This window comes from Setaria viridis, chromosome 3 (assembly GCF_005286985.2).
Source record: "Setaria viridis chromosome 3, Setaria_viridis_v4.0, whole genome shotgun sequence".
NCBI classification, from domain to species: domain Eukaryota; kingdom Viridiplantae; phylum Streptophyta; class Magnoliopsida; order Poales; family Poaceae; genus Setaria; species Setaria viridis.
Window position 1 is genome coordinate 47,748,046 of NC_048265.2, and position 109,303 is coordinate 47,857,348.

At 46.2% G+C, this 109,303-nt stretch overlaps 7 protein-coding genes, 2 long non-coding RNA genes and 1 pseudogene across 10 annotated transcripts; 8 read left to right on the forward strand and 2 right to left on the reverse strand.

The window, feature by feature from the left end:
• Positions 1-18,986: 18,986 nt before the first annotated feature.
• LOC117849372 (chitinase 2) lies at positions 18,987-20,146 on the forward strand. The gene has a single exon (XM_034730913.2). It carries the CDS (start codon positions 18,987-18,989, stop codon positions 19,992-19,994), a length of 1,008 nt encoding a protein of 335 aa, XP_034586804.1. The 3' UTR covers positions 19,995-20,146.
• Positions 20,147-32,695: 12,549 nt separating this feature from the next.
• On the forward strand, positions 32,696-33,729 carry LOC117847768 (uncharacterized). Its single transcript, XM_034729052.2, has 2 exons — positions 32,696-33,236; positions 33,334-33,729. Exons 1-2 carry the CDS (start codon positions 32,901-32,903, stop codon positions 33,517-33,519), a joined length of 522 nt encoding a protein of 173 aa, XP_034584943.1. The 5' UTR covers positions 32,696-32,900; the 3' UTR covers positions 33,520-33,729.
• Positions 33,730-45,601: 11,872 nt separating this feature from the next.
• Positions 45,602-52,003, forward strand: LOC117850138 (uncharacterized). Its single transcript, XR_004639182.2, has 2 exons — positions 45,602-48,272; positions 51,673-52,003. It is a non-coding gene; the product is annotated as an uncharacterized lncRNA (long non-coding RNA).
• A 491-nt stretch (positions 52,004-52,494) lies between these two features.
• Positions 52,495-55,042, forward strand: LOC117849373 (uncharacterized; annotated as a pseudogene).
• A 147-nt stretch (positions 55,043-55,189) lies between these two features.
• Positions 55,190-57,149, forward strand: LOC140220117 (uncharacterized). The gene is made up of 3 exons (XR_011897919.1): positions 55,190-56,322; positions 56,629-56,714; positions 56,794-57,149. It is a non-coding gene; the product is annotated as an uncharacterized lncRNA (long non-coding RNA).
• A 684-nt stretch (positions 57,150-57,833) lies between these two features.
• On the reverse strand, positions 57,834-63,059 carry LOC117847129 (VAN3-binding protein). The gene is made up of 7 exons (XM_034728291.2): positions 62,599-63,059; positions 62,020-62,133; positions 59,191-59,590; positions 58,776-59,090; positions 58,621-58,670; positions 58,450-58,507; positions 57,834-58,333 (listed from the first exon to the last, which is right to left on the reverse strand). Exons 1-7 carry the CDS (start codon positions 62,929-62,931, stop codon positions 58,125-58,127), a joined length of 1,479 nt encoding a protein of 492 aa, XP_034584182.1. The 5' UTR covers positions 62,932-63,059; the 3' UTR covers positions 57,834-58,124.
• Positions 63,060-74,874: 11,815 nt separating this feature from the next.
• LOC117847943 (uncharacterized) lies at positions 74,875-77,242 on the forward strand. The gene is made up of 3 exons (XM_072292328.1): positions 74,875-75,903; positions 76,019-76,270; positions 76,350-77,242. Exons 1-3 carry the CDS (start codon positions 75,445-75,447, stop codon positions 77,019-77,021), a joined length of 1,383 nt encoding a protein of 460 aa, XP_072148429.1. The 5' UTR covers positions 74,875-75,444; the 3' UTR covers positions 77,022-77,242.
• A 657-nt stretch (positions 77,243-77,899) lies between these two features.
• LOC117850863 (uncharacterized) lies at positions 77,900-82,728 on the forward strand. The gene is made up of 8 exons (XM_034732742.2): positions 77,900-78,133; positions 79,426-79,519; positions 79,605-79,655; positions 80,211-80,384; positions 80,776-80,955; positions 81,163-81,282; positions 81,494-81,627; positions 82,309-82,728. Exons 1-8 carry the CDS (start codon positions 77,985-77,987, stop codon positions 82,373-82,375), a joined length of 969 nt encoding a protein of 322 aa, XP_034588633.1. The 5' UTR covers positions 77,900-77,984; the 3' UTR covers positions 82,376-82,728.
• A 6,130-nt stretch (positions 82,729-88,858) lies between these two features.
• Positions 88,859-94,064, forward strand: LOC117849851 (serine/threonine-protein kinase Nek2). Of its 2 annotated transcripts, none has more exons than XM_034731561.2 (15): positions 88,859-89,218; positions 89,966-90,106; positions 90,191-90,257; positions 90,503-90,568; positions 90,672-90,718; positions 90,807-90,852; positions 90,947-91,027; positions 91,130-91,172; positions 91,265-91,314; positions 91,393-91,474; positions 91,561-91,610; positions 91,922-91,995; positions 92,096-92,147; positions 92,243-92,698; positions 93,056-94,064. In XM_034731561.2, exons 2-15 carry the CDS (start codon positions 90,021-90,023, stop codon positions 93,638-93,640), a joined length of 1,785 nt encoding a protein of 594 aa, XP_034587452.1. In that variant the 5' UTR covers positions 88,859-89,218; positions 89,966-90,020; the 3' UTR covers positions 93,641-94,064. The 2 variants fall into 2 exon arrangements, with proteins under 2 accessions (XP_034587452.1, XP_034587453.1); XM_034731562.2 differs by having other exon boundaries at positions 89,971-90,106.
• Positions 94,065-94,644: 580 nt separating this feature from the next.
• Positions 94,645-108,378, reverse strand: LOC117849850 (protein ROOT HAIR DEFECTIVE 3 homolog 1). The gene is made up of 22 exons (XM_034731560.2): positions 107,850-108,378; positions 106,711-106,777; positions 106,430-106,532; positions 105,718-105,788; positions 105,538-105,601; positions 105,379-105,444; positions 105,202-105,249; positions 105,053-105,115; positions 104,916-104,972; positions 104,646-104,804; positions 104,200-104,268; positions 104,031-104,122; positions 103,556-103,634; positions 97,955-98,120; positions 97,485-97,609; positions 97,086-97,348; positions 96,894-96,990; positions 96,642-96,800; positions 96,450-96,554; positions 96,226-96,320; positions 96,051-96,147; positions 94,645-95,319 (listed from the first exon to the last, which is right to left on the reverse strand). The coding sequence occupies exons 1-22, from the start codon at positions 108,013-108,015 to the stop codon at positions 94,972-94,974; spliced, it is 2,559 nt and encodes an 852-aa protein (XP_034587451.1). The 5' UTR covers positions 108,016-108,378; the 3' UTR covers positions 94,645-94,971.
• Between the last annotated feature and the right edge of the window lie 925 nt (positions 108,379-109,303).

Here is a 109,303-nt window from a genome sequence, read left to right on the forward strand (position 1 = left end):
CAACAAGCTCAAGGATAGCTTTGATTACATGAGTCTTGCAGGGGCTCTCCAGTACCTCATGTTGACTCGACCTGATCTGGCGTATGCAGTTCTGTAGGTGTGCTTGTTCATGCATGATCCCTGCGAGCCTCATCTCGCGCTAATCAAGCGCATCCGGCGCTATGTGAAGGGCACCCTATCCTCTGGTCTTCACATCGGCACCGACCCTGTCCAATCCTTGACAACCTACTCTAATGTGGACTGGGCTGGTTGCTGAACTCTCGACGCTCCACCTCCGGCTTCTACGTCTATCTTGGGGATAACTTGGTGTCTTGGTCCTCCAAGCGCCAAAGCACAGTGTCTCGTTCCAGTGCTGAGGCTGAATACTGGGTTGTTGCTCATGCTGTTGCAGAGTGTTGCTGGCTTTGACAGCTTCTTCAGGAGCTCCACGTCCCCCCTCGCTTCGGCCACTATTGTCTACTGCGACAATGTGAGTGCGGTCTATATGACAGCCAATCCGGTTCATCATCGACGCACGAAGCACATCGAGATTGACATTCACTTCGTACAAGAGACGGTTGCTTTGGGACAGGTCCGAGTGCTTCGTGTTCCTTCATCCCATCAGTTCACGGACATCATGATGAAAGGCCTTCCAGTTCAGCTATTCACTGACTTTAGGTCCAGTCTTTGCATCCGGGAACCTCCCACTGCAACTGCGGGCGGGTATTAGGTAATGTATAGCTGTATATAGCAGATTTATAGCTTTTCATGTATATTGATTGTATTCCTTGTACAACAAGCCATATTGAGTATATAATAGAGGTCACCCCACCCCTCATTGGGGCGCGTGGTGTTTTCCCCTAAATCTATCTCTCTACACAATGGACTGTAATAAGTGTGTTCATCCACGCTATCATCAAATGGATCATACGCTGAAAACTACCAGAAACAGAAAAAAAAAAAGACGAATATATGCATGGATGTGCCAAGATGTCACAAATAGTGGAAGCAGACAGGAACAAATGTAGTTGCCTATTCCGGCCCATAGCTGCCTGCATGGTCTTCCATGCTCGCTGGTCTCTCTTGCCAGATTTCTCTTCTGAATCAGTCAGCTTCAGGAGCTTTAGTTTCAGAGAGCTTGCCATCAGGAGTAGCAACTGCTTCAGCACGCTTAAGCTTCCTCCTCTTCTTCTTGAAGATGGAAGTAGCATGGTTGGTAACAGCCTCCAGATATGGTTGTTGCATCAAGATATGGTTGGTCTGGTCGTTGCATCATGAGAGGGGATATGGTTCCAGATTCCTCATATTCCTAAAATGCAACAAACGTTTGCTTGGTACTTCCATTTCCATGTGGTGGTTTCCCTTTGCGGTTACTCTTTCTTTCAGTTTCAGTTGGGCAACGTACACGTCACCACGCCATTGTGGTGGCGTTCCATCACCCAAAATCTTTCTCGCATGGTGCTTGATGAGTCGAGATCTTTCTTTCACAGAAAATTTGATGCCCTTGGACGCTGCCTGTGCCCTGAATCCCACGCTATACAGAGAAGTCACATGCTCTTGTCGCAGGCCAGGATCGGGCCAGGGCGAGCAGCAAAATCTGGAGCGACTTGCCCGAGCCTGAGATGCAAATTGCGACTTGCGAGCAATGACACACGCACGTTTTACGGCTGCCGGTCTTCACACAACACCGAGGTTTTCTCCGCGAGCCTCACACACGCCGCGAACCCTCTGTCCCAGGCCACAAGTCACCAAGGGCGACTACCATAGAAAAGCCTGAGAAAGCAGTGTGCCACCACAAGATTCAAAGGACAGTCTAGTTCGTAAGTGGCGATCAGGGTTAGGCTCGTGTGCAGCCCACAGAGTTGACGTAGTTCCAGATACCTCCTATTTCTAAGTTATAACAGACGCAGCATGCCATTGCATCTTGCTTTCGCATAGCCGGCCGGCTAACGAGATAGCATAAGAAACAAGAGGCTAGCTAGGTTGAGCAGCACGAATATGACCTCTATTTATATTAACTGCAATTGTAACATTATGTTGCCCGTCCCGTCCTATATATAGTATAGAAATTATTTGCAGGCCGGTAGTTTTTTATTTCTGACCCTGGTGTCAATAATGCAAGCTACCATTTTCTGGCATGGCCATGAGAAGAGAGCAAGTTGTAGCCTTGTAGACAAGGCACCTGAACTCCATGCTCGTTAGCTCATGCACGAGAGCTTGCAAGATTGCTGGGTGCATTTGCGTACACGTGTTGTTTGTAGTGTGATAGCATCAACATCATATTTCCGGTTGAGTAGTGCTTGCTGCTGGAGATGATCTTGTGTTAAAAAAAAAATCACATTCAGCAATTCCCCACGTATGCTCTAGCTAGCTTTGATCAATATTTACACAATACAAGTGTGTAAAGCTTAAGCATGTCATTATGTTTCTCTATATCAATGATCATGTATGAGGCATTTCATTTTCATGTCAGCCACCTTACGTATGCAACACTAGTGGGAAGACATTCACTACAATAATCGTGTGCATGTTTAAATTTAATTTACATCAGTTAAAGGATAAATTGTGACCACTTCCTGCACCACCATCTAATTAACCAACGACTGTAATTCAGAGGTGTAAGCAAATGTGAATTTTTTCCCCTTCGAAACAGGTAGTTTTATTTTTTTTTAAACAAGCACAGGTAGTTTTATATGTTCTAATTACTAATTAGTATACGTATGGGGATCATTTTCCTCCGCCAGTTGTAATTGTGTCACTGCGGTCCATTTAAAGATAAGCACTCCATGCCATCAGTGTCCAAACGGGTCTATTTGCTTGATCGTGGCGCCTGTATCACCGAGTACAGATGCCTGCAGCGGTAATCATCCATGGCTGCGCATGTGTGACAATAAAAGCCACAAGATTCAGAGTTGGGAGGCAGAGTAAATTTCAGTTCTCTTGGAAACCATATTTACTGTTCATTAAACAATAAATATTGCAAGAGCTAATTGTAGGAGAGCAATTAGTTAAGCACGCAAGCACCACTCAATGCAAACTCATGGATTTCATTTCATCTTGAAAAAATGGACGCGATGGAACAGAGTGAAGGACGATGCAACTGCTAGCGAAAGAGTACGCTCGTGCATTATTGGTCAGCAGCCGAATAGGAAAGCAGCTCAGGAGTTTTGCAGGAGCTGAGAACAAGTTACACGGTCATGCGCACTGCAGCCACACGTCCGTTCTCGCACAAAACTACCGCCGTTGGCGCCGCCTCGCGCACGCCACGAGTTAACGTCACACCCGGAATCAAGGATAAAACCAAGTGCATTGAATACATATGTACCAGGATCAAGTTATACATATATACGACATAAGTGAATATTAAAGGCAGTGCCATAACGAAATAAAGAGAGTATTAACCATTATTACATGACCGAAAGTCTCAAATAAACCGTAAAGTCTAATTATTACGCAGCGGAACTCCAAAAGTAGGGATGACTCCACAGGCAGCTGACTGAAGAAACGTACGCCTAGAACTCCTCGAAGTCTTGTAGCAACTCCTCGGGATCCACTTGGTCTGAACAGCGGTTTTGCAAGGGTGAGTACACTTATGGTTGGTACTCAACAAGTCGTGGGGAATAGTGTAGTGTAAGGCTAACCAAGGTATAGCTAAGGTTTAATCAGCATTAGCTTTTAATTAGTTGGTCAAATTTTATTAGCATTTAACTAATAAATGTAAGTTTATACCACCCACAATTAAGTAGAAACATAAATAAGGTATAACAATATAACCAAGAGTAAAAGACAGCAATTTAAGTCCATCTTTCGATAATCTTATCATGTGAGGGTCCAGGGCGCTCTTAACCGTGAGCATAGCTGATCAATCAGTTTTACACTCTGCAGAGATCGTACATCTTTACCCACAAGTTGCGTAAAAGTTCAAAAGAACTTTGGACCCAACCATGCGGTGTTTGCAAGGCACCATACCACACTCCTGAGGTGTGATTGCATAGGGACACTATTAAATGATCTATCGTCTATGATGAACCAATCTAAAGCTAATTAAAGCAAACTGAACGACAAGATGAAAGAACAGATAAATATCATCCGATGCAATCTTAATTAAGGCGGGATAATTGGTGAATACCGTAGATCGAGACAGAAGCGATGCGTCGTAAGTCGAAGATCCAAGATACTCGATAACTGATAGATAAAACTAGACGAAACCACAGCGATGCGCCCGGTAGTTAAAGCCTAGAACACCTGGTGATGAAACTTGCAGCTCGCCGGAGATCGAGGTCGATGCAGCCCAGCTTGCTAGAAGGAACTCGTCGAGAAACTACATTACTCCTACTCCTAGGGCAAATGACGTGAAGCCGAAAAGTAAAGGTAAATATGTTTGTTTATTGATCATGTGATGATTTTACGATGACCGGAGGTACATATTTATACTCTGAACTAACAACTCCTAGAAGGAACCGTATCAAAACTACCTGATATGAAATATCTAAACAAAAAGAAATATTCAGATACACGGACTCTAACTTTCCTTACGTAAAGTCCTAATTAATTAAGCTTCATTTTTCGTACTGCTATCAGGTCCTTGCTCCTTCTTTCTTCCACACGTGAGCCTCTCATATGTCTTGCTTGTTTCAGCCAACTTGCATGTATGTGCAAGATTTTTCCTTGTTCAACTCACATATTGATTAGGACCTTCCAATATATATACGCATGCAGAGACTAGTCGCATATGACACCGATGGCCTCATATTCCGTATTAAGGGATTCGATTAAAATCTGGTATCAACACAGGCCCCCCAGTTTTGGAGTATGAATGCTTCATGTTCTGAAACTAATTATAGAAGTCCGATGATTCGGTGTCAACAATTAGTAAGTAGTAACCCGCTAAGATTTCGGTGTCTGGCATGCACAACCTATCGCAGGTCGATGATGCAACGACTCAGTCCCCCCTGTTGCCTCTTCACGAGTAAGATTACCCCAGACTAAGGTTTCTAATTACTCAGCCAAGACCAGAACCATTTAGTATTGTGGTAGCACTGTTTTCCTAGGTGGTCGCTTCATGTTCCGATTAAACATTATGGTCTTGTATTAATGAAAGGTATAACATAAATAATACCAAATTAATAATGATTCAGATTAAACCACCATAACCATGTTTGAGCACTAGGCATGAGCTACCCAACATAAATTTAACCCGATTGGTCAAGGCAAAGGTAAAGAAATCTAAGATATCCTTAATTGGGACCCATCAAGTTAAACTATATTGCGCATGGCAATGTTATATAGAACATGAAAGAAAAGGTGAATAGGACTTAAAGAAGTGATCAAGGACACGACTTGCCTTCTTGACCTTGCTCTTGCTGTTCGTACTCCTCGAAAGCTTGATCTTCAAATCCATCGAACTGCTGACCGTCTACACGTGCCACACGAGAACATACAAGCAAACAAATGCATAACAAAGAAAACAGTACACCAATCATAATTAAAATGAGAAAACAAGTTTGAAAAGCTATTCTACGCATTAAAATGAACACGTGGACATAAAGAACGCTAAAAACGAAGCTATAATGCAAAAACTATGCTTAAAACAAGATGTAGGGGTATAACTGCAAGAAACCAAACTTCCAGGATCTAATTTTAAATAATTTTGAACTGCGGAAGGGTAGCGGCACAAAACGTAGAAACCGCAGGGGCTAAAACGCAAAATGACGTGCGACTGTTGACCGGTATTGACCGGATTGACTCGGTGCAGACCGCCGGATGGCGATCGGACGGCTAGCCACGCGGCGATGACGCCAACGGCGGCGAGCGGCAACGAGTGGTGGCGGTTCGCCGGACTTCGCCGGGGAAAAGCGCATCAGGGCGTGGTTTGGAACGCGGGCTCACCCAAGAGAAAGAGGGGGAAGCGGCGAGCTCGACTAGAGTGTCAACGGGCGAGTTCTTGCGGCGAAGGACGTGGTGCGGAGCGCGGCGGTGAACGGCGGCTCCGGCGAGGTCGTCCGGCTGAAGGCAAGCGCGAAGTTGAACGGGAACAGGGCTGTTGGTTCCCCACCTCCTCGCTGAGCTCCAGGCGAAGCTTGAGGCGAGGGAAGGCGGATATCGACGGCGGCGGCGCAAAGGGGCTTGTGGCGGCGCGGAGCTGTAGATGCGGAAGTGGAGGTTCTGCGGTTGGGGAAAAAAGAGTAAAATGCATGGCCGGTCCTTAAACTTGTCCGGACGTGTCACTTAGGTCCCCGTACTCTTAAAATGCATATTCGGCTCACTAAGCTTGGGGCTTGGGTGTCATTTAGATCCCTATACTCTTAGAATGCAAATCCAGCCACCTAAGCTTGGCTTTGGGTGTCATCTAGATCTATATACTCTCTAAAAGTATTGTCATCTCAATTAAAGTGATGAAACTTGTTTTTACATATATACAATTTAATTATAGTCAAATAAAATGAATTTCAGATGAACATATGTGGAGAATATTGATGTGCTGAATCTAGAAAGATTGATAACTTTTTACTTTGGAGGCAATATCTTAACTTGCTAGTGTGTATGACATGTGTGCTCTATTATTCTTAAAAGATTGTCCAAATTTGAATAACTCTTAGTTGCACTTACTAAACTAAAACTAGGAGTTTATAAAATAAATTATTGGATGAATATTAGGAGAAGCTGAAGGGGAATAAAACAAGTCAAAATGTGCTAATTAAAGTAATGGTTGAATGCATAAAATGTGATCTTATCATGTTTTATTAGTGGGATGATATTGCATTTCAAAGGTTTATGGACCTATATGACACCCAAAGCAAAGTTTAGGAAGTAAAATATGTATTATGAGAATATAGGGATCTAAGTGATACCCGAGTCTAAGTTTAGCGAGCTAGATATGCAGTATGGGGACCTAAGTGACGTAGCTGAGGACCGGCCATGCATCGTTTACTCGGAAAAAAATAGCGGCGGCCTTTATACGTGGTCTCGGCGTGCGGCACAGAGCCGAGTCGAACGCGGGCGCGGCACGCACACCGTACGGACTTGAGTCCGATGCGGAGAAGCGGGCGCTGGAGGAACGGGCGGCGCGTTGAGGAAGATGACGGGCGGGCCCCGCGGCGCAGCGAGCGAGAGGAGCTGCTGCGTGCGGGAGAGGGCCAGCGCTTACTGGGCCGAGCGAGGGAGAAGCGGATCTGGGCCGCTTGCTTGCTAGCTGGGCCGGCGCGGGTGGAAAAGGGGAACGGATCTGGGCTGCCAGGAGAGAAGCGGCGGTGCGGGGGAGGCCTGGCCGCTAGCTGGGCCAGCCGGTTGCTCGCTGGGCCGAGCGGAGAAGAAAAAAAAGAGCTGGCTGCTGGGCTGGCGCGAAGCTCGGGCCGGTGCAGAGGAAGACAACAGAATCAAAAGCAGGCCCGCGCGCGAAGCTGTTGCCTGACAGAAAACAGAGCGACGCAGACAGAGGCTAAACTGACGAACTGAACCTAGGCAAAAGCTTGTCTGAAAACTGAAACTGAATGCAGCTATCCAAAAATGACAGAAAAGAAGAGGAGCCAAAAAAGCGAAACTCGAACTCGAAACCAATCAAACATGATGAAAACTATGCAACGGCATGGATGCACAAATAAAATCCTATATTTCATTATTTAATTAGAAAAAAGCTTAAATGCCTAGAAATATGCAAAACGACCTTATATGCCTTAAACAAGCAAAATTGTTTCTAGCAAATTTTAGTAAAATGCAAAGTTGGAGATTTTGGGTGTTACATTAACCCTCTGCCAGAGGCCACAAGTCACCAAGGGCGACTGCCATATGGAGAAGCCTGAGAAAGCAGTGTGCCTCCACAAGCATCAAGGATATCGGTGGTTCTTTAGTGGCCATCAGCTTAGGTTTGTGAGCAGAATCATCTAGTGACCTAGTTCCAGATACTCCTATTTCTAAGTTATAACAGACGACGCATGCAGTGCATCATGCTTTCAGCTGGGTAGCATTATGTGACCTCTCTATTTATATTGAGTGCCATCGTAACATTATGTGGGCCCGTCCTACCCAATATATAGTACAAATGAAATGTCTGCATCTAGTGGTGTTCATTTCCTATTTTTGACCCTGGTGTCAATAATGCAAGCTACCATTTTCTGGCATGGCCATGAGAAGAGAGCAAGTTGTAGGCAAAGGCACCTGATGAACTCCATGCTCGTGAAATTGAAGCTAGCCAGCAGGAACTTCCAAATGGAAAAAAAGGGGGAAAATAAAGCTAGCTCATGCATGAGAGCTTGCAGGTTAAGGGTGTCGTTTGTAGTGTGATAGCATCAACTTCATATTTCCGGTTGAGTGCTGAGAGATAGATCTCTCTCGTGTTAAAAGAAATCTGGAATGTAGCTGTATGACAAGATGGACATTCATCACATTCAGCAATTCGCCACGTATGCTCTATTTTTTTTTTTTTTTTGAGGAACCTAGGGGGCCAGAGGCCCACCTGAACTTTTCTTTCCATCAAGACAGGCTACATTTTCGAGCAGGCATGACGCTTGCAGAAAGAAGACAGTGTGAGGGGAAGAAGGCAGAGTACTCAAGAGGCTAATTTACATCAGCTAGCTATTGTTTTACACCAAAGTTCTAGCGGCTCAACATCGAGCCGGCAGGGCTAGAGCTTGACATGGTATAGGATGAGTCGGGAGATGTTAGCGTAAGAGATCCGGGCGTTGTCAAAGATCGTCTTGTTCCATGCTTTCCAAAGGACCCAGCGACCGTGGGTGCTCCGATGTGGGCAATGGCCGGCGTGAGACTGGATAGGACGCCGCAGATGGATTCCGCCGCTTCCTGCACAAAGAGATAGTCTTCATCTTCACCGACGCCGGCTCAGAATGGGCAGCCCGGGGCGTTAAGGGTGCCATGCCGGTGGAGGAGCTCACGGGTGCGCGATCCGCCATGGCGGCGAATCCAGAAGAAGATCACCTTCTTGGGGGCGTAGCAGTCCCAATTTAGGGGGAGACATCAGCAGCCACCAACACCAGTCCCAATTTAGTGTTCCAGATGGCTCTCATTTCCAATGCATTATGTTGTGCCTTCCAATTCCAAACTAGTAGTTTCTCACTGTTATTGCTCTATATCTATAGCTGGTTTGGAGGTCACCGATCGATTCACAGACCTCAACATTTCCATTTCCTAAGAAATATACGGGGATATCAGGAAAGAACACTCTGTCCCCCCATATAACAAGGGACATGCTTAAAGTTTTGAACAAAGCGATCCTTTCGTCCTGTGCATATCTGCACTTTTGGTTAGACAGTGAATTTGGTAGGTCAGTAGGTGCTTCATGGTTGGCTCGGCTCGTGAAGGTAAGGATTCTGTCTCTAGCTATTCTGAAGTTGATCAGAGAGTGCCAAGCTTTCTAAAGCAGTTATGGGAGAGGCTGACGCCTGATGGGTCAGGAAGCCCAACAAGGACTTCAGTGGGCCGTAATGGACAAGCAAGACGATTTGCTTTTAAATTTTAATTACACCAGTTAAAAGGATCATTCAGAGGTGTAAGCAAGTGTGAATTTTTTCCCTTTGAAACAGGTAGTTTTATAGGTTGTAATTAGTATTACATATATGGGGGTTTTCGTCTATGCTAACTCCTAGTCCTAGATGTAATTGTGTCACTTTGGTCCGCTTAAAGTTAATACTCCATGTACCCCATGCCATGACTTTTTAGTGCCCACACAGGGACACTTAGCTGGATCATGGCTTCTTTATCTCCAGGTAGAGATGCCTGTAGCAGCGCTAGCTGTAATCATCTATGGCTGCGCATGTGACACACTGAGTCACTGACACGTTGTGTTGATCCGCTCCATCATCCAGACAAGCTCCAAGCTCCGTCAACAATTGGGCTCTTCAAGTGACACCAGAGGTCGGTGGAGGGGATTCGCCGTGCTTCCACCCCGGCCTTTTGAAATAAACTTGTGCTTGTTCTTCCGTAACACCAGCATAGAAAAAGTACCCGAGTTCCTTAGGCTCATGCTGTACCAATTGGTGCTTGCAATAGTGCAGATGATTTAGTCCCAGATGCCTCCTATTCCCAACACATTATACCGTGATTCCAACTCCAAGTGATGTATATCAGTCGATTTGCATGTGTAATGTGTTGTGCTGCAGGTTTTCATATACCTTTGTTTGATTCCATCTATTTTATGGACAGGCAGGTCTAGTACTTTAGGCACCAGCTGGCTGCATAGGTTTTAGGTACAAATAATTTTTTGGATGATTTATCGCTCTTATAGTAAATTATCAGGCTTCATAGTAAATAATTCTCGTAATTTACTAGGCCTCCATTGACCCTGCACAGTGGTAAATTAACCAAATACTTTACTACATTTCGACTTATGTGGATTTCACTAGTAAACTTTTAATATTGTTGGAACTGAATATTATAGTAGTTTCATGGACTCATGTTCATTAGTTACCAAGAACTTTCTTTATCAAATCATAGTCAGAAAATTACGTCTGCCATCGGTAAATTAACCATAGTAGTTTCTTGGACTCATGTTCATTAGTTGTGAAGCACCTTCTTTTTATCTTTTGCTCACAGAACTAAAATTTTAGTTATTTCAAAATTCTCGTAATTTCTCTCAGTGAGAGTCGATTTAGGTGCATAGCGCTATTGTAAATATATCATACCATTTACTTAGTTTTTTTCCATCAGTTCTCGTAATTTTACTGTAAACAATTATGGTAATTGTAGGAGACCTTCAGGTTCCTTCACCGTGGTAAATTCACCATATAATTTACTATTTTTAAAGCAAGCCGATTTCAACATGTTTAAGAGTTGTTCATTTGTGTGGATCTGTCCTTTATGTATCACGGAACTACAATTACCATTTGTGTGTCAAATTTGTGACAAACCTCCAATTTTTATTGCTCCATGCAGAATGAATGTTGATGGATCGCTGTGAACCTCGATCTGGAACAGTACCAGCATCACCCGTGCACCCATATCAGCTAATCGATTTTCCTGCAGTAGCTGATGGATCTCCGTCGCAGCGCACGCGGACAAGAGATGGAGCAAATTACTGCCAATGGAAATCCAGTTGTAAGTATAATCAGTGTTTTATTGTCTTATTTTATCAGCAGAAGGAAGCGGTAGACTATATTCATGTTAATTTTAGTAAATTGTGTTTCTCGTAAATTATATACATCAAAATGATGATAACCATTGGTGCCTTATTGTAATTTCATCCTATACATTGTGTGATCCATTATTTTAGTGTAACTGATTATAGATGAGTAATGCGATAGTTTTCAGGAGCACTTAATATATTAGTTCTCATGGAAAATCAATTGTTCCTTCAGATCACTAGGCCTTCAGTGTCCCTTTACAGTAGTAAATACCTCCTGTAGTTTACTACTGTTTTCTCAAAACTATATGGACATTATGGTTGTCTTATTGTAAATTTCTGATATATCAGTTGCTTATAGATAGCTTTGTAGATCCTTAAACTAGTCTTGTTTTCAGATGTCACATGAAGATTACTTTGCTGCGTGAGTGCCTGAGAGATAATCTCCTTCTAGTACACCAAAACATCTCTGACCAATACGTTATTGTCAAGCTAAAGCAATTTCTTTGTTAGCCGCATTTTTGTTCTAGTTAGTTTATTACCCCTTCCAATTTATTTTACCACAGATGCTGGAAAAGGTGACTCAGTTTATGTTAGAGTTGCGTTTATATATGCTTTACTACCCACTGAACTTGAACAATAAGAAGACTCTTGCCGGACTTGGGGCACACAGGCCTCGATCTTTATCAACATGGCTGATTATGTGTCCAAATAAGTATGTAAGATACTGTCATTGGCAAGCTAGAGCTCTCTTTCTCTGGTAATCTTGTTACTGCAGTCATGGCATTATCATAAATTTACTTCCTCAGCTGTCATATAAAATTTGGAAATATAACTGTGGCTCTTTTCCAGCATGCCTGTTTAATTAAAAAATGTACAGTTCCAGTGTTTCATGCTTGTTGAATTATAAAATTAATTACTAATGTCCTCATTTTAAATGATTCCAGGTGATGATGCCTCGTGGGAGTTACTGGGCACTTGTGCCTTCTCTCCACCATCCTGGTGCCTACCTACATGGGCTCACCACTTCCTATATTCTGAGGCCAAAGGTTATGGAGGGCACTGCGCTTGCCAACCCTGCCTAGTTCTACTCCGATGAGCTTACTCCATCTCCCCAGACAATTTTTATGATCAAAATCAGTTGGAGCTAGGGCAAGCAAGCAGCAGACTTTGTTTGGCGCAAACTCAGATTGTCGTGTTATAACCATGTAAAAATCTAGATTGTGTATGGTTGGAGCAGTGCCAAATAAAATGTGGGAGAAAGGACTTTAGATTCTATGTTAAAGAAAACACTTGTTTCAATCTCACCTTATATTATAGTCAACATATAGGCTAAGTTACAGTAAATTACGACACAGTGTAGTATGCGACATATTGATTCTAGTAAATAGTGTATGTTGTCGTCTTGAGCATTCGAATTATCGTAACTGTATCACGATAAATTGGTCTCTGCATTATAGTGATTGGTTCCTCGAATAGCTAATATCAAATTATTGTAACTTCATATCCTAATTATCATAAGTATGCGCGTACATCTCCTCAGCATCACGGATTACTATTGTTCCTAGCGTCGCAGCAGTCAGCTTTGCACCTTTGTCGTAGTTCCTTTATTAATCAGTACGGAAGGCAAAAAAACGCCAACCTGCCGCTGATTACGGACCAGGCAGTAAATGATCGAAGCGCTGGGCTAGCTCCCTACGTGCAGGCTCTGCCGCTCGGCTTGAGCCCGTAGGCGACTGGCTCCCACCTATCGAACGCGAGCCTGGAGGCTGCATTGATTAGGAGACACTAAGAGTATGAAAAAACTCATCTTCCTCGATCCTATTACTGCACTTATCTGACATTCTGACTTATTATTATTGAGAACATGCTCATTTAGAATACGCTAATTAAATTCATATGATGGAAAACTACTCGCAGCTCAAATTCTTCAGTTAATGGTTGGGCAAAGCAAGCAATGCGGAGCTAGTCGAGACACTGCTCCAGTTCGTCACATGGAAACTACTCGTAACTCAAATTCTTCACCTGGAAGCCTAACTAGTAGTAGCACCTTTCTTCTTCAAATGTTGGTTGAATGGTCGCAGGATGAGTCTCATACAGTAAACATAACACAGATTCCCATTTACTTGTAAGATCATCAATCGAATGAGAGGTTAGATAATCTGATAAATTCTGGAAGATTAATGATCTAAAAGAAAGAGACTATGATTTTGAGCTAGATTGGCTGCTTAGCATTGCATCATGAATGGCCAATGATGTGCAGTTCAATACTACGACTGAATCAGAAACAAAACAAAAGAGACAAAATAAAATAGTAAAAATAAGCACTCTAATTTCTGAAATAAAAAAGCACTCTTATGAAACACTATAAAGGGAGTGTCTATAGCTCACCCGAGTACTAAAAAAAATAAAAAACAAGAGGCAAGCTTGTACATCAGAGGCTCGGAGCTCCTTTAGGATGCACCGCTTCCTACCGGGAAATTGATGATGGGCGCAGTGGTTCGTCAGGGGATCTGGATGGGGGGAGCTCACGAATCCCTGCCGTCGTTGGCGTGCATCACTCCCCGCTGCTGTCGCCGCCGCCGCTCCCCCTATTGTTAAATACTTCGATAAAAATGAATGAAAATGTTGGAAAATGAATTACTGGACTACTTATAAAAATGAATGACAACTTGACAAGCCTATTGATAAAAATGAAAGACAATGCTAGAAGATGAATTACTGGGACTATTGGATGAATTACTAAATTACTGAATAATCCTTATCATTAGCCTACTTGACAAATAGACAGAGAACTAACGAAGCCTGAAAAAAAATGAAGGAAAATGAAAATGATACACTGGAGGTGGTATCAAGCTCCAACCTTTTCCAGACCCAAAAAATACTAATGCTTAATGACAGGCAGGGGCAATGAAAATTGAATAAAATTACTAATGAACAACAAAATACACTGGAGCTAGATATTGTTTAAAACATTACTGAGCATTACTTTGACATTATTATTACTGTCATACTTGATTGCCAGAGCTAATTACCAAAAGACAATCAATTACTAAACACTATATTACCGCCTGCTTAATTACAAAACCATACCTCAAATTACCAAAGATAAAAAATTACTGATCTCTATACTACTATAGCCTACTTGATTACCAAAACATTTCACAGCTTTTACCAAAACATTTATCAATTACAATAGGCAACATCTTTCAGTAGATTAGTTCCTTTTAGTAACTGGTATTTCTCTTATTAGTAACATGACATATAATCTTCTTCACAGCTGGTTGAATCCTTTGTGGCTAGGGAAACATTTCATCACTATGCAGTCAAATTATATCTTTTCTTCCTAGCACAGTGGAGCTCTCAGAGGTCACGGCCCTCCAACACCTGCGCCATCCACGAAAGTTCGTAAGAGGCTGATCGCTCCGATTCCTGCAACTTAGGTGCTATTATTGAAGGGAGAAAAATTATAATGATAAATACTACTGAAAAAAAAGACAGATGGGGCTACTAGTGAAGAGGGAACAATTTCTACTGGATTACTAATAGACTCAATGCTACTGAAAAAAAAAAGGCATTGACCTTCTAATGCTCTGCCTAACCAAACCCAAATAGACTACAGCTCAATACAATGCACTTGCACATAGCTCATAACTCAAAAGGCATAACTGAAATTTCATATCCTGCACATCTGACGTCTGAAGAAATTTAGGTGGCGTTTGGTTCAAAAATCGTAACGTAAACGTAAATGATATCAGGTCACAGCGTGAATAATTACCGAGGAAATGATTACTCGTTTTGTTTGGCTCAAGCTGAACAGCGAGTGCCGCAAGCGCTGCGGAGGAAGCAGGCCAACAGGGTGCTTGCCAGACTACAGCGACAGGATTCAATTACGCGCATGCGTGAGCGGTATCGGTTAACGCCACATTTTGTATTGGCCTGGGACCTGATTACAAGGGATTTGATTACAGCCAACTGAGACAAACAAGTTTAACGGAATTAGCTTGCGCTGTGATCGGATACCGCCCGCAAATTGCCGAACCAAACGGCTCACACGAACCTTCCGTTTACCTGCCTCATTAGCCCATCCTGTAAAAACCAGTAGTAAAGAGATGGCAGCCTCGCCAGTCAAAACTCTGACGAAAGATTACAGTGACAGGAGGGCGGCGAGAAGCCGGCCAGATCTGAAGCACGAACCAGAGATCCCAAATCCATGTCTACAAGTCAACTTGCTTCGCGGAGCCGGAGGCGATGGATGAAGAAGCACCACACGGAAAGGTCGGGGGGGCGTACTGGCTTACTCAGCAAGCGGCACTGATGCCTCCATTACTCCGCCCCCCTGCTCAATTCTTTAGGAGGTTGGAGGAGGAGCTCACAAGGGCAGCGTGGCCAGCGGCGCCCAGCGGGATGTGGCGGCGGCGTGCGAGCTCTGCGCGGCGGAAAGGACAGGCGGACGGGATCTGTTTACCGAAACAATCGATCCGCTTTTTTTTTCCTACCGAATCCATCGGCTCGCTACCTTCCTCCTGGCTCCGCACAAGCCGGTCATTTGTTCACCGGATGGCTCGCTCGCTAGCGCTCTTCTCGCACGCTCGGCTCGCTGCTCCAGGCCGCGTGGAGGGGGAACAAACTGCTCGCCAATACTAATCCGCCGGATATCTTGGCTACAGAATAGTCTATTCTATAGTTGGCCATGTAGTATATAGACCCTATATATACAGTAGCTAGTATAAGGATAGCTAAGATTAAGAAGAGGTGGTATCGACCGATAAGGTTCCTGCATAAAATTCAATTTTCAACTAAATTTTGAACATTTTAACATTGCCACTCACGTGTGCTTTATACACTTAAGGTTGATATTGCACTCTGCTTTCCGTTAACCCTCTACATTCGGATCGGAAGATCTCATTAGACTTCATTATGGGATTCGATGGTCACATTCAGTCTTGAAATGTTGAAATTATGCGAAGATTTATGATTGTTGTACATAAACATCTATTTTTGCAGGGTGGCAATGAGGTCGGGCTCTGTCGTCCCGTCCATTTTTGTAGCAATTCATACAAAATTGTAGGTGATGTAGTTCCAGATGCCTCCTATTCCCATTGCTCTACGTCATCCTTCCATCTCTCACCTCTAAGCAATGCCATGGCTTGTGGTTCTTCCTACTGCTGGTTCAAAGGGTGGGTACGTATTTTGTTTCAGGCAACTTAGCTAGCCACACCTAGTTAAGGCTAGCTGAAGATATGAGGATGTCAGGGGAAGGATCCTATTTTGTAGTAGTCAGAGAAGACCACAATGCAAATTCATTTCGTGTGTACAAACGTGGATGGTACAATGACTGACGACAAGAAGGTCCATGCATGTCTCCAACAATAAGTGCTGAGATAGATCTGGTGTTGAAAAAAAAATGGAACCTGGCTATTTGCATGACAAGCTGGCCCCTTCATCTCATTGATCAGCAACTCGCCATGTATGCTCTAGCTACCTCTATCCCATCTCCACTACTCCATGCATCTTGCACTCGTGTTCTAAGAACGGATCGGACGTTCTTTTTTTTGAGCGACTGGTTCAAAGTCAGCCAGTAGATTACCAGATGACATGTGAATCTACGATGTAATGAGGAGCAAGGCGCTGGATGAGGCTTGTTGGCACAACATTCATGCTAGGGTCAAAGGATCTTGTCCTGCTTGCTTGATGCATGTTGTTCTATAGGTGGACACATAATCGACGGACCGAACTTGCTACACCAGGGCTGCACCATGGATATCATCACACGTTTTATCCAATGCATCACTGCAGGGATTCAGTGTTCCAGATGCCTCTTATTCCCGATGCATATTATGTCGTGCCTTCCCACTCCAACTAGTAGTTTTCTCATATTTTTGGTCTATAATACATCTCTAGCTGGTTTGGTGATCACCAATTCACTGACCTCAACTTTTCCATTTCATAAAAATCATATGAGGATGTCGCAACAAAGACTGTAATAAGATCACAACCTGTCCCCTATATAACAAGGGCCATGCATGCTTCTTCAAGCTTTGGATAGAGGGATCAGAGGTTAATTGGTTGTGTTGTACTGCACTTTGGTTTGACGGTGAATTTTGGTAGGTATTTGATGGTTGGCTCGTAAATATAGATCGATGATGCCAAGGACAAAGGACCTGGGGCCCGTTCGCTTCAGCTTATAAGCCGGCTGAAAAGCTGAAACGGCTGATTTGTTGTGAGAGAAAAATACTGTTTGGTGGATGATAAGCCGACTGAATAAGCTGAAGCGAACAGGCCGCTGAAATAATATAATGACGGTAAATAATACCTGAATGGGGCGTCTGCAGAGGACCACAGATATATGACGGGTCGGATCGATCGGCTGGCGCTGGCGGCATGCGTGATCGGAGCAGGCTCACGAGCCACAGGTCGCCGGAGTACACGCGGCACTCCCGACAAGGTCTTGGGGCGGCGGCGCAGGCGAACCCGGCGGGGTGGACGGGGTTTCATTTGCCGTCCACCCTGGATGGTATTTCATTTTCCCGTCCGGGGTCGAGGTCCTTCCAACCGTTGGATCTTGCGTGTGCGGTCAGGATTCGGTCTCGCGGCTTTAAGGGTGAGCGTATCCTGGGCCAAGCGGAGGCCCAATTTCCTAAGGCCGACATCTCCGACAGTGGGGATTTTGGCCCACGACAGCGCGTACGTGCGAGCAGCGGGTTCCTCTGCTCTGCCACTCACTGCCGGCGCCGGCCGGCGGTGAGCTAACCGTGTCGCCGCCGGGAAGCCGGGAGCGATGCCTTCGCGAGGCGCGCGGCGGAGGAGAAGACACGTCACCTTGACGTCAGCGTGCATAACTGCAGACCAGAGGTTGCTGTTTCCTGCAACTGTTGCTAGCTGATTGGTACTGTATCCGTCGTGGCCTGCAGGCATCCAGAGGCCCTGCCTGAGCCTGACGGGCCCCTGGACTGCATCATCGCAGCTCAAACACGCAGGTATGGTAGCCAACAGGCGCATGCCGTCAATGCGCGTCCTGCACGTACACGCCGCCGCGCGCAGACACACGCAGCAGCCGGGCGGGCAGTTGAGTTGATCTCCGGCGAGGGACGGCGGCGCGGAGGTAGAGCGCGGTGGCGGACGTAGAGACGACGTACGTCACCGCGGCGCGACAAGGAGAACGGCGGTGCGGCATGCAGATACGATGGATCGCCCGGCGGCGCGCGGCGGCACGGATGATCACAGGCTCAGGCTCACAAGTCACATGTCGCCGGTGCACGCGCGTCACTCCCGACGAGGTATTTGGCACCGCCGGGTGGCGATGCCGATTGCCGAGCACGGCGGCGGCGGCGCCACGAATGATCACAGGCTCAGGCTCACATGCGTCACGGGTCGCCGGGGCACGCGCGGCACTACCGACGAGGTCTTAGGCACCTCCTGGTGGCGACGCCGAGCACGTCAGCGGGGCATGCGAACCGGCAAGGCCTCGCCGCGCGAGCAGGGCAGCGAGCTCCCAGGGCGGCCGGGGTGGTCGGAGTTACATTTGCCACGTCACGCGACGCGACACCATTAATCGCCGTACCGTCTGATCCGCTGTACTGACTACAGAAGCATTGCTAATCGATTATGTTACAGGCACTCATCGATCCATCCATGGCCGGCCTGCATGTGTAGACCCCTGCCCTATGTTAGTTTCTAGAGGATCGCACTCTGCAACCCCTGGCCGGCCTGCATCATCCGCATGCGGACACGCAGTTGCCGGCCGGGCAGTTAAGTTGATCGCCGGCAGCCTCTCGACTCACTCAACTCCAACTCCAACTCATTTGACTCAGTCAAACCTAGTCGCACTAACACCAGCTGCTCACCAGTCATCAACGAGCCGCGCGCACCTTCAAATACGTGCACCAACCGCGTCAACCTCGTCATCTCGATCGCGCTAGCTCGAGCTCCGTCCATGGCTTCTCTTCATCAGAGGATCACCGCCATGGTCAGAACCTTATTCCCTTTCCTCCTTCTCTGCGTCGTCGGGGCGACGGCGACGGCCTCGGCGTCGAGCGGAGCGCGGCGGCCGCTGTTCCGCGAGTACATCGGCGCGGAGGGCAAGAACGTGACGTTCGCGGACGTCCCCGTGCACCCGGGCGTGGACTTCCACTTCATCCTCTCCTTCGCAATCGACTACGCCGTCGACGCCGCCAACGCCTCCGCTCCTCCTCAACCCACCGACGGCCGCTTCGTCGTCTACTGGGACGAGGCCAACCTCACCCCTGCCGCCGTCGCCGCCGCCAAGCACCGCGGCGGCGGCAGCGCCGACAACAACAACAACAACGTCCGCGTCGCGCTCAGCCTCGGCGGCGACACCGTCCACGGCGCCAACGCGACATTCCGGGCCTCCTCCGTCGACGCCTGGGTGGCGAACGCCGTCGCCTCCCTCACCGAGATCCTCACCACGTACGGCCTCGACGGGATCGACGTCGACTACGAGCACTTCGGGGAGCGCGAGACGCCGGAGGTCTTCGCGGAATGCGTCGGACGGCTCGTGCGCGCGCTCAGGGCGCTCGGCGTCATCTCCTTCGCCTCCGTCGCGCCGTTCGCCAACCCGGACGTCCAGGCGCACTACGGCGAGCTCTGGCGCCGGTACGGCCGCGAGTTCGACTACGTCAACTTCCAGTTCTACGCGTACGCCGCCAACACCACGGTGGCGGAGTTCCTGGGGTACTACAACGAGCAGAGCAGCCGGTACGCCGGAGGCGGCGGGAAGGTGCTCGTCGGGTTCGGGACGGACCCGGCTAGCAACGGGCTGGGGCCTGGGAAGGGGTTCTTCCGGGCGTGCCGGGAGCTGCGGAGGCAGGGCAGGCTGCACGGCGTCTTCGTCTGGGCGGCGGATAACTCCGCCGCGGACGGGTTCCGCTACGAGCGCGTCGCGCAGAGGTTCCTCGCCGGCGCCGCGCCAGGATTCACTTGAGCGATCGAGGCCTACGTGTTTTTGGTTCCGTACATGTGTGTTTGTTTCGTGTAATCGTGGGTGGTTGTTTGTAAAACTCAAATTACATTTGTATTCGTTTGTAACAAAGCGGCCCAAATTGAAATTTTTCAAGGATTCTACGTTATTTTCGTCACATGATATCCATCCAACTGTTAAATTTTTTCTCTCACCTACTCATGATTTATATGACCGTTGATTTCAAAAAATTCTTGTTCATCAGTCAAAAGATTCGAGAGTCCAAACTAGGTCATACATGCATGCAGACATTATCATTTTCGAATTTCTTTTACCATTACATTTTCCTTACTTGAGGCTTTCATTTATCCAAACATGATAAAACGTCGATAAAAATGTTGTTTTTTTACTTTCATCCATATTCTTATATCTATGTGGTATAATTCATAAAGGTGGATATGGATGTCCTGCTAACAAGTACTCCGTAGCAAGCCACTCATTAACACTACAAACAATTAAGGCACTCATTGCCCACAATATGTTAGAAAGTGTACAATTGAAAACTCTTTAGCCCATTGGTAGTAGTGACGGATCCAGAACAACGGATGTAGGAGGGTGGGGGCTAGATGGTGTGTGCAATGGTAGGGGGCATGAGCCACCATACCGAATCCATCCTTACCCTTTAGTTAAATCCACCTCCGACCTCAAGATGCTGATCCTTCCTTATCCGAAAGCACCTCTTGACCGGTGATCGATTCTACCTCCAACCTCAAGCTCATCCCACGTGCTTGCCGGGTCCGTCCCGAAGCTTTGCTCGTTGTGTTAGAGATTATGTATCTTGGTTTCATATCACATGTCATGTAATGTGTACAACTATCTCTTGGTTGTATCCAGAGAAGTTGTCATGAATATTGTTGGCTGTTAAGCTCGGCTAGAGATAGAATTCTATTAGAGATGTACTAGAAGTCATTGCCAAGCACAACAGCTATCATGTAACAAACTTGGTGTAATCTCTTGGGATTGTTCTCCTATATAAACACCCACCCGTGGAGAGCCAAGTTAGGAATCCCCGTTCCACAGTTTTTACACGCCGTAGTGGTCCGTGAACTGCATGCTGCGCCACCGTGGTGTTGGACGGGTACGCGTACAACTGGAAGCTGACATAGTGAGGTAGGTCGTCAGCAAGGTAGGTCGCGACTCGCGAGGGATGAATAAGAACTGTGGTTGCGATCCAAGCTAACAAGGTGGGAGCGAGCTGTGTGCGTCTGTTTGTTTGACCTGATTTGAGTCGGTGAATGCTCATGACTCGTCGCCGGTCGCCGGCGGTGCACTGAGAACAAAATGGCCGGCAAGCAGGCGGCGACTGCAGCACATTCACCTGCTCCTAGCTACCTGCCCAGCTGCCCTATGCGTATCGTATGGCCTACTACTACAGTGCTGTAGGCAGCAGGACGTCACGAACAGATGATACGATATATCCTGTCTCCAAAATCAAATCTCTGTGTCTGTGCCCATTCCGAGACCCGGGGATGCATGGCCATGCAGGAAAGCTGTCGTGTCGGCAGACAGACAGGTGCGCCAGCAGCTGCCAACGTTTCATGAGTTGATGCGGCAGCCGTGCCCTTGACACGTACGATTCCACGTGTCACGAGAAGTTGCGGACCGCTCCTTGCCGCTCTCTCTAGTTCGCATATAAACGACGACGGCGATCGATGAGCAGCACAAGGCAGGCAGCAGGGCTGAACACGAGCGCGTTCCTTCCTTGATTAATCCTCACGCACGCAACGCAATGGCTTGGAGCTCACCGAAACCGGCCACCGCCCTACTCCTCCTCCATCAGCTCCGACAACGCGCGCCAGCCACGGTCGTTGCTCCGGCAGCGCCACTACGCCGGCGGCGGCACTTATCGTCGTCCACATCATCGTCGACGACGACGCACACGCGCCAGCAACGCGACGACGGCAGCGGCGGGAAAGGCAGCGTGGTCGAGAACCCGCCCCCGGGGATGGCGCACCTGCCTGAGGACGCGCCGCGGCAGACGCCGCCGAGGCTCGGGGAGCCGGAGTGCCGGACCTCGCGGGGCCGCCCATGCCGACGTCATCCGAGGACAAGTTGGGCGACGCGACGGGGGAGGAGGAGGGAGATGCTGCCGCGCCAGGGGGCGGCATGCCGGACACCGCGCCCGCGCCCGCGCCCGACGTGGCGGTGCCCCCGGTGTCGCCGGACGGCAGCAACGTGTGACCTTTGCTTGTTTGTTCCCTGCAGCTTGTTTGTTCAGATCACATATCAGTGCGGCATGCAGGCGCTACTAGCTGCAAGTATCCCAAATGCGCATCGTCGGTAGTGAATTCAAGGAATTTATTCACCACGTTTCGCCGAGAGGCGAGAGGGTATACGAAGGATTGGAACGGGCGACCAACGGACAGGGTTCGCGAGAGGGTATATGAAGGATTGGAACGGGCGACCAACGCAGCGGGGTGAAAGAGAGCCGCTCAGAAGACACGGAAACAAACATAAAAAATAAAAACTAAATAAAAACTAAGAAGGCTCACAAGCACGTTCAGAAGCAACACGGAAGTAAATGCAAAATTAAAAAAAATTAAAAAATCGAGATAAAACCAATCTCAACACCTTCCACGTATAAAAACTAAGCTCAACACCTTCCACGTATAATAACTAAGAAGGCTCAGAAGATCGTTCAGAAGCAACACGGAAGTAAATGCAAAAATAAAAGATCGAAACAAAACCAATCTTAACACCTTCCACGTATCGGAAAGGTTCAGAAGCACGTTCAGAAGCAACATGGAACGGAAAGGCTCAGAAGCACGTTCAGAAGCAACACGGAAGTAAATGCAAAAATAAAAGATCGAGACAAAATCAATCGAGACAAAATCAATCTCAACACCTTCCACGTATTGGAAGTTCCGATAAGCTATTATCAAGATCTCGTAGTCACATCGGATCTACCTACCGCTTAGAAGCAACACGGAAGCAAACATAAAAGATTGAGACAATCAGAAGCATGTTCAAAAGCAACACGGAAACAAACGCACTCAGAAGCATGTTCAGAAGTAACACGGAAGTAAATGCAAAAACAAAAGATTGAGATAAAATCAATCTTAACACCTTCCACGTATTGGAACTTCCGAAAGTAGTATCGGAGGTCGGAACTTCCGGAAGTGGTATCGGAACTATCTAGAAAGCTCCGACAAAAGGTCCTTTGCGGTTTTGTCGCAACTTCCGACCCTGTATCGGAACTTCCGGCACCTATCGGATGTATTGAGAAACTGCTGACAAAGAGCTCTTAGGCTTTCAAAAATAAATATCAAAACTTCCAGTTCAGTGTCGGGACTTCCGTCCCGTCGGAACTTCCTACACGGTGTCGGAACTTCCTAATGCTCGGAAAAACGACCCGAAAAGTTAGGTCAACGCTTCAAAATTCAATTGAATGACCTCCAAAATTCACGAAATTTTAACCATAGCTCCGCAAGCCTAGCGAGTCTTTGCCCAAAACATCTCCTCAAAAAGATCAAGACTTCCTATGGATTTCATGGAGTACGGTCAAGAACACAAATGAGAGAGTTTTGAGAAAACTTTAAATTCAAGCCGAATCTGTGGGGGATTTGAGGGGGATCACATCAAAGATGCTCACAAGGTTCCTAGCACCAAATTCCCCCAACAAACCTCACGGGATTTGAGCTCAAACGCGAAGAACGAAAAATCCCTGAAAATAGCTTCGAAAATACCAAAAAGGAAAAACAGGAGAAACAAAAGATTCAGCCACGGATTTGAGACACAAATTCAACTAAATCACGAAGGCAACATTACAAGATGAGGACTAGCCTCCTCCCTTCATCCACCCACTAAGATGAAGAAATCAAGAGAAAAGAGCAATCACCCTCTCATCTCCCTCTCTCCTCTCTCTCTCTAAGCACTTGGTTAGCCTCTTAGCAAATGAATTAGGGTTTTCTCAAGAGGTGCTAAACCAACCAGCCATCCACCCATATGTATAGTCCATGGCAGATGTCGAAACTACCCCTGCGCAGGGGTATTTTGGTCCAGATTTTTATCGGCGCATCGGACGGACACGCCACCTTCACAACTTTGCTTCGCCTCGACGCAAGCTTCATGATGATGCCACGTGCCCTCCTTCTCGAAGCTCCGGCTGCACCGGGCTCGCCTCCGGTTTTGAGGTCCAAACCGAAAAACCTACCTACGCGGTGGTTTTGAGGTCCAAACCGTCCATCTCCGCTTAGCCGCCACGCGACCTCCTCGATATCGACGCGTGACTAGCCTCCGCCAAGCCTCCCACTCGACTCGACCGACGCCGTCTCCGTCCCGGCATGTCCTCTCGCCCTTCCGCGCACCATGTGGACCACGACTCCACCCGAAATCCTCGGGTCCCTTGGTCCAAGCCTACTCGTGTTCATCCTTCACCGCCCTTGGTGCATCAGCATGAACCTTTCACTTGACCTTCACCGCACGCTGTCAGTCGCCACACCGCATCCTACACCTGCACATCACAAGCCAAGAGCAACATCATTATACACAACGTTGTCAATCACTCATCATCCAAGGGTGACCACCATTGGTCCTCAGTATAGAAATTCCCACGTTAATAAAAAAGGAGAAGAATTTGCACCATTGGATTTTATGAAGATCTAACGGTCTATATTACTCAAAGAAATCCAACCTAACACAACTAATAATTAAAAAAAATACCTTACAAAGCTACTAACAAAGCTAAGAGGCTCTCTATCCAAGTTGGCAAAAAAGATTCATCTCCATATTGATTTGCTCATTCCAACAGACTATCCATTTTTTCCACTCTCCAAATCCAATAGTTATCCTCCTCTTTAAAAATATACACTCTCCATCCACTCCAAGAGTCTCTCCATTTCGCACCACAACAGACTCTTCATTTTCCACTCTCCATTTTGCACATTTGGCAAGGCAAATTCGCTTGCCAAGTTTGGAGAGTGTGAGGGAGCATTTGGCAAGTCAGATGGGATTGCAAGTCGAATCACAACTCAGCCGGATGGCAACTCTGTTGGAGCTTGATTTTCCAGCAAACTTGCCAAATTTTAGCTTGGAGACCCAAACAGCCATCCTGTTGGAGTTGCTCTAATAAATAAACATATGTTATTCCATCTCTCTCAAGTTTCGTAATGAGCAATAGTATTGACCGACATGGTTTTCCACATGAATACACAAGTCTTTGGAATATTGAGGACTCCTAATAAGGAACTAAATATATACATATAGATTAGGTTAGAAAATGAGATATGGACTCTTCCTAAGCTATAATACTAATTTGGAAATATATACTATAGAAATCTCAATTCTAGCCAAAGGTAGCCATGATCTATATTCTAACGCTCGATCTACCAGGGGGATGCAAAGCCAGCGGGGTGTGCATAAGTAGGAGGTAGGCCTTACAATGGCGCCATGGGCCATGGACAAGTGCTTGGCAAGTAAGAAGATGCAGTCAAAGGCAGATCGTGAAAAGAGGTAGGAAGAGGCACTTCTGACTTGCTGGGTTGTCAACAAGATTGTGCCAAGCTACCATCCTGCTGATCTGACTCTGCGTGAGGGGTTAAAGGCGCATCAAGCTAAATCAAAAAGAATGATGGCTATATCGTCCACTAGAAAAGAACGGAGTTGAGAATCTGAGACTAGGTTGAGCCTGAGCTTGAGACAATACGATGCTTGCTTGACCTAAGCATGATCTAGAAAATGATATGATGTTCACATAGTAGTGCTACCAAGGGACGATGCCTACGCAATGATAGTGCAGCCATGCAGAGCGACCATGATACTAGGGCCACACCTCGATATCAAGAGCCAAAAAGGTGTTTTTTCACAGGGAGATTGTCTTGGTGGTGGTCTGGTGGAGATCATCAGTTCGGTATGCCCTGGATGCAAGCACGGTATTAAAGGTCACGATGGAGTCCGTATTAAGGTAAGCCGCATGTACAACGATCACTACCAGAGAAAACGTCTCTACTACCGGTTGGGAACCCCCTCACAACCGGTACTAGCAATTCGGTGCTAGAGGGAGGTCTATTTAGTATTAATTGAGATAATCGGTACTAAAGGGTATTAAAAAATTTAAAAAATTGAAAATCCCCACCGGCCCCGCCGCCTGCCCCCGCTAGCCCCAGCCTTCCGCCGCCCTCCGCCCGGCCCCGCCACCCTCCTCCGCCCGCCCGCCCCTGCCGTCGCCCCGCCCCTCCGCCTGCCGCCCCGCCGCTCCGCCTCGTCCCACCGCATCCGCCCTACTATCGTCGCCGCCACCCCACCTCGTCCTGTTGCTGCTCCTCACCATCAGTGAGGGGTGAGCGGAGGGGAAGGGGAGGGAAGGCAGTAGAGGAGGAGGAGACTGTGAGAGGAGGAGGAGGAGACTATGAGAGGAGGAGGAGGAGGAGGAGGCAGTGTAGAGAGGAGGGAGGAGGAGGAGGATAAGGATAAGGAGACAGTGCAACGCACGGGGAGGGGGTGTGGGATCTGTATGGGAGATTTAGTATCGGTGGGGTTCCCACCCGGTACTAAAGACCCCCTTTAGTACCCGGTGCGAACCCCACCCAGTACTAAAGGGGGTCACGGGGGCCTCCTCAGGGACTATCCCGTAGGCTCGGTACTAATGCTCACATTAGTATTGGGCTAAAATGCAACCACTACTGATCCTCGGGATGAGAGGTCATTTTTCTAGTAGTGGATGCATATGGCTCTCTCCATAGAAAAGGTATTCTCATGTAGCTCACAAATAAAGTGCAGCATGTGCACGGTAAATTCAAGTAACATATATTATTACTATATGATGTCTGGTGTATGAAGATGGGTGCCTAGCAGATTTACAATAGACTTTAGCCAGAAACATACTCTGTGGACACATGAGTACCTAATTTAGTCTCGATTTTGGACAGGTACCTCGAAACCAAGATTAAAAGTTTCGACCATTGGTACCGGGTGATTAAAGGCTGGTGCGCCCAAAAAATTGTCGAAAAAATATTTTAAACCCCTGAGGAAGCCTGTACACTCACACACATCTCAAATCACAACACGTCTCACCTACACAACGTATGTAACTTAACATGCGAGATATTTTCATTTGAATTCACCTGTGGAGAACAGTTTACCAACTGTATTAAAGCTTGAAGGAGTATTAGTACTAATTGGAAAACCGACACTGCAAGGCCTCCGGGAACGATCAAATTTAGGCAGATTTTTTGGTTTTATGCTGTCGAGTTTGGTTTCTTTTCAATCTATGAATCGATGATGGATTGCTTAGGGTGTTCTTGTGTTCGTGGTGACCAGATTTGCATGCATGATCTACCGATGAGTATGACATATTGTTATGATCATACCCTTAACCTACTTGAGCTAATAGAGGTGATCATGACAAGATCTTTCTTGTGTAAGGTAGGGGATTTTGGGATCCGGACCAAAAATGTAGATTTAAAGATACTTTTTACTAAGATCATATCTATGTTGTTTTGCTATACATTCTCAGAATTACAACATATGCATAGTCTAGGTTGCTCTAAATTGGTTACATTTGCTCTATTTGTTATATGTCTATACATGCTTAGTAGATTGGATATGAATCTTTCATAAACACCATATAAGTTCCATAGATTGATAAACCTTAAGGGAATATTTAAGGGAAGAGTTCCGTATACTTGCGGTTTACAAATTGACGTGCTAATAGCCATTAACAACCATGGTTTACAAATTGACATGCTAATAGCCGTCAGCAACCATGGGACAGCAGCTCCTCCACGCTCCCCGGTCGGGCGACAGACTCGTCGGCCTAGTACATTGCTAGTATGAACTAAGAGATGGCACGAGCGCGGGGTGCCGGCTGACCGAGGGCACAAGATGTGATGTGATGGCACTCCGAGACGACCAACCCGGCCAACTTGTTGACCCAGTCAGCACCTCACTCAGACTGCCGACGACGCAGTAATGTGATACGAGGAGGTAGCAGCCACGATTATTGGTCTCACTCCAGTCGCGCTCAACTTTACCTACTGTCTCTATCTACTCCTGCAGTACGATCAGGTCCAGGTCGTACGTCGTTGTTCAGTTGTTCTTTACCGTGGCAGCGTACCAGTCCTACCACTCTGCGTGGTGCGTACGCTTACCTTTACCAACGACGATGTGGATCGCTCCGTCCCAACTCCCAAGGACCACCCACGGCACAGTTCGTCGTAAAACCAGTTCGCCAGCCAATTCATTTCATAGGCGCCTTTTAGATCCACAAAATCGTCAGTAGCTTGCTAGTTCAAAATTTACCGAATTACATCAGCTAATTCATTACATAGTTGTTATCTACTCCCTCCATCCCAAATTACAATTTATTTTAGCTTTTCTAGATACATAATGTTTGCTATGTATCTAGATATAGTATGCATCTAGGTGCATGCGCAAAGCTATGTATCTAAAAAAGCTGAATAGTAATTTTAGGACGAAGGGAGCAGTTAGCTAAAAAGACTTTACCAGCTGGACACATTAGCTGGCCTCGTTTGGATCCAAAGCACTGTATATGACGTGCAAATTCAGCACAATGCAATCACCTGGATTCGTATTTAGTGGAATTAATCAATTTCTATTATCGTGGATAATACACGCACGGTAAGATTTCTATGAGTAATAACCCCTAAAAAAGCGCTACGAGTTCTTGTTGCTCATTGTAGGCACACCAGTTAGGAACACAAGGTCTGAAAACCGTATAGATAGATAGACTAGAAAGACGGCGCCGCGTTGCCGCGCCAATACCTGTTGGGTATGACCATATGAGTTACCTTCTTTACTAACTATATCGTTTGATTTTTTTTATGCACACACACGAAGCTTTGACTTGTAGAGACAACCGATTGATGTACTATTTGATGCACATTAGCTTGTTAGAGAATATGTTAGAGAATGTACCTGCAGCTTGGCTCGGCATAATTGCTGTAAGAGCAGCAATTCGACAAGTATTACATTTTACAGGTTTAGGAATGGACAGCTTTCTCAAACATATTCATAGACACTACCATGTTTCTTTCTCTCCATTTGTTAATCGAAATGGAACTGTAATCTGTAGTTCTGTACATAACTATACATTTTTTTTTATGGAATATCAACCTATTTCTAAGCTTTCATTTGTCAATCTCTAACTTGTTAGATGAAAACAACTTAGGCACATCAAAGTCTAATATAAGCATACTACAAATCTTGCAAGTATATATAAGACATGGCTGTAACCTTTTGCCTGTTTAATGTATCAACCGAGCAAGACAATGAACACGCTAGTTGCTAGGATTTCAATGCATGATATGCAGTCGAGATATCACTGTATCAAGCTATCAATTTGATTGAGAACATTTTTTAAGGACACAAGGATGGAGTCAGAGGAGTAGATGAGTATATCAATCCTGAAGACTGGGGAGTTTTGATGCAAGATTTTGTTGTACCTGCAGCTTGGAGCCATAGACGTCCTCAACCTACTGCCACAATCAGCAGCGACATTTCGTCGAGCAGCTTGTGTGCGTGCTCCAGAACGCTCTCCTGCAGCTCCATTCATGGGGACAGCTCACCTACATGGCACAGCAGTGGAGGTAGAGCCTAGAGAGTAGCCGGGCATCTCAATAGACGGCAGATCCTGCTTGCCGCGTGCTGCGATGGTCGCGGGTGCCGCTGTGCCTGTGCCTGTGCGGCGCTGGACCCCTTGCGCTGCGGGCTGCGGCCTCGGCACCTGATGCAGCAGCATTGGCGGATAGCTCGCCGAGCTGCGCCTTCTCGAGCACGGCCGCCCCGCATCGCTGCCCCCGCAGTTGTCCGCCGTGGGTTCGGCCTTCGCACGCATCTCTTGGATTGAAGCGGAATCGAAGGGGGATGGCCAAGGTCTCGCCGGACGCGTGGCGGAGCTCGAGCATGAGGAAAGCATGTGTCCAGTCGCTGCTCTGGCTCTCCACCGTGGCTCCGCCTGGAAAACGACGGTGAGCTCAAAGTCCGAGATCAACGACCAGAGTAGACGCTGGCTGAGATCCCACGGCCGGAAAAATCAGACGACGTGGCTAAACGAGCGACTGAGAATGGCCCGTTCCCAGGGTCACGTTTCGTCTTATAGAGATGTCCACGGTTTGTTGAAGAAAAATCAGAAGAAAAAATAAGGAAACTATTAGTACAGCAACCTAATGGCCCAACCCTCTAACAAACAATCACAACTCACAACCGACGGATGCCACTTCGAGGTGATTGATGATAGTCAAATAAGTTTTAAAGGTTTGGCTGGAACCATGTCTGAATGATAAAATATTTGAAGAGTAGAGACACCCTTTGTTTTTGTTATAATGATATTCGAAATGATTCAAAGGGATACGAGGATGTTTGGTTCCATTGATTCTGCAGTATTTGGGTATCGATTTTTATTGCCACGGACCGTGGCGCGCCGGTTCGTATGGCTTTCTATAGCCATCAACCAAGCAACTCTTGTATCTCTTTCTTATCTTTTCTTTTCTCTATATGAAATTGCATCCCATAGCAAGATTTAAATATCTTTGGCGATACGACACACAATGCAAGAGGAATTAAACATACAAGATCTAAACATCCCGTTGCATACAAGATTTGAACATCCCATTGTAATACGACACCTATGCAAGTGGAATTAGAGAGTATTTGGATCTGTGGACTAATTTTTAGTTCAGGTCATATCGGATGTTTGGATACCAATTAGAAGAACTAAATGTGAACTAATTATAAAACTAATTGCATAAATCGTGGCTAATGTGCGAGATGAATCTATTAAACCTAATTAATTCATGATTAACACATATTTACTGTAGCATCACATGATCAAATCATGAACTAATTAGGCTTAATAGATTCGTCTCACACATTACCCTTCATTTATACGATTGGTTTTATAATTAACCTATATTTAATATTTTGTGAATATTTGATCCGACAGGACTAAACTTGAGAGTCCTGCGTCCAAACGGGGAGACCAAAATTGCAGCGACGGAGACCATTGCGGATCAGATCACGTCACGCCTTACGTTCAAATGGAGCCATGGATTCTTTCAAAAAAAAAATTTGGAGCCATGGAGGGAGTACGTTCCGTGCCGCAAGCAGTGAACACGACAGAGCAGAGCTCAGCAGACGGTTGGGGGCTGGAGGAAGACGACGACGGGGGGGAATCCGCGGCTGTACGCGTCGAGGCGGACACCTCATCCCCCCTGTCGCCCTACAGCCGCCGCCCCGCCAGCTGTGCACAGCTCGCCCGCCGCTGCATGGTCATGGAGCTTCTCCTCACCTGCAATCCGTCCGTCCATGGGGACGCGCTCCACCTCCAGGGATTAATTAACAATCTCCACGCGTGCTGTCTCTCGCGTGTCGAGTCACCAGCTAAGCGTGTGCAGTACACTCCGGCACATTATTATTATACTAATCCAAGGCCGGATCCCAATAAGACGAACTACATCCGTTCGTTTTCTATGTCTTGAATTCAAACCCGTGAGTGGACGAAATTTGGGCCCGTTCCTTCGTTTGCAAGAATTTGGACTTTTGGAATTGTTTCTTTCATATTTCTTCTTGTCCAAACAGAATGAAAAGAAGACGATTTGAGCTTAGCCGAAAATCCATACCTCCCTTATCCATCCAGAGTATATGGATCGATTCATAAGAATCGGATGATCCAACTCAAATTCGATCACCTTCCTTACTTCACTTGCTATGATGGCTAGTTCAACAGCCATGATTTATCAGGGTATATGGAATGTCGCTACTAAGGTTTGGAGGAGGTAGGCTAGGGTTTTTTGCTTGCCCCGAAATGGCAGGTTTGAACCAGACCAGAGTAGATATCAAGTTTAAAGAGATGTAGGATTTTATTGGTTGCCATGAGCAGTAGTATCGAATCCGAGGAGAGATAGTTGGGTTATACATGCTGAGGTGTTAGGATATTTCGAATCATAGTGATAGATCCGAATCTAGCAAGTGGGGGATGGATGGGCAGGCGGCAAGTTACCACGACAAGAGAGACATGAGTGAGACGCTACTGTACATGGGTGGCGGTGGACCGGAGGTGGAAGCAAAGGGGAAATATTAGGAAGGGTTGAATGTGCATAATCTTAATGATATATAAAAGTAAAACAGCGGGCACAATAATAAGATTATAGAAAATGCGGGTGCACCATGTGAGGAGAAAAGGAAAGAAAAAAAAAAGAGGAATACGAGCAAATGAGTTACCAGCACCAATTGTAAGGCCGGTAGCAACTGTTTTACTTGTTGACTCCATCTAATCACTGACTGACAAGTTGGTCCCTTTGCTTGAAATTATATTCATACTTTTCCCTGCAGCTAAAAGGAAAAGCAGATCATTTGGAGTACGTACACATTTCTTTTCCGTTTTCCAAAACCTGATAATGTCCATTATCCACAGCATTTGACAGGTAAAAAGCACAAAAAATGCCTTTTCACCGCAGGATTATCGTAGTACATCGCGTTTCATTCAAACGTGTTTTCCCTTCTTTTTTCCGGTCGTGATTTCCCGCCGCAGATTTTCCTGCGCCATCCCGTTGAACGCATATTTGTGCAGGCAAAGAATATATACGCTGATCTCCATTTTGACCAAGTATACCTAGCTGGGGCCCACCGGAGGCGGAGGGCGATGAAAAGTCAATGCCATGCCAGCTCCTCTCCTTCTTCCCGTTCAGATTTCAGACCGCCCCTCCGTCCACTATAAATCGGCCGGCCACCCACCTCCACCGCCGCACTAAACCCCAAGCTTCCCTCCCTTGTCACTTCTCCGACGACGCTCCCTCTCTCTGCACGTCCGCCGAAGCTAGCAGCAGCTTCTCAAAGCCTGCTCTGTTCTGCTCTGCTCACTGCCGCTGCGTCGATCGAGCTCTCGTTCTCGTAGAGACACGTACCAGCCGCTCCATGGATCTGCTGAACCCGGAGCAGATCTCGGAGTTCCGCGAGGCGTTCGCGTTCTTCGACAAGGACGGCGACGGCTGCATCACGGTGGAGGAGCTGGCGACGGTGATGGGGTCGCTGCAGGGGACGCGGCCTAGCGCGGAGGAGCTCCGCGAGATGATCCGCGACGCCGACGCCGACGGCAACGGCACCATCGACTTCGCCGAGTTCCTCGGCCTCATGGCGCGCAAGACCGCCGGCGCCGGAGGGGACGGCGACGGCGCCGACCCCGACGAGGAGCTCCGCGAGGCCTTCAAGGTCTTCGACAAGGACCAGAACGGATACATCTCCGCCACCGAGGTACGTTGCGTTCTTCTCTCTGCCACCGACCTGTGGGTCCTCCACCGTCTCTCATCTCTCTCTGACTGACATGCGGCCGGTTCTCCCTGCGTTGCAGCTGCGGCACGTGATGATCAACCTCGGCGAGAAGCTGACGGACGAGGAGGTGGAGCAAATGATCCGGGAGGCGGACCTCGACGGCGACGGCCAGGTCAACTACGACGAGTTCGTCAGGATGATGATGCTCTCCGACGGCCACGGCGGAGGCCACGCCGGAGCCGCCGCCGTCACCCAACACCAATGAATCCGTCCGGTCCGTCCATCTCTACGGCGGCGGCGGCCGGCCATACGTAGCTAGCAGGCTAGCGTTCCTTTTCCATCCCATTCCCAGCCTCCATTTTCTTCTCCGATGGAGCATCTCTCTCTCCCTCTCTGTAGTTCTCGTGTTCCTTCAACGATTATTCATTGTCTGTAGCTGATGATTAATCAACGATTTATTGATCGACTCGTCAAAGGATGACGACTGGTGATTGATTAAGAACGCACGTAAAGTGCCATGATCCTGACTAGCCAGCAGAGCGATGCAAGAGGAGAATAGTATAGAGTGTGTGCTCCGCGTTGGGCGTTCAACCCCGTTGAACATTGCGAACGCTGATCGCATTTTCGTTTCGTTCGATGGCAAGAAACAGAGTAGGTTTACCAATGATCCATGCAGGCTTAGCAGCAGTATTTTATTTGGGATTTCGTTTGACCCACCGACCGACACACGATGCCAACTGGGAGAGGACTTGTCCCCGGCCCTCTTTTTACATTTTTACCATCTGTCCTGGTATTGTTGACATCGAGGACGTTTTCACCGATTTGACTCTACCTTAGCTGTCATTTATTTAGGTGGTGTTTGGATCTTTAGTTCATGAGCTAAATTTTAGCTCCTAAAGTTTAGCCCCTAAAATTTAGTTCTGCTAGGCTGTTTGGATCCATGACTAAAATGGACTAAATCCGATAAATGTTGTTCAACAAAGACACTATTACCCTCCTTCCCTACCCCTCCTCTCCACCAGCGGCACCACCACCACCACACAACCAGACCACACCCGAGGCCGCGGGGGGGGGGGGGGGGGGGGGGGGGCGAGCGGAGGCGGGGTGCCGGCCGGAGGAGGCGGGGCCGGGCGGAGGCGGCGGGGTGGTCGGAGGCGGGGGCCCGAGCGGAGGCGGCGGGGCTGGGCGGAGGCGGCGGGCCAGCCGGAGGAGGCGGGGCGGTCGGAGGCGGGGGGCTGAGCGTAGGCGGCGGCGCCGGCCGGAGGCGGGGGCCCAGGCGGAGGCAGCGGGCCGGCCGTAGGCGGCGGGGCCGGGCGGAGGAGGCGGGGCGGTCGAAGGCGGGGGGCTGAGCGGAGGCGGCGGCGCCGGCCGAAGGTGGGGGCCCGGGCGGTGGTGGCACCACCACCTGCAGAAGCAGCAGCAGCAGCACCGGCGGCGCCGCCAGTGGTGGAGCTCGGCCGCCTCCGCCGCGCTCCTCCTCTTCGTGTGTCTTGAGGAAGGGAATAGGAAGACCGTGGTGGAAGCCGGCGCGTCAGCGGCCGTGGAGGCGGTGGCGGCGTCCGGGCCGGCGAGGCCCACAGCGAAGCGCGCGTTGGCCGTGCTGGAGCTCTTGTGCACGGCCCTCGGCGGCACCGCGGCGGTGCGGAGGGAGGTACTCGCGGCACCGGTCCTGGCGCGGGCGGTGGAGGGGATGTCCGGCCGCGGGCAGGAGTGCGGGGCAGGAGAGAGGAAGGGGGGGCAGGTGTGGAAATGGGGGAGGAGGACCACTTTTAGCTCCTTTTAGGGCCTCTTTGGGGGCTAAATTTTAGCTCCTAAAGTTTAGCTATTTGTCACTTTTAGCCCTCCTGTTTGGATCCCAAGAGCTAAATTTTGAGCTAAAAGTGCAAGACTAAAATTTAGTCCTTGGATCCAAACAGGCCCTTAGGCAAAATAATCATTTCTGTCCCAACTTATAGAATGGCTAATCTAGTCCCTCAACTTTTGTATTTGGATCAAATGTACTATGTTGCAAGAAGTTCTAAGGAGCAACATGAAAAAAAGAGCAAAATGAAAGAAAAATGAGGAAAAAAAGAAAGAAGAAAGAAAAGAAAAAGGAATGAAAAATAAAAAATAATAATAAGAAAAAGAATAAAATGCTCCTCGGTTCTTTGAGCCTCATTAAAGTCCCAATGCTCTCAAGATTAAGGATTGATCCATACTCAATTTTCCAACGATGTGCAATCCGATAACGAGGACTTCATTTGTGCATCGGGCTCATTCATTTGCCACTTGCACGTATTCACTTATCTAAATGTGTGTGTTTCATCCCTCTCCCTCTCCAACATTTATTTTCCATGGTCTTTTTTACAAGTCTTAGTAATCCCAATAGATCTCTCTCTTAGTTTAACAATATTTCAGATATAATATTTTGCTATGATTGTTTCTATCTACCAAGCTCCACATAAGCCTTCTACTTTCATATATGAGTAGAATAGGTTGAAATTAATCCAGTATAGGCTTGAGTCACTTGATGAGATGAGTGTTCCATGAGTTGTTGCAAAAGAATCTCACTTGTGTTAGATTTGCATCTTTTTAAAAAAAATCTTCGCGATGAAACAAGGTAAAGGTCTGAAGTTTACTTAAGTTCAAGGGTATTGTATTTATTTTATTGCGGCATGTTCTTTATTGCTAGTATATCTTCCATGATGAAAATTATCCAGTCACAACTTGAACTTTAATGCTAAATACTTGAGAGAACAATATGTCTTGTTATGTATAACTGAGTGCAAGGACGACATCGAAAGGTAATACTGATTTCCTGATCAAGCAAGTATCTTGAACTTACTCGAGGACGAGGAAGGTTTAAGCATGGGGGATTGGTGACGCTCGTTATTTACACACTCTTAGTGCTATTTAAGTGGTATTTTTATAAATATTATCATTCTAACCCGCCACTTGGCACCTAAGATAATCCCGGTTTCGCATATACATTGTATTTTGAAGGATATTCTGTTTTCGCAGGAAATTGGACTATATTGAAGCATAATTGGACAAGACCCTGGACGAGTAACAACCTAGAGAAAGACGAAGGCCAACTGGCCCAAAAAGGGCCTAGACCGATCAGCCTATAGAGGCCTAGGCCGATCGGCCTAGGGTCCTCAGGGCCCCGATCATGCTCATCTTTGGCGATGACTCCTCCAAAAAATACTTAGGGGCTAAGTTTCACAAGATATGGCAAGTTCACATTAGGATCAAAGATGGAAGCAAGCAGGACTTTGGAAAGATATCAAGATCCATCCTTATCCTAGGCTATCAACGTGCAATTCTTGTATGCAAGTAAAAATAAGTTTCCATAGCATCAAAGAAGACTTGGCGATGAAGAAGGACGCGAGAGACCACAAGGAAGGGCCAGGCCGATTGGCCTTAGGCTTTCCTTGCTCCTCTCGCCTTCCTGTTTTCACCACACTCTCCCCAGACTATAAGTACCCTGAAAATTCACCGAGCTTCGGCATCCATCCACGAGAACTCGACGAAATGAAGGACATCCACTAGAGGGAGCTGAGGGCCGCTGCAAGTCTTTGAAGTTGTCTAGGAGATATCTTAGGTCGACCCTAGCCACCGTGGCCTCCCTGCGTGGTTGTCTCATGGTGGAGTTCAGAAGCTAGTTATGATCATCAATGGTATGTACTCGGTGGTGATGATCTAAATAATTCTATTATATGAGCAATATTCTTCACGTCATCCGATCTATTTGTCTCCTTTTATGCTTTCTTCTTATCATGAATATGCTTGTTCCTTAGTCTAATTTGAGGTTAGACTTCATAGGATGATTTATGTAATCATGATGATTAGATCTAGTATGTTGACCCTTTATGATATTTAGACATGTTCACTTGTATTCATACCTTTAAACTGCTTGTGCTAATAGAGAGGATCGTGACAGGATCTGGCTTGTATAAGGTGAGGGTTTTTGGGAGGTTGACCGGATGTAGTAGTTTAAAGATTGCTTTGGATGAGATGCATGTTGTGCTTGCTTGTTAGCTAGAACTACAACTAGAAGACGATAGGCTCTTACTACCCTTGGTGGTGTTTTATCATATACATATCTGTGGATGTGATCTATCTGTTCTCATGATTTACCTTTACACCAAGGTTACCCTCTTCATATGCAATCTATGCTTCATGTTAGGATTAGATCCGTTAGATTAGATGTAAAACCCTAGTTAGTTCGCTGCCGATCCACGGATTGATCAACCTTGAACGGAATACTCTGAGGGAAAAGCTACGATGATCCGTGCGCTTGCGGTTCACAAACTGGCGTGCTAACTGCCGCCAATAATGCGCTGTCTTACAAGCACAAAGCACACCTTTCCAAAAAGGTGATGCTCTAATTTCCGAGCAGCGGAAAATGTTTGGTTATTGTTGTATTTATAGTCCACAATTTTCTTCCAAATGACGTTATCACTAAGGTGATATCTATTGATCCATGAGGCCAGGAGGCAGAGATTTAGATGCTCAGGGATCCCCAACCTCCATGTTCTTTTTTTCGCTAAGCTGTACCAGTTTGAGAGGTGATATTTATAATTACCTTAAAGTCATGCTATAAAAATTAGCCATATGAGAGTTAATAATCTCAATAGCCCATTTGGGAAATTTGATCACCGACAAGAGGTAAATAGGTATATTGGATAAGCAAGCTTTAAAAAGGGTTAGTTAACCAGCATTGACCAACAATCTACCCTTCCATCCTGCAATTCTCTTAATCAGTTTATCTACTACAGCTTGTATGTCTTCTCTTTTCAATTTAGAGTGATACAAAGGAATGCTAAGGTATTTGATGGGAAAAGTTTCCTAAATTACAGCAGAAGAGCCTGGCATAATCATTGCTCTCTTCCTCTAACATTCCTAAAGTTAGCAGGTCACTCTTGTTATAATTGATTTTCATGCCAGAGAGTTGCTCGAAACAGGCTAGGAGCAACTTGAAATGGATAGCCTGTGTTTGATTGTTTCTCAAGAACAACAAAGTGCCATCTGCATATTGCAGACTAATGATCCCACCTTCATAAACATTAGTTAAGAGCTCTGCAATTAAATTGTGGGCTGCTCTTTTGAGGAGCATCCTAGAGAACACATCAGCTACAAGGTTGAAGAGTAGGGGGATAAAGAGTACCCTTGCCTTAAACCTTTTCCTACAGAGAAATGACTACTATTTTTCTCATTAATCCTGACACAGACAGATCCTCATCTAGTCACTCTCAACCATTTCTCAGAAACATCTAGATTTGAGCTTTTCCTCAAGGAAACTCCAATTCACTCTGTCGTAGACTTTTTCATAGTCTAGATTTAGAATTATCTCGGCTTCTTTTCTCCTGGCAACATCATGAATAATTTCATGCGCAGCTACTACACTTTCCAAAATGTATCTGCTTTTAATGAAGACGGCTTGATTTAGAGCAATCGGTCTGTCACAGATTTTTATCAGTCTATTATTAAGGGTTTTGCTAAAGATTTTGAAACTACAGTTAATTAGAGCAATGGGACGAAATTTCTTGAGGTCAGTTTCATCTGCTTCCTTAGGAATCAAGGTAAGCATGTCATAGATGAGTCTTTCTAGGTTTAACTCATCTTTCTCAAAGGCTCTCACTAGGTTCATGAAATGAAACTTGATAATATTCCAGAATTTTTGTAAAAGAGGAAAGGAAAGCCATCCGGACCAGGAGCCCCATGCGCACATGATCTGTAGATGGCTTCCCTAATCTCCTATTCAGTGAAAGGGGCTTCTAGCAGAGTATTCCCTGAACTAGAAATCTTATATCCTTCCTCAAAGTATGTGATATCAAAGGTAAAGCAATTAATAAATTGTTCCTAATAGACCAATAGATCAAAAAAATAAATAAGACCCTCATGGACTACTAGTGTACGTGACTCGAGTTTCATTTCACTTTTCCATCAGGTAATAGCTTGTTTTCAACTAGATCAGATTATTATAGGCAGGAAACCAAGAAATATACCAACTTTCATTCAAAACAGCGAGCCATCGAGAACTGGTTATCCTTATGGAAGGGTGGTGTCATAAAATTAAATCATATTGGCCTGCCTTTTATTAAAAAAGACAAAGCCCGAACCCAGGAATACAACAAAGCAAGTCTTCTTTGGTTTCAAAGTTAAATCTTCTAGTCTCTAAAACTTTTGAGCTAGGTTATATTAATTGTTCGATCACCATATAACAAGATAGCAGATTATTTTTACAAAAGTATCTTCAATCTAGAAATATCGTCTCAAAATATCAATATGTCCATGCCTTTGGCCACCCCATGCTGACATACAATTGCTCCCATCAAAATTGCAATCCTTCTGACCTGCTTGCTAGGTGTAAGTCGATCTCTAATGTTGTGTTCACATTATTTCTTGCTTTTTGATAGTTGATTAATTAGATGAGTAGAATAGCTAAGCATTCGATGAGTTGTTATTACTCAATGACTAGCTAGATGTTCGTACATTATCAGGGTTTTAATATAAATGATAGTTTCTAAGCTAGGACAGTAACGGTTTGGTAACTCTTTTTATCCTAAGCCTTAGGACTCTAACTTTCTAATATCACAAAACAAATGAATCTATAAAGTATTATCTTTACTAAGTAGTAACATACAAATGCATGTAAAGATTAGCCTACAAGAGACCCTACAAGGTGGAGGATGTGCAACCTACCACTACCACCACCACCACCAACGAAGGTTTCTTAAGCAGTGAAGATGAGTATAATTGCTAAGTATCTTTTCAATGTCTAACTTCGCTACTTAATGATGAGATGGTTTTGACTTCTTTAGCTATATGATGTGTGAGAGGGTTATTCTTTTACGCATGCCAATCGACAGATTCGGACAAGTGGCACCTATATGTATAGAGTGAGTTGGAACAGCTAATCTATTTTTTTTTCATTTTCCTCAATAAGTGTATAAAAAATAGGTAGATTGACAATGATGGAACCTTATGTTGTTTTAAATATCATATTTAAAAAAAAATTGTAGCCAAATTTCACCTATAGATCCTGTTAATATTCTAAACAACTTCTATTTATCATGAGAAGTACTCCCTCCCTTTAATATTCTAAACAATGTTTTGGCCACCAGTTACTCTATTAATATTGTAATGTAAAAAATCATAACCATAGGTAAATATTATTAATTATAAGAATATAATATCATCAATTTTGTGTGATCACTGTCAATTAAAGTCTTAATTTCAAAGTCGATTAATGTGTTATATAATATGGATGGGTCGGTGGATGGGGTCAAATCAAACCGTGCCGGCTGCCTTAGCCTCCCATTTCAACGCGAAAGGCCCACTACCGTGTCAAAGGCATAAGACTTCTTGGACCGGACCGTGTCTTCGCTGGCCGGTGACCGGCCGGCCCGTCAGTCCGTCGCCTGCCTGCATGCAGTCTGCACACGGCATTGCAAGCTCTGCACACGTGTCAGCTGCACAGCTCAAGCTCAACGATGCAAGTCGATAGCAGCAGCAGTCGTTGAGAGCTAATGTTGAAGGGTGCAGCAACTCTTTGACATTTCAAAGTCAGCGAGATCTCCTTCGCGAGGAGAAAGAAAGAGTATTGACCAACCTCTGTAGCAGGAAAGTTTATTTGTTTTAAAAAATGCTTCCTCGGATCGGATGATAAATATTAGTTCATTAGAAAAATATGGTCTCATATACGATAATGCGAGTAGCAATATCTTTGTGAATATTTGTATACTTTAATACTAAATCTAGTAATATTAAAAGGAAAGGTAAAAAAATCGACTTAGGATAAAGATATTTGCGTTAGAGCGAAGTTGAGGTTATTAAAAAATTCTAGAGCATTTTTTTTTGACAGAATTGTTACATGTCTGACTGCACCTTTATTCGTGGCACGTGTACACACACGTATGAAGATTTGTTCATACGTGAAACAAGTCGAAACCAAGAAGAAGCTAACACACACGTACGAGTCAAAAAAAAAAACTAAATGGACCTTGCATTGGACCAATGCAATGCAAGCATCACGATCACACTGTACTAACTGTTGACATCTACATACGCAGCAAGTAGTAACGTATACAGTATACTCGTATACGTAGTAGCCTGTGCACGTACATATATACAATGTATATATACGGACATGAACCTGCTAGCATGCAGCCGAGCTACGTATACTGCCAATACTGCAATTCAATTGCTTCCGATCGGCAATACACGTTACCTGCTGCATGCTTGCTGGCTGTGGCCGCACAGGCTACTACTAGCTAGGCGCACTACTACTAGCTTAGCTGCCTGCATCTGCATGGTGTGAGCTCGCTTTCAGACAGTTGCAAGGACCGGAACGGAGCAGCGAGCACGCAGGGCATCTACTAGCTAGCTAGCTACATACATGACGAGGAGGACCACCGCATGCTCCTGAGATCAGATCAGATCAGACGGCTATAGATGAGCTCGCTACTCGATGGACGCCGCTCCTGCAGCTGCGTGCTTGCTGGGTTGGTTGTATTGGTTGGTATACATACACATCGCCGTCGATCGTCTGAAATGACCCTGGACGCGGCGGCAATGATGCGCAAGGCAATTCGACAGCGATGGATGCCCCAACCCTCTTCAACTCCTGCTGCTACCTGCTGTTAATACGTTCATATACAGTATATGCATACTCCATGCATGTAGGATGCAAGAGAGAGACAGAACTAACGACGTATACAGATCAGAAACCTGACACTCTCATCGATCTCTTCCTTCAATTCAGAAGATGACCTGCGGCGTGTAGCGCAAGAGTTACGGGCACTGTTTGTTTCCTTCATGAATTACATAAGCTGGACTATGGTTCGAGGGTAGTAAGTTAAAAATCTCCGGGATCATGAGTATCTCATTTCAGATTATCTGTGGTTCTAAAATATTTTTTTTACCGTAATACTCGTAACCTATAATCCAACAGGATCTTACTCTGCAAGCTTCGTGGATCTGCAGCCAAGGGTGGAGAAGAAGGGGACACGCAACACCGAACGCATGCATGCTTCTGCAAGGGTAGGATCGGTGAGTTCTTGCTAGTGGTATCATTAATTGCATGGACGCGCGTGCTCGTATAAAGTTCGTTGCTTGCAGATACTACATTTATATATATGTATATGTGTACACTAGATAAAAAGATCTTTTATCATTTATCTAATAGTTTATGGACGGAGTGCGTGGATGCGATGCAAACAAAGGAGCGAGTAGCTAGCCCTGGTACCAAGGGCCAAGGGACAAGTAGCTGGAGCTCGCAGCCGCCCATGGCTTTTGCATTGCTCCTCATGCATGCGGGTAAAGAGGAGCGCGCCGGCCGCTGCATTTCTATGCAGCCATGCATGCGTACCATTGGCCATTGGGCACTGCCATGCACGCCGCGCGCCCTTGGCCGGCCTGCTGGACCACCACTCATGCAACTCTCTCTCGATCTCTCTCTCTCAATATGCATATGTGTATATACAGATATATTATCTACAGGTAGGTGCTTCTTTTCAGCGGAAAGGGCAGTTCTAACTGCCATAGACTTGCAGGTGACAAAGCTTTACCAATACGATGGCATGGTGAGAACTGTTCCCTCCGTTTTTATTTATAAGGTGCACACGCATATCAAGATTCAAACTTTGGACCAATAATTTAACTACTAATTTTTATTTTTATAATGCAAACTTTATATGATTGGATTCATAATCAAATATAATCTACAATAATTATAAGCTTATAACCATAAATAATATAATATAAGATAAATGAATGGTGAAAGTGTTATTTGGAAGATCGTGCCACGCCTTCCCATACCTTATAAATAGAGCCGGAGGGAGCAATGACGTGCACCCAAAGGGAAAAAAAAAAGAGACCTACAGATCCGAGAGGACACCACACCACGCATCAGTGTAGCGTAGCTGGCCGGCCTGTGATCGATGAGCTAGGAAAAGGACCACACTGCATGCAATGCATAGAGGGGTCCTGGCCTGGAGCTTGGTGGTGATGGTGGTTATATTGCTACAAAAACGTGTGGCCTTTGTGGTGCCTCGTTGTAAAGCAATGCAACAAGGTGGGGATGCATGATACTTGCAGTACATTTTACTACACAGGTCTCCTAGCTTGGCTAGGGTTTTCCTTGTGGCCTTTGGGATGGGAGTGTGTACTGTGCCGCTCCATTTCCAGGAAGAGAATCCTTACCAGTTATGAACAGGTTGCTCTCAGACCATGAGCATGATGTGACCTCTCATCTAGCTACATGCACGTCATATCACAGCTTGCACTGGTCAACTTATTACTGACCCACAATGCTAGCTCCTAGGCACCAACATGGATCCACCACTTGCATTAAGCTACTCCCATATATACTCAATGGTGATTAGATTAGCTTAGCTTTGTTGTATCAAAAGATTAATAGCTGATTGATCTGATGAGAACAAACTAAACATGCAATGGGTACAAATGTTGGCCACTTTATGATTTCTAATGGACAAACATTATTCTCTAACTTTAACCATGAATACATGAAAATATGTATATTATTAACAACGTAAAATCTATTTTGCTACATGCATCATTGAAGTAGTTTCACGATGTTTAATTATTTTAGTTGAAATGTATATTACCCACTAGTAAAGTGTCATCTTGCAAAGTGTGTCAATATCCAAAACAACATATATTTTTCATCATAAGGAGTAGGGTACAAGAAATCATTCATAAGAGTTTGTAAGGCATATATGTTTTTTGTTGAGCATAGAGGATTAAAAAGTGTACGCAACCATGACAATATAATGGTGAAGAAAAATGACTTTGATAACCATGTACTTTTAATATCCTTGAGAATAAGCTGCGCAAAAAAAATATCTTGAGAATAAGAGAGAAGAGTTTTGGGTGTGTTTACTTAGGCCCTGTTTGGAGAGGGGTGCTAAACTTTAGCACCCCACTTTTTGGCACCTTTTAGCACTTGGACTCCCAAATAGGGGTGCTAAAAGGGGTGTGCTAAATTTTAGCACCCCCATTTTCTTTAGCACACCCAAGGGGTGCTAAAAGGTGCTAATGGGTGCTAAAAGTGGTCCCAAGCCCATTTTTTCCCTGCTGCCCCCCTCTCTCTCATCTCCACTTTTCCCAAGCCAGTTATAAATGAGGGCAATATAGTCATTTCTCACCCAATGTGCTAAACTTTAGTACTGTATCCAAACAACCCCAAGTGCTAAACTTTAGCACTCCATTTGAGGGTGCTAAAGTTTAGTACTGTGCTAAAGTTTAGCATTGTGTATCCAAACGGGGCCTTAGCTGATGAACCCTGGCCAAAACAAACTCATAAATGATGAAAACAGAGGGATAATTCATGAGGTCAAAAGAGAGGGAGGAAAATCATCAAAGGCATATATAAGCACTATGAATTTTTCCCGGAAACAAGCAGCTACCGTACCTTCTAGATCCACTTCTCCGTCTGTAAAAATAATCAGAAAGCTATGCTAGCTAGGTTCCTCTGATGCGTTAGCTAGTCATGCATGCTCAACATATTTTTAATGGAGCTAGTAGGGGATAGTGTTCAAGCGAGGTCGCAGAAAGGTTCAGGAGGAAGCTAGGTCAAAGATGAGAGCATTGGAAGCATAAACTAGTTATCATAGTATAGGCCTGCATCTGATCCTATTGCTACGCATGCCTGGCATGGTTTGCATAATGCATGCGTGTCTCATGCACCGTTCAGCCTGTACAAATAAAAAGAAGCACTTTTTTTTAAAAAAAAAGAGCACCTCATGCTGTTGGAAAACATTGTATACTTGCTATTGCTGTGTGGGGTTTCAATTCATTATAGCAACAGCTGCGGCCTTCTCAGTTCCAGTTCCAGCAGTAACTTATCTGGTGAAATTTCATAAGGATGAACTCGTGAAAACTTCTGTGAAATAAAACAGAAAACAACCCTGAATCATGGTTAGGAGAGTTGTATACACAGAGGTTAGGAGAATTGTCCAATCACGGTTCATCATTTACTGTATGTACTTGTACATTATTCTACTCCTGGTAATAGGATGGATGGTGTTTCTCTACCGTTGAAGATGTGTGCCGTTAGCCGATGTGCCCTAGCGTAGGACAAGAATGGGATCTGGAGTTTGTGCGTATTGTTTAATCAACTGTCCGGCCCTCACACACTGCACCTCGTTCTGATAAAAGGAGTAGTAAAGAACACGGAGGTCTCCCTAGGTGTATGTGCCATGCACAGGCACGCTGGCTCATTGCTCACTCTTGATCCTGTGCAGCCCAGCACCAGCAGAGCAGGAGCAGGCCTCTCGATTGATCTGCATTGTGCCGCACCCTAGCTACTCTGTCTCTGATGCAGACGTGCTCTAGCTACCTAGCCAAAACCCTACATATCTAGCCTGGCATTATTTATTATATATATTATATAAAACAGCAAACAGAATTTAAAAATTTTGAAAGAAACTAACTGGTGCTGGCATGGTACACACCATCACCGAAACTTGCTTGCCATGGACACACTACTGCCATCGTGCCATGGCTTTCCTCTATAAATACAGGCCCTTGTCCATCGTCCACGGCAAAGGTCCAGAGCTAGCCACAGGGCAGAGTTATAACTCCATCTAGCCTGTTCTTCCATTCCTTCTTCTTCTTCTTCTTGGTCTTACTTGTGTGTCTAGTGTTCTTTGTGAATTGAACTTCTTCTTGGATCCGCTGTGTTTCTTTTGTTAAATCTCTCCAGGCACATTCTCTCAATTTCGTGTTTAATTTCTCTCCTTGTACTGCTTCGCATTGGTAGTTATGGATCTTAGCATCTTTGAGTCAGTGGGATTGTGTTTCTCTTGTGAGAGGAAGAAGTATAGGACATGATTTGGGATATATGCATTGTGCAGCACAAATGCTCATGTGAATGAGTGAAGCTGCCAGCATGATCTAGCTTTGGTTGGCATCATCGGCACACCCACAATCATCAGATTGATTTGCCTGGTGTACCTGCAAATCATTGTTAGATCATGCATGACAGCCTCATTTCTTCACAATGTTGAGCATATATACTCTATCTGCGAAACTGAATGGTTTTAGGGTAACTTCTTGATGATGCCTGGCCCTTTTCTGCTACTACTTTATTAATTGCTGAAAGTGCTATGTAGTCATGCTTCAGGTTTTGGAGTACCATCGATCCATGGAGGAGCCGCTTGACAGGGAAAGAAGTACATTTTTCTCTGAAATATTTCATCTACAATGAAGTACTTGTATTATTTCTTAATATTAAGAATGATAATTTTCCATGTAGCATTTCTGCAATAAGATAGCCTAGGTGGTCTTGGTTGGAATTTTCAAGCTTATATGATGTTTCAAAGATAATTTTTCACGCGTAGCATTTGTCCAATGAAATAGCCTAGCCTTTCTTGGATGGAGTATGTTTATGTGAGTTCCAAGCTTATAATCATGTCTGCCAATCAAATATTAGATTGCACCTACTAGTAATTTTTTATCGATTGAAGAAAGAAGCATGGTTTAGTGACCCCTACCTCCTAGCCAGCCACCTAGTTGTCTCTTTGATTCTGTGATCAGATGTTTGAGTAAAATGTCCAACAGAATCACTTGGCCACAGACAGTTACCACTACACTAGTACCAACTTACTAGTTTATATGGAGATGATGATTTGATAGATGAATATCAAACCAAACTCTAGCCTATGCTACATATGATTCTGCTTGTTTAATTTAGTATATCGAGTATTATTTCTGTTCATGTTTTAACATCTAATTAATGACAAATATTCCCTACTACATGCTGCAGCACTGTTAAGTGTTAAAAAAAACTTTGGTTGATTTATCATGAACTATATATACTATAGAATGTAGGGTCATGCATCTTTGTCCAATTGTCCTTATGCTCACATGTATTAGTAGAAGATCAGCCAATATCTAAACAAAGGATCTCGATCTGCATAAAAGGCTATAGGTGCGATGCATGGAGCCCAATTCCAAGCCAAAGCTAGCTAGGCACCCAAGTAATGGTCTTGTCACTTTCTTGCTTCCAAAGCCGGGTCACTGTTGGTGAAGAGAGGTTCATGTGCCACAGTTGCAGTTCGTTATTAACTGTAGATCAGAGTGCAGATCGTGGGTAGTGTCAGAGCTCAGATCTTGGTATGTTGTGGATTCAGCGTTGATCATGCATTTTTTTTTTTAGTTTCATCCAACAATATGGTCCCAGGCATAATGGACAAACTTGTAGAATGGGCATCTTATTTAGGGAGATCAATGCATGATCTGCTGTTAAGTCTCTTTGCAGTGATAGCAAATTTTATATTGAAACCCAAATCCTTTTTCATTTCCAAAAGGCCTTTTTTACAGCTACATACGTTGCAGAAAACTATTTTTGATCTCTATGGCAAGCAATTATTTAGATTTGGATGCAGTAAATTTATTCTAGCATTTTTCACTAGCAATTGATTCAATAATGATAAAATTACAATTGCCGTTGGTGAATATTTTTGGGTAGCAATTTCTGCAAACACTTACATACTGTCTGTGTGGACCCCCCACCTGATATACGGAGGAGCTCATCAGATACCCATTTTTTTTTCTGTACATCCGTCAGCTCCACGCCTCCACGCCGCGCCCTATCTCCTCCAGCTCCCAGGCTTATCCTTGCAAAAAACATCGTACAAAAAAGCACAGGAAAAAGATCAAAATTATATGAGGCAGCAATTCCAGTCTCTCACAGCTCGGTCTTCTATATATCTCGCCCCCCCCCCCCCCCCCTCTCTCTCTCTCTCATCTGATTCTTATCTTCTTCCTGCTCTTCTTCCTCCATTAGAGGGTAGTGGTGCACCACAAGTTGGTGAAGCTGCCAGCATGATCTGATGGTATGATGTATTTACCTCTCTTTGCCTGATTGTCATGGACGAATTCAGGATGAGGGGGAAAGAGGAATATGAGTCAGGTCATGCTGTAGTTTCATCTGCTGGTGGGAGCACATCGAAAACCCTACCTGAGAATTCCATCGATGCATCGAATCATCGGTGGGTGTCTCATCAGGTTAGTTCTTGCAGAATTCATGCTGCACCTGGATCAGATATGATCAGATTCAAATCAGACATAAGTGTATGGATCAGATCAGGTCAAGTTTCTTCAGTTGAAGCTGATTTTATGAATACTCTGCTAATTTCTTGCTTTACGCCTTTGCTTCTCTTTCAATTCTGTTATGCAGAGGGTGTATTAGGATTTTGTTTTGCACTAGGAATCTGTTCTGATTATTTGGATCTTCCTTTGATTCTTTCTTATACTTTAAAGCTGAACAGTGACAAATTGATGCGGTATGCTAGCGCCTGAATCCTAGTGCTGTTTTAAAGAGCATGAAATTGTTCCAATTCAATTGGATTCTTGATAACTTGCCTGAATCGATAACTTGAACTGTGCTTTAATTTGCACACATGAGATCTGACCTCTGTACTAGAATGCTACGCATGCTCCCTCATATTAGTACATATATGTACAAAGGTTTGTGTTTCTTTAGATTTCCTTTCTGGCCCTTCTAGGTAACATTTGTCATCTGGAAATCGGCAATTGCCCATAATCAGAAAGAAGGAAATAATCAGAACCAAGTGTCTAAGCTCTGTGTTTACCCTTATGTGTATTCTAGCAGTAGAAGCCATGCAGAAGTTCCTGTATTTGTAAACTGGTCTGTACGTGAACTACAATGATTGTGCTTCTGTTTGGGTTCAGTACATACTTGCACATGAATGCAGGAATCGTCCTGTGTGAGAATATGGGATATACTGTTTTCATCAGTGTGGCTATGATTCACTGCGATCCTGCTCACAATAATGTAGATGGAATGATGTGTGATATAGCAAGGCATGTATGTATATATGATTACTTCTTGTTGATTAAGAAAATAAATGAATAAGCTGTGTGGGGAAAATAAGGGCATTTGATTGGACAGCTGAGAATTTTGGGAGATAATGGTTGCTTGCAAGATATGCCTACACGAGTACAGCTGATTGATTGCCTCTTTGCTTGAAGGGTGAAACTGCTGTCCATCTTTTCATGACCCCCTTGCATGATTGCACGCACTTTTCTCCTCTTTTGGGCCTTGTACTATGGGGGGGTGGATATTTAGTACTCCATCTGTCCGCCCAGCTCAAATAAAAATGAAATGGTCTCTTCCTGAGGTTTTCTCTTTGTACTTCTTGACCTTTCCTTGCAAGGACATTTCTCTCTCTGAAATTAGTTGGAGTTTTTTGTTGGCATCTCTAACCACCACCCTCTCCTCTCTCTCTCATGCCATGGCTGGGCATGGATGATCCAAGTACTAGTGCACCCGTCACTCTGCATGGTCCCTTGGAAGATTCATGGGCCACACACTGCACATACACATGCATGAACGCAAAGCTCCAAGCCCTCCTTTATGGCGATTTGGTTGGGTGGCCAGTTTGTTACAAGATGCCCACAGGCTTGTCCTTTCCAATGCTCCTTTCTCTGTCCTTTGCCTGTGTATGTGTTCCTGCAGCTTTCAGAGGGAGAGGACGCTCCAGGGCACCATCATGCCCTCCATCTTCTCCGTCACACCGTGCGTGCAATGTGGGTAGTTTTGGAGCTGTTCCTCTCATGAATGACTTGGGACCTTGGTGGTGTGTGGATGGTGGCGTGGAGTGCTGGCCATGCAATCGTGTGGCTCCAAAAGGTTGCCGGCCGGCCGGCTTTGCTACCTGCCTTTTTTTTTTTCCTCCCATCCATCTACATATGCCAAATGCCTTGGCTTTATCCAAACTCACCGGCGTCTTTTTCTAAATTTTTTCCCTTTGCAAAAAAAAGTGCATGGACTACATGTAATGTTTTTTTTGCCATGCCATAGAGATGCATCATTGTTGTCCCTTGTCGTTGTAGATGGATGGGTCGCAATTTAAAGTTGGATCATTGCTTGGCGCGAGCAAAGTAGCTAGAGTTTTGGAGAAGATATATCCATCACTCTTACTGTTGTAAATTCACTGAACTGCTAGTTTGCGCCTGTGTGCACGAGCGCCAAGGTCCCACTGACAGGAGGAACGATGCAGCGAAATTTTCTTGGAGCATTGGGCGGCCTTGGCCCAACAAGACCAAATGGCCCATTATGTGGTTGGACCTAACAGTCTGTGCAGGTATAGTTTTGGCTCACACAACTCATGTAGTCATGTTCATGATTTTCCATCGGTGTTCCTTCATCTAAAAACATGGGACCGGAGGCTGTGCCGCCCAACTAGTCTACGGCACAGGGAATCATGAGGTGACTGGCGGGGAATCACATTACGTTCTCCCAGCAGAACATGGGACCGGAGGCGGCCTCAGAATGTTCCCTACATTTTTTCAGTGGGATGATTCTTCTGTCAACCAATGTCACAATCAGCTTCCACACCCCCACAACATGCGTACAGCCAATGCGATCGATCCTTCTCACCATCCGCAACCGCGTGATGGTGTGGCCGTCGGGAAGGATGAGGGTGCGTCCTACCCAGTGCCACTTGGTTCCCGTTTGATTCCTTAATGTCTGATTTTTTTTTCATATTCAATTTCAATCTCCAGTGGCTCGACAGTGGGAATGTGGTAGGAGTAGTTATTGGTAACCAATAAAAAAATCTGTTTTTTTTTCTGGTTATGCTATACGGAGAAGCTGGATTGATTCCCTCAAAAAAGCATCTGAGATTATATGGTGGATGGTGCTGATGATGGTGCACTTATTCCGTGGATTCAGGGGAGGTGATATCCATGCTCCTGTTCATGTGCCTTCAGGATTGCCAATCATTTTTCTCAATTTCAAATTTGATGCGCTAATCACAAGTAGGCTAACGGAGGCCGAGAAAGGCTTAGATTCCTAATAATTTCTTCCCAATAGTCATTGTATGAGTTTCAGGGTCCTCTCATATGAATTCAACAAAATCCTTCATTTCTTAGCTTGAATCAGCTTTATAAATATGGATTGCTCTCTTGATAACATGCACCATGAGTGGGTGCCAATGCTTGTATTGTGACCCAGATGATGGGATTCTTGCTTCTATATACGACCTGTAAGTGTCAATTGAGCTGGACCAGGTATTTGGTTTGAAACCTCTACTTCTCTAGGTTCAGCTATTTGATTAAAACTTGATGTTATAGGATGCTGCAAGTGATACAACCTAGATGGGCACATATGTTTTCATAGACCTGTATACGTCCTAGCTAAGTAGCTAGTCCAATTGCATTGCTCCGACGAAATCTCCCAGTAATGTAGAAATTATATGTATACATGTATTTCTTTGGTCGAGGCTGGTTAGTTTTTGCATCTTAATGGACTGGACCTGTAGTATGTGCATGGTCAGATTACGATTGGAAATCCAAATGTGGTGCAGAAATTCCTCTATTATCCAATTTTCAATTTCAATCTTGTTCTTACTATTAAATTTCCGTCTTCTCCTGCGTGCAGATCAGAGACCGATCGACATGCAGTGCCTGATTTCCACTAGTTCATTAGTAGCATGGTGGATGCACATGTACTCATGATGGCCAGGTTCAGGTTCGGAGTCATGTGCGGTGGGAAAAAAAAACCAGGAACGGGAGGGACGATGCAGAGAACCAGAAACTTACCCTGTAACTCTTTTGTGATTCAGGCGCATAGTGAGGCTGACATGTTGCATGCGTTTGCCACAATAGGAAGGAGTCCCTTCTTTCATGTTATCTAGCATTATGGATTGGCTTTTACTTTTCCTACACAATAAGAGACTATCAATGATGATCGACTGAGAACTTGCATTGCATTTCCTTTGTGGTTTGTTTTGCAAGAGGGGATTTGTTTTTGCAAACTAAAGAAGCATTTGAGCACGATTGAGCGTGATTAAGGGCATATTTGTTTTATGCTAATTAAATATTGCCACAACTAAGATTAGTCATGTACTAGAGTTGTTAGATTTTATAAGTCGCGACGAAACCATACGCAAAGAGCACTAGATTGTAGTTTTTCCACCCCTCTCAACTTCTGCAGGATGACAAAGAGAGAACATAAAAAACATAGAGAAAATGCCACTCCTGCAGTTCTACTCTACCACCCAAGGTCCGTCCTTTTCAGTTTAATTCCAGCCGCTTGCATGATCCATTGCGCTGGCCCGTGGGCTGTGGCCAACGTGGCAATGTGTTTGGTTGTGCGTCTGGGCCGTTCTTGGGCTTCACCTGGATGTTAACCGACACGACGATCATCCCCAGCCCCGTAATCAATCCACGTCCGCTGTGGGCCCAATCCAAACCAAACCGGATGATCTACGACCTCCACGCCTTCTCCAGCAAGACCAAGGCGTGGAGCACGAAGGTCGAGGGTTGCTCGTGGCACGCAGCCGCATGGCGGCCGGTTCCATCCCACCAAGGCCTTCGCCCTCGAGGGGGAATCCATGGCATGGGTCCATCTCCGGAACGGGATCCTGCTGTTCGACTCGGTGGCCGGTGACCACCCCGAGGCGCGCCTGATCGAGCCGCCGCCATTGATGCCCGTGAACTTCGGAAGCTGGGAGTGGGTTCTCATGGCATGCTGCCCGAACTGGACAGGGTTCATGACATCACCTTCAAGATGATGTGTTCTACAATGATGATGTGGTTTACATGATTGCCAAGATGAAAGATCGAGACCCAAGCGGTTGGGTGCTTTCTGTCAACACCAAGAACCAGAAGCTGGAGAGGATGCCGACCTTTGAAGAGGAGAGTTTTCATTTCTGTCGCATATACCGGAAGTGTGCCTTCTCTAAGCACCTCGGCAAGGCTCCAGGGTGATTTTACTGATGAGTGTTCCGCTAGCTGAGTCTGAGACAATTTGGCGTCGTTTGTGTTCTTTTTTTTATCTCTCTCTAAAAGAGAGCAACACACGGTTGTCAAACATGCATAGTATTAGTCAACATAGTTGGCCAAAACAATACGTATTCCCTCCGTTCTCAAATATATGATGTTTAGGACAAGCAAATTAGTTCATTTTTAACTAGATAGCTTGTTCTAACCGTCGTGTATGGATTTAGGTAGGACGCCATTGTCAAGCTCGGCTATAGCGGATTGAGTGTATATTGGGTCCTTTGATGGGATCGGATGAAAGCGGTCGGAAGTGATCGGGGTAAACCCCTTATCATTTTCACTTTTACATTTTAATACTAAAAAATAAAAAAAAAGCAGCAAGTTTGGAATGGAAACAAACACAGATTCACGGGATATCGGGGGAAAAAACAATTCGAACAAAAAAAAGTTTTCTGTAACGACCGGCTGGGATACGAAAAGACAAAACGGAATAGAATAGTTTGTAAATCGTTGAATATATCATATTTATATGGCTACAGCCTTCTCCTAGAACAACACATTACAAAAAGGAAGTAGCATTCGTGCATATAATAAAGAATATTAAAAACCAGATTTTGTATCAAGTGAGAGAAATCATATAAGTATATTGAACATATATTAGTAGCTATTGCAGTAGGTGACTAAGTAAAAGAACACCAAACATAAGGAAAATACCATTTCTATAGTTGTACTCTACCACCCAAGGTCCTGAGTTTAATTTCAGCTCTAACATTAGAAATTAGTGCATGATTCCAAGCTGCATGATCCACTGCGGTCGCCAGCGGTTTCCTAGAGTTCATCATGGTCCACCTCTCTATCTGCGACGTTAACGGTTCGGGCTGGAATTTGTGCTTCCGGCAGGGCCGTGTGACGTGTGGGCCGTAGTTGGGCTTGACTTGGAAGTAAACCGACACCAACCCACCCCACCCCACGCCGTGGGCCCAATCCAAACTACCCCCCAAATTTCAATCTCTTGCCTCGCCGGCGCCGCCACCTTTCGCGTCGCGCCTCCCCCGTGTCCCGATTCAAACTGCCGTCCGCCGCCGCCTCTCGCCGGCCCGCCATGGCGGATCCCGCCACCTCCACCTCCGGCCGCTCCGGCTTCCCCGACTGGGTCCTCCTCGACACGGTAGCACACATGGGCCGCCGCCGCGACAACGCGACCGCCGCTGTAACCGCGACGAGCGCCGGCTACCCCATCGAGGTCTCCTTCGTCTGATCCAGCTGCCCCCATTGATGCCCGTCAACGTTAACAGGCTGGTAGTGGATTCCGATGGCTTCGTGCCTTGTCTGGATAGGGTCCGTGACGTCACCTTCAGGAACGGCTGGTTCAGGTTCATCGAGATTGGATTCCCTCAGTTGGATGCCCGCAGTGGACTAAACTTCCGATGGACGGTCGCCATGTTCAAGAGGATGATCCATTCAGATAATTGGGAGGCTTGCGGCACCGCTGACTCCGCTGAGCTCTCGCCCGCTGGCTCATGTTTACCTGATTTGTTTCCTGCTATCTGGAAGTCTGAGGATAGGAAGCTGTCCCTGAACAATGTGATAAGCTCATTCCCACACTGGATCTGTACAACGAAGATACGGTTTATGTGATGGCCAAGATGACGGGTACTGACCCAAGCGGTTGGGTGCTTGCTGTCAACACTGAGAACAAGAAGCTGGAGAAAATCTCCTCCTTTTCGAAGGAAAGGCTCCATTTCAGTCGCATCTACTTGCAATGTGACTTCACCAACCACATCAGCAAGGTTCCAGGTAATCCCACCTTTTCGCTTTCCATTGCCACAAAAAAAAATATGCTAATTTTATGCTAGTTTAATTAAGGGAAGCATTATGAAGTATATAAGAGTGCAATAGTAAGAAATTAGCCTTTCAACTTCATGGATTTGTAGTTTCAGAGATTTCATAGTTGCTGCATTACTACAAATTTGCATCTTTGCAAATTTGTTCCATAACAGTCTATCTATGCCCTTATTTTCTTAGGGACTCACTTGACCAAGGATCTGGATAGATGCACCATCAGGTAATTTGTAGATGTTATTGCACCATCCTTTGTTGTCTAATACTCTAATGCTAATATGCTGCATCTTGACATGCGTACCATTTGTTGCTGTTGTAGTGTTGTTGGATTATGTCAGGGAAAAGATTGAGTTTATAGATAACAATCTTCTGGCTGCATTGGATCAGCTCCGGAGTATAGGTATTGATAACTCTGTTTCTTATAGTACCATTTTTCTGGCAGTATTGAACAATGCATGACACAAGCATGAGTGCACATGAATGAATGCTGATATTATGCACCCCCAGAAGTCTTGATCTAGAATGTCTTTCCATTATTATTATTGTGTGTGCTGTCCTAAAAAAATAAATTATGTGCGCTGAAGTTAATACCTGTAATTAGCCATTACTGTTGTACTGTCTGTTGCTGATTGGATTTTAGGTCAAACCTTTCAGTTTCATTTTGGTTTCATCATGTTTTCTGTTGTCGTATAATGAAACTGATACCTGGAGCAAGTAAATTCCCTTGAAGTATTGTCAAGAAAATATTGGGCTTCTATAACCTCGTGACTTGCAACTTGGTGTCTTGGTGATACTATATTGGACAGACTATACTGGTCACATTTACCATGATACTGAATCAGAGGCATGGAAAATAATGTCTTATACTGCCAGTTGCATTCTGAATTTTGAAGTTAAATCTGTTTAGTTTTTTTCTTTTGGTTTCGCCCAGCTTTTCTTTCTTCACATAATGAAACTGACATGTGGAGCAAGTCTAGACTGCCTTTATGTGCTATTAAGAATTTGAGTTACCATGCGACTTGCAAGTTGGTGGTATATTGGACAAATTTCATATGTAATATGATGCCAATCAGTAGCATAGGAAATCATGTCTATATGCTGTGCAGAGATAAATGTGGAATCTCTGAACCGAAGGTACAATGGGACTATGCAAAGTCCAGCATCCTCTCTTGATCCAAACATTCGAAAAGTAAGTTGTCTCCTAGTCATATTCTTCTTATTTTTTTCAGATTACCATGGCAACCATGTTTGTTTGCTAGCCACTTCCTCAAGCTTAAAATCTGTTACTTTCATACTGTGCAGACAGTTATATTATATTTGTATTTACGGCACAGTTTGCTCTTTTCATGGTTATCGATACTGAGCTTATGGCTTACCTTGTAAAAATCTTGACACAGGGGGTCAAATATGGTTTGAATGATGGCAGAGGCAAAGATGCCAATCATGCTGTGGCCGATCACTTACGGTAAGTTGATTTGATTGCTAGAAACAAGTGTATCACTCCCCTAGACACCCATCCAGAAAAGGGAAACAAAACAAAAGCATCACCATTTTGTCTCATTGTTAGTTAGCAAAGCTCAGTTTTAGATTAGGAAAAAAAAAGTGATGGTAAGGCCTACCAGTCACTTGTCTCATTTCTCGCTTCAAGTGGAAACCCGAGGTGATGACCCTTGGGGGGAGGGAGACTGATGGTCCTTATTTTCTAGCATTTTATTCACTGCAAAGAAACATGGTGTCTATACGCTAACTATTAGTGCCTCTTTTTATGCAGAGTGATGGGAGATCTTGAGTTACAGCTTTCAGCCCCTATTGTTGAAGTAAAAGCAAGACCAGAGCTGCACTTTGTATTTTATACAAGTATGCAAAGCCAAAACCTTTTTGAGCATGGGAATCGAATGAGATAGTTTTTAATTTAAAGTATATTTCATCTTTTCAGCCTCATGGGAAATTTGCCATCTGACGTCCTGGATAACTATTTCGTGGAGTAGACCAATTTGCTGGATCTGAATGAAGAAATGCTACCGCGTGGAATGTTGCCTATACCGTAATTTTCGCATGGCTGCAAGGTATAAGGTTGAAATGTTCAAGCTCATATTTTTGGTAATCATTTTATTTGGTTAGGTTCAGTAATTTCCGTCTCTACTGAAATGGTAGTTGACTCTTGATTCTTGGCAAGTGTACTCTTTTCCAGTTACCGAGCTGTCATATATATCCTCCTAGCATATTTCTTCTTATTGCTATGCTGTTCAGTTTGGCTAATGTGAAAGGAGAGCCTCTATTGTGGGTCATTCATTTCTTTACCTGCCAGTTGGTGCTTTTATTAATTCTGTGCAATCTTTGTCTTAGGTGAAACGGTTAGGATTGCTTCGCTGCACATATAGGCGTTATGTGAGGACATGCAATTGAGATGAAGATTGCGCGCGGGTAATGGTGTTGTCTCCTTGAAACCTTCAGTTATGGGAAGACAAGAAGAAAAAATTGTACTTCCTCTGTCCTGAATTGTGTTTCGTCATTTTGACTTTTCTAAATGCATAGTTTTTGCTATGCACTAAGATATAATGTATGTCTATGAATCTATAAAAGTCAAAACGACCTACAACTTGAAACGGAACAAGTAGATAATAGTTTGTTGATACAAATGTGTGCCAAACACTGAGCACTGAACGTGCAACACGAGGCGGGGAGAACGCACCCCCCCCCTCCCCCCCCGGGGCAAGGGGGGGGGGGGGGGGGAAACCAATCCCTCTGTCCCCAGAATCCTTCTGATCCTATCCCCAATGGCTTTCTTCTACTTTCAATTCCCCGCTGCTGGTAGCAAACCTCTACGGTGCAGCCCTCATCGCAGCGGCGTCGGGCCGTCGTCTAGGCCTAGCACGTCTCACAGTCACAGTCTTGTCCCTAGAGCAAACACATATGGAGATGGAGCATGTGCCAGGTCGGACTGAGCTTGTGGAGACAGTGCACAGGCACAGCAGAAGCGTAGCAAAGGCAAAGCAAGACCTCAGCTTGCCTTTCCTCTGCAAAGGGAGCTGAACATTCAGCTATTGCAATCAGAATCCGTTAACAAGTGAGACCAACAGCTAGCATCACATCAAAGCACTTGCGATTTCTTCCTGAGAGATGGGACTCCACGCGTTAACCTGATCCCTGCTCTAAAGACAGCCGCGACATGAGAGTAAGAGTGAGAGTGTGAGACCCCTAGCTATAGCTACATGACAACCCTGTGATCAGCCGTCGCTGCCACCTGCATCGACGACGGTTGCCAGATCAGACGGCGCGCTTCCGGGCGGCGGCGATGGCGAGGAGGCGCGCGACGCCCTTGGTCCACATGTCGTGCTCCCGCTGGCTGCCGCACTCGAACTCGATCACCCGGTTCTCCGCCGTCCGCAGGCCGAAGTAGCGCCGGTGCTCCCCGCCCTCCAGCAGGTGCCGCCCCGGCCACGCCGCCACGTCACGGCACACGTCCACCACCACGCCTGCACAATGTGGCATTGTCCAATCCAATGTCAGCGCCACCGGATACTAAGGACGGAGCAACAGTGTACAAGGCCAGCCATGGCGACATTTTGCAGCTTGCAATCAGGACACTTACTCTTCTTCTTCTTGGTGATGGTCCCCCCAACATGCCGGCTCTTCATCTTCAGCATCACCTGCGGAAACGGCAAGCACAGATGAGGATTCAAAACTTTTTCCTTACAAATTTGCATTTCTCTCAAAGAAAATCAATGCAATTCAAGAAAACAGGAGTTTAAGTTCATCATACCAGGCCCATCCGGTTGATGTACACGGAGACGACCTTCCAATGCAACGATCCTGCACACGATCATCACCATCATCATCTTCGTCAGCACGCGCGCACGGCAACTGAAGATCGCAGCAATGCGATGAGCGAAGAACATCGGCCAAAGCGTTCGATACCTTTGCGGGTGCGCTTGAGGAGCTCGCTGCCGCGGGCCAGCAGCTCCTGCGTGCAGATGCCGAGGAAGTTGTTCTCCTCAGCCAGCAAGAGCTCGTCGCTGAAGCAGCTGCTGCTGCTGTTGCTGCTCTCCAGCTCCCTCTGACGCAGCTGCTGCTGGTGCTGGTGCTTCAGCTGGCCGTTGTGCTTGTGGCTCTGCTGGTGATGCCGTCCTCCTCCGCCACCGGCCATCGCGCCCTTCTCCACGGGGATCACCGCCGCCCCGTTCCACACCTCCTTCAGCACCCTCGCCTTCAGCGTCGCGGCGCCGCGCAGCGCTGTAAGAGTCAAAATAACGCAACGCGATCATGTCACTCCAATTGGAGCGAACAAAAACTAAAATGCTGCAGGGTCTGGTTGGAACCAGCTGGCGCGAACCTGTGGCAGCGGCTGCCGTGATGGTGACGACGTCGCCGGGGTTCCTGACGTTGACGGCGGAGCCCACGGCGGCGGCCAGGTGCTCGCGCTCGGCGCCCATGGCCTCCGCGGCCTCGACGCACTGCGCGGCCACGAGCGTCGCGGCCGACGCCACGGCCATGTCCGTGCGCGCGCCGCGGTCGTCCTTGCCGGACCCCGACGAGGCCGCGGCGGTGGCGGCCGCCACGGCGGCGACGGCCGCGGCCACAGCCGCCACGGACACGGCGGCGTGGACCTGCGCGTTGTGGGCTCGCGTCTCCTCCTTCTTCCTCTCCCGCCGGTCCTTAAGCCACCGGCCCACCGTCTTGCTCCCACCCCGAGAGTACGGCTGCGGCTTCGGCGTGCTCGCCAGTCTGCAGAACTGCATTTTTTTTCAGAAAGCCAATTGTTCAGTTAGCCATTCAGTTACTATTCATCACATCAAAGGTAGCATTCTTTTGCAGACAATTGCTCCGTTAATCCTACACCTAAACTGAAATGCCATTCTGCAAATAGTTATGCTGCAGAACTTGAACAGATTATGAGCTGACAGGATTCATCCCAATAATCCTAGTCAGTAGGCCATACACTCACAGAAGCAGTAACTGTAAATGATCCTTGCAAAGCATGGCAACCTTTTCACTGACCACTGCAAATCATTGTGTTTCTATGACGTTAATCTAGGCTCCCTAGGCACACACTGATGGAATCTCGAGGGCGTGCCATGGCCTTTCTGCCGAGCGAACGCATGCACCAGCGAGCACTCACTGACCAACGTTCAGCCACGAGCAAACCAACACAAACACATGGCACAATCATGAGGGGGGGAGCAAAGACTGAGAGAGACACAGCAGCAGCATTTTTAGAGGACAGGATTAGCCTCAGGAGAAGACAGTGCAAAAGGCTGTATCATTAGATTAGACTGTAAAAGCTGGGGCTGTAACACTTGATTAGGGGTAAGAAAGGCGTGTGCAAAAAGGGAGCAATTAACTAAAGGTCAAAGTGGTGAGGCAAGAACTGCATAGGCCTGCAAGCCCTCCTGCTCTTTTCAATGGGGGCAGCTTGTGGGGCACCGGGCATGCTGCAGTGTTTGCTTGTTGGAGGAGGAGACCAGAATGGCAGAGGAGCTGCGGCTTGCAGCCTTTGCAGTTGCAGAGCTGGAGAGGCAGCTGCAGCTGGAGCTATGGAATCAAAGCTTCTTCAGCACCAAGCAAGAGAGCACCAGAGAGGCAGAGACCACCACATCGCCACCAGGCCCCACTACCCCACCACCATGGTCAGAGCTTGTAGTACAAAGGCACAGTTCAGATCAGGGGCAACCGGGCAAACACCAAGGTCCAAGGGAGGAGGATGGATGGAATGGGATGGGAGCGTTGCAGGTCACTGTAGTGAGATCACTCCCAGCCTGGCCCTCTTTCAGTTTGAAGATGGGCAACAGAGAGTGAGGCAGAGGATCATGTCTTTTGACCAAGAACTCGTATGAGTTTCAGACTTTCAGTACCTTTGTGAGACCAAAACTTGACTGCTGTTAAGCAAAGGTCAATGATAAAAATGCAGAAACCAAACATCAAACAGAGGGAGCAGCGGGAATCTGAACAAAAGGGATCTATCCTAAGCTGCCGACTAATTTGATAGCCCTAATTCTTGTTTTGCATCAGCTTAAACGGCATGGGTCATGATAGGCCACGGCGCGACGCGCAAAAACTAGCACTGGTAGTAGAAAAAGGTAACGCACGCCTATGAAACCACAAAAAGGACATGAAAATGAGCAATCATTGCTGTGATAGCTCATGTGGACAGCTGAAAACACAAACTAGCTACTCGAGCAAGCAGCAGCTGCAGCAGTGGCAAATAGAGGAATTCAGCAAAAGGAGAAGGGGAAGACATGAGCAAGAAGAATGGCTTGGTTTGCACAAGTTACAAGCACAAGACCACAAATTTTGGCCTCCCATTTTGGGGTGAGGAAATGCTACAGGTGAGAGAGCAGGCAAAAGGCGTTCATATTCATCCCCATATATGTCTTGTCTGCAAATTCTACAATGCATTGCCCAATGATTTTGGCATGCAGCCACTTTGCCCCCAAATCTATAGATTCAGAGACATGGAATGGAAGTAAAGTGGTGTTTCATCGGATGGAGAGAAAGGCGTATGTTCGAGCTCTTTTTTTCAATCTTTGATTCTTTTCCCTCCCTGTAGAAAATTTTGTGATAGAAAAGCTGCAAGACCGACCCCCTGTGTTACTTTTCTCACGGCTTCCTTGCTGTATCTACAACTTTGTTAAACCTATCCTTGACCAGGTTTTTTGAGCGCACACACACGCACAAGGAAGAAAACAAACTAGTGATCCGTTTCCAAAGGAAAACAGAGCATCAAACAGAGGGAACAGCGACCAAATGACCAGCTCATACAGCCTGCAGAGCTCAGAGAAATGGCTGAGGAAATCACGAGGCAGATGCAGGCTTGCAGCATATCTGAGCCTGCCAGCTACTGCTACTGCTAATACCATATTACCATGCAGAGATACCAAACAAAAAAAATGCAATGCCTAACAAAGCAGAGGAAGCAGCAATCAAGGAAGTAGCACTGAAGTGCTGCCCCAAGAATGTGTCTTCTGCCAAAAAAAAAAAGAACCTTAATTGTCTTTGAAATGCTGCCCCGAGAATGCTAGTACTAAGTGTTCAGATTAAACTGAAACCAACAAGTCCATTCAGATTTTTAGGATTCATTGGATGATTAATTAATGTGACAACCAGCAATGGTACTAGCAGTAACAACGTGCAGCGGAACCGGCGGAGGAGAGGGAAAACAGACCTTGGCTTCGTCGATCTCCGGCGAGACGGGGGGGCTGTCGGAGAGCGAGCCGCCGCCGTTGAGAGGCCCGCTGCTGTGGGAAAGCCGGCCGGAGGTCAGCGGCGACACTTCCTGCTGCAGCCCAGCGAAACAAGAAACCCATCAGCTACGAATTCAGTACCCCCAATCGCCGGAAAAACAGAGCGTCAATCGTGCAACAGGAGTAGAACATCAAATGTTTGTCTTCTTTTCCCAGTTTCTCTTTTGGTTTGTTCGTGGAGGAGGATTGGGAAAAAAAAAACTCAGCTTCGTCTTGTTCTTGCTGTCCTCACTTTTACTCCCCAGGAGTACAGGGAAGTCAGGTATCAGGTAGTGGCATTAAAGAAAGCTAGTACCAGTAATCGGCAGGAAGAACAGAGGCAAGCAAAGGGGATGCGAAATCAAACCAAACATTTAGAACGACATGACACAATCGCACCAACCAGTTCGACAAAAAAGGATTCGACGAAGAAGACCGTGTTGAATTTTAAAAAGACCGGATTTGTTTTTTGTTTGTTTATTAGTGGAGGAGGAAACAAAAGCGGCGGAGGACGCACGCACCGACTGCGCCATGATCCGGTCCATGATGAGCTGCGAGGTGGCCGCGGACGCGAAGGAGAAGGAGCTCCCGGAGGCGGGCCCTCCGCCGCCGCAGGCGCCGGAGCCGTCGCAGTCGAGCTCCCCGGCGACGTCTTCGTCGATGGCGGCGCCCGCCCCGGCTATCGGCACCAGTGCCGGCGCGGGCGCGGCGGCGAGCGCGCGGGAGACGTCGGCCGCGGACGCGCTCCAGGAGCGGGACAGGAACTCCAGCGGGTCGCGCGGCGGCTCCGGCGGCCGGAGCGGGAGGTCTCCACCGCCGCCGCCCGCCCTCCTGGCGCCGCCGGCGTCGGTCATCGGAGCCGGAGGCGGCGGTTGCTGCGCGCGTGCGTGCGTGCGTGGGCAGTGCGCGCGGTCGTGTCGTGCGTGGGGCGCGCGCGGAAGGCGGAAAGGTGGTGGCGAGCGGAGCGGGAGGGAGGGAGGCCGCGGTGCGGTGGTTGCTTTTGGGAAGTGGGCGGTTTTATAGAGGGAGACTGGGAGAGTGACTGAGAGTGTGGAGACTGCAGATGGGTTAACCGTTTAAGCATAAAAGTTTGTGTGTGATTTTTTACAGCTTTTTTTTTCACTTCAAAAAATTGCAGCTTTTCATTTAGTACCAACTTTGAGTCATTTAGTAAAATGGATTGTTAAGCAACTTATTATTTCCTGCACTTTTAAATACATGATATTTAGACCAAGCTAACGTGCATATTTAAAAAGGAGGGAGTACCATGTTTTGATCATTTAGTTGGACTGTACTTTTCTACATTGAGGATAGTTTGATACGACAAATTTTGTCAGCCTGTTCTCTTGAAGGTGTCAACAACGCACTTTTATATGAAATTGATGATGTCAACTCGATGAATTTTTGGATCCTAACCTCCAAGACTATACTCTTTGGTATGCAATAAGATTGATAATTGTGAAGGATTTATTAGTTGCATGTGTATGGGCTAACTATTTTTCGGAAACGACAAGTCGGACCATCAGAGGTCGGCTTACAGGTCAGCTACGACAATAACAAGATGATAGGAGGTACAGTGATAGCATAGAGTCAACGATAGAAACCAACAGCCACTATTAAAAGCATAATCATCGTTACCTCATGGATTGCAAGGTACCTAAAATAAAAGAACATCACCACTGCAATGTTTCTCCAAACAGCCTACTCCTCCAAATGCAGCTTATTGGCACAAGCTAGAACCACAGTGCAACATAATTCTTCAGTTGCCTTGTTCAGACGTTTTGACCCTTTAGTTCTCCCCTTTTCGGCTGGGCCTGGGCCGCTTTACTCCTCACTCACTGCACACCAGATGACGAGAGAAAAAGCTTCCGGCCGTCTTGGCCGCTTGTGGGATCGAGAACCAACACTCCGGTGAGGCTGGCTTTTCACGCTCACACTGTCACACACGACGCATGGTGTCCGTTGCAACTGCAAGTTTGCAACAATGACGTGGTCCGAAAAAAAATCTGGTTGTTGAGCTGCATTGGGACTGTGAACCTCAAACTGCAACCATCATGATGTTTTGTGTTGTTTAGGACCAGTTTTAGATGTTGGTTGGGCCTTAAAGGTGCTGAAAAGGAGGCCTTTGGTTGGTTGGACCTGTTTAAAAAGCACCAGCTGATTATTCTTATCCATTGCTTGATCCAAACCTCGATCCTACAAGCTCTGGAGCTCATGAAACACGTCATGCATATACAACGATGAAAAACAAAGAGTGTCAATTTTTAGTTGTGCTGAAACAGAGGATTAATTAGATTTCAGACCACGCTGAACAGTCGGCATCTCTTGCTCCAGTGTGCAACAGTAGTGTCTGTCTGCTCGCTGAGCCTAGTAACCTGAGTCACTGGGAGGTGGGCCCACCCGCCAGGGACACAGTTGGCAGCAACACAGGCAGAGACAGATTTGCTAGCTGATTTTAGTGTGTGGCTGAACTGCTGATGCTTGGCTAGTGTTGGGTGCGGTTGCTTCAGGGTCTCCGTCAGGCTTGCTATAGCTGGTTGGCTGAAGCTGAACAGAACAGTAGGGCCGAGGTTCATCTTGCTTGAGTGCTCCAGTTTAGGGTCTACCGATTTCATCATGGAGACTAGTGTTTGTGGACTGTGGTCACTCGCATTATCGGATGAGGGATTTGACAGCCCTGCTGACATCCACCAAAATTGTTATCCCCATCACTCTATTGATACTGACTGCAAGACCACCATAACCGGCACTTGTTCTTGGCTAGCTTCCTTCTATCTAGCTGGTGTGTATGTTCATCGATTCAACAAACAGGGGGGGTCAAAGAGAGTCCTCCGGCGCACCGTCACCCCACCCCCACACCCCCTACTTTTTTCTCTGGCGGCTCTTGCTGACCCCGTCCACTTCATCATCTTGACACACAGGCAGGCCAGCTCCAGCTCCCAGCTGGAGTACAACGGAGTGTACAGAGTACTATTTCCAAGAGGCCACTAGGTCCATCCGGTAGGAGACCAAACTCCAAAGGACACACTTTGGCACACCACACTCTTTTTGAAAAGAAAAGGAAAAAAGGTTCACTTGGCACATCGATCTCTTGCTCAATGAGTCAATGGCTTGGCGACGTGGCCACGTTCAACGCGAGTCAACGCATGCATGGGCCCACCCACCAGAATCAAATTCCACTGCATGCAAAAAAAAATACCACCACCCACAAAAAAAATACAAATTGTCATGACATTGCTTGCCATGCCACATAAGAAAATAATTTACAAAACACATGTTTTTTTTTGTGCAGCTGGACACAACTATTTATGAAAGAAATAAGAGTATTTATTACTCTTACCATGTAGTACTCCGTATTATCTAACGGTACTAATTCCATGTCTCGGACCTCGGCCAAACGCAGGTACTCGATCGATCGAAAGCGGCATATTGATCGAACAACAACACGCAACGATAGCTGCAGTGCGCAACCAGTCGCATTGTCGCAACCAGTGCTACAGATAAAGCCATGCCAGGCTCTGGCTGATGCCCTGATATTGCTGCTGGCCCTGCTGCATGCTGTGCAGCTAGCTTGCAGTTCATGCAGGTCCCTGACCCAGCTGAGAGCGAGGCCCCCACGGATCAGGACCGCCAGCGGTGCAGATCGCGGCTACTGTAGACGCGTAGTAGGAGGAGTACTCTACTGTACGTACTTGGCGGGAGTAGTCTGAGAGCATAAGATTCCTTCCAATCCTACAGTGCCATTGTACCTCTCGATCCGTGCTCCAGTTGCACTTGCACTTGCACTGGCAGTGCCAGCTGGTGCAGTGGGCAGTGGCCCCCTGCTAGTGGAGTAGAGGACACCGCCGGCGGCCACCGCGAAGGAGCGGGCGACGAGTCGACGAACGACCGACGAGGGAATCTCTCGGCTGGATAGTTGAGGTTTTGGAGTTTCGACGATGGTGTCTCGAGAAGTCGATCAGGATGATGGATGGATGAAGGCCAGAAGGAGCGTGTGACTTGCCTCGCCGATCGAGCTGGCCTGGGCATTGCTTAGCTTATTCGCACGCGGACGAGCAGGCGCGCGCGCGTGCCCTGCAACCGCAATCATAGCCGCGGCCCCCCAACCGGAGACGCAGGTGACAACGTAGAGCGTGTCGCATGCAGCAGGCAAGCAGAAGCGCATTGCATGCAGTGATTCCATCGGGCGGTAAAGCCTGCTTGTACCTGCAGAGAATGTTACTTACATCCCGCAGCGATCGAGAGAGGGCTTTTCATGAACTGTAGCTTACTGGAGTACGTACTATCTTAACCTAGCTAGCAGCTGCATGCTTCGGAGTCGTGGACTAGCTACAAGAGGAATGTCGCGGAAAGTAGGGCCAATCGCCGGGGGATGTGGATTAATAAAATTGAAGCTGCCCCTGCCCCCGCTGCCGGGAGACGATGCTGCTGCCACAGGTAGAGAGGAAGAGAATATTCGCCCAACTTTTCATGCATGCGCCTGTTGCTGCCGATGATGATGAGGATGAGCACGCACAGAAACCGCGCGTGTCGGAGAGCTGCGGGCTACGCAGGGGAATGTCGCGGGCTGCGCGAGCACAGACACAGCTCGATCGATCTGTATGCAGGCTGCAGCTTCGCGCGGCCGCCAGTGGCCCTGCTCTAGAGATCGATCGATGGTCGAAGTCCACACCACGCAGGATTAATTCGAGCCGCGTGGAGAGTTGGAGCAGTAGCAGTAGCTAGTATCATACGTAAGGTGAGTCGGTAATGACGCCGCGAGGGTCATCGTCGTGCGGGCGGCGCCGGCGGCTTATTCCCAATTCCGCCGCCGCCGGCGTCTCGATCGCTTCCATGATGGTTGGCGATCACCAGGGGACCAGGGGCTCCGATCATAATGCGCCGGCCGCCGACCAATAACTCCCAAGGATTCGACGATCGATCGATGCTATTTGTGCATGCATGATTCGACGAGATCGGCCATCCATCTCCTTGTGGTTGCAGCACCACCGGAGTCAGGTCGGATTCGCTGGCCGCTGGCTCTCGTGTACGGTCCCTGCCCCGTCGTCGCTCTCGCGCGCACGTCCATGCTTGCATGGCCCATGCAGCGAGGGCTCTACCGGAGCTTTCTGCTCTAAATGTCGCCGTGCACGTGCGTTTAGTTTCCAGCCATATGACCTGGATTGGACGGCACGACGACTGTTCAACCTCTATCACCATCATCATCGTCCGCCATCCTACCAAACAGTCGTCGGTACAAGCAAGCAAGCCATCCATGAACCAACAGCTTTCTTTACGTGGATGCAGCCCGTGGGCAGCCGCGAACATGTGTTGGGCCTCCCCAGCCACATACATACTAGCTAGGATCAAATAGCGGCCCATATCTCTATTTGATCCACGAGTAACTTTAACAGCCCCGAAGATGAAGTTCCCGCTCAGTTTCTGCTCAACGTGGGGAAGGAAGCTCATCCATCACTCACTCCAGACCTCCATTTCCCCTACCTTAATTTGCAGGGTAGTCCAAGATCAGTGCTTTTGCGCTTGTACGGTTGTTTTATTTGTTGGCTTGTTCCCATCACGTACTCATCTGCCACAATCCCCGCCATGTACGTGCTATCTGTCATTCCTAGCCTAGGATCCATATATATGTTGTAGGATCAATATGCTGCCGAAACGAAACATGCATGTGTATAGACAAGTTACTAGCTTCATTGATGATCTCATCTTAGTTCTTCCCACGATATGTAGGGGGGATGGTGCACCTTGCCTTGGCCACCCACAATCAATTAAGCGGAAACAACCCAATGGAAGATGAGTGGCCGAGTCACCAACTTGAGGCGACAATGTGTTGGCCACTCACTAGGTCTGCCGGTGATTTATAGGAATGCCTAATTATGATCATACTACACACTTTGCATCTCTTGCTCCATGGAAAGGACCATCAGCTTGCGCGGTGTGGGCCATATGCCCCCTTCCCGCGTGAAGTTTGTGATTACCATGTGATATGCACGTCATTTGTTGCCTAGCTATATATTAGAATAATCATAATATCTCTCTAACCTAATTGGTGCATTCGAGGCTTCATCGGTGGATGTTATAGTTGTAGTGAGTGATCAAAAGGGTCTTCAAAATGGTACACGGGCAACGACAAAGCACCAACGTGGTGGTCACAGATGAGCTCACGTGAAACATCTTTGAATCATTCTGCTCCTAGAACTCAAATTTGGAGGAACACCATTGAAACTTGAAAACGAGTATAAGATATGCTACCTTTTCCGATAATTTTGTTTGACTAGCCAACGAATTTAGTATCTTCTATTCTTTTCGCGTGACCAGCACTTTTATTGTACAATTTGCATACTCCCCAACAGATTTATCAAATCACTAACAATAATTCCTATCAAACTCATTCCTCATAGTTAAGGTATGTAGCTAGTTATGTATATGTGTGTCTATATAATGTTGTTAGGAAAATTTTAGCCCGGGAGGATTGAAAGGCAAACCAACCATATACATCAGCAACGTGCCATGCAGCTTGCAGGTAGAGAGAATGTTTGCCGGACTTTTCATGTGCCCCTGTTGCTTGCTGATGATGATGACCAGCAAACAACGTCGAGCGGACGGCACAGGGGAAACTGCAGCAGGGAGGCCGAATGGCCCGTGGGCCACGCGGAAATGGACTGCTATTGGGTAATTGGGTTCACGACTAACTTCATCAGCTAGCCCCGAAGATGATGCCCCCGCTCTCCAGTTTTTTTCTGCTCAACGTGGGTAACCAATCTCTCCAAACTTTAATCTTCGCTAACATACTAGTAAAAAAGAACAAGGAAATGGAAAACAACTGGTTGGATTGAGGATGTTGGAGGAGACGTGGCATCAAAATAGGGTAGCATCAAGTATCACACGCCATGCTAGATACACCCCATAAACAATTTTGACCATGTAAATCAATGAAGAAATTATGTATTGTCCCTCCTAATGTATCATTTCCGAAGTTTGGCCCCTCCCATGGTAATTCTTTGGCTTCACCCTTGCTTGCTGCTTAGACACACATCTAGGGAGTTATAGATACATGTCATGCTGACTTTGAAGAAAAGCATATGCGGTGTGTATGAATGACTTGCGATTGCACTCACTATATAGTGGCACATTGAATCTGACAATAACAATTGTCAATCACTAGGGAGCTACGTAGTTGGGGGGAGGGCATATGCCCCTAGTCACTTTTTGTGTTTTATTTCAGTTTGTTGTAAAATTTGCAAGAAAAAATATTTTATACTGCATATTTATAATAATTATTTAGGTTACGTTACAGTAAGTGTACGCCAAACGTGGACATTGTCTTAACGAAGATATACGGTGTTGCACTATGTCTGCCATCAACATGATAGCGATATTAATGCCGCGATCCTTCAACCTTAAGGTACGGTACTTCAAATCATACACGAGGGGGTGTCTGGAGCACCCACGTATCACGTGTCACAAGGCTTCGCTGGAGCCGTCAGGAAGATATACTTCTCAAGGTCACTATCCTTGGTGTAGTATAGCCATCATTTCCCCATTGCCTCTAGTTGGATCGGATCTTCACCAGTTGAACTCCATTGTAGCACATAAAGAAGTCAAAGATGGCAGCACTTGGTCATACTATGATTTTTCCTTCTTAATACAACATAAATAAAACTAGCGGAATGCCTCAAAGCATTATGGCGTGCCCACAAACTGCTCGCAGATATAGCTACTCGCAGATATAGGTACATTTGGTGATCGTAGCCACCACATGAGGGCACACTGAATCTGACAGTATTGGTTGTCGATCGTCGTTGGGGATTTGATAGTAGTATCGGTTGTCGATCATTGTGGAGCTACGAGTGTGGGGAGCTGCCTAGTAGGGGCATGCACCCCTAGTCACTTTTTGCATTTTATTTCAGTCTGTTGTAAAATTTGGAAGATAAAAATTCTATATCCAATAGTGATAACGCCCATACTCAATCTCATGCTCAAATCCGTTGAGGCATAGAGTATACATACATAGATACCATTATAATTTCTACCAAATTTTAAACTGAAAACATGTGAGAACTTTGCATTTATATTAATAAAAGCAGAAGTAAAAAACAGACGGATTCAAAGGACTCAAAAGAGAAAAAAAAATCTTCCGGTGTGAGGTGAACGAATTAAGTTGTCTCCCTCATGCTACCTATTTTTAGTTTGGTCGTCCACTCTTAATTTCGTTGCACTTGCAGTTAGTGCTTGTAGATACAGCCTCGACGTACGAGCAGCCACACTTTGCATGGTATGTTGTTGTAACTTGTATGTTCGTAATACATGAGGAACTGAAATTGATCACCTCAGTGTCTGAGTTGCGGCAGTCCGCCACCTCCATTTCACCGAGCTAGCTGGACTGGGGGCCTCCTATATGCCTTCGGGAAGGCAGATAACCAACATACAAAGCCTATATTAAACATACGTACATTTTTTACATCCATCAACATTTGTTGATATTTATTAATATTTTTTTAAAAAAATTCTGGCTTAATTGTGAGGTTGATCAATATTTTTTATATATACCAACATTTTTCTTTAACTTTTTTACTTGCACCAACATTATGATCAATGATTTTTTACAAGCACTAACATTTTTTACATTTACCAATATTTTAGCTCAACATTTTTTTGACATTCACCTTTTCTTTTACGTTCATTATGTTGAGATAGTTCATCTAAAATGTTGATTGTTAAAATACAACAAAATATAATCATATTGGATCTCATTACGTTAGATTAATTCTCAAGAATACGGTGGTTCAAATGGATTCAAATAATAATCTACGGTTTGGGAGAAAAAATACATTTGAAGTTTGAAATCCAAAAGCATATTCCACTTAGGACCAAATATTCTCCTGATTGGGAGCCTAGTGCACGCGTTGTGTGCAGTGTGTTGCTGTGGAGGGAGAAGTATTCCGATCCAACGATTTAGGAAGAGCAGCACGCATCTTAAACATCGGAAAGAGGAAGATGTATAAGAAAACTTTTCCAGAAGATATATGAATTGCTGGCTGGACTGCGTGCGGGGAGGAGCGGCCGGGATGCTGGCCCAAGAATGAGTCTCAGCGCAGCCCAAAGTTCAAAGGTACAGGCCAAGACCCGGCCACTACTCCAGACCCACGCATGGCCCACTCTTACCGCCATTCCTTTTTTTTTTCCTTAGTGGGAAATGTCGACTTTCACAACATACTCGACACAATACCTAAAAAAAAAACATACTCGACACAAAATCCATTTTATAACCCTTCGGAACCATCATCAACCACAATATATTCATTTTCAATCCTCGGCTATTCAAAACCGTTCATTTTTCAATCTTGGCTAGTGGCTACACGTGGCGACATGGTAAATGCTAAAATACTTTTGGCATTGAAAAATTGGGCAATGTATTAGAATCTCTTGAATTTTTCTTTCACTTACGGAGTATCTATGATATAAATAAGTATAAGTTGTCCGTATAATATTTTTAATAAACCTAACAAAAAAAATGGTGTGTGCCAATTAAACTTTTACCTACCTTTGTAGAGTTTTTGTAAGAATATTTACATCTGAAGTTTTTTTGCGACATAGTATTTTTACAAACTGGGACACTGCTTTCCAGAATTTGGTAATCAGTAAACTACTTGAAACATAAAGTCTGGGTGTACATATGATTGTTTAGAACCTAAACAAATTTGGTATGGCGTGAACTGTGATGAAAATGATTTGGTTCTGTTTCAAATACTATGCGTTTGGCAGTACTGTTGTATTTTATGCCACTTATTATAAAATTACTAAGGCTAGTCCTTAGCATATACTCCTAGGCGAGAAATTTTCATTGTTTTAAAGTTATAAAAAAATCTTTAAAATTCAAAATAGTGCATGCACTCACAAATAAGTTATGTTTTGTATGTTGACAAGGTCTACGATACAAGGACTTGACTAGTATTTAATAAAAAATATTGAACATAGCTGTAGTATACTTTGATGAAACTACACATCAAGAAAAATGAAAAATTTATATGTATCATCTTCAAATACCAAAATTTAGCACACAAGTAATACGCAATAAAAATTCAAATAGCTGATTTAAGGCAACTCCAAAATATCACTTATTTATTATTAATAACAACCATTTACCACACCACCACATCGATGCCATGTCATCCCAAAATCCCTCCAAAACATGAGCCAAGGTTGAAAAATGAGCAGTTTTAGTATTTTGGTTTGAAGGGTGAACATTTTTGTAGCTGAGAGTTGAAAATAGAATTAGCCATTTGTTAATGGTGATATAGTAAAATTGACTTTCAGGGCGAGTACATTGGTGTTATATAAGAGAAACTCCAATAGATTAAGAAAAGCAATCCCCTTTCCCTATATTCCTGGTTAAAGGGGATTGAGGGGTAAAAACACTCCTCCAACAACAGATTGAGAAAACAATCCCCTTTCCCTATATTTTTTCTCGATTAAGAAAACCCACCTCCCTGTCCCCTTAAGAAAAGGGATCCTACCCCTCCCCTTTCTTGATTTTCTTGTCTCTACCTTCTCCTCCACTCGTCCTCCTACTCGCTGCGCCCCTCCAGCCTCTGCTCGACCGCGTTGCCTTCTCCTTCTCCACCACATCCTGTCGCACTGGTCGCCAGGTCATCTGGCCGCGTCACAGTCCTGCCACTCCGCCAGCCCGTTTTGTAGCGTTGTCGGCCCGTCTTGCCGCGACGCCATCCCATGTCGCCCCGACCGGTCGAGCTGCCGCCCTGCCTTGCCGTGCCACTATAGCCGTTGTCGCCCCGGCCGGCGAACTCTGCGGTCCATGCGCGGGTGGCCGCGCCACCCATCCACGTGGGGGCCGCGTGCGGCCGCACACGGCGCTAGAGCCACCCCGCCCCTCCACACCGGCCGCCACCTCGCCTTCCCACGCCGCTGCTCCACTGTGCCGGCAGCTACCCCGCCGCGCGCGGTCCCCGCCTACCCTTGCCACATGGCCTTCGCGGGATACACGGGAGAGACGAGGGAGGAAGAGGAGAGAAAAAGAAAAGAAAAATTAGATTACCCTATGACAATGGGTCCATTTGGCAGAAGAAAGGGAAAGAGGAATAGAGAAAGGGGATTTGCTGGAGCACTTGTCTCCTATATGATGAAAAGATGTTTTCTCCATCCCCTTTAGCTAGTACAAGGGAATGAAGTTTTCTCAATCTGTTGGAGTTGCTCTAATAGGCGGTCTAATGCATGGATATATAATCTTGAGACGACTTAACAAACAATCTGTACAATGGGTTGTCTTTTTAAGTTGTCTCATATTAATTCTATTTCCTTCATTTGTGCATAGAAAAAAGAAATATTATAAGTTGTATGGCAACAATAACTCGTACAATGGTTGAGTAGTCGTCTCATAGTCCTAAACTCTAGCCTATGAGGTGATTGTTTGGCGAAACAACGACATCTTTCTCTCTCTTCACCCTCTCTTATTCACATTAGAAAAATTCTATGTGACACTACATGAGATGACTTATAAGATTATTGAGATGTAGCAATGTGCTTGGAGGAAAACATTCTACCTTAGTGCCCTGTTTTTTTTTCCGCCTTATTCGCCAACAAGTTGTCCGGAACGCGGCAACGGGAGCTCAAATAAACCTTGAGCTGACACCACTCGTCCCATCGTCTGAATTCTTCCAGCTGTGTGCTGCTACTGCAGCATTTTCCCCTCCCAAGTTACAGCAGCCGTCGTCTTTTACCGCCCCAGTTACTGACAAGCTTTGGCAGCATCCATGGAAGATCACTCACTTGCCGCGGGCGCTTTCCAGTTCAGGCCACGGGATGATCACTCCAAAAACACACTCCCCTGTCCTTTTCCGGGGTCAGCGTGGGGAAGAAGATCTCTCGTGGTCCTCTCGCACGGCCGCGACGTATCATCACTCCAGTTGGTTGAGCCGGCCGTGTCGTCGTCTCTTCCGATCCAACGAACGCTCTCCGTTCTCGCTCGCTCCGGCCGCGGCCTGACCAACGGCACGGAGGACGGCGAGGACATTCACGGCTGCCGCTGGCCCGCCGGAAACGGGCCGGCGTCAGAGATACGACGGAGGGCCAAGAACATCATCGCCTACATCAGACTATGACTATCGGAGCCCAGCAAAACTCCTGCAGAAACACACATGAACATCATTACATCAACAATGGATGCTACTACTGCTAGCATTTTCAGTGCACCCAGAGAAGAGAAGAGAACCAGGGAGAGGGAACAGAGTTCGAAATTTCCAATCCCTGGCCGATCGGCCTCAGCTTCCTCCATTCAAACTGAATCATCGACGGGGGAAGAGGACGACGCCATGGCCCAATGGTCCCTGCTTGTCTCCTTCACTCTGGTCGACAGTGCTCCTGTTCCAACGTCCAGCCTAGCACATTTAACCCCTGCACCAGCAGGTCAGTCAGTGCGTTCTAAACTTGCATACAATATACATATATACTTATATATTTATACATTTATTACTTGCATGTACTGACGAAATGATTCGAGCTGATGTACAGACCATTCAGTAAATCCGGGCAGGTTTGCTTTGGATCATGAGCCAACGAGTACCACTTACTAAATTCAATGGCTGCTTATTCTTCTTCTCTTTCTTAAAAAAAATCAGATTGGTTCGTTAATGGTTATTGGTTGAGGAGGAGGCAAGAACTGCTCCATGTGTCAGCCTGCAGCCTGCATGCGTTTCTGGAAGATGATAGAGCACTGTTGCCACTGCTGTAGTGCTGGGGACCTTCCATGAAACTGTTGTATTGTAGCAGCGGCAGTGTCCCCACATTGATCGCAAAAGATGGTACTCGTCTCACTCACCACATGCGCAGCTCTGACCGGTGACCACCCCCTTAAACCCTACTACACCCTCTGTACTCTCTAGCCTGTTCCTCATCGCACCATTAACCGCCGTTGATTACTTTGCCGTTCGTCTTCATTTGGAAACCGTAATTGGTGGTTAGCAGGACACTAATCGGTCTGGTTTTCATTGTTTCGTAAATGGCAGGTAAGCTATGGCCATTTCATGCGATTGAAGCCGGCAGTCATTTGTGGTGGCGGGTACGAAATTGAAGGGACTGTAAATAGTTGCTCACATGGCAGGAGCAGAGAGGAGAAAGGAGGTGTGTGAGGCAGTGGAACAATCTCCTTGCCTGGAGCGAAGTGGGCGTCAGAGAGTGATGAGTGATCTGTGATCCGTCACAATAATTTCCACTTTCCGGTTTTCACAGAGCCTCTGCTGCTCCATTTTGCTTCCCCTGCATCAGCACCAGCTGCCGCCTGCCGGTGCAAGTGCTTGATGGCGGCGGCGGCGGCGGCGGTTGCAGGGTTGTAGTGCGTCGTCTTGTGTCTGCGGATGGGGAAGGCGGGCAGGTGGCTGAGAAACTTCTTCCTGCCGGGGAAGAAGGGGAGGAAGGCCAAGGACAAAGCGGATGCTGACTGCCAGTCGGTGCTGTCGGCGCCGTTGCCGGCGCAGGCGGCGGCGACGCCGTCCGTGAGGGAGAAGAGGCGGTGGAGCTTCCGGCGGCCGGGGTCTGCTGCGGCGGCGGTGGGCAAGGTCGACGCGGGCGCGTCCGGCGGCCAGGGGCCACAGGGCCCGCTCGCGTCCTCGTCGTCGCACTGCTTCTCGGAGGCTGAGGTGCGTGTCGCGGTGTCTCAGGACCAGCACGCCGTCGCCGAGGTCGCGACCACCGCGGCGCCGGTCGCCTCGCTCCCGCCGCCGGCGTTGGCGAGGATTGGCGGCGGCGGCGGTGGCGGTGAGGATGAGGAGGCCGCGGCGGCGATCAGGATCCAGTCGGCCTTCCGATCGTATCTGGTACGCACGTTCTTGGACCGGCCAGCGGCCGCATTGCGTTGCGCCGCCGTCGATCAGTTCTTGGTCACGGCGATTCTCTGCCGGGGTGAAATGATTTGCGACTCCATTTGCGCAGGCGAGGAAGGCGCTGTGCGCGCTGCGAGGGATGGTGAGGCTGCAGGCGATGGTGAGGGGCCAGCTGGTGCGGCGGCAGGCGAACGTGACGCTCCGGCGGATGCAGGCGCTCGTCGACGCCCAGCGGCGCGCGCGCGCCGAGCGGCTGCGGCTCCTCGGGGAGGACCACGGCAGGCAGCAGCTCGCCGCCGCCACGCCGCGGCCAACGCCGAGCCGCCGGTCGCCGCAGCACCCGCGGTCCCGGAAGCCACTGGTGAGCACCGCCGTTCTTCTTGGAAGCAATCTATCGATGATCATGTTGGCACGAGAAGATCACGTTTTTTTTCCGGCAGGAGTCGGTGGAGAGGGGCTCGGAGGAGAACGTCAAGATTGTGGAGGTGGACAATGGCGGCGCGGCCGCGCGGCGGAGCAGCAGCTGCTACTCGACTACGACGCCGGGCCGCACGCTAGCGAAGGCCGAGCTGTACCAGAAGGTCTCGCCGACGCCGTCGGCGCTGACGGACGCGAGCGCGCGGACGCTCAGCGGGCGGTTCGACGACGCGTCCTTCGCCTCCGCGTGCGAGGCGAGCCGGCGCGGCAGCGCGGCGGCGTCGTTGCGCGCCGACCACGCCCACGCGCCGCCGCCGTTCCCGAACTACATGGCGAACACGGAGTCGTCGCGCGCCAGGGCGCGGCGGTCGCAGAGCGCGCCGCGGCAGCGCCCCTCGTCGGCGTCCGAGTCCACGGCGGCGGCGGCCTCGCCGTCCCCATCGTGCTGCGAGCCGCGGCCGCCGAGCGGGGCCGGAGGCGGGACTAGCAGCGCGCGGCGGAGGGCGTCGCTGGACCCGCTGGACCTGCGCGGCGCGCCCCGGAGCTCCGCCGGGCGCATGGAGCGGTGCGCGTCGCGGGCCATGGCGCTTGCGCGCGCGAGCGGGAGCGCGATCTCGTCGCTCCCCGGCAGCGAGTGCGGGTCGTCGAGCACCGTCGGCCACCGTGGCAGTGTGCATGGGCCATGGCAGGGGTGACCATCTCTCCTCATCAGTCTCGCGAGTGAGGAAGAGACGGAACCTTTACAGTAGAAAACTGACGAATCTGAGGAATGGAACTTTCGATCATGGTGTGCTTGCGTGTCTGATTTTTGTCAGTGTGGATGTAGGAGATGATAATTGTTTAGCAAAGGCGCCACTGGGCCTACAGGTTTTCGGCCAATTTTCGGTTGAAAAGAAAGGAAATTTGATTGGATTCATTTTAGTAAGAACACTTTGATTTGACCAAAGTTTGACATGGCAGCGGTGTTTGCTCATTCAACGGCCCTACTAACCTCTCGGTTTGCAAAGTTTGACGATGTAGCCAGCAGATGGGCTGTGAGATCAACCCTCTGAAACATTAGCTGGGCCCGAAAGGCCTTCGTACCTTGGGCCGATGCCCTCCTTGCTTCTAAAACATTTAGCATCGGGAAGAACTTACTCATGGGCCTGAAAGAGTTGAGCTGGTTTTCAAGCCTAGGCTGCTTCTCTTCTCTTATGAATGCAAAGCAGCCTCTGCCCTTGCTGGCTGCTGCTGAAACTTTCCTTCAGGACTCAGGAGGGATGAACATGACCCCCCCCCCCCCCCCCCCCCCCAAAAAAAAAAAAAAACACGAAACGATATTACAACTACCAAAAAAAATGCTCGGAAATGGTCTGGATTTTCCATATTTTTAAAGTTGCAACTTTAATGTGAAAAATCGTTATGCAGATGATTTTAGTGTGAAATTGACTAAAAACAACACGTTTTATGCTTTGCTGAAACAACTCGCAGTCACGTGCACGTACATCGATCAGCCATACGTACACTGTCACGTCACGTGCTCTCATCTCTGAGTAAAAAAAAATCGCGAAATACGAAGCGAAATTAGAAAAAGGGAAAAGCAAAGTGAGAAGAAGAGAGGAGGACGAGCTCGCGGGCCCAAAACCCTAAGACCCGCGGACTCCTTGGCGGCGGCGGCGATGGCGGACGGCGGCGGAGAAGGGGTTCCGCCGTCGGCGGCGCTCAAGGATCAGGGGAACGAGCAGTTCAAGTCGGGGAGCTACCTCAAGGCCGCCGCGCTCTACACGCAGGCCATCAAGCTCGACCCCGACAACGCCACCCTCTACAGGTTCCTCTCCCCCTTCTTCCTCCTCATCCTTGCCGGTTGTGTGGGCGCTCGAAACCCTAGCTGGACGTGCGGCCGATCTCGGTCTTGCGTTTGGGGGGAAGCGGCGGGGTGTTGTGTGACATGGTGTGGTGTGGTGTGGTATGGTATGGTGCGGCGTGCCTGATTCGCGTGGGGTGACTAACAGATTGCGCCCTGCGGCGTGCCTGATCGGACTCGCCCCTATGGTTGGATCGAAGGTTGCGTCCTTATCGGTGAGAGTGTAGGATCCTGGTGGTCATTTGGGATTTGGGGGCTGGCAAGTGAGTGACAACCTTGAGTGAGATTACGTATTTGTCGTTGATTTGTCGTGATGCAGGCGATGATTTATAGGCTTAATTCAGTATGTTAAAAATGCATCAAGTTGCTGTACTTAGCTAGGCCGCAGGAATGTTATTGCAATTTAGGCTTATGGTTCCTAGTGCTCTGGCCTCTAGGAGTAAGATTCTGAATCTAATTCTGACATAACATCCTAAATCTGATGATGTGATGTTACTTGCTGATGACGTCCCACGAGTGTCTGCAAGATGCAACAGAAACGTACGATCATGTAACTGCACGGCCAAATGAGCCAGTTTCTGGGTTGCCCTTTTGTCGTATACGGATAAAATCCATTTGTCGCACATAAGTGCTATTTAGCTGGCTTGAGAGGCGTTACTTATCTGGGTGTAGATCAATTAGCATTCCCTAACAGGAAAGAAAAACGCTTCATGTTCAAAATGAACTTGCCCGTTCTTTTTCGTATGCTTACTTCAGAATAGATTAAAAGATTCGATAAAAACTGCATACACTTTCCTTGTTTATGATATCACAAATGTAACCCAACTGATTTGAAAGTTCTGAATAAGCATAGAAAGAGTCCATCCTTTGTATGTCCAGTTCATTTGTGGTATGGGTCTGTGCACATAATTTACTTGGTATTCCAACTCCAAAACCTGTGACAGCATCAATTGTGAAATGGGGATGTATGTGAGTTAACGATCCATATACAGGGGTAGAGCGTTAGCACCTTGGGTAAGAGGCAGAGCCATATGCTTCCTGATAATGGTATGGGCAGTGACCATAGGAAGTGTTGAGACAACCATGCGTTTTGTTTCAGGAGATGCTTAAAGAAGTTGAGAATTTGAATTGCTTTCTTGTAGCTGACTACAGACAGCGACAACTTCTGTGGAAGGGCATCTATGTCATACCTCTTTCGTTGTGCTGTACAAGCTCTTCAAAAGTTCTAATATGTTTTTCATTTAAATTCCTTCCAGCAACCGGGCTGCAGCTTTTCTGCAGCTGGTTAAGCTTAGCAAAGCACTTGCTGATGCTGAGACAACAGTCAAGCTGAAGCCAGAGTGGGAGAAGGTATATTGCTGTCCGATTGCCCTCTAATTTACACTATATTTACTTGACTGACAGATTTCACAGCCCGTCCTCTTTTGTAATATAGGGTCATTTCAGGAAAGGTTGTGTTTTGGAGGCCATGGAGCGCTATGAAGAGGTGAGACTAAAAGGAAAACCCCATGTTACTTTCATTTAATGCTGCTAGACGATGCAATCTTTTTTTCCCTTTTGTTTCATAAACTTTGAGTAAGTCTTCCATGCCCTAGCAAATCCAGAAGTAAAGTTTGAATAATTCGTGTATTGGTTGCATTTTTTTAGCTGTAAAGTTCAGCAGAAGGAGCTCAGATGGTTCAGTGATGTTTATTGTAATGAAAACAATAATTGGATGAACTGAAAGTACTCAAATAATAAAGAAAATTTAGAATTGCTTCGGTTAGCTTTACTCATTTACATTGTACACATTGTAAAAAAAACTTGCTCATGTATCTGACCAATAACATTGATTTCTGTTGATGCCTAATTTGGCCTTTTGTTTTGACTGAACCATGACCTTCCTTCTTTGCTGCTATTTTCTTCTTGCCAAGCTTAGTTGCTCTCTTTAATTACAGCATGAGATTTGTATCATCTGCAATATCTATACCAACCATTTCTTTGATGTTTTCTCCATGAAATGGAGATTTAGCTGATTTATAGTTTTTTTTCCATGGTGTAGGCAATATCTGCTTTTGAGATAGCTTTGCAGCTAAATCCACAAAATACAGAAGTCTCGAGAAAAATCAAGAGGCTTTCTCAGTTGGCAAGGGAAAAGAAGCGAGCTCTTGATGTAGAGAGCATGCGTTCGAATGTTAACATTGGGAAGAACTTAGAATCACTGAAAACCGAGTTGGTGAGTTTTATAGTTGATGACTTATCCAGCAAGCTACTTCTTTGTTCAATGGTACTGCATGTAAAATTGCCTTGACAAGAAGTCAAGAAGATCTATCCAGGAAGCTGTTCCATGGTGTTTCAAATTTTCATATGTTACTGGTTTTTCTTTCATCATGCCAATATAGATAAACCTTATGTTTTTTCTTCCATCATGCCAACATAGATAAACCTTAATCAATGAGATATTTTCCATTAAGCAACAGTATCCGGATGCTACTTGTATACTATATTCATGAAGTTCACTTATGCTACCAGTTTGAGTGTTGCGGAAATGACAGAAAAAAGAGTGACTGTTTTAGATGAGTCATCTTTCATCATCTATGTGTTAATCTCCGTTATTTTCTTTTCAGGCTGCAAAGTATGGAGATGTAGAAACAGGGCAGAGTATCTTTTCATTTGTTGTTAATGTGATAGAATCAGCAATCAAGGCTTGGCATGACACAGGAAAAGTGGATCCAAGGGTCAATTTTCTTCTCGATGATCAGAAGACTAATACTCAAAAATATGCCCCAGTGGTTAACGTTGACAAGGTACTATGCTGCTACAGAATATTTCATTTTGCAACTTGACATAAACTTTTGCATTGTACAAACACATGTATGATCTTGAAATTTACTTAGGATCTGCTGGATTTTATCTTTTGTTTTTCTTGAATTTTCTGCTAGTAGTGATTGCACCAAATTTATAACCACTTCTATAACAAACCCTTGTGGTTGTTTTGGTTGTTTTCCCCCTAGGCCTTTGAGTCACCCCAAACTCACAGTGAATGCTTCACATTTTTGCGGCAATATGCGGAGGATTCTTTTGCGAAGGCTGCTTGTATGGTGGCACCTAAGAGCATCATCTCCTATCCACAGGTCCAATTCACTCTCTATTGTTCTTTTACGTGTTAGTGAAGTAATGTGTTTTCATAATTAACTGCTGCTAGCTTGGCACTGGCAGCTGGTTTTTTCTTGACAAGTTAGTGTTTAGCATTTTTTTTTGACAAGTTAGTGTTTAACATTGTTTTGTGTGTACCAAAATGAAAGTGGAAGACTAACATGGTCTACTATATATTCATATATGCAGGTCTGGAAAGGGCAAGGATCCAGAAAATGGAAGCTTGACCAGAGTGATGGGTTCTTTGTACAATTGGAATCACCAGCTCTAAGGAAGATATGGTTTGTGCCCAGCACAAAAGAAAAGGGTCGAACATTGTGCAGGTAATTCTCTCTTTCTGAGATAAGATTAATGTACCTACATTTTTTTTTGTCACTTGTCAGTTTGGAACTGGTCAATTTATAATTAGCTTGAACTCCCACATAGGCATCTATTGACTATTGTACTGTACAATCATATCGGCATTGCCTACTGGTATTTAAAAAAAGTTAATGATTAAAATGTTGCTTGAGGCTAAAGACTAAAGAGTCCTCGTAGTTTTGGCTAACCTTGTCATTGCTGTCTATGCCCTGCTGCATATGTTCAGTTTGTTGCCATGTTCAGAAGATCACGTCTACCAGAACATGGACAATAGTTAGGTCGTTGATGGTAGGTTACCACGGGCGAAGTGTGCCTGTAATCGCAACTGGAACAGAAATTGCAAGCCTGGCATATCCATCTGCCACCACCTTTGCTGAGATGTGTACCAGCTGTTTGCGCTATCCATTATCTCGTGAGGCACCCCACTTTCTATGACCTTTAGATGCTGCTATCCGTTGCACCGCCATGTACTTTACAGTGTACACGCTCCCTCCAGTCATGCGCTCCCCTGCTTTCCTAACCTGTTGGATAGGCAGCATAGCCATCAAAATCCCTCTTCCCTCCTCTTTATGGTAGTCACAAGAATTAGGACAGTGGATGTACTGACGATGTATGGTGCCTGCCTACCTTTATTGCTTGTGCAGGAGCCCTGAGACCTTGGACATCGGCATCCATGAGGTCATCCCCAGGATATTCAAGGAAGAGGCTTGAATGAGAGGCAAATGAACAAGGCTGAACTTGTGATTGGTACCCGGCTCGGCTGAAATGGCAGGGTGTTTCTGGGAATGGTAAGAAGAGGGCGCACCAAACTCTGTAACAAGTGGAATCGATCTACAAGGGGTTTTCTGTGCACCGAGGGACCCAAAAAATTTTGCTGCTCGATCTGTGATTGTCGCTGTTGTCTTTCCTGTGTGTACAAAAAAGCCTGCGGTTGTGCTGCGATTTCATATTTTCCATTTATTGAATCCGGCCATTTGATTTGTTAAGAACAGCGAGGTACCCGAGGGGAGGTTGGAGATGTTTTCTATGTATCCTTTAGAAATGAATGGTTAATGGTTGCTTTATATCCTAGAGAGAGTTGCTGGTGAATGGTAATGGATGCCCTAGAGAGGCGGCAAGCGATGCATCGCCATCAGGCGGCGGAGGACAAAGTGATAGAAAGCTGGAGGAACAGCTACATACCTAGGTGGATTGGGTCAAGAACAGTAGTGTGTCCGTGATACAGGCAGGGGGATCACGATCTCTTCTTTCGTATTCTACAGCGCTACAGCTCCGATCATTCGTTGGTGCACAGTGAGGCAGCGACCCTCAATCCATGACCACTCTACAATAGGCCCGTGATGTCTCCCTAGGATCTAGATTCTAGAAGGGAGAGATCGTAGGCATAGGGCCTGGCAGGCGTCGCGTCTCCATCGGTTCAGCTGCTCGTCATCACCATACGGCGCAGTGGCGCCGGTGCACGGTGCTGCCTAGTGTCGCCGTCGTCCCGGCGAGTCCGGCGCCGGCAGCGCGGGGGAGCACGTGAGCGGCCGGCGACGGATGGGAACGTCCTCGGCAGATTGCCAGTAGGAGAGTGGTTGATGGTCTGGTGCCATTAATGGCGCGTCGGGGTTGTGCGATCGATCGGCAGCAGGATGCGGCTGCTCCGGCCAGGGGGAACGGGAAGCTTTCGCCGCAGTAATGGCGGAGACGGTTCACTTGTGCCATCGGCATTGCGTCCGCAGGCTCCTATTCCTTCTTCTCCTTGTAGGCGAGCATAACAGCTAGGATCGAAGCCAGCCGCCACGTGGCGTCAAACATTTGACAGATGATCGTCACCAAGTCGCCATCAGGTAGAGAGGGAATTACATTTACGAAGGCCACGTCATGCACGAGAGATAGTCTGGCGCTGGCAGCAGTAAAACTGTAAAAGCATTGCAGACATGACGTGCAAGAGAAGAGACCCAGCTGCAAATCGACATCGTTCGCACTGTATGCTCCCTGCCGCGCTCGCCGTCCGCACGACCATCAGGCGGGGCGGCCGGCCCACGCGCAGCACGGCGGCGGCGGCGCCGCCGCCGCCGCCGTGCACGCACACACACATGCAACGGTCGCCGACGGCGTACGCCGCTCGCTCGATCACCGCCTCCGATCCGTCACGTTCTTCCTCGCGCGAGGGCGCGCTCTTCGTTGTTCGTCCACCGTCTCCTTTTGCTTCCCACGCTAGCTAAGCTAGCTGTTCGTTCTCCTTGCATTGCATGATGCACGCGCGCGTTGCACGGATCGAGTTGCCTTCGTTCGCCGGCGTAGCGGCTTCGCAAAGCCACGTTAACCGGCCGGCGTGCGCCGCCCACCGGCCGCCGAGGACGGGCCGGCCGGCAAGCATGATGCATGCACGCACGAGACCCGGGTTAGCGTATGGCCGCATGCGTCTGGCCTCTTTTCCGTTCCACGGGACGGCCGCCCGACGGCAGTGCAAACAAAAAGGTCACACGGAAAATTAGATATCACTCCCTCCGCCCAAACTAACACTACCTTGACGTTTCCACGAGATTTATCCAAGTTTTTCGTAAAAAAAAATGATGATGATATAGTGTGTCGCGTACGTACTTGGTTTCCCAGTCAAGTATCATTCTATGAATTTTGAGAAATTCACGCGTCAGAGACACCCGTGCGTGACCCCCGTAGTCTAAGAATACTCGCTCTGTCCCAAATAAATACAACTCTAACTATGCATCTAGACAAACACCTGTCCAAATATATAGTTAGAATCGTATTATTTTCTGAATTTTCTGGACGGAGGGAGTATGTTTCTTTCGTTTTTTGCTATATATTTCATTTCGTTAGCACAGCATTTTTTTTGACCGACAGTTACTCATTATTTTTTTTATTTTTCTATCAATAGAGAACCTTCTTATCAAATGTTTATCCAAATAAAAGAAAATGAACTTATATTAATAAAGAGGATGGGCACGATCCAACGTGTCAAAGCCCATTCCCATTGGGCTCCAAGCTCACTCGACCGACGCCTAAACTGAGTCGAATTCCAATGTGTCCCAAACAGATGATCCTTGTTTACCATTTCATATATCACACACATATAACAAAGATGCTCGGTACAATTAACTTGTTAAGTTGCTTCCTCAAGAAAAAAAGAAGAAGAAGAAGCTAGAAGTTGCTCATGCTTGATCACTGTGTTCTCCTTCTCAGAGACAGTGATTACCGGCCATCTTTGGCGGGACCCAAACAAAAGCGCCACCGCCCGGGACAATTCGTGGTACGGTAAATCCCTGCCGGTCGCGAGTAATTATCCCGTTGGTCGAACAAAGCCAGGGCAAAAGGCAAGTGCAGAAAAAGAGACGCGATGATGCAGCCACCCAAGCCAGTCAAAGGCTTGAGAAGAGAAGCTACGGGATCAGCTGCTGGAGGAGGGTGACGGACGGACCTTCCCTTTACTTTTTTTTTTACTCGGCTTCCGTGAACATGCATGCGCGGTCAAAGCGGACGGTAAAAAAAATAAATAAAGCCGGGAAGGTAAATAAAGGCATCTTTGCGAGTGCGTCCCTGTGTTGTCGAGGTTTCGCGTGGACGGGCCTGCCTGTTCCTGGTGTGACAGCACGGCATATCATTATCCGGCACGCAGATCACTGGACCATTTCTCTATCCTCGTCCCCGGCCGAATCTGTGGATTACTGCTCTGTTTTTTTCATAGAATTTTTTTTCATTCATCTTCCGTATTTTTTTAGGAGTGTCATCTTCTAGAGTGTACCTTGTACGAGCAACTTATCTTGACATGCATTTTTCATAAAAAGAAATACTTGCTATTGAATCCAAATTCCAAAATGACTAGTTAACTAGTGAGCTAAAGCTGGTGAAGCCGAAAATAATGGTTTCACCTGACTTCTAATTCATTTTAGTATTAACTTTACAAAACGACTTCACACTCGTTTTGCTCAAAATAGATGAAGTCGCAGCTAAATAAGTCATTCCAAACGGAGCCTTAGGCAGATAGATTTCATCGTAAGAAACATACAAAATAACTAAATGAGCTACGCTGAGCCATCCTCGTATCTCAAAGCACTATTTAGTTAGGCATAGAGATTGATGTTTATCGGTAAAAAAGACACAGTGAGTGTTTACAGGCAAGACATGACGAAATACATACGTATTTATTACAAGGGTGCAGATGCAAGATGCAGGAACAAAACCTACGAGCACACTGGAGCCAGCCCAGAGCATCACGCAGTAGATCTGAGCATGATGAGCCACCAGTCGATCGAGTTGACATCTCATTTTCTATACATTGTTAACGCTCGCAATCTGTTGTAAACGAAGCTAGGGTTGGATCCAACTAAAAAAAAATGAGAAGTAACAGTGAGCTAGAGAAAGAGGGAGCAGTATACACGGTGGTACGGGCCGGGTCGCTTTCTCATGCTGCATCGATGTATCTTTTGGTATCATGAGGATGCATCCAGTTTTGTTTTTATTTAAGAATGGGTGTTTGCGCATTGGATTCCGCTGCTGCGACTCCATCCATGTGAGACCACAACCACACCCACGGCGGTCCCTGTCGGATTTCATTTCGTATCATGCACGTACGCACCATGCATTTACCCAATTGTCGTCGATGTTATGTAACTCATTTTTTTTATTTTACTTTAACGATTTGGTTTTTTTTTTTACATTTAGCAGAGACCGTGTTAAGCGACCCTTTAATTTTTAAGGTTATTTTAAGGATGCCATGTATCTAAGTATATCCGCGGATGTTTGGTTCCATGAACTAAAGTTTAGTCCCTATCACATCAAATGTTTAGATACTAATTAGGAGTATTAAATATAGGTTAATTACAAAACCAATTGCATAAATGAAGGCTAATTCGTGAGATGAATCTATGAAGCCTAATTAATCCATGATTAGTATCACATGGTCAGATTATGAATTAATTAAGTTTAATAGATTCGTCTCGTGAATTAGACTTCGTTTATACAATTGATTTTATAATTAACCTATATTTAATACTCCTAATTAGTATCTAAACATTCGATGTGATAGGGACTAAACTTTAGTCATGAACTAAACACCCCTAAACCTCGCAAAAGCCTATGCATACACTCAGATTTAGTCCAATGACACGTTTGAAAGATTGACTCGGAAAATTTTGAAATTTTGAGTGTGACTATAATTTATTAATATTTGAGATTGATATATAGTTTATCTATACACAATGGTCGATAACCATGAGATGCTCGGGTAAAAAACACATAGACATAGATAATTCAGCTGAGAGAAGGTAATTAATTCGGTCATTTCCCATTCTAGTGATTTTTTATTCTTATTATTCTTATTTTATTTCCATGAAACATTAAAAAAATGGGCTATATATTATAGTAGCTCTCCTGCATGCTAACAATATTACATATTTCTTTTTTTTCTCTAAACATTCGAATATATCAGCCGGCAGGGATAACAATAAGCTAATGCTTGGCTAACTTTATGCAATACAATTCGGTGCGGTGCGAAAGCGTTTTTTTGGAACCTGCGCTTTCGTATGAAGAAGATGACGCATCAAGCGCTGGAGGTTAGCAAGTTCCTGGTTAAACACCGGGTCATTTTCCAGGATGATCTCTTTCCAGGGGCAATTTTCCAAGGGTGACAGCGACTTAACCACTGCACCCTCCCTTCTGTAAACTGCGATTACAGCTCCGCTTGCCGCGAAAACAACCACATGTATTCCGCGGCAAGAAACATGCGTGAATGCGATCGAGCTGCTGCTTTACCCAGCGGCACCATCAGGTTGCGTGCCAAAAAGGAAGAAAAGCTAGCTAAGGGATACCGTGCATCTGCTTGGTTTGCATTTGCCAATTGCCACTGATATCTGATCCTCTTGCTCTCTCTCTCTCTCTATGTATATTTTAGTGAAAAGTCATATCACAAATCTTTTGAGAAAAAAAAAGGTCATGTCACAAGGTGCCAAAGAAAGGCTACACCCAGTGAGTGGCCTCTTGTGTGCATGTATGTGTTTTTGTTTCAGATGCCTGCATACTGTGTAGAGACTACTTATAATATAGTGCAAGTTTGTGATTTGGTGTATGTCATGTGATGCAATACCTCAACTTGTGCTTTTTGGTGATTGCACGGGGAAAAAAAAAATTAGATATGGCTTTTCCTATAGCATGAGCCCTGCCCTACAGTATGCTATGCACCACCCCTCTAGCTAGTATAAAAAATAAAGGTTAGGATTTTGGCTTATCATGCATTTAAATAATGTGTGTGTGTCAATTTTATATGTAACAAACTTTAGTTTCAAAAAAAATATGTAACAAACTCAGAGCTAGTGGAACTAGCTGACCGGGGTGCTGCCTTTTGGTCTGTTCAAACTACAGTGATATATAGTGTCAGCATTACTGTCATTAGCAGGGAACCTTTGGCTAAAGCTCCGTGTTTAAGGTAGGTTTTTCTTTATAGTTTTTACAAAAAAGAGCCGGTGTATAGTCCCTTTTGTTACAAATACAAGTTTATTAAGATATTGACACGTCTGATATGTCGCCTTGGCAAAGAATGCCTGTGAAAATATACTTAGTTTGAAGAAAGGATGCAAAATGTATTGAAAGTTTTTTTTTGATGAACTTGGTAATAAGAGTGTTTGTATTGGCCAGCTATATAGTACCTTTAGATAATTTAAGTTTAAAACTATACTCAAATTATAGGTTGTTTTAGTTTCTTAAATTCATAGAGTTTGCTATTCAATTAGATATATCATATGTCTAGATGCATAATAATATCTATGCATCTAGAAAAGTCAAAGCGACCTATAATTTGAAGGGAGTAGATGCATAACCAACAATGATCCTAACTGGATTTATGTTTACTCTCATACTAGGTGGTAGGAAAAATCCTGCAAGGTTGTTACGAATCTATGTATATATTCCAAACAAATAGTGATAGGTCGGCTAACTTTTCACTTTTCCATCTCTCTAGCTAGCATCTAAGACTAGGGCTGAAGTTCATACTCATATGATTAGCAATACAATCATGCTCTTTGTAGATACCACATTATCTCGTTAGTATATTCACACACTAATGACCATCTTTTTGTTCTCATATCAAGCAGATGCAAATCCAAAAGAAAAAGGAAAAGGACCAATTTGACCACACCATGTGGGGCCCACACAACCCCCCCTCTTCCCTCCTCTCTCTCCCCTCACTCATCAGTCTTCTTCAGTCAGAGCCATCACGGCATTGCCCCTCCCCCTCCTCTCTCTCTCTAGCCTTGCTCTCTTTCTCTCTCCTCGGGAGGCTTCTTCCTCCTCCTCCTCCTCCTCCACCTTCACCCCCATTGCCTTTGGTCTATATAGGGCGGGCTTGGATTGGAAAGGGAGCTCCCAGCAAGCTTGAACCCGCCAAAACCCCATCTTTTTCTACTCTTCCCCACGCGCTTCCCGCCGCCACCGACGTCGCCGTCTAGGATCAAATGCGGCGAGATCTGCGCGCGTGACGCCGTCGGCCGCCGGAGCCTGCTCCCTCTGAGTTTCGGACCAGGGAGCGCTTGGTGCTGGATCTCTCCGGTGGTTCAGGTGAGTTCTTGCTTGTGGACTGGAGCTCGTGGTTCTGGTTTCAGAGCTTGGCTAGGATTTTCATTTTTCTTTTCAATTTTCTTGCTCCTCGATCAGTTCGAATACTGGGATAGCTGCCTCTGTTCCGTGCAATGTTACCCAAGTGGTTCCAGTGTGTTGTTGGAGTTGGTGATTGTACTCCTGGACCCCCCAAAAAAGATTGGATTTTTGGTTGCTTGGATTCGGGGATCACATTTCAGTATTTCTGAACATTTTTGATGCGTTATTGGAGTTGGCATTTCGGATTCAGTCAATCAATTGTTAGAATCTTTCGGCTGAAGTTGGTAGGAGCCGGGGCTGATTTTCTCCCCTCCTCTTCAATCACGATGCGCTCCTGAGGCCGACATTTCGGCTCACAGCCCATTCTTTTCTACCCCTTTTGTTTTCAGATACAGTTTTTGGGGTTGTCGGCAAGTTTTGTCACCGAGCGCTTTCGCGTCCGTAATTTCAGGCCAGTTGTCCTTTCTTGAGTTCTCTTTCATGTGGCTTCACGTTTTCGAGCCCACTCTTTTTCCATTTTATTTTCCCTCAGAATAGTTTGAACTGAAATTGTACTGGAACCAATGTTTAATTGAATGTGTTGCTTACGTCCTTCAGAGTATATCTTGAGCTAGGCATGTGCGGACATTGGACTTATAGGGAGTACTTGAATGCACTTGTTAATTCACCTTCACTATTTCTCAGAAAAAAATATCTATTCTTCTTCAGGACAGTGGAAGAACAAGGATAAGCTTGCTGTTTGTGAGCTGCAGACTCCAAAAGGATGGACCAATATGAGGTATTGGAGCAAATTGGAAAAGGAGCATTTGGCTCTGCACTTTTGGTGAGGCACAAGGTGGAGAAGAAGAAGTGAGCCTGACTTGCTCTGTTTTTCATCTATGGGCTAAGCTGTTTTTGTTCAGTATTTTTTACTGTGCTAAGTCTATCTTGCAGGTATGTGCTCAAGAAGATACGACTTGCGCGACAAACGGACCGCACTCGCAGGTCTGCCCATCAGGAGGTTAGTCCATGCTACCTTTTGAGCATTTGGTACATAGGGAAGGTTTCAAGGAATGTGATGCCCTTTTTTTTCACAACACTTGACTTTTGATGTCATTCTCCTTGGTACAGAACAATTAGTTTTGCCATCAGTTTGTCACTGGATCAATTACTGTGTTCATGCCTTCATCATGATGATGTCATTTTATTTTGGCAAGCCATGCCATGGACTGATCTGATATGAGTTGCGTGGAAATCATCTTGCAGATGCAGCTTATTGCAACAGTCAGGAATCCATTTATCGTGGAGTACAAAGATTCATGGGTGGAAAAGGTAGGCAGAAGGGCAAACTAAAGTTATTAAATGGTACCATATTGCATGGTTTGGTGAAAACATTTTCTTGTTTTGCATCTCATTCATTTTTTCTTCATTTCAGGGTTGCTACGTTTGCATTGTTATAGGTTACTGTGAGGGAGGAGATATGTACGTATTTCCTGGAGGTTAAATGTCTTTTCAAATAGTTTGTTCACAGACCTTTATTTCCTAGCTAACACAATCTTTATTGGTCCAGGGCTGATGCTATCAAAAGAGCCAATGGTAACCACTTTTCTGAGGAGGTGCAGCTCCTGACCTTGCTTCCATTTCTAATATTTTTTTGGTTGGTCGGCTGCAACCAGAAAATTGACCCTCAACTGTTTGCTCATTTTCCAGAAACTCTGCAAGTGGCTTGTGCAGCTTCTCATGGCTCTGGATTATTTGCATGCAAATCACATTCTTCATCGTGATGTGAAGGTCAGTAGCAGAGCTTGATTCGAATAATTAATGATACTTGTTTAATGTTTTTCTAAGGCGTGTAATTAACTACACTGACTGAAACTTCTCAATTTGTTTCAGTGCTCCAATATATTTATTGCCAGAGATCAAAGTATACGCCTTGGTAAGTGACTTAATCTCAAGAAATGTACAATACTTTATGTATGAGTTCAGCAATCCTGGTGATGACCCCCTTTTAAATCTATACAAATGCAGGTGATTTTGGGCTTGCAAAAATACTGACTTCAGATGACCTTGCATCTTCTGTAAGTTTACTTGAAATTTTTTGAGTTTTCTTGCATGCATTTGATGGTGTTGCTTATTACTGTGTTTCTCCAACAAAGGTGGTCGGAACTCCAAGTTATATGTGCCCGGAACTTCTTGCTGATATACCATATGGTACCAAATCCGATATTTGGTCCCTAGGTGTGTATCACTTCAGTGTCACAAATCATGTTTCTGCACCTGGATAGCACGGTTGCGATTTAATACACAAATTGCTTTTTTTGCAGGATGTTGCATATATGAAATGACTGCTCTCAGGCCTGCGTTTAAAGCTTTTGTAAGTCCTTGGCTTACTTTTTTTTTCTGGGAGATATCTATTTAATTGGATTATATGTTGGTGCAATTTTATGGTTAAGCTAAAAGCTTCATTCATACTTTATTACTGAATACTCCATATGCTTATAGGTTAGGTGATTATCTACCTGGTTTCGGATGTGTATGCCATTTAAATTAGTAAATTAGGAATTCTCATGGACATATTGCTAGACACCCGCTGCATTGCATATATGCTGAAACCTTGTCAATTTAAATATTTGTAAATACATATAATTGGATTACTATTGCTGTCCTGATAATCATTCTTGGCAGGACATGCAAGCTCTGATTAACAAAATCACAAAGTCGATAGTATCACCATTGCCCACGAGATATTCTGGTGCCTTGTAAGTTTGCTATTGGATTATATTTATTCTCTTTTATTTACATCTTGTCCATTGTCTTACCCGAAGGGAGCATGTTTCTGAAATATTTTACTTCATGCAGTAGGGGGCTTATCAAGAGCATGCTAAGGAAAAGTCCAGAGCACAGACCAAGTGTAATTCCTCAACACCTTTTTTACTGATGTGATATCTATGCTGATGTAAATTTTTTTACCCTAATAGAAAAAATTCGTGTAACTGGCATATACAGGCTGCAGAACTGCTAAAGCATCCGCATCTTCAGCCTTATGTGCTTCAAGTCCAGTTGAAGTCTAGTCCTTCTCGCAACATGTCTCCAATCTATCAGTCTCTGACAGACAAAGTTAAGAAGATGACATTTCCTAGCGATGTAACTGATTCTGTGCGAAGAAGGGTGGCAAGAAGAAACTCGTTGGGAAATGAGAGGACTGTAACATTCTGCAAACCATCTCCTGAGCGGAACTCTATTAGCTCTACTCGGAGCATCAAAGAATATACAACTACTCAGAGTGTCAAAGAGTTCTCCATCGACAGCAGTCAAGTTGATGATGAGGTTACCAGTAAAGCTGTTATAACAAAGACATCAGGCATTCTAAGGACTCCCAAGAGTACTCCTTCCAAGTCATTGACAACTAGAAATTGGCTGGATCCTCCAAAAACATCTTATACCAGAACAAACCACAGCGAGGTATTTGCACAATGAGCTTGTTCTATGTTCTTTGTGCCTTTTGTTAGTACTGACAAACATGTGCTCTCTGTTTGTTTTAAATCTGCCTTGATTCTTGATTACAAGATGCACATGTTCATACTGCTTCGATCTGAATCTTAATGACCTTATCTTTTAGTTGAACTTCGGTGGTCCTCACAGTTAGATATGTATCAGAAGTTCATCAATCATCATGATGCATTTGTTTTACCTGGTATCAATTAAGTTTGGCTTCATCATGAGTTTGCATTTCATGACCATGTTACCTGTTTCATTCTTATATATGTTGAAACGAACGTATATATGATACTCATTGAACTTGTATCTCCCCCTGTACAGCTGTCCTCAAGAACACCTCTAAACAAAAGCGCCCGTACAGCTCGAAGAGCATCCCTCCCGCTGCCAACATATGGAACGCCAAGCAACCGCACCATCAGCATCCTGGACCGGCTAGACTCCCCAGACGTGTCCGTCAATGCACCTCGAATCGACAGAATCGCGGAATTCCCTCTGGCTTCATCCGAGGACCCCTTGGCCCCCATCAACAACAAGCTCTCTCCAGCTCCCGGCCACGGCTCGTGCTCCACGCCTCCCTCCATCAACCGATCGATCACCAAGGACAAGTACACGGTCCAGGTGCTGCACACAGGCGATGGGGACAACGGGAGCGACTCCTCAGGGCGCAATGCTACCGCCGCGTCGAGCAGAGGGTCCAACGACTCGAGGCTGCAGCGGTTCGACACCTCGTCGTACCAGCAGCGCGCGGAGGCCCTGGAGGGGCTGCTGGAGTTCAGCGCCCAGCTGCTGCAGCAGGAGCGGTATGAGGAGCTGGGCATCCTGCTGAAGCCGTTCGGCCCCGAGAAGGCGTCTCCCAGGGAGACCGCCATCTGGCTCACCAAGAGCTTCAAGGAGACGGCATCATAGCCGCCGCCTTGTTGCGGTATGGACATAGTCACCAGTTTTGTAATGCGCAATGTAGTAGCTCAGGTAGTTTAAGCTATGTTAGGACCCAAGTTTAGCTTCTGGAAGGCAACACCAGCTCAGTGTTGGCATATAACTTAAACTCTCCATCCTCTAGCCAATTCCCAGCTTGCATGTAGGTAAGTTCAGCAACCAGTAGTAGCTGTAGAACCCCAAGCTGAACCCCCAGGATCTGGCAAAGATCCTGAACCTTGTTGTAACCAAATCATCATGTGTAACTCTCAATCATCATGTAGTACTAAATTGGAGTGCTGGAGATCCAGTTGGCAGTAGGTTGGTTGGGTCTCCATCACCCCCATCTTGTGAACAAAGGCTGAAGAATCCTATGCTGCAGGGATCCCCTGATCCCAGCTTTCCTCTGACTAAACTACCACACCTCCTCTGAATTGCAAGAGATGTCTATGCCACTCTGAATTCCTGACCGATGTGCATTGTACACACCACATTTTCACATGCCATGTACCTAGCCTTGTGTATGATGTATTTTTTGGCGTGCAGTGCAGATGGACTTTTTTTTTTGTCAAAAAAAAGAGAAGCCATTGTGCGTATGATCTCTCGCAGTCGGCCACAGCTATGGGCACTACCATACCAGACGGCAGCGGCCATGTGAGGAGGCTGCGGCAGACACACACGTTGGGCTTGTGCACGACGCCGAATCTCTCCATGTGCCCTGCCGCGCCCCGTCTCCCGTACGCGAGACATCGTGGCTTATCCCCCGTGCCAGACGGGAGAAAACAACAGTGTCTCGGGAGGCTGGGAGCACGGGGCATGTCTTGGCTCCTTGCAGGCGTCGCAGAGGCAACGCCATGTACACAACAGTGCCCTCCCTGTCTTCTATGCATTGCAATATTGCATCGAGCATTTCAAAGTGTCGATCCTAGTGACAATTGTTGTTTTCTCGAGGGCTAGAAGTAAAAATAAATTACTGACAACTATGCAGTAAATGATTGAGTACAACGTTTGCGTCTGGAAGAATCAATAGTGTGGATCAAAAGGACCTTTTTACCACGTACATTGAAAACATCCTAGGTTTTTTTTCCATTTTTGAATAGGCCATCTATATTTGCTTCTATACATGCTCAAGAATGTGTCAGGTAGCAATTGTCCATCTACAGATCATCCCTCCTTGCAAAACAATGGCAACTTTGCAAGGGAAAGCAGCTACATTATTTCTCTCCTCTCTCTGATGCTTACTGAAGAGTGATGTTTACTCTGATCAGGACTACAATATGCATAGAAATGGGGGACAACAAAAATGCCCATACCATCTAGTATCATACTATGGAGTCAGCGATGTTGGGCTCGTTCTCGTGCCCTGCCACCACCGTCCTTGGCTTCTGGTCCTCGGCGACGTGCCTAGGAGACGATACGGTGGAGGACGACGATGAGGATGGTGACGGCGAGGCTACCTTGCGCGGGCTCAGCGGCGGCATGTGCATCCTTCTCAGCTCGCTCATGGGGCTCCTTGGGCTCAGGAGCAGCGGCGGCGGCTGCATCTGCGGCTGTGGGGGTTCTATGGGCGGAGGGTGATGGTGCTCCGGTTGCTGCTCCGCTGCCACTTTGTTCACCAGGTTCTGTATCGTCGGCAGGAGCTTCGCCGACACAGAGATGATCCCAGGAACCTAAACATAAATAGCAGCAGTTTAACTTGTCATGAGCTTAATTCAGGATGGACAGAGGACTGATGTAACATTCTTGTTTCAATAAGAAAAGCTAAAAGTTTTTGCCACGGTATCACTGTATCAGTGTGTTAATAATCCACACAAAAGGGTATAATAAGGATGTATAGTTTTTCTTAGAACAGGTTGTGCATAATATTGATGTTGGAGCAAGTCCATGAAAGCTAGTGTCACACTTCTGCTCGTGCCATTTAAGCAGACTATCATCCTTTCAGCTAGGTTCCTCCCTATCCTCTGCTCCACAGCATGTACTGCTTGCTTAAAGACAATCTGGGATTGCATTTTTTTTATCACATGTTGAAATTTGGCTAGAGTCTACTCTTCCCAACGTATTTGATTTGCTACAATCAAAAGGAAGACCAGACTTTTCAACAGGTTATAAATCTTCCATTTATTCGGTTAGAAAAAGAGCATCCGTCAAGGCATGAGAGAGTGACGGAATGCAAAAGATTAACTTCAGTAGCATCTTTGTTCTTCCGAAGTAGTTTAACAGGGAGATAGGGTTTCGGATCTATGGACATGTATTGGCACCTGCCGTTGTGATGCAAGAGATATATAATAGTACCAAGAAGTCCTTGAGCTCTAGTGCAAGTTATTTTCAGAATTTAACTACTGCGATGACAATAAACTCCAATTGTTAAGCTCAACATTATATCCAAGTTTTAAGATCATACCACCCCATTTTGGAATTCTCTGATGACATCTAGCTGCACCGCCAATGCTTTGAATATCAAGTAGCCCACAAATAGCAAGAACAGATAAATGGGATTCCTACAGAGAATAAGAATAGCAGTGTCACGTGATCGTTCAGAATGAAAAGAAGCACAGAGCATAGTGCTACCAAAGTACCTCAGAAGCACCATGATCTCATTGAAACCAAGAATAGCGATGGCAACAATTGCCCAAGGAGGAGGCAGTTTACTATTACCGCGCCTGTGAGCTTGCTGTAGTGAAAGACAAAAGGTAAAGTCAAACATCAAAAAGAGAAGTGGAGAATGTTTCTGCCCGCAAGGATAAAAAATCACATGATAACTGGTATCAGAAATCAAAGCTCTATTATATGAAACGCGCACCTGTGTGGATACTGCTTGTGTAATGGTAAACTCAGTTTCTGCTTTAAACTGCTTCCACAGTGACTTGCACTGAGAAGGAGTAATCATCGTCTGCTTTGGAGGAATCTTTTCCAGAGTTCCATAAAGTGGTGTCACATACATAGATACACTTTCATTGTTTGCTGATGGAAGAACAGACAAACGCAAAATTACCTCTTTCCAAGTAGTAGAAGCAAGTGGATCGGCAGAAGCAGCACTTGCAATCTTTGATACAACAGAGCCTTCCAGAAGTGTTGAAGTGAGGATGCTTTCGATCCCATCTGGCTCGTCATCCCAGCGAATGCCCACCATTACAGACAGAAGTTTGAGAGCCTGCAACATAAGCGTAAGTACATTTTGCAAATAGAAAATAAAATACAGGAGCTGACGATTTATTTTGATATTAGACGTATATGGTTTTGGTACCGCAGATCGAGCCTCCTTTGCTATTGCCCGGACATCTTCCTTTCCTGACCAGACCCTTGGAATTGAATCCTTGTCATGGCTAAACACTGTTGTGAACCTGGCAATAACAGGAAACAGTGTCAGGGATTTTCCCCCTCAGTCAGAAAGATTATAAAGTGACTGATGTGAAGGACAATAGAGAATTTTGCCAACCTCTCCTTCATATGGATCAATACTTTGCTAGCTTCATCTTTAGCTTTACTTTCCACAACACTCCGGGCATAATCCCTTAATTTTGATACCATTTCTTCTGCTGGCGCGTATTCCATTTCGAACCCACAAAGGGTCTTCAGAAACTCTGGTAGGATGGACTCCGTCTCACGTCTGTAAACGTTTCTTATTGATGCCCAGGTTGTTTGGTCTGCTGCATCAAAAAGAGACTCCACAGGTTCAGCAAGAGCTTTTCTTAGTTTCTCCTGCAAGTACAAAATAACTGTAGCTATTACCATATGGTAACCAAATAATATCAGATATGCAAATGAATCCAGAAGAAAATTATGCATGATAAGCTAGTAAATTAAACGCTAGCTCTTTCATCTTGCCATACTTAACCTTAGCATGGGTTGTCAATTCTGATAGCTTGCTTTCACGAATTGAAAGTGCATGGTCTTCAATATCACGGCGGACTTTCTCTAGTATTTTAGAGCAGTCCCAGTTTGCCTGCTTGATTACAGCATCTAGAATACAAGTGCTTGTCAGATTGATGCATCAATTTCATATAAGGAGGGTTGCAGTACCAATTTAAAGGATTGGTACACCAAAAGAAAGAGGTGAAAAATGTACTCACAAATTGCATAAGTAAATGAATCAAAACAAAGAGATGCTACCCAATTGAATACACAAAATGTGTCATTCTTTGGAGGACATCAGGCTACTTTGATTCAATTTCAATGGCCAGTACATCCTTCAATTGTCATATAGACACAATACTTTTGGAATAAATTACCACTTTGAGTATTTTTTAGAACGGGTACATTTTACCATCAGTTGAGCAGAAATTACCACGAGTATATGAAGTTTACCTGCACAGCCTTGTTCAAATTCTTTGATGGAGCATTCAGTATTGTCTCGAACAGATGCCGCAAAACCTTTTCCGTTCTCCAAAGATGAAATAAGACCAGCTTTAAATTTTTCTAGAGCCTTCATGCGCAGATGAGTCAACATTTTCTGGAATGCAGGTTGGACAAGCTGCAACGAATTTTGGATAAAATTAGAGGGAGAAAATGAAACTGTAAGAAATAAATAGAAACAAACTATTGGTACTTATGCATAAGAAAGATTTTAAGCATGCACTCATTAATAGATGTACTTTTTGAAAGCAAGTATGGCTGGGAAATTAGTAGATTGATTATGGAGGGGCATAGCACCCGTACATATATAGGTAAGGGAGTCCTAAGGTTTGGTTTATAGAATCACCAATCAAGGAGGCCCTTGCCTAATCTACCTAAGACCCAGGGGGTGCGCGCGGCAACAGGCCGGTGCAACACCACCCACGGGCCAACAGGGCCAGCCGGGCATATAGCCCTAATACACATTCTAACACACCCCCACAGTCTAATCGTCGTTGTCACGAACGTTTAGACTGGACCCAAATTCTGTGAAGACAGAAGAAGGCAGCCCCTTGGTGAAGATGTCGGTGTACTGCGAAGATGTAGGCACATGGAGGACACGAACTTCACCAACAGCAACACGCTCTCGGACAAAGTGAAGATCAATCTCAATGTGCTTGGTGTGTTGATGCTGAATCGGGTTGGAGGACATGTAGACAACGCTGATGTTGTCACAGTACACCAGAGAGGCACGATGAAGGGGGACGCGCAGCTCGCAGAGGAGCTGCCGCAACCAGGTGGCCTCGGCGACGGCGTTGGCGACAGCTCAGTACTCGGCCTCCACACTGGATCTGGAGACAGTGGGCTGATGCTTCGACGACCAGGTGATCAGGTTGTCACCAAGGAACACAACATATCCCGAAGTGGACTTGCGCGTATCCGGGCAACCAACACAATCGGCGTCAGAATAAGCCACAAGAGAATCCATGGAGGATGGGCGAAGCAGCAAAACGAGATGAAGAGTGCCACGGATGTACCGGAGGATGCGCTTCAGAGCGGCCAGATGTGGCTCCCGAGGATCATGCATATGAAGGCACACTTGCTGGATTGCATAGGCAATGTCAGGCCTAGTGAAGGTCAGGTACTGGAGGGCGTCGTCAATGCTATGAATCCGTGGAATTCTGAACTTGAGGTCTTGAAGCCGCCGCCACCTTGGGATTGGTGTCGATTGGGGTGTTGCACGGTTTGCACTCATCCATGCCTGCATGTGCCAAAATGTCGACCATGTACTGTCGCTGTGAAAGAAGAAGTCCACTGCCTGAAACACGCTGAACGTGCATACCCAAAAAGTAGTGAAGTTCCCCGAGATCCTTCATGGAGAATTCTTGCTGCAACGCCTGAATGATGCGACGTAGAAAGGCCGAAGAAGAAGCAGTGAGCACAATGTTGTCAACAGGAGGTAAGCTGACAAACAGGGACGTGTCGGCCTTGGACTCCACGAAGCCAAGAGACAGAACGTCAGCAAACCGTACCATGCGCGAGGAGCCTGCTTTAGCCCATACAGAGACTTGTTGAGGCGGCAGACGAAGTCCAGATGAGCAGTGTCCTCAAAACCAGCTGGCTGAGTATCTCAGAAGATGTAGAAAAGCATTCTTAATGTCGAGCTGATGGATCGGCCAGCACTGGGAGAGCGCAAGGGACAACACTGTGCAGACGGTCGCGGGCTTGATGATAGGACTAAACGTCTCGTCAAAGTCCAAGCTGGGACGCTAGGTGAAGCCACGGAGGACCCAGCGGGCCTTGTACTGCTCGAGGGTGCCATCGGACTTGTACTTGTGCTTGAAAATCCACTTCCCGGAGATGATGTTGGCTCTGGAAGGACGAGGAACCAGATCCCAGGTGTGATTTTGCAAGAGGGCAGCATGTTCTTCCTCCATAGCCGCCCGCCAATTTGGATCGGCAAGGGCGCTATGGAAGGTCGTGGGGACCGAGGAGAGCGGCGTTGTGTGGAACAGGGCCGGCTGACAAAAACCGAGCTTGGCACGCGTGGTCATGCGGTGCTGGTTGACCACCGGCGCCACTAGGACCGCTCCCTTGGGGAGACAGGGTTGGGTGACGGGCAGCGCCAGGACGGGCATGGGCGCGGGTGCTGCAGCGGGTGCCCCCGGCGTCGGAGCTGGGAGCTGCTCGTAGACATGGCGGAAGGTTCGGTCATGGACCGGAAGGGAGCTGAATCCAGGGGGAACTGCGGGCGCGCAACGGGGGGCGCTGAGGGCCGCACATGGTGCGGAGTGAGCGCTAGGGGCCGCATGTGGTGATGCGGAGGAGGCACCAGGGGGCTGCATGAGGCAATGCGGAGGTGCCGCCGGGTGCCGCCTGTGGCGATGCGGTGAGGACGTCGGGGGCCGCATGTGGCGATATGGTGGGAGCGCTGTGGGCCGCATGTGGCGATGTGGTGGGAGCGCCGGGAGCCGCACGTGGCTGTGCAGTTGATGGAGACGCCGGTGCTGGAGCAGGCTGCAGGGAGGCGCCGGAGGGAAAGAGCACTGTGATGGGCCTATGGGGGCCGGCACAACATCAGTGGGGTCCTCTAGGAACTCATATGCAGCCGGTGTGGGTGAGGAGGGGAGCTCAACGAAGGGAAAAGCGAACTCGTCGAAAGTAACGTGCCCGGGATATGATAATCTAATTCGAAGATAAATCAAGACAGCGATACCCTTTGTGATGAGCTGAATACCCAAGGAACACGCACATGGCAGAACGTGGAGCAAGTTTGTGACTGACTGTGGCGGACAGGTTTGGGTAACACTTGCACCCAAAAACGCGAAGATGCTCATAGGATGGCTCGGTCCCAAAGAGAGCCGTGTGAGGTGAAGACATGCTCAACGTTTTGGTGGGCAGTATGTGGCCGCGACGAGAGCTTCTACCCAGTAAGAGGAAGACTACCTTGAAAAAGGAGGGAGTGCACAATGTTGTTCATGGTGCGACTGATGAGCTCGACTCTACCGTTTTGTGGAGAGGTGTAAGGGCACGACATGCGAAGCTGAATGCCGCGAGTGAGGAAGAAGGTGCGAGCGCTAGAGTTATCAAACTTGTGCCCATTGTCACACTGGACAGCCTGTGACAGCCTTAACAGGTGCACCAAACTGCGTGGACACATATGAAAAGAAATTAGCAAGAGTATCAAACGTGTCAGACTTGAGTCGTAGAGGAAAGGTCCACAATTAATGAGAGCAATCATCAAGAATGACCAAATAATATTTGTATCCAGAGACACTAATGATAGGAGATGTCCAAAGATCACAATGAATAAGATCAAACTGACCCGAGGCTCTGGAGGCCGATGCTCGAAATGGGAGTCGAGTATGGCGCCCAAGCTGACACGCATGACAAAGAGACAAGCTAATGTCTTTATTACATGAAGGTAAAGCTAATTTGGTCAAGACTTCTTGACCGGGGTGTCCAAGACAACGATGCCAAAGGATGAAGGAGGAGCTAGCAGTGAGAGTGGCGGCAATGGGCAGGCGCAGGGGGCAAAACAGCTCGGAGCTATTGCACCTAATGATCAGATCCTTCACAGAACAACTAGTGGGGTCAAATTCAATAGACCAATTGTTATAATTGGCGCACAGAGATCAGATTCTTAATAAGTTTAGGCGAAACAAGAACATTATTAAGAAACAAGGAAGCTGGAAGGTGTGCCGACAACAATAGCTGATGGTGGAGGCGAGGGACTGCTGATCCCAAGACAGCATGCCGACAATGGGGTTGTAGAAGCCTGGAGGCGCGGAGGGCCACTCGCCGGTGGCGAGGTAGGGCGCTGGTGTGGAGGAGGCCTACGCCTGAGCCGCCTCCTGGGTGGCCTGCAGCTACGCCAACTGCGTCTGCTGGGCCTGCTGGTACTGAGCCAGGAGAGCAAGCGGGGGAGCCTGACCGGCTTGCTGGTGAGGCCCGGGCCACATCTGGATGGCGCCCGTCCATGAGTTGTGGAAGGACGGCCACTGTGCGGTCCCGGGCCCAAGCACGGCGCCGCCGGTCACACCAGAGGCTGGGGGCGGCTAAGAGCCGCCGCTGTTGCCGCCATCGTCGTTCTTGGAGCCCTTGCCGCTGCATTTGCCATTATTGCGGTGGTTCTTGGGAGGAGTGCTCCCGGAGTTGGAGCCGGAGCCACCCTCGGAGCGGGAGGGCTGCTGAGCGGCCGGGGGGCATGTCGAGGACGACCCAGAGCTGCCAGAGTTGGCTGCGAGGAGGGCGATGGAGACATTCGTGACTTGGTTCCCCACGGTGAGTTCCTCGAGGAGGTCGTCGTTGCGGGCCTCGAGGAACATGGGGAACGGGCGCCCTCACCGGAGATGAATGCCAATGTGCACGAACTTAGCATTGAGGCCGCGGATGAGGTTGAGGATGAGCGTGCGGTCGGTGACGTGCTCGCGTAGGCCGGCGACAGCATCTGCCATGGCCTTGAGACGCTAGCAGTAGTCATTGATGGAGAGGTCACCTTGTACAAAGGTGCCGAACTGGGCATCGAGGAGGAGAGCACGCGTCTCGCGGTTCCCGAGGAATTGCGACTTGACTGCAAGCCAGATGGCACGTGCAGAAGTGCCATGGTCCATCACCGTGTCGATGAGATCGTTAGAGATCGTGCCGTAGATCCACGATCGGACCACGCAATCCATCCAAGCCTAGTCAGGATAGATCGTGTCGGGGTTGTCGCAGATGACGTGGTCCTGCAGAGAGAACTTGCCGACGGTGAGGAGAAACTGCTCGCGCCAACGGGTGTAGTTGTTGGAGGCGATGTCGAGGACGATCGGGATCAGGCTCCTAATGTTCCGAACTGCAACCGCCTGGGCGTGCAAGTTTAGAACCGTAGCGGCCTCATGCATCAGCATGGCGTCGGCGAAGTTGGGAGCGTGATCGGAGGCGTGGATCGTCGGCGTCAGCATTGTCCTCCGGAGCGGCGGCCTTGCGGTCCAAGACGGCGCGTGCCAGGGTGGCGCGCATGCGTGTCTTCATAGCGTCGCGCTCAGCAGTGACGGTGCGGGCGAGCATGGCCTCGCGCTTCTCCTTGCGCTTGGTTTCCTCGGCGGCGGCGTGCTTGCTGGCTTCGACGGCGCTGAGAGAGGGGGGTGGGGTCCCAACCATGGTGCACAGCCTAGGGGGCGCGCTAGGGTAGGGTAGCGGACGGGTGAATTAGGGTGATAACCTGGACTCGTGATACCATGAAAGCAAGTATGGCTGGGAAATTAGTAGATTGATTATGGAGGGGCATAGCACCCGTACATATATAGGCAAGAGAGTCCTAGGGTTTGGTTTATAGAATCACCAATCAAGGAGGCCCTTGCCTAATCTACCTAGAACCCAGGGGGGTGCGCACGGCAACAGGCCAGCGCAACACCACCCACGGCCGAACAGGGCCAGCTGGGCATATGGCCCTAATACACATTCTAACACTTTTCAAAGGACCAAAGCAGCTACAAAGCGCAAGGACATATAATATTTTTAGTTTTTAAGAAAAGTGGAAGATACACCAAGCTTGAGTGAGAAAAGAAGATTGAACGTACAGGAAGGCCTTACATTCATTATTCTGGACTCCAAATGTTGTCGTTTTCCTTTCCTAACAGCTTCATCAAAATAGACAGCTTCTTTGTCATACCTACAAATTATGACTCGCACCTCTCAGTTTTATTGATGAACAGAAGTTTGCTGTCATAGCTAAATATTGGATTCTCCAGGGCGACACAAAAAAAAAGCAAGGTAAACAACTTCTAGATTCAATGCCAGTACTTTGATTAAGCAAATAAACATGTCAGTATTTCTAGATGAGGATTCAAGCATTATTAGTGTAATATCAATCGCACGCTTTCTCTTTTTGTTAAATACATTTGAGAAGGAAAATTGGGAGTTTGGAAAATTGAATTAAGTGCATGTGTACAAGTCTATTGGCAGATGTATAGAAACTAAAAAAGCATATATGTGATAGCAGTGGGAATCATGTTGAACAAACCACCAGGTTCAGGTTGTCAATGACTCCAATTACTCAAGGGCTTACTCTTGCAAGTGAACATCCACGATATAGCCAAGCTTTTTCCCAAAACCAGGTACTGGACCAGATTGGACAGCACTCTCCAAATCTAGCCATTCCTAAAAAGATAAAAACACAATTGTAGAACCCAAAACATGTACAGAAGTTGCACGATCTTTAAGTGGCAAGATCTTACTGTGTCCGACGTTATGCAGCCAAACTTCTCATTTGCAATTTCATCACACCGAACTGTAGCAACCATTACCTTGCATGGTAAATAAAATGGAAATAAATCATCAATAAACAGGTTTTGGGTATTTTTTAAATACATTATAATATTGCATAGGCAGAAACATTCAGCTCTTTATTCTCAGCTAAATATTTTAGCTGGTCAAAATTGAGAAATCATGTGAGTTATTAATTTTGTGTTTCCCTGAAGGAATAAAAAGAACTATGAGAAGAATTGCATCAATAAATTTTGGCATTATGTAGGCGGAGATATACTGCCAGAGCTGTTCCCTCTGTTTGCCAGAAAATTCTTTGACATTTATGCAAAAAAAAAATTAGAGGACCCTTCAGTGAATTCGTATAATAATCTCTAATCTAGTATGGTTCATAGTGCACAGCAGGAAAGAAAAGTACCTTGTGAGCAGGAAGATCAAGATCCTTGTTCTCTCGGATAACTTTCCAAATCTGTTGTGAACTAAACAAAAAACCTGAAGCAGGAACTACTCCTCTTCTATCACCTGCAAGACCTCCTGGTGCAATTGAGTTTGAAAATCTCTGCCTAAGTTGTTGAACCTGGTCAAGGTAAATGTAAGGTTCTTGAAAATAATTCCTTAGAAACATTCTGCTGTACTTTCCAAACATAAAGTTCTTTACAGGACAAGTTTCAAGCGATCTTCAAAGTACCTGTTCTCTAAACTGTTCCTCTTTTTCTTCGAAACTGGACAATGCAGTAACTTGCACCTTCATATTGACAAAATGATGTTCTAGTAAAATCGTCTTTTTTCCTTTTCAAGATTGTACAAAAAACATATATAGCTTACATTGAAAAATTCACTGATAGGGGTGTCTTTGTGTGCCTCTGGCTTGGCAACCGAGTTCCATATCTGATCAAATCTGTGACAATATTAGAACTAGAGGAAGCCAATAGACTAGTAAACGAAGATGAAAGGAAAAGAAAGGATGCCAGCACCTTTTGAATATCCTCCCTTAGAACTGGCTCAAGATGTTCAAGTGGAGTCTACATGAAAACAATGACGTGTCTGAGATACGCTGAAGTGAATGGAACAAAGTTTGTACTTCTGAATAGATTTCAGAGTCTTTTGGATAAATTCATTCAAGAATGTAAGATAATAAAGGAGAGGCAAACCCTGGTTTTATCACGTATAACAAATAGTAGTGTTGTCTTCCGAGGACTGAACAAACGCATCATGACCTACAAACTCAGATGTCCAAATGTTATATCAGGTGATCAGGACTGTGTGTATAAGGCTAGCCCTGAAAGAACAAAGAGGTTAAACCTTGGTACCTGAAATACTGTCTTTAGAAGTGGTTTATTGGCAGCTTGCTCACGGCCAATATCATGGCACCACCTATAGACATAGAAATAGTGATAACATATAGTAGTAGTAAGTATGAGAACTAAAGCTTCAACAAAATAAGTTCATAAGAGGGAAGTCAAACACAAATATCATTTAGTGTTACTCACATATTAATGAGAACTATATCGGAAATTGCAAGAGCAAATAACGAACTTTGCTTCTCAAATGCAGTGTCATCCTAAATGAGACAAAAAAAAAAAAAGAGGTCAGAAAACAAAGTTTAGAAACTAACCTCCTAAAAGGAAACATGCATAAAAGCCTTATCACACGCCATTCTCAAGTAACTTGATCTCATCGTTCATGTAAGGGCACCTTTTAAAACATAGTACTAATAAAGAAAGTTAAGTTCGCTGGGAGATTAAGGGCATCATTCTCTTTAGATTTCTTACTAGTATGAAAAATTCAAGTGGCAATACCATGTCATGATACCATCACGACAGGAGTTAAGAAAGTACTAATGCTGACTGAGCCTGAATCTTGTAATATAAAATATTTCCAAAGTTTCCCTCAAATACAAAAAAAAAATGCAATTAGGAACATCTGATGATTATCATGTACATTAGGAAAAAAAGACAAAGTGGAACATCTTCTGTTAAATAACAAAGTGCAGAACATTTCTTAAACTTGCCTTATTTGATCTAAATTCCAAGATTTCAAGGCTGGGCACTAAAAGATAAGAGAACGAAAAAACATGTTCAACACTAACTGCTATGCAAAACCAACTTAACTACCAGCAGCATTCTACCATTGCACACTACTACTTGAAAGTTTTGCTAAATGATACTGAGCATGGTAATTGGCCTGTGTACAGAATCTTACCTCTCCTCTCTCTCTTCCATCAGTACCTTCCAGATCCAATACAACAGTACAAGGCTCAACACCAACACAGCGTGCTATCCAGATGCCTTTTGTAGTTTGGCTCCTAATAACGAAAATAGATCAGTAATAATTTTTCTATCAACATAAACAAAAAATAGTAGATACAGTTTAGAGATGTGTTTTCATGATAAGGAAAGGGGGTAATAATGGGTATACAAAATGCCTACCAAAGGACAAGAACTACTTAAGAAATTATTTAGTCATGAATAAATGGTTTATACCTTCCCCTGAATGCATCCATCTCCCTAAAATTGGTTCCAAATAGTTGGTTCAACAAGGTACTCTTTCCTGCTCAAAATAAAGAGGATACTATGAAAAAAAATCCTTACTACTAAACTTATATACATTACTTCCTCAAAAAGCACTAAATGCATATAGGATCCTTTTTGTGTAAAGGTATGGCTCTCATCCTTGGCCAAAGAACTGTATTGAAAACAACATTTACAGTTGGATATCAGAAAAGACAAAGGTATTCATGCTGTCTAAGTTGAAACACAACATCTCGTAGTGTGGACTCAGCACTCAGGTACCCAGCACTCAGGTACTTGGGGAAAACATTGCCCAATGTTTTCTTGAGATAAATAACATATTAATGGCAGCGAATTCACAGCTTCATCCAGCAACAACAGCATGCACAGGCACTGTGGTTTGAAGTTGAAGCATGTATGATGTATCCAATTAGTTTTGCAAGTCATCCCGCAGGCAGCAAAGTAACAATGGACTATTCTAAGTCACCCACATCGATGACCGGGAATAAGAAGACTACTACAAGTTTCACTGCCACTATAGCTTACTGAAGTAGCAATACTGCACACTATGTTTTACTATAGGACGTGGTGTTACTAGTAAAATTACCAGAGCAAAGCTATCAGCCAATAAGATGTCATCCACAAATGCGTGCAGGTTTAAGCTCAAGGAAGCCCCCATTTAAATTAGATAGGTTTTCGAATGGAAGAAACCTTAGCTAGTTTACATACGTCCTCAAGATGCATTAACTCATTCTCCATTACCGAATTAATTAATCTAGGTATAGCACGAGGGAGCAATTAAGGCACTGTTCTTAATTGCTAGTTTAGAGTTTCGATCACAGATCAACTCAGACGCCCGTTGTTTTGGATCCAATAACTGAACACCCATGATTCACGCGACACCATCGCACGCAAGTGATGCCTAACCGCCCAAGCCCACTCGCCCCCGCATGATCACCAACATTTCGTCGAACAGATTGCCTGCGCGCGCGCATGGGCCCTCCCGCCGATCGAGCTCGCGATCGGCGGACCAACCAACCAACCGAACCGAACCGATCGATAATCGATCGTCGAGAGCGCGGGCGGAAACGGAGGAGCCGATGCGTACGTACCGCTGCTCTGCGGCCCCATGATGGAGACGACGGCGTAGGAGAGACCGCATCCGGCGACGCCGGCGGCCGCCATGAACCGCTCGGCCCCCTCGCCCGCGAACTCGCCCTCGCCGTCGATCAGCTGCACCGCCACCCCGCCGTCCGCCGCGTCGCTCTCCTCCGCCATCGTCTCCGATCCCGTCGTGGGGGGTCGCGCGCGCGGGGGCGCCTAGGGCTCGTGTGGGAAATGGAAACGGAATGGATGGGGATGAGACGCGACGCTCGATCGCGCCCGCGCTTCACTTGTCCGGCCGCTCGGCTTTCGCGGAGCACCCCGAGCATGCGCGCGCGGCGGAAGGCGCCTTGGTGGGTTTACGCATATGCCCCCGGGCCCCTAACCTGGGCCGCGTCTTTGAATCATTTTTTCCGTTTTTGCCCCTGGATAAGAGCCTCCTATTGGGAAATAAATCTGGTGGAGACGGTACGCAAACTGCCATCCGTGCATACCGTCCTTGATGAACGACGCGTGGACGCCCCTTCGATCCGACGCTGCGGACGGACTCGGCTCCCATGCTCGGCTCCTGCGCCATGCAAGGACGCAGCTCTGCTCTCGTGGCCTGGAGGTTGTGTTAGTGAAGGGCGGACCTGGCGCGATGGAACTTTCCACTTGTGCTAGGTTCAACTGCAAAATTCCCTTTTAACGTTATTATGTTAGTGCAGTATATTTCTCTTGGTCCCTTTTAATTTTCTTTTCCAATCTCTTGACATCATTTAAGCCGTAGCTTATTCTGAAGATTATCTACGGAATTGCTATATTATACTCAAGTGCTTAACATCTCTCACACTCGAAATTTTCTCTTCCCACATATTTCCCCTCCTTCTCTCCCTCCAGCGAGCTTTCAGGGTCAGGGGTTTCGGGGAGGGGGCTTACCAGTGTCCGACGAACACAGAGGGAGCTCCAGGGCGGCATGGTAAGGCATTGTTAATGGTATAAAGTTTTTTTCCCAAAGCATATAAATTTTTGTTCCACTAGTTTTATGATTTATTGTATGTGTATATTTTTTTCTAGGGGCCCTACAATTTCTTCCATGCGTATATTTTTGTTCCGTAGGTCCTATAATTTGTTCTACATGTATATGTTTGTTTTTGTTTCATGAGTATAAAATTTTGTTCCACAAGTTCTTATCTTATGTTCTGTGCATTTTCTCTTCATGAGTTTGTATACTAATTGTCCTGGTATACATTTTTTTGTTCCAAGCGTATAAAATTTTGTTTCATGGGTGTTTATGATATTTAGCAGCGTCTGCATTCTAAACGAGAAAAATGTATATCGGCCATGATACCGTCGGTCGGCATGCCGAAACAGTAAACTTTGTGACAAATCAAATGTATAGCTGAGAAGAATATCTAAGGATATAAACACACTATTTTTTTTTTGCATATTCTTGTTTTAGTGCTCCCCATATTAAAAAATA

Excerpts from the sequence above, each read along its gene's own strand:
- LOC117849851 (XM_034731561.2), top strand. The coding sequence starts at position 90,021 with ATGGACCAATATGAGGTATTGGAGCAAATTGGAAAAGGAGCATTTGGC. Across the intron at positions 90,719-90,806 it reads TACTGTGAGGGAGGAGATAT|GGCTGATGCTATCAAAAGAG; the intron begins GTACGTATTTCC and ends TTATTGGTCCAG. Across the intron at positions 92,699-93,055 it reads CCAGAACAAACCACAGCGAG|CTGTCCTCAAGAACACCTCT; the intron begins GTATTTGCACAA and ends CCCCCTGTACAG.
- LOC117849850 (XM_034731560.2), bottom strand. The coding sequence starts at position 108,015 with ATGGCGGAGGAGAGCGACGCGGCGGACGGCGGGGTGGCGGTGCAGCTG. Across the intron at positions 105,602-105,717 it reads GATATAGTTCTCATTAATAT|GTGGTGCCATGATATTGGCC; the intron begins GTGAGTAACACT and ends CTATGTCTATAG. Across the intron at positions 104,973-105,052 it reads CTATCAGTGAATTTTTCAAT|GTGCAAGTTACTGCATTGTC; the intron begins GTAAGCTATATA and ends GTCAATATGAAG.
- LOC117847129 (XM_034728291.2), bottom strand. The coding sequence starts at position 62,931 with ATGACCGACGCCGGCGGCGCCAGGAGGGCGGGCGGCGGCGGTGGAGAC. Across the intron at positions 58,671-58,775 it reads CCTCAAGCGCACCCGCAAAG|GATCGTTGCATTGGAAGGTC; the intron begins GTATCGAACGCT and ends GATCGTGTGCAG. Across the intron at positions 58,334-58,449 it reads CATCACCAAGAAGAAGAAGA|GCGTGGTGGTGGACGTGTGC; the intron begins GTAAGTGTCCTG and ends CACATTGTGCAG.
- LOC117850863 (XM_034732742.2), top strand. The coding sequence starts at position 77,985 with ATGGCGGACGGCGGCGGAGAAGGGGTTCCGCCGTCGGCGGCGCTCAAG. Across the intron at positions 79,520-79,604 it reads TGAAGCCAGAGTGGGAGAAG|GGTCATTTCAGGAAAGGTTG; the intron begins GTATATTGCTGT and ends TTTGTAATATAG. Across the intron at positions 79,656-80,210 it reads CCATGGAGCGCTATGAAGAG|GCAATATCTGCTTTTGAGAT; the intron begins GTGAGACTAAAA and ends TCCATGGTGTAG.
- LOC117847943 (XM_072292328.1), top strand. The coding sequence starts at position 75,445 with ATGGGGAAGGCGGGCAGGTGGCTGAGAAACTTCTTCCTGCCGGGGAAG. Across the intron at positions 75,904-76,018 it reads CGGCCTTCCGATCGTATCTG|GCGAGGAAGGCGCTGTGCGC; the intron begins GTACGCACGTTC and ends CCATTTGCGCAG. Across the intron at positions 76,271-76,349 it reads CGCGGTCCCGGAAGCCACTG|GAGTCGGTGGAGAGGGGCTC; the intron begins GTGAGCACCGCC and ends TTTTTCCGGCAG.
- LOC117847768 (XM_034729052.2), top strand. The coding sequence starts at position 32,901 with ATGGATCTGCTGAACCCGGAGCAGATCTCGGAGTTCCGCGAGGCGTTC. Across the intron at positions 33,237-33,333 it reads GATACATCTCCGCCACCGAG|CTGCGGCACGTGATGATCAA; the intron begins GTACGTTGCGTT and ends CCTGCGTTGCAG.
- LOC117849372 (XM_034730913.2), top strand. The coding sequence starts at position 18,987 with ATGGCTTCTCTTCATCAGAGGATCACCGCCATGGTCAGAACCTTATTC.